The 105,847-nt window shown below is 31.9% G+C and overlaps 3 protein-coding genes and 1 long non-coding RNA gene across 4 annotated transcripts; 1 reads left to right on the forward strand and 3 right to left on the reverse strand.

Annotated features, from left to right (window-relative positions):
- Nucleotides 1-21,939: 21,939 nt before the first annotated feature.
- LOC143068138 (uncharacterized) lies at nucleotides 21,940-25,760 on the reverse strand. The gene is made up of 2 exons (XR_012976117.1): nucleotides 25,211-25,760; nucleotides 21,940-23,530 (listed from the first exon to the last, which is right to left on the reverse strand). It is a non-coding gene; the product is annotated as an uncharacterized LOC143068138 (long non-coding RNA).
- Nucleotides 25,761-27,284: 1,524 nt separating this feature from the next.
- LOC143068139 (deoxyribonuclease-1-like) lies at nucleotides 27,285-34,143 on the reverse strand. Its single transcript, XM_076241946.1, has 7 exons — nucleotides 33,950-34,143; nucleotides 33,581-33,669; nucleotides 32,883-32,966; nucleotides 31,138-31,241; nucleotides 30,414-30,684; nucleotides 27,994-28,090; nucleotides 27,285-27,470 (listed from the first exon to the last, which is right to left on the reverse strand). The coding sequence occupies exons 1-7, from the start codon at nucleotides 34,088-34,090 to the stop codon at nucleotides 27,327-27,329; spliced, it is 930 nt and encodes a 309-aa protein (XP_076098061.1). The 5' UTR covers nucleotides 34,091-34,143; the 3' UTR covers nucleotides 27,285-27,326.
- A 5,444-nt stretch (nucleotides 34,144-39,587) lies between these two features.
- LOC143068140 (codanin-1-like) lies at nucleotides 39,588-69,333 on the forward strand. The gene is made up of 27 exons (XM_076241947.1): nucleotides 39,588-39,701; nucleotides 47,556-48,226; nucleotides 48,858-49,112; nucleotides 49,673-49,857; nucleotides 50,091-50,189; nucleotides 51,041-51,119; nucleotides 54,416-54,536; nucleotides 55,952-56,064; nucleotides 56,356-56,521; nucleotides 56,982-57,079; nucleotides 57,709-57,868; nucleotides 58,252-58,317; nucleotides 58,844-58,987; nucleotides 59,294-59,460; nucleotides 60,542-60,623; nucleotides 61,061-61,156; nucleotides 61,781-61,835; nucleotides 62,061-62,188; nucleotides 62,479-62,679; nucleotides 63,636-63,718; nucleotides 64,033-64,178; nucleotides 64,833-65,002; nucleotides 65,580-65,678; nucleotides 66,253-66,316; nucleotides 67,003-67,148; nucleotides 67,318-67,425; nucleotides 68,620-69,333. The coding sequence occupies exons 1-27, from the start codon at nucleotides 39,618-39,620 to the stop codon at nucleotides 68,785-68,787; spliced, it is 3,954 nt and encodes a 1,317-aa protein (XP_076098062.1). The 5' UTR covers nucleotides 39,588-39,617; the 3' UTR covers nucleotides 68,788-69,333.
- A 928-nt stretch (nucleotides 69,334-70,261) lies between these two features.
- Nucleotides 70,262-95,477, reverse strand: LOC143066265 (uncharacterized). Its single transcript, XM_076239259.1, has 10 exons — nucleotides 95,369-95,477; nucleotides 87,037-87,296; nucleotides 86,311-86,454; nucleotides 79,957-80,092; nucleotides 79,145-79,306; nucleotides 78,521-78,669; nucleotides 77,016-77,180; nucleotides 75,718-75,758; nucleotides 74,064-74,177; nucleotides 70,262-70,323 (listed from the first exon to the last, which is right to left on the reverse strand). The coding sequence occupies exons 1-10, from the start codon at nucleotides 95,474-95,476 to the stop codon at nucleotides 70,262-70,264; spliced, it is 1,341 nt and encodes a 446-aa protein (XP_076095374.1). The 5' UTR covers nucleotide 95,477.
- Between the last annotated feature and the right edge of the window lie 10,370 nt (nucleotides 95,478-105,847).

Below are 105,847 nucleotides of genomic sequence, written 5' to 3' on the forward strand. Positions count from 1 at the left end.
AGGTTACACAAAAAGTCTTTCTCCTTCCATCGGTAATTATATTTTAAAAAAGAGGCCTTCAACAGCCCGTTCCGACGATGATTAGAGACAGTGATCAAGTTGAATCTGATGTAAACTTTTTAATTTATTTTTCCGTTCCGTTCCGTTCCGCAAAGTACCAATTGCTCTGAGGAATTGGTATTTAACGGAAAAAACGGAAACAGACATCTTTAATGTAATTAAAGCAGTATGATAAAAAAAATTGTCTGACACCTCTTTTTGCATGAGTGGTATGTGTTTTAGATAGCATTTTCGACTTGATCAATAATAAAAAATTTAACACAAAGGCAGGTTACACAAAAAGTCTTTCTCCTTCCATCGGTAATTATATTTTAAAAAAGAGGCCTTCAACAGCCCGTTCCGACGACGATTAGAGACAGTGATCAAGTTGAATCTGATGTAAACTTTTTAATTTATTTTTCCGTTCCGTTCCGTTCCGCAAAGTACCAATTGCTCTGAGGAATTGGTATTTAACGGAAAAAACGGAAACAGACATCTTTAATGTAATTAAAGCAGTATGATAAAAAAAATTGTCTGACACCTCTTTTTGCATGAGTGGTATGTGTTTTAGATAGCATTTTCGACTTGATCAATAATAAAAAATTTAACACAAAGGCAGGTTACACAAAAAGTCTTTCTCCTTCCATCGGTAATTATATTTTAAAAAAGGGGCCTTCAACAGCCCGTTCCGACGATGATTAGAGACAGTGATCCAGTTGAATCTGATTTAAACTTTTTAATTTATTTTTCCGTTCCGTTCCGTTCCGCAAAGTACCAATTGCTCTGAGGAATTGGTATTTAACGGAAAAAACGGAAACAGACATCTTTAATGTAATTAAAGCAGTATGATAAAAAAAAATTGTCTGACACCTCTTTTTGCATGAGTGGTATGTGTTTTAGATAGCATTTTCGACTTGATCAATAATAAAAAATTTAACACAAAGGCAGGTTACACAAAAAGTCTTTCTCCTTCCATCGGTAATTATATTTTAAAAAAGAGGCCTTCAACAGCCCGTTCCGACGATGATTAGAGACAGTGATCCAGTTGAATCTGATTTAAACTTTTTAATTTATTTTTCCGTTCCGTTCCGTTCCGTTCCGCAAAGTACCAATTGCTCTAAGGAATTGGTATTTAACGGAATCAACGGAAACAGACATCTATAATGTAATTAAAGCAGTATGATAAAAAAAAATTGTCTGACACCTCTTTTTGCATGAGGGGTATGTGTTTTAGATAGCATTCCCGACCAGATCAATAATAAAAAATTTAACACAAAGACAGGTTACTTTTAACCATTTATCTAACAAAGTTGTCATGGCAGTTTGACAGGAATGGTTCGAACGAAAACCTGATTGCAGGACATACAACAGATTATATGTGTCCGTATAGTTCATTAAATAAGTTTTTACGTGTCTCTCAAGTATTTTAGATACTAATTGTAAAAATGCAATTGGTCTGTAATTAAATACATCATTTTTTAACATTTATTTTCAAAAACTGGTATGACTTTAGCTAGTTTGAATAATGATGGATAAACTGATTTTTTAATGCTTGAATTAAAAATTTGACATAAGGGAACTGAAATAAGATGAGAAGTAATTTTTAAAAACTTTGCACTGATATTATCAAGACTGCTTTCATTACATTACAGATGCCTGTTTCCGTTCGATTCCGTTAAATACCAATTCCTCAGAGCAATTGGTATTTTGCGGAACGGAACGGAAATCAGATTCAACTTGATCACTGTTTCTAATCATCTTCGGAAGGCCCCTTTTTTAATTTATAATTACCAATGGAAGTAGAAAGACCTTTTGTCTAACCTGTCTTTGTGTTATTTTTTATACGTCCGTCAATTTTGACGGGACGTATTATGGTATACAAATGTCCAGTGTCCGTCTGTCCGTCTGTCCGGTGTAAAAATGTCGCACCGTAACTTGAGAACGACTTATCCAAATTTCATGAAACTTAACATAGTTGTTTCTTATGATGGTAAAATGATCTGTATACTTTTTTGTGAAAATAAGATTACAACTTTTTGAGTTACGGCACTTTGTAACTAAAACAGGGGTGTGTTTTTTTTTCACATGTCGCACCGTATCTCAAAAACGATTCTTGATTATGGCTTAAAACTTTAAATACTTCTTAGTTATATTAATCTTAATATCTGTATACTTTTTGGTGATGATTCAAAATTTCATTTTTGAGTTATTGAGTATTTTGTAAAAAAAAGGGGGGGGGGTTACATGTCGCACCATATCTCAAAAACGATTTATGATTATTGCTTAAAACTTTACACACTTCTTTGTTATATTAATCTAAAGATCTGTATACTTTTTGGTGATGATTGATTTTTATATTTTCGAGTTATTGAGTTTTTTGTAAAAAAAGAGGTTTTTTTTCACATGTTGCGCTGTATCTCTATTGCTTAAAACTTAACAGGCTAATGTTGCGTCGGGTTTCCAAATACATCTTGTACAATCTTCCTATTGAGCGGGAATAAGGAATGAGTCAGGATATACTAAGCATGACATCCTGTACAACCCTGTGTTATTCAAAAAAGATTTATGTTTTTTCACAAGACGACGGGCGTATCATGCGCTCATGGCGCAGCTGTTTATTTAAATATTGATCAAGTCGAAATGCTATCTAAAACACATACCACTCATGCAAAAAGAGGTGTCAGACAATTTTTTTTATCATACTGCTTTAATTACATTAAAGATGTCTGTTTCCGTTTTTTCCGTTAAATACCAATTCCTCAGAGCAATTGGTACTTTGCGGAACGGAACGGAACGGAAAAATAAATTAAAAAGTTTACATCAGATTCAACTTGATCACTGTCTCTAATTATCGTCGGAACGGGCTGTTGAAGGCCTCCTTTTTTAAAATATAATTACCGATGGAAGGAGAAAGACTTTTTGTGTAACCTGCCTTTGTGTTAAATTTTTTATTATTGATCAAGTCGAAAATGCTATCTAAAACACATACCACTCATGCAAAAAGAGGTGTCAAACAATTTTTTTTTATCATACTGCTTTAATTACATTAAAGATGTCTGTTTCCGTTTTTTCCGTTAAATACCAATTCCTCAGAGCAATTGGTACTTTGCGGAACGGAACGGAACGGAAAAATAAATTAAAAAGTTTAAATCAGATTCATTTTGATCACTGTCTCTAATCAAGGACGACGTGAGGTCAGTCTAGATATCATAATGCATGACTTGCAAATGATTTAATTTCATGATAATTTATCAGGACAATCCGACATATTCATCTACAGAATATTTCCCGATGTTATACATTATTACATTATCACCTGTGAAGATGAGATTAAGTATACATTTGTGTTATTTGTATATGGAAAACCGTAAAACACAGAAATTTTAAAGTTTGTTTTGTTTTAAAGATTTTTCGAAATTTTGATAAATGCCCCCTTTGGATACCTTAAATGAAATTCCGTTCCGTTCCGTTCCATTCCGTAAAGTACCAATAGCCCTTTTTTGTAGACGAAACGCGCGTCTGGAGTATTAAATTATAAGCCTGGTACTATAATGACGAAGAAAATTGAAAATGACATTACATAAGTTTTGCGGTCACGAAAACAAACTGGTTTAACGGTAACATATACGTGTGTGTCTGAACTCTCTATCAACATGTTTTCGCAGTCTTAACTAGATCTTATCTACCAGAATAATTCTACTGATTATGACCTGTTACCGATTATTTCCTTTTAACGGAATGTAGATTCTCATTGCGGGTGAAACATGCAAAGCAGGAGACGCTTATCCTGTCGACGCTATCGGCCCGATTGAAGTCCTTGCGATTCCCTCAGTTTTTATTGGTTATTTTGACTTGTCTTCTAGATCGGTTCATGAGATTTGAACATTAGTAAATTACTGTTGACATTATTAAGAAACAAAGATAATGCCCGAAGATGAAGTGCATAGAAAATAAGAATTTGGCATCTAATTTTATTTTTGACGAATGTCTGTACAGTGGCAAAACATCAGAGAAAGATTAACAGACCATATAATGTGTCAGAATGCATCAATATTTGAACCACTCTAGGTTAAAACAAAATGCAAACAAATCCTCTTCTCTGATTATACATATATTTAGGAATTTCCATTATAGTTGTCCATTATGTCACCTGCAACCAAATATTCTAGTATCTCTACACAATAGACCAATTTAAAATACTTTTTACATCGCGATGACCTTAAGGTCATTTCGATGTATTGCTACCGCCTAGATTTCCATTATGTAAATTAGTTTTGGGTTTGTAGCCGATCTGTAAACATGATAAATATGCGCACATAAACGAGTGCAAAATAACATTCCCTATCGTTTGATATAAATACATCTCTTCAAAAAATACTGATAAAAATGTTTTTTTTACAATATAAAATCAAAAATATGAAAATGTTTTGTAGTTAGTACAAAGTCATTGATAATATCAATGCACACGTACCGAAAAAGTTATGTTAAAGCATGCGGAAGAAAATCTCAAAGACCGTTTTGCGACAATATCGGCAATGACCGGTAACTCTGTAATTGTTTTTGCGGGGAAATTTGAATGCCTACTCGTATCCAATCTTTTAGAAAAATCGAATGTTAACAGAAAAGTGTCCTTCATGCACTTGCATTGCACTATTATTAGAATAGTGAATAGAGTGATATATACAAGTGGATGGAAATCACATATACATGTAACTGTTATTTTAATATGATATATAACAACAAATCAGTGTATACTGATGTGTATCACTACACTATAATAGTTATTACGGTGAAGTTGAATTTCCTGTCATTTATTCATCATCCAAGCACGAACTTGTCTCAAAAAAATTAAAAACTGTACATTAACCTCAGTTTCAGGTAAAGAGATATGTGATTTTTTTTCTGAGACAAGTGCTTTTGACCATCCACAAGAACTTGTGGTCATCCGATGTTCAGTACTTCAGTACTTTGATTCTTAATAGTTTTAATCAATAGTATTAATTAAAAATCCGACAAAGAACACTTTCAAACACATTTCAAAACTTGCCAATTGTTTATTTTTATTAGATAACAATCACGGGTAAAAGGAGAAATGTTTACTTGGTTCTCATTAGAATTTATTGAAAGAAAATAGTTTTGATTGGTTAAATGATTTTATATTAATAATCACAGCATTTGCTAATCATGCACCAAATTGAAACAATCCATCGATAAGGTAAGGTTAAATAAAGTTTTTAAATAAAAGAATATTTGTAAGCAAATTTACATGAATGAAAATATCAAGTGCTTAGATAATAAATATTAAATAGATAATTAAAAATATAAAGGAATATTAAAATATAATGATGAAAAAAGCCTTTTCTTCAATACTTGACATACAAGATGCAAGTCATAATTTTGTAGTGTTCTAATCACTGTTGTAAATTCTGAAATTGTTTTTTGGCGAGAAATCTGTTTCTTTAACTTAAACACAAATGTGTGCTGTAAATCTGACAACAATTAGAAAAGTCCGGCTGTAATGATTTTTTCTCAATTAATCATTTTTTTTACCTTTGGTGATAAATACAGAAATTTAAAGCGCAGCTATTTATCAACGAGCAGAATATTTTTTAATTAACTTTTATAACTAGAATCGTTGATAAACTTGTTGACATTGACATGCCTTATCATTGATATGGTCATAAATTAACTGATAACATTTTAAATTTTCGAAACACTGAGGACTTTCTTCTTCATCAATAGATTATGTTAGCTTTATTTGGTAAAATCTTTCTGCATTTTTGATGATTATTGCTCTTTAAATTCGTATTTAATTTGTTTTTTTTTTTTAATTTTTCATAAAGAGTCCCTGATAAGACTTTTGTCGACAAAAAGCATGTCTGGTGCACACAATTTAAATCCTAGTATCTATGATGAGTTCATCCGTGAGTGTTTGATAAATTAAAGCAACTCAATATGCACTGCTTTGCATCTATAAAAAACGTAGGTCCCAAACTCTGTCGATATACTGTGATCATTATATTTTGGCATTAAAAAGAGTCATACTTTTCTCAGAAAGTTTATGACGTCGTACATCAATTATGTTGCATATGTGCTGACCGATAATCTTGTCTGCAAAGGATTTATTTAATAGTTGTTATAGACTTTTAACAAGCTTTTGGTAATTGTGAGTACTCTTTGATCAGGGCTTAAACGTATTTTCTCTTTGTAAGATTTAAGGGGCCTCGTGCCGATCTAATAAATTGAGTCATGTTCAACTGATATTCTACAGTGTCTTCTTATGTTGTTCTGTTTCACCCATGTAGCATGTTAAGTTATTGAGTGTTCATAAACCTATACAAACCCTTCTTATTCTACATGTGACTGTCCAAAGTGAGGAGCCGTTAGATTTCTAGTTTGAAAGGAGTTGTGCCAATTTTGCCTGAACTTCACATCTTGGTTAGTTTGACAAATTATTCAATATTTATTAATATTTACAGTCCAACATATACAACTTATGTGCACTTTAAAGTTATTATAAAACTATGTTGTATTACTGAAAGTTTAGCAGAATAATTAAACAATAAATTTAGCAAAGAAGTGAGAAAAAAAGATGTTAGAAACCTTTTTGTTAACTTTGAGCATTTAAATATGAAACATATTTAGAAGGACATTTTTAAGTCAACACTTCGGTGTTGACATGAATATCAATAATGTGGTCATTTTTATAAATTTCCTGTTTATAAAACTTTTAAATTTTTCGAAAAATTAAGGATTATCCCAGGCATAGGTTACCTTAGCCGTATTTGGCACAACTTTTTGGATTTTGGATCCTCAATGCTCATCAGCTTTGTACTTGTTTGGCTTTATAAATATTTTGATATGAGCGTCACTGATGAGTCTTATGTAGACGAAACTCGCTTCCGGCGTACTAAATTATAATCCTGGTACCTTTGATAACTATTGAACATAAACCCTTTCCAAAGTAAAGCAGTTTTTTGTCTGTAAGATACACATTAGTTTATTTAAGTTCAGGATGTCCTTCGAAAAAAAAACACCTACAAAAATATATATCATCAAAATCACCTTCAAAAGCAATGTGCAGCATTTTGATATTTTGGAATTATGGAATTTTTTGCAAAATCCTTTAGTTATATCACTTACATACACGTTCATCTCCATACAAGAATCTATGGCAAACGTGACGTTTTTAATTTTTGAAATTATCTATTTCCCCCATCTTAGTAGCAATATACCAACTAAACCTGCATATGGGATATACAATTTCCAACGTATTCGGTATTCTAGAGCTAGTGTCATTGCAGAAAGTTGATGAACCAGGGGTATGTCAAAGAATGTCTTGTCCTTTTTCTAAAAAGTTCATTGAAAGGTATCAAGACCTTGTTGATAGATATTCCGTATTAACTTCATAAATAATACACGGTGGTCTTGATGTAGAGATTCGGGGTACTGACGTGTTTATCATTTTAATAACGTGTTATAGTATTCTTTTATTTGTCTTTATGAATATTCATTTTACTGCTTATAGTTATCAAAGGTACTACCAGAATTATAATTTAATACGCCAGACGCGCGTTTCGTCTACATAAGACTCATCAGTGACGCTCAGACGTTAAGTCTATTTTTTGGTGATTTGGCGTGACCATGTACCTATACATCCCGTCATTGTGTTGTTGTTCTATGATAATTTATGTATTCTTCTTTCATTTTTTTGCCAATGTGCTTTGTCTATATGCCTTTTTGTGTTTCTTTGATATATTTGACGTGGCTCTGTACTTATACATCCCGTTATTGTGTTGGCTTTGTCTGTAAGCCTTTTTGTGTTTCTTTGATACACATGACTTGGCTCTGTACTTATACATCCCGTCATTGCGTTATTGTGCTATGAAAATTCTTTGTCTTCTTGTCTTTATTTTTTGCCGGTGTGCTTTGTCTATTTGTCCGTTTGTGCTTCTTTGTTACATATTTGTTTGTGTTCATAGTAATTAAAATTATAATACAATGACTGCTGTACCCCTATGTTTGACATTTTTACCTATTATGTCTGTTTATTTTGTTCACATATCTTTATCAAAATAATGGAATTTGATGCGACTGTCATACAAGTGAGAGTTTAAGCTAGTCCGGTTTAATCAATCATTTTCTGCATAAGAAAATGTCTGTACAAAGTCAGGAATATGTCAGTTGTTATCCATTCGTTTGATGTGTTTAGGCTTTTGAATTTGCCATTTAATTAGGAGCTTTACGTTTTTCCTGGGAGTTCAGTACTTTTGTGATTTTACTTTTTTAAACTCTATTATGTTCTATTTCATATTTGAATACTATTTTTGGCGGTTAGTTTCAGTACTGTATTAGGTAACCCTACTTTGACCTTGTTTGTCATGTTTTAAAACAAAAACATTACCACGGTGAATAGAAACTGTTCTAATAGTTATCAAAGATAACAGGCTTATAATTGAGTACGCCAGACGTGCGTTCGTCTATATAAGACCCATAAGTGACGTTCAGATCAAAACAGTTAGAAATCTAAGTACAAAGTTAAAGAACATGTAGGACCCAAAATTCCAAAAAGCTGTGCCAAATTCGGCTTATGTAATGTATATCTGGGATAAGAAAATCCTTAGTATTTGGAATAATTGATACTTTCGAAAACAGTAAATTTATAAAAAAAAATTACCATATCATTGATATTCATGTCAACACCTAAGTGCTGACTACTGGGCTGGTGATACCCTCGGGGACGAAACGTCCACCAGTAGTGGTATCGACCGCTTATCCATTTCAGTAGAGGTATGAATAAAACGCAAGGGCCGTCTGCTTTGGATGTAAATATGAGCAGCCCTCTTTTATTGAAAAGAAGATCCGATGCTTGTAAGTCAAAAGTGATACGCACTCTGTGCGTTTAAAACGCTTGCAGCACTCTATGAGGTGTCCGTAGATAGATGATGCAAGTTAAAAGGTCTTATCCTATATATTCAACATACCCTCCTTTTCAAACTTACTGTATGTCATCCCAAATGATCCACTCCGCATAGTATACCTATTAAATTTTTGTTAGTATGTAATTTCCTGAATTACACACAGAATACTTGCCACCGGACGTTATTAAACCGCATACAGGCATAAGTACTCATAATCTAATATTTTGTCGATACTGTTTTCTAATAGTGTGGCATTGGACAAGGTCATACGTTTTCCGACGGGTTATGTAGTCTTTATCTAAAATCAGTTTGATGTGTGCTTATTAAACTTTATTCTGGGAAAACATGATTTATTTATTAGCTATTTTTGGTTTTGAACAAGATTTCACATCTAGAATTCTAATATCGGTGATTTGTATCTATTGTTTTTTATGCTATTTTTCGTAAAGTCAACTGCAACTGTTTTTAATAAAGTTTGTGCTTAGGTGATAATACATCACTGTTCAAGGAAAGGGTTGAGAACTCACACAAATGTTTTACCTTGCCACATTCTCTATGTGCCTCTCCCAATGTGTATATATTTCAGACACCTGTCTTACATCCTTAATCTTATCTTTACACTACAATGGTTGGGAATTTTTTTTCTTATTAATATGCTTGGGTTCTCAGTAAACACGATATACAAACATATCTACACTATATTGATGTGGCTTTACTGTGAATGTTATCTTTCTTATGACACCATTGTCTAAATTTACATATGATGTCTTAGATTTAAGCTTTATCTTTAAAAGTATTTTGGAGTCGAATTAAAAGTATTTTGTATGCGAATTCATTAGGAATATCATGCAATGTAAATACTTTAAATTCGATAACTAATTTCATTTTATTTTTCAGGGGAAGTTACAACACAGAATCTTTTTAATAAAACGAAGACAACATACTGAAAAAGAGATGTTTACCCACACTTATTGTATTTTGATTTTAGTATTATTATCAGTCCAGCTAACTGCTACAACAAATAATACGTCGGATAAAAGTGATTTTGTCAGATCTGGACAAGAATCTTCTACCAACGGCTTTCAACTGGGATCTAAAGTAACGATCGCTTATATCATAAACTTCACTTCAATTTCAAATGTGACCATTGCAAATCCAGATATGAAAATGCGTGAGGTAAAACACACAAATGTCTCCTCGTCTCTTAACTCAAATGAGGATTCGTTAGAAAATACCCTGAAACAGATCAACTATTTCCAAAATGTGTACATTCTTCCACCAGTTTGTTCTGTTGGTTTGGTGGGAAATTCCTTAGTTGCATTAGTTTTATTTGAACAAAGCCGTACTAACTCTTCATTTGTATATATGTTGGCACTGATTGTCTCCGACATCATCAGCCTACTTTCAGACATTTTGGTTTCTTTGTCGTTGATTCTTCAACAGTTTGTTTCTGAAGCATCAGAGAAAATACTTATCCAAGTCCGATATTGGAATCTGATATTTGTATCATACATTTTTCGATGTACTGCTATTAATATTTTGTGTGTACTATCTGTTGAAAGATTCATAGCTATTAAATACCCATTTCACCTCAAGTCATCTATCACAGTGAAGTTTCCAATAATTTTCCTGTTTATTTCTTTATTTCTGGCAGTTTTTACTAATATACCAAAAGTAATAAACATCAAATTTGCAGATATTGAGATAGAAGGAACAAATGATACTGCCTTTAAACCTATTTGGACGCATTTCTATATGCAAAATGAGGAACAGGCTGGTACAATTATTCTTATCTCGAAACTCTTAACTGGACCAGTCCCAATAGTCATGTTTTGTGTAATGAATGGACTTATTCTACATGGAATATACCTTAACAAGAAAATGTTTTCTGCCCTAGGTGCAAGTAACGTGAGCCGAAACCGAAGCATTAAAAATGTTCAAATCAAGTTATGCAAGATCTTTCTTGTGCTTTGTCTGACAAACATACTCGCATTTCTACCAAATTCTCTCATTATTTTTATTGGAAGGCTTTTCCCTGATTCCGGACTAAACAATGTGTCATCAGAAACTTCAAGATTTTTCATGCATGCTGGAAATATTCTCCGTGTCCTCAACAGTGCTAGCGATTTCATTGTCCTTATTGCTATGTCCTCTGACATCAATGATGCTGTGAAGAAGAAGTTTATGTGTAAAAGTACGCAATTTCGTAATACGGAAGACACATCGTCTACGTTAAAATTTCAATCTTCTAAAGTTGAATGAACAATAAAAATTTACATTATTTATAATGTTTCTCTTTATAATTACCAGATAGATAATACTGTCCTCTCTATGCGTAATTTGGTATATAACGAACAAATATAATGATAATTTGCGTATTAAAAAGTAAAATCACAAAAATACTGAGGAAAATTCAAAACGGAAATTCCCTAATCAAATGGCAAAATCAAATGATAAAACACATTAAACGAATGGACAATAACATATTCCTGACTTGGTACAGGCATTTTCAAATGTAGAAAATGTTGAATTGATTAATGCAGCTGATAAATCCCCGAACTTTGCAACGTTAAGAGATTATAAATTTTAAAGTATGCGCTCCGTGTACTTTTAATTCGATAACAGGTTAAAAAATCATGTTTCATTCATTTCACTGCAATCTCTTTATATCGAATAATGAAAGGATGTAAAATCATCTAATTTCAAGGAAAACATCGTCATTAGAAATTCATCTTCATTCGAATGTATTGTATTATGGTTTAGATATTTATCAATCCAGCGAATTGCTACAACAGATATACCAACTTCATACAGGAACTTCTTAGGATGAAAAATAAGAAGTTATCAATATCCTTTAACTTAACTTTCCGCTATAAAGATGATGTGTTCTCACTAAATAATTCAAAATTTGGTGACTACGCATCTTTCCCATCGAACTAGAGATAAAGGATACAACAGATACAGTTTTGTCTGCCTCATATCTTGACTTACATCTAGAAATTGATAATGAGGGTCGGTTGAAAACAAAACTTTACGACAAACGAGAAGATTTCAGCTTCCCAATTGTGAACTTTCCATTTCTATGTAGCAACACTTCAGCAGCGCCTGCATACGGAGTATATATCTCGCAATTGATACGATATTCCCGCGCTTGTATTTTCTATCATAATTTCCTTGAAAGAGGTTTTCTGTCCATAAGGAAGCTATCAAACCAAGAGTTCCAAATGGTGAAGCTGAAATCATCCTTTCGAGTTGGTTGAACGTTATGGAATAACAGTTAAACATGATATCGGATATGTTTCTTACGTCGTAACTACGATTCCCATCCTTTTTTATATATGTGACCTACCGAACTCGACTATTGAACGGGTTTGTTATAACGTTAGCAATACGATGGGTGTCACATATGAAGCAGAATTTGCTTACCCTTTGGAGTATCTGAGATCTGTTGCTCAGTCTTTAGTATTCTATGTTGTTTCTTGTGTACTATTATTTGTCTGTTAGTCTTTTAATTTTTAGCCTAGACGTTATCGGTTTATTTTCGATTTGTGAGTTTGACTGTTCCTCAGTATCTTTTGCCCCTCTTATATAACTTGAGATACAAATGGTCAGATCTGTACAGGTATTAACTACAAACTGCTCACAACCTGACTACAATGTATCAGTAGTTTATATAAAGATCTCCGCTGCTTTAATACCTGAGGTAAAATAAACTAAAATATCTCTTCGTCTATAAAATTAAAGGAAAATTCGTCAGAAAATACTCCGAAAAAGTCGATCATTTTAACATTATGTAAATTCTTCCATCAGTTTATTCAGTTGGTTAGGTTTGAAATTCTATATATTTGTATTAGTTTTATTTCAGCAAAGTCGTATTAAAGGGGCACTAGCTACGAGATATATGAAAAATTTAATGCATTATTTTTTTGCTCAATCATAAATGAATACAAATAGTGAAATAATAATTCGCTTTCAGCAGCTAGTATGATTCAATTATGTCAAAATAGTGGGAGATATTATGGACATAATTGTGCAAATCGTGATACAAGCATGATATTTGGTATATGGGTGGACAAAATGATAATTAAAAAAGGTAAGCTGCTGGCCATAAAAAATTGTCATTTTTTCAAGATGGCCACCGCTCACTTTGCAAATTGCGTCATATCCTATTGGTTACATTTCGTAAGTCATTAGAAACCTGTGTAAAAGGTATGATCCAATGTTAGTTTTGATAAAACTTAAAGAAGGGTTCCTAAAGTATGAAAAAACAATACCTACATGAAGAAAAAGAGTGACTTCCAGTCCAAAAATGGCGGCAAAATGTGGAAAATGTCAATTTTATCATTTCTATCAACTTAGCCAGAGCAATAACTGTTTTTTTTAAGTTCAAATGCATATGTAGTTTGTTTAGAAAGACAGGTTGCTTATCTTATAATTATCTTACAGTTACAAATACACAAACATATACACGGAACGCCTGAAAGGTAGCATTTACAGTTACCAAGACAGCTGAATTTTGGTTTCCAGTTATCATTGGGTTTTTTCTTTAACCCAACTCCTGTAGTCATGTCTTGGTACATGGACCTGTCGAATCCATAAATCCAGACGAGCCCAAAAAGGTCCGCCTTGATGTATGCTTCTCCCTTGATGTGCTCCAGAAGATTAAAATCGTTTGCAAGGAAGCAGCGGCCTTATGATGCTATTCCGCCTACCACAGGTCATCATAATGATTTTGTGGTAGGCGGAATAGCATAATAAGGCCGCTGCTTCCTTTCAAACGATTTTAATCGTGCCTCCTTAACAGCAAACGGTGATGTTTCCGTACATGATGCAAACAAATACTTCTATGATGTCCATGTCTATGTCTTCATACAAAATCGGGCAAAAATGTCCGTTACATCTGAGAATACTTCCAATGTCTGCCAAGCTGACCTTTTCACTTTCCGATGAAATGCCGACTCAGTGTCACACCCACTATATGCATGGAAGAAAGGAAAAGCTGCTACACGATGACAAACGCATTTGATATGACATATACAGGAAGCAGTCGAAAGTCTTTATTTCTTCAAAAACCTATCCACAATTTGTTCACACCTAATCTTGCTAGCACAGCAATTCCTTATACTACTACATCTCTGTCAGTACTACTTAAAATTACTTTTTACAGCCCTTTTCAGCAGTATGCTTATCATGGACAATCTTTCGTGTATCTGCTTTTTCACAGTTACAAGGGGATAGCTGGGAAGTATCCGTATTGAAATTACAAAGTACATGTTCAACTTGAGTAGCATAAACATTTTCATTAGTCTCTAAAGAAGAAATTCTGTCGGCAAGAAACTTGAACAATTCCGTTTTGTTATCATCTTCACCGAGAAAACTATTCCAAACCCTCTACCAGAATCAACAACTTTCCGTCTAGCACCGGTACTATGCCTTTTGTTTTTGTCCCAGCCTTTACATAATTTATTTAGTAAACAACAAATCGATGTCTTCTCTTGGATACTTATCGAAGGAAGATTTATGTAAGGCAGTATGATATCCTTTACATAATCATCAAATATGTTTGCTCCAAGTGGTGGCAACAAATTAACCATTGCTGCCCCACCAACGATAAATGCGTCAGAATTTGGATCAGTTGATGGCTAATCGCAGAATGTTTAAAGTATACCAATTTGCTGTGATTTAATACCACATCCTGACACATAGACGGAGGAGCAGTTTGGTTTTAATGACTAAAGAAGAAATGAAAATCTAGAAAAGAGATCGCAATCAGTGTTCAGGTTCTCTAGCTTTGTTTTTTGACAAAGAAGTGTCCAGTTTCATTTTACGGCTCTTATAGGGAAATGTTCTTTTTCATCTGGTAAAAAAAAGCAGATTCTCCTTCGTTTCGCATTTGCTTCAAAAGATCGTGCTGTTTGGGCCCAATATCTTGGAGTTTAAATACATATCTTACCTACTTCTGAATCAATAATTTCCATAAAAGAGTAAATTTTGTACAAATCTGACAACTCTTCTAGAAATGCATTATCTAACTTGTTCATCACTTTAGAAAGCCTTTAAAGTTTTTCGATGAAACCCTTTTGTGTTTTCGTAGAGTCTTCATGACGTCATTCTTCTGTTGTAGAATGACTCAAACCACTAAATCTTTCAAATTCATCTACCAGTCTACTGACTTCTGGTCCAGCTACCATCTATCTTCTCGAAGGGATCTTCGATTAAACGTATGGTATCAACATCGCCGTTCACGACTTATTATTCTGTGTTTGTGTCTGATCAATTGTAATATAAGAAATTAACTTGCTTGTCTTACGTACAGTAAAAATTGCCATTTGCAAATTTCATTGACACGTGTGGGTGATGTTGTTGAAGGGAAGCCATATCTTGGAGATAGATGAGTAACATCGAGCATGGTTTACACGATCAAGACAAATATTGGTATCATGCTTGATATGGACTGTTTGTAAATTACGATATCTGACTCGTGAAATGAGCGCACTACCGAAGGAGCATGAAGTTCTTTATTCATAATTGAACGCCAGAAATAAACTATGGTCGATATGACTCGCTTTCCTTACACCCGTTGATCACAGTCATACTTGCACGTCACAGAGTCACGAGCTAATTGTTCTGTGTTAATGCTTTCATAACGGCTGGCATTATCAATTCAAGCAAACCACATATGAAGTTATCTGATGCGCGTGTCTATTCCTAATTACATTTGACCATACATGAAAGCATCTGCTATTCTAGGTGTTGCAATATCGGCTTCCGTGGAACACGTGTCCATTCACTATCACGCAATATATCACTCAGAATTTTAAAATAGTCACCAAAGGCACCAGCATTATAATTTAATACGCCAGACGCGCGTTTCGTCTACTTAAGACTAGTCATTGAGGGTCATATCAAAACAGCTATAGAAGTTAAACAAGTACAAAGTTAAAGAGCATTGAGGAACCAAGATTCCAAACAGTTGTGCCAAATACGGCTAAGGTAATCTACTCCTGGGATAAGAAAATACTTTATTTTTGCAAAAAAATCAAAGTTTTGTAAACAGGAAATTTATTTAAATGACCATTTAATTGATGTTCATCAATGTTTTCAAACAAATTCATAACATCATTAGAAATATATAATTCAAATGTGTGTGTGTGTGAATTTTGTAACATTTTAACGCATGCGCAAACCAAGAACATGTCAAATATTTTTTTCTAGTACAAACGTCACATGTTTAGAAGGTATCAATCAAACCTGGTAGTATTTTTTACTCAGAGACGGTCAAAGAAAACGTTTTCCAGAAAATAAGTATTTCAATCTGAAAAAAATCAGCCATTTTAGAAAAGGTGGTGGCCATCTTGAAAATGAAATTTTCTTATGGCCAGCAGTTTTTTCTTAAAAAGTATATAATAATGATGCTTCGTGCTAATTTTCATGCTTGTATCATCAATTGCACAATTCCCTTGATTTTGCTTGCTAATATCTTCCACTAAGATAGCCCCCCAAAAATTGATTATGACTTATTCACTTGCAAGTGAATAATTCGACCTCATTGAGTCCGTATTCATGTGAACTTTAATTTAACCCCTTAACTTGAGATGGATATCACGTGAATTGTATGTGTAAAGTTTTTTTTTTTAGAGGAAAAGAATGTCAACATTGAAAGTGAATCAAAGGTAAATCATTTGATTGACTGATTTGATCCACAAGATATCATTCTTAATCAGGTAAAAACGATGATAAACATTTATTTTTCATCTTTAATATGAAATTAAATAGACCTAGAATAATCCAACAGCACGAGTCTGCTTAATCTGTTTATATCTATGTTTATGTTTACATCGCTTATATGGTCATCGGATGATTTTCGAGGTCAACTCGATAATTAATTAGATTGCGTCTAGATTGAAATACGCACGAAACGAAGCTACGTATTTTCATTCCCGTGTCCTGTTAATTGTGTATTTTAGACTTTTAATAGTTTGAATAAATGTTTTACAATGTTATGATTCAAATATATGAATTTGATTAAAATCGGTGAACATGATTTTGACAGCTAGTGCCCCTTTAACTCTTATTTGTTTACATTAGTTTATAAACAAATAAGAGTTAATACGACTTAGCTGAAATAAAACTAATATAAACAAATAAAAGTTAATTATTTACAATATACTGGTTGTCTCCGACATCATTCACCCTTATTTCAGATATAATGGTTTTAGTACCGCAGTTTATTGAACATGTATATATGTTGTGTACAAGTTATCATTTTGTATAAATTATAATTTGTACAAGCATATTTTACAAATTATAATTTATATTTTGACTTTGTACAAATTGTAATTTGTACAAAAAATGCTTGTACAAATTACAATTTGTGAACAATTTAACTAACATTCACTTATAACTTGTACAATACTTTATTGTATGAATTTTTCTTTCAAAAACCATTGAGAACTCTATTCAATTCTACTCATTCAATGACAACACAATTAAAGTTATTTACAATATAAAAAAAAATAGTTCTGTTTTTTTGTGAGCATATTCATGAGTAAACTATGGCATTGGGAATTTCACAACATTTTGTGCTTATAACTTTATATTCATAAGCGCTTAACACCCTTTGATTAATATGAAAGAAACCCCTAATCACAAGTTTTTTAAAGGCATTTTAGCTGATTGACGGAGCTAAAGTTGAAGCAAAGGAACCGTTGCTCATGAATAAAGATGTCTTTAACAGCTTCAATTTGATTTTTCGACAAATGTCATGTTAAAATTCCTACAGCTGTTCTAATGGGGGACCTATATTTTCCAGATATTTAGCAAGTACCCCTAAAATGTTAGGTACTTCGAGATTCAGTAAGGGCATGATCATACTAGGAATATGTATGATGATATTACCCACAACAGCAAGTGTTAGATCCGTTTTCTGACACGTATTAAGGACAAGAAACAGAAAATCGGTTGTCACATATTTTGGTATAACTTTGCATATAAATTAGGCGAATTGAATTTTACCTGAAAATCGAAAAAGTAATGCCTACCGTAAAAACGTATGGTTATTTTAAACCATTAGAATAGAATTCATAAACCAACAACCGGTAACAACATATTTTTTAATCAAAATCTGGTAGAACTTGAGATTTTATAATTTAAGACAAATTTAAGAACGTTTTTCGCTAATTTTATGGGCTTTCTTTTCAAATATTCGCTTATTTTGTCCTTGAATTCAATCGGTAAAATTTCAGAAATTAAAAAGGATAAATGAATTATTTTTTCGATTTTCAGTTATATGAAGAGGCCAATTTTTATTATACTATCAGAATTGTCACTAGGGCAAGATTCTAGTGTATTTTCAGAATTACCTGGCATGCATGTATCAATTATATTTCCGGTCTCCATGTACGTATTTTTAGATCTTGAAAATATGGTTTATTGGTTAGTGAATAAGAATTTTATAGTGTGACCAATAGTTGTTAATTTCTGTGTAAGTTGGTCTCTTGTGAAAAGTTGTCTCATTGACATTCATACTACATCCTCTGCTTGTATATCAAAGCTTTTTGATAACAAAATCCATAATATAAAATATTGTACAAGTTATAAGTGAATTTCAGTCCAATTTTGTACAAATTGTAATGTGTACAAGCACTTTTTGTACAAATTACAATTTGTACAAAGTCAAAATAAAAATTATAATTTGTACGATATTTTTGTACAAATTATAATTTGTACAAAATGATAACTTGTACTCAACATATATATTGTTTCCAAATTGACAAAAAAAGTGTTGAAGGTGCATTGTTTATATAAAGACAAAATCATATCTGTTATCAAAGAGGAACGACAATGTAAAAAGTAAAATCACAAAAATACAAAACTCAGAGGAAAATTCAAAACGGTACAGGCATTTCCTTATCTAGAAAATTGTTGACTAATCCTGTTTTTAAAGTCACTTGCATGACCATTCCATATAATTGCGTTATCTTGACATCGATGCGTGAACAAAACAAACAGACACAGTTAGTAAAAATAACAAAAATTGGGGTACAGCAGTCAACATTGTGTTATAATCTTAATCACTATAAAAACAAACAATTGTAACAAAGAAGCACAAAAAGACAAACATCAAATCTAACAACCTTATTTTGCGTTTTTAACATTATGTATACGATTTTATTTATTTATGTAAAAGCCACCCATAAAGGATTAAATACTATGCAGTACAAGGGCCAAATTGATAACAACTGATTTTGTTGTTGTTGATATTTCTGAATTGGTACAGGTTTTTTGCTTATGTAGAAAATAGTTTCTGACTTATCCAAATGTTAAATAATGAAATCAGGCCAATTCTTTACTGAATTTGATTTTGATTTAAGATAAAACGAATATCAAATAAAGGCAACAGTAGTATGCCGCTGTTCAAAACTCATAAATCTATGGACAAAAAACAAAATCGGGGTAACAAACTAAAACTGAGAGAAACGCATTAAATATTAGAGGAGAACAACGACACAACATTAAAATGTAACACACACAGCAACGGACTAAGTATTAGACAACATCCGATGAGAATAACCAATATAACATCAAAACCAAATACATGAATTTGGGATAGAAAAGTACCGTGACACGTCTTATAATATAGTGAATTCACACTCAAAAATAGGAGAAAACAAATGACACAACGGAAACACAACGTAAAAATGTTACACACACAGAAACGAACTATGATATAACAATGGCCATTTTCCTGACTTGTTACAGGACATTTTTAAAGAAAAAAATGGTGGGTTGAACCTGGTTTTGTGGCATGCCAAACCTCGCACTTTGATGGCATTGTTAAATATAACATTAAAATGACAACATAATAATACAGGACTACAATACAAATAAATAGTAGAACGTATTAGGCATAGAAACACATGAATAAGAGATAACAAAAGGCATCAGGTTTAAAATTCATTACGTCAAAAACGCGCCTCGTCCAAACAAGACTTACCAGTGACGTCGAGATATAAAAGTTCGAAAGTCAAAAAAAGGGGGGGGGGGACAAAGTTGTACAGCTCTGAGGATCAAAAGTTGAAAAAGGTTGTGCCAAATACGGCTAGGGTTTTTTGCTTGTGATAAGAACAACTCTTATTATATAGAACAATTTATGCTATTGCAAACAGTAAATTTTATCAAATGAATATAAAAGATTTACATGATCAAACTGATGTTAACTAATTACAGAAAACAAAACCATAATACATAATGCATTGAAGACCAACACAGAAAATAGACACACCCGACTCAGTGACAAACCAGGCCTGAACGCAAAAAGTCATAACCATGACGTCACATACGAAGTGTTGAAAAGGTACAATATTATGTCATGCAGACATTTGAATTTCTGAAACAGCACAAATATGACGTCATATTTGAAAAATTATTTCTAAAAAATAAGATAGAAATAGGATTGAATTAAGATTATAATAGAACTAAATACTGATATTACATTTAAACACAATGCACACTGCAATACTAATCAATAGCAATTTACTATGTTATATATATGTCCGGTTTGTTTTGAATCTAACTTCAAACATAAAAATCGTACAGATTACGTTGAACAAAATCAAAACTAATAAATGAAGGCGGTGATTAATTTTCTTTACCATAACACATGAATTTAATAGAAAAGACGTCAACCAATTTGACAAAATCCGATGAAAATTACAAAAATAACATCAAACTAAATACATGAATTTGGGATAGATAAGTACCGTAACACGTCTTACAGTAATGCGAATTCACACTCGGCAAAACAGTCACAATCGGGAATAAGTCACGTTCGGTAATTAAAAGATTAGACGACATAATGACAAACCACAATCTACCATGTGGTAAAAATGTCCTTAGCTAGTTTGGTCAAAGACACATCATATGGATCAACTAATTCGTGATGGTGTCCATAAAATTTACGGAGTGTCAATTTTAATCTGTCCTCATCATAACTTTGTTGAAGCAGTTTCTGTGTAAGGAGCACACTTCTGTATATGAAGTCCGTATAGTGTGAACATGCACGAGAATAACGTATCAATTGTGATATGTAAACACCATACGAAGAGGCAGAGGGTATGTTACTGCTGAGAAATGGGAAATTGATAATTGGGAAGTTGAAATCGTCCCGTTTATCATAGATTTTCGTGTGGAGTCGTCCATCTGCGTCAATATTGAGGAAAAGATCAAGGTATGAAGCAGTCCTTCTAGTATCAGTAGTATCCTTAATTTTAAGTTCGCTGGGATATATATCAAACAAAGCTAATTCCATGGAACACAGTCTAGCATAGTGATAAAGATAGCACTTCGATGTTGACATGAATATCAATTTTATGGTTATTTTGATAAATTTCCTGTTACAAAACTTTGAAATTTTCGAAAAAACTAATGATTTTTCATCCCAGGAATAGATTACCATGGCCGTATTTGGCACAACTTTTTTTGGAATTTTAGTTCCACAATGCTCTTCAACTTTGTACTTATTTGGCTTTATAACTTTTTTGATTTGAGCGTCACTGATGAGTCTTATGTAGACGAAACGCGCGTCTAGCGTATTAAATTATATATAATCCTGGTACCTTTGATAACTATATACAACCAGTTTTGTTAGAAATCACTGCACAAATGTAAACGAAATCATGCACACACGATACTGGGGTGTTAAATACCAAACATAAAGTTCACCAATTCTTTCAATAAACCTGTTAGATCTGCTCCAAATTGTATATAAACAAAGGGAATTTATCCTTCATAATTTTACAATTCATATCATGTCACGGACAGTATGAAAACCCCAAATATATCAAAACTACTACAATTAACATTAATCCATTACTATCCACACTCATTTGTGTCCATATTGGAAGCATTAAAAGAAAAAAAACCTAAAACAGACGAATATCTGTCATCCACTTAATTCGTATTGTTCAATCAATGGAACTCAAAAAATACATATTTATATAGTTTTCTATAATTCTGTACATGAAACATAGTGATACATTTATAACTAGATACTCAGTTTGTACTATTTAAGAGATGATTACTACTAAAAAAACATTGAACTGAATTGCATATGTTCAAATGTCAAATTTACAAAAGAAAATTCAATTTTATATTATAAAACTCCTGTAATTTCTTAACAAAATGAGTAAATTGTTCATCAGAACAGGAGGCAAGGTTTTTACCTTTAAGCTCCTCATTGGTCATTTCTCCTCTTTGTACGTCCTTGTTGTCCCAATCCGTGTACTTTTCTAGAAGGTAATAAATGGTTCTCTTCATGTACTCACATTTATCATGTAGTGTGTACCAGTCGTCCATTTTCGGAATATTTTCCGCTGAAATGGCGATCTTGACGACATGGACAATTTTACACCACAATTTCACCCACAAGAAGCAAAATGCGATTCTTCTAGAGTCATAACAATCCCAACCTGTCCAACTATGGACTGGAAATTCCAGGATATGTCCCCAAGTATTCATGTCTCTAGCGAAGAAACATGGCATTCTTATATTATAAAAACAGGAAGACAGATAGTCTAAAACTTCGTTAATGCATTTTGTATCCAATCTGGAATAAGTGCATCCTTTGCTCCCATAAACATGAAAAAGAAAAGCTGTTTTAAGTACATACGAAGATAAATTCATGCATTTTCCTTTGAAGTTCATTTCTCCAGTAAGAAGACTTTTTAATATCTTGTAGCATTTCTTGTGATGTTCGTCGAGATTTTTCATTAGTTCGAGCTCTAGAGCTGCAAATGAAATAAAGTAACATGTCGGCTCTGGAAAGTGTTGAATATGACAGGATTTGATAACAATGTGGCAACCATGCTTCATCAGAAGTTCTTTGTAATCCGATGGAAAACCTTCACATTTAGCTACTGACTCCAGACAAGGATGTTCTATTGACATCATAAGATCAACTCCTATATCCATTCTTAGTATTGGAACAAGTAAGCAACGGTCTTTGTCTTGGCTAGTTGATTCAGGAATCCCTGTCCTTTTGGTATATGTAAATAGCAATTTATCACTTTCGTTTTCTTCATGAGTTAAGATCCCCTGGGGTATTTCAACAGATAATTTTGCCGATTTTTGAAATTTGGTCACAGCATGCCAAAAATCTGATACAATGTATTTTGAAGTGTGCAAATGATAGCGATAATTGTAAGCAGTATTCTCGTAACGAACTCTACAACAATATCTGTTGAAACAGTGATTTTCATCTTTAATCTCAATTCTTTTATACCAAGGATTACATCCATCATGGAGTTCAATATCATCTCCAGATAGCGCTTGCAAAACGATCATATAGTCGAATTCGTCTAAGTTCCCTATTTTAGTTCCTTCATAAAAACTTCCTGAAGGTAATATTCTCGAGATTTTAAACCAAGAATATTCTTTTTCGACTGCAAATAATATTTTGTGAATTAATTCCTGGAGGCCTGATTCAATAGCTACTATTTCTACTTCCTTTTGTTCTATTTGACACTGATTACGAAAAAGATTCCTAAGAAATCCGCATTGTTTAGAGTAATCTTGAAAAATAGAAAAAAAGATAAAAAGTTTTCTATTAAAAAAAGTTGAACAATTCTTTTTAATTCAGAACAAAATAGAGAAATCACAATATACATGTTGGGCTGTTGGTATATCATTTATTTCGTCTTGTTGACTAAGATTTGTTCATTACATTCATAATTTTATGCACGATTTATAGATACATGTATTTCTTTTCTCATAGATCAAAACTACATGGATACTACTACTGACAACTTATTAGATCTGCTCCAAATTGTAAATAAACAAAGGGAATTTACCCTCCATAATTTTACAATTCATATCATGCCAAGGAAAGTATGAAAACCCCAAATATATCATGACTCAAACCTACTACAATTAACTATCAACACTCATGTGTGTTCATACTGGAAGCATTAAAAGAATAAACCCTAAAACAGACGAATGTTTTTACTTCTTTATAATACGCTTTTGAGTTGTTTACCTTTAATAGCTTACCATGGTGTATGGAATTTGCTCATTGTTGGAGGCCATACGGTGGCCTTTAAATGTTAACGTCTATTTCTAATTGAAGTGTTTTCAAATGAGTATTAAAAATGAAATAGAATATGAAAAAAAATAAAATATCGTTGATCATCTCAACGATATTGATTTTCTTGCTTGAGCCGGGACGGTGAAAGCGAGAAAAAGCAATCGAGTTGAGATGACCAATGATAATCTGTTTGTCACTATTCAACCTATTCCGACGTTGTCAATTTCATATCAATTTCGTTAGCAACGCCCATGCCTCCTTAGTTTCTAGCGATAATTTTCCATATCAAGCGAGTAACATCACAAAAAAAGATCAAAGGAAAAATGCACCAAATAGCGATAATATAGGCTTATACGATCTAATTATGTTATAGTCTTAACTCTGGTAGAACATGATTATTAGTTGTAATTCACGTTGATTCAGCTTTCAGTAACTGTGTGTATTCGTAGCTCGGTACAGTGCGTCTTTGGTCTATAATTTAGTTGTTTTATTTTGTTCTGAGGATTCAAGACATCTCCATCTTATTTTCAGTTTGATCTTCTTGTGTTGCTGTGCCAGTCACAGTTTATGGTAGGGATTGGGCGCTCATGTTTAACTCCATCACATTCCTTATGTGCCTGTCCCAAGCAATGAACATTTAGTTCAGTTATTGTCACTATAGTTGCTGTCTGTTATATTGGATTTGTATTTATTGTTTAATTTTTTGTGATACGGTAAGTTAATCCATGTTGTTTTTTTCTTCATTAATTGTTTTATATTTTGTCACGAGATATTTGAACTCTTATGTGCATATGCTTTACCATGCCACCTTCTTTATTTGCCTGTTCCAAGTCAGTGGCCACAAGTGTTCTCGTTTGATTAATTTCAGATATCACATTTAGAGACCTTTATAGATGACGATATGGTATAGATATTGCTCATATCTGAAGGTTGTACAATAACCTCTTGTTGCTTAAATCATCATCCTTTGGACTCGGCGTCTCGTCTGGTTATATTCATTTTTACATGCGCAACACTGTTGAGGAATATCGTAGCTGTTATTGATAGTATGTAAACGACGTTTTTGGAAATTATACAGAATCCTAAAAGGGGTCTAGTAAGGGTCTGAAACTTATTAAAATTCTTTAAAAAAATGAAATAAAAGAAAAGACATAGTTTCATTACTTACCCATACCCAAGACCACTCAAGCTGTAAATATAAATATTGTTATCGGAGAACAAAAGAAGACAGTCACTGTTTTATACTTCCTCTTTCGGTTTTAACCAATGAACAAATTAAGCTCACAACATTAAAGACTGATGAAATACATTTTGAATATCGAATAACGCGCTTTCATTTTCATTTCCATTTTACATTTGTTGTTTTTATAGTGATTAAGATGATAACACAATGTTGACTGCTGTACTCCTATTTTTGACATTTTTAACTATTGTGTCTGTTTGTTTTGTTCACGCATCGGTGACAATATAATGGAATGTGATACGACTGTCATACAAGTGAGAGGTTTAGCTAGCTATAAAACCAGGTTCAATCCACCATTTTCTACATATGAAAATGCCTGTACCAAGTCAGGAATATGACAGTTCTTGTCCATTCGTTTTTGATCCGTTTTGTTATTTGATTTTGCCATGTGATTATGGACTTTCCGAATTGATTTTCCTCTGAGTTCAGTATTTTTGTGATTTTACTTTTTTCTTGTATTCTTCATAAAGCATCAATCAGTTTACAGACATCAGCATAGCCACAAACGGTCACATGGAAAGCCTTTACTCTACTGAAAATCATTCCTATATTAATTAGATTCAAAGCAAAAATAAGATTTTAAGACACGAATTGACTGACCTTGTAATATATACACATATATCCATTTGCTATCTTTATAACAATGGTTTTAATTTTTTAAACTAAGTCAGCTGAAACTTTACCTTCCAAATTATTTATAGCATCAATTTCAAATAAAGCAAAAATGGAGAAATTAGTCAGGAGCCTGTTGTTCAGTGGTTGTCGTTTGTTGGTGCGGTTCATACGTGTTCCTTTTTGTATATAGATTAGACAAATGGTTTTCCTGCTTTATTGTTTTACACTAGTCTTTTGGATGACCTATGTACCTTGTTGTTCTGTGTAGGTCAAGGCTCCGTGTTGAAGGCCATACTTTGACCTATACTTGTTATCTTTAAGAAAAGGGTAGATCAAAATTTTACCTATTATTTCTGTTTTGTTCACACACCGTTGTGAATATAATGAAATGTGATGCGACTGTCATACAAGTGAGAGGTTTATCGCTATAAAACCAGCTTCAATCCACCATTTTCTACATTTGAAAATACATGTACCAAGTCAGGAATATGACAGTTGTTGTCCGTTCGTTTGATGTGCTGATTACGGACTTTCCGTTTTGAATTTTCCTCGGAGTTCAGTATTTTTGTGATTTTACTTTTTTTTTTATCAGTCTTCAATTGGAATGAAATTAAGGCATATTAAGAGTATTCACAAATGTATCTCAGTCACGCATATAATGTTATATGTATGTTTTCAAAAATCGTGTGTCAGTTACAATCTTCTTATCAACAGTTTCAAAATAGCCAAAATGACGCTATTGAAAACTTTGGTTTAAGGTAACACGATTCGTCTGTTTACTCTGATTTCCGACTGCTGACAAAGTTTTGTTGAAGTTTCTTATCCCTGGTTTTGAAGAGATGTTTTGTGTTTATATAACCACATCTTTGTGGTGATGTGCCTTCCCAGTCTTTTGTTTTAATGCCCTCCGAGTAAGATCGTCATGTTGTGTTTTTTTAAATGCCTTCCGAGTAAGGTTGTCAATTATGTTTTAACGCCTTCCGAGTAATTTTCCCAATTTTTAATTTTTTTTTATTTCTTCGGAGTCAGATTGACATTGTGTTTTAATACCTACTGAGTAATGTTTTCTTTTTGTTTAACTCGTTTGCATGGTTTCATGAACGAAATGTGTGTTAACACTGAAAAGGAAGAACGAACCCCGATGAAAACATACAAAGTGTTATTTATCACCGCCATTTTTACTTGTTTACCAATCAGGTAATTTAGGTATGTCATCCTTGAAACCAGTTTTGTTTTGTTTTCCTTTTATGATTTTACCCCAGTAGTTTTGTACCGTTATTTACTAACAATTGCTAACAGTTCCAAAAAGGTCATAACTAAATACTGCTTTTCATTTCGCTTTCTTTTTAGTTGTACTATTTTCAATAATAAACATTAATAAAACTCACATTATAAATTTTATCAAAATATCAAAAACTGTATAACATTATCCACGTAAACAATAAATACATGAACATATAACAGATCCAAAACAAACAGTTGTGAACATTGTAAACGGAATGTATGGGGCGGAACTTGTTACTGTTTTCATTTCTAACTCTATTGGGTAGTGGTCACTAACAGAAAGAGCCTGAAAATACATGGAAAATACAGCATTCAGTTTTAATGTGTACACATAAAAACAATTGTATAACCATAATTAGGTAAACTGCTCTGCTTCATGTTAATGAGGATGTATGATTACAGGGTCAAGGTATGTATATTTGGAATAACTTCTATCGTATATAGTCATGATATCGCCTCCAACACGCTTTAAGATTTGATTTTTATATTTGAAGTTACCAATGACGATTACAGACGGGAAAGCAAACACAAAACCAATCATGTTCGCTTAAAATTATTATGTGTAATTACATGTTCTAAATACTTCTTATAGTTGATGAGTTTTCCTCAGTTTTAGTTTGTAATCCAGATTTGTTTTCTGTAAATCGATTTATGACTCTTGAACAGCGGTATATTACTGTTGCCTTTGTTTACATGAAAATGTTTAAAAGTAGTGTATTCAGTAACATAAAACTGAATGCTAATTTCTTTTTCGTGTCTATTCACTATACAGTCATAATCAATTTTTTTCAGTTAAAATTTAAACTTACCACTGTATTTGTCAATCTGTATTCTTTATCAAACTCAAAAATTTTGCTACTGTCTTTCACTATGGCATTCAAGAATTTATCTCCATGTAAAATGAATCTATATTTATGAAGAAGAAATAAAAATAAATCACAAGTAAAATAACAGTTTTAAATTCTTTAAAATCAAAGCCAGATACAATGTAGATATTTTGTCATATCTCGTATTATCAGAAGTTGAACACTTATATAAATCTTTTTATCGTTTTTCCTAAGAAGTTCCTATATGAAGTCAGCCTCATAATAAAAAAGAAACAAGTCGGCGAAGAGAGGGGTACAATTTGTTCCGATCAGAATGCCGACAGTCTGTTGAAAAATATACTGTCTATCAAGAAATCAAGCATCTTGCTAATCTCAGTTTCAGAGAATGTTTTGTTTGAATCAGAGTGATCCTTGACAAAGTAGGATTTATCCCTCCCTAAGACAAGATACTTGTATCTACGTTGGCCATTCTTTTTTATGAAACAAAGCAATACCAACTCTTTCAATTTGTCTGTTAGTTTGGAATGGGGAATACTTGAGTAAAGTGTAGAAAAGTCAAATATTTTAATATTATTGCAAGATGAAAGAGTCTTACATTGTCTGTACCCTTAAAGATCTTTGGAATTTAAACAAGCTTACAAACTTTTCTGACCAAGTTCCATAAATACATCCTACAGAACCAGAAATTAAAGAAACAACCGACACGGCTTCCTCTGCCTCATTTTAGACTTTTACCTCGAATTTGACATAAGCGGTCATCTAAGTACCAATTCTATGACAAACGAGACGATTTTATTAACCAATCTTAGTAGCAATATACAAACTTCACCTGCATATGGGATATACATTTCACAACCTATCCGGTATTCGCGAGCTTGCAGCTGCTACTCAGACTTTGCAAAACGTCACCAGTGTCTGAGTCGAGAGTTGATGAACCAGGGATATGACAAAGTCTTCAACGAACGTCTCGTCTTTTTTAAAAAAAAGTTCATTGGAAGACACCAACACCTTGTTGATAAATATTCCGTATCAACTTCAAAAATAATACTCGATGACCTTGAAGTATGGGTTCTGTGTACTGACGTTGTTTATCATCTTAATAACGTGTTATGGTATTCTTTCATTTTAATTTTTGAATATTACTTTTAACTGTTAAGTCTATTTTTGGTAATATCCATTCAACGTGGCTCGGTATCTGTACATCCTGTCATTGTGTTATTGTTCTATGGGTATTTTTTTTTGTATTTTTTGGGGGTGTATTTTTGCCTTTCATATTTGCTAATGTGCTTTGTCTATATGCCTTTTTGTGTTTCTTTGGTGGCATGTTTGTTTGTTTTTATATTGATAAAGATATAACACACTGTTGACTGCTGGATCCCTTTTTTAACATTTGTTTGTTTTATTCACACATCGTTGTAAATATATAATGGAATTTATATGCGATTGTCATACAATTGAGAGGTTTATATAGCTATAAAACCTGGTTTAATCCACCATTTTCTACATTAGAAAATGAAAGTAAGTCAGGAATATAACAGTTGTTATTCATGTTTGATGTGTTTGAGCATTTGAGTTTGCCATTTGATTAGGGACTTTCCGTTTTGAATTTTCCTCGGAGTTCGGTATTCTTGTTATTTCACTTTTTACAGTAACGTCGAGTACTCTTAGATCCGAACTTTGTGTCTTAAATCTTTTAGTAAGTTGTTTCTCTGGTTTCTGTTGATCCGATGAGTCCAGCCTTTTTTTTCAAATGATGTTAAAGGTTTTTTTTCTTATGATGCGGTGTTACACACCATCCTATGTTAGGATTGGGGTGCGAGCTCGTTTACATACTAGTATTCATCGCTATACCATGAAGAATTTTGGGGAAGGCTGGCCTGATATGCGCACCAAACTATAATCAGTTTAATTAGTTTATTGATTGTGGCCATTTTCTGGCAGAAGAAGAAGCATCCTGTGTGCCTATCTTTAGTCAGGAGATTATTATTCAGTGGTTGACGTTTACCAATTTTTATCATCTTTGTTTTTCGATTCTTGTTTTGTACATCAATTATGCCTTAGTTTTCTTGTTTGAATTGTTTTACATTTTGTCATTGGGGGCCTTTTATAACGTACTATACTGTATGGGTGTTGCTTATTATTAAATTATTAAATGCCGTTCAGTGATCTATTGTCATTTGAAATACATGTATATAGTCATTTGTTCCCAGTGGATAATTGTTTCATTGGCAATCATACCATATCTTCTTTAGTTATCGTAATACTGTAACAGGTGTTCTTTAAAGAAAACTAATTTGCAATACTTGATGTAGCTGGCTAACCTAAGCACTATAGCAGGTTTCTGTTCTATCGAAAGCTTTGAATCATACGAATTACAAACATGCAGTATTTGTATTTCTTACCTGTCATATGCACAATCTGTTCCTTTGGAAACCGTAGTGTCAATGTTGTCACTAATTAACCAATGATATTTGTTAGATGTTCTAATTGGAATATAATTGAGGTACTTTTTAGGGGCATAACTACATTCGGCATTCATATCACCAAGAAATAGTATTTCCTCAGTTTTCATTTTTGATACAATGTCGCTATGGACGGTTTCTAGTGCAGTTATCTCCTGTATTGCTTGTAATGGTTTAACATGAATTCCAGCAAGAACAAACTCTGATAGAACTAAAAAAGAAAATTTCTACATCTTTCAACACATTAACTATTTGATACGGGAAAAAGTATAAAAATTTGTTATGTCTTTATTAAGCGATATTACTCCCATAAATATGAATTAGCAGATATTTCTTTGAACACATAAAAAAGAGTGAGAACATGAGAGCAAACAATGCGATGAAATATCGAAACACCGTTTAGCCACCGACTTTTGTTTTGTTTTTGGGAAGAGGGCGTGAAACGGGAAGCGAACAAATTTGAATTTTAATCAAACTGTTAAAAAAATTAAAACAACATAATCTTTACAAAAAATTTTCATTTGTATTTATGAAAGTAGTTTGCTTTTCAGCGAATTTGAAGGAAAACAATGTATTTTCCGACAACGTTTGTACACCCCATTACACAGTCTTACACATGCATTAAGTTGCAGTTCCAAATGTTAAAGACTTCCGGATAGCTTACCTGTTTCCGTGGACTGGATTTTAACTATGTATGGTTCACGTTCAAACACATTTTGCGGGTCATGGTAAACGTAAGATGAAACGATCGTTATGCCACTGTGTCTTCTGCAAACAATGATGAAAACAACAGATTTTTAATAAGAGTATTGAACTAGTTATCTTAGGTCGAAAGTTCAAAGTATAATACTGAAACGAGACCCCAAAAAAAAGTTAACATACAAACCAATTGATATGTCAAATTTTTTTTTATTAAACATATGATAAATAAATATTCTTTCTATGTTATGATGTTATACTACTGTTTCAGAAAAGGGAGAAGGTTTAGTACCATTAAAAAGTTTAATCCCGCTGCAATTTTTTGCACCTGTCCTCAATCAGGAATCTGATGTTCAGTGGTTGTCGTCTGTTTATGTGGTTCATAAGTGTTTCTCATTTCTCGTTTTTTATATAGATTAGACCTTTGTTTTTTCCAGTTTGAATGGTTTTACACTAGTAATATTTGGGGCCCTTTATAGCTTGCTCTTCGGTGTGGGCCTAGGCTCCATTGTGAAGACCGTACCTTGACCTATAATGGTTTACTTTTATAAATTGTGACTTGGATGGAGAGGTGTCTCACTGGCACTCATACCACATATTCCTAGATCTATGAAAGCAACGACAAATGAAAATCAGTCAATAAATTTAAAATTTTGTATACATCTTAAAGGGGGTTGAAATAAAACTGTAAAAGTAAAAAAAAAAATAGTTTGGTTTATCTTTTATTTTCCGAAATATTATTGACTGAGTTCTTTCAAAATAGGTGATAATTTGTATAGAAAGCACAGTCTTCAAATTACAAATCGGAAAACTTTCTTAAATTTGTCTCAAAATCGTCAAATCTCCTATTTCAAATACTGTGGATTCATCACTATTTGTGGAATACCAATTTTCGTGGTTTTCATTGGTTCAGGTTAACCACGAATTTAAAGTTTAACCGGAATCACAAAATTTGTAAATTTCCAATCAAGTTCAGTTGGCAAAATTTATAACTGTATGTTATTGTGACAACAGCATATATTTTGTTCAAATTATTGTTATTAGATAAGTTTAACTGATAATGCAAATATGACATAATTCTGAGAGAGTGGCCATCAATATTTCGTATCCTTTGATGCTTACAGAGAATGACTTTTCAAGATTTTTTTAAGACGCATTTAATAAAATTAAGAATGGAAATGTGGAATGTGTCAAAGAGACAACAACCCGACCATAGAACAGACAACAGCAGAAGGTAGCCAATAGGTCATTTTCGCCGATTTATAGGCTTTCTATACAAATGTTCACCTAAAAAGAAATCAAACAGTAATATGTATGAAAATAAAAGAAATAAGGGAATTATTTTTTCGATTGTCAGTTATGTATGCGAAATAGTACAAAAACCGGTGACATATCTCATTTACTTTCCTTGACCTTAAGGGAATTGTGACGCCCAATTCAGATGAATTTCGAATGATCGAATAATCTCTGAATTTCTTGATCAGAGATACATTAAAGGTATTATGCTCTTGCATGCTCTTATATCAGTTAAAAAATACGACAATTTCCCAATTTCCTTTGGTGTTTTAATTGCGAGGTATAGCATATATTTGGTCAGCAGTTACAATTCATTATAGAAAAAAAAGCAGATGAATAAAATTATGCAGTTCAATGTCACTTAATGATGAAAACAAATATTTATATTGAAGTCATTTATCAGTCAATTCTCACCTATATAAGAAAATGTACTGTTCTTTCGACGATGTGTCACCAAGTCTTTTACTAACGATCTTGTCATACTTAGAACCTGGTGATCTATAAATCATGGGTATCATATGTCAATCACATCATGTTTGCATATTTATTTTATCTAAATACATTATAGTTATCTTGTTCAATTTTAAATCTTCATCGATAACTCTCAAAATTTACAATGATCTACAATATGTATTGAGAAGTTTCTTAACTACATAAATTTAATAAAACGAAACACATGCACGTTAATCTCACAACGATCTACATATTGCATCATATCACCAATAATATGATCAATATAGTTTGTGTAAAACAAAAAGAAAGTTTGCCATGATGTTACACGGTCTATATATGTTTGGTTGGTACCAAATGTTCATTTACTGTGATTTTTGGGAGCAACAAAAAAAGATAGTAATTAATTACCCTTCTGACGGGAACATCCTACCGTTTGTGCATCGAGACTTTTATAGTATTTGAACTTCATGAAACCGACATAATATTGCGCGTGTGTGTTTTTATTTTTGTTGCTCTTTTGCTCGTTGCATGACATATTGCATTTAGTTGATTCATATGTAATTTGAGAAGAATTATTACGTCTTTTCTCGAATTTTTAGATTACCCTCCAGCGATCGTTCGTTGACCAGTTAAGTAATATTTCAAATACTGTAAACTACCTGTTAAGGGCGTTTTCAAGTACTGTGATAGAATCACCACTACTGTCTCTGATTTCTTGAAGGAAGATAATATCATAACGCTTTATTATCTGAAAACAAATGGATGTGAGAAATATTGTAAAAACATCATATGCAACAAGAAATCTCGCAAGAAATGATGCTTAAACTAAAACTAAAATTGATTCACAATAACTACACCAATCTGTAACATGAACACAACTGTACTAGTGTATTTTGTTTTGCTTTTAAAACATAAATTGAATGATACTGATAACGAGTGACTCGGGGAAAATCATTCAAATAAGCATTACATTAAGTGAAAAACAAATACAAAATAACTGCTCCCTATCTGTAACTTTAATAAAATACCTCCACAATGTATCCAAGCACCTGTTGGTTGTCCGCTTTCTTTCGGCCAAACACTTTTAAATTAAAGGCACCAATTCTAAATGACCATGATCCTTCTGTTAGTGTAAGAAAAATCACTAACAACTTTATTCCTGTGTTCATCCTGCATATTTCTTCCTTTGTATGTGCTTAAAAATCCACATCCGGTTAAAAGTGGGAGAATTTAATTGTTATTTTATTGGTGCTTAACGTAAGTGTCTCGGTAACTATAAATAAAGATATTAAGTATTTTTGTATATAGACACGCATAATGGAAATAATTTTACTCGACGCCTTCAAAAAATATATCCAACTGACTTGAATATATACTGAATCAACTTATATAAATGAGGATATTAAATAAAGGCAATTTTCAGAAATTGTCAATTTAGGTCATTTTTTTTTTAATATTTTATTTGTTATAACCAGAGACATATATACACGTGTATATATGTCTCTGTTATAACGAAAAATATATTACTTACAATAAATCTGAACATGAACAACAGTTGTGAAAATGAAAGAAAGAAAGACTTTATAAAAGAAACAGCTAGACAAATATTTCTTTCATTTCAATATTTAACTAAATCAAGTTGTATAATTAATAACGCGTTGTTGCAGATATAACAGATTCGTTTAGTAGAAGTAGTCGTAGTCGTATCGTTAATGAAATCAAAAAGAGTTCTCAATCGAGCTTTAATCAAATATTTCTTTTCGGTTCGATTTTCTGCATTTTTTCCATAAATCTATCAATATCAAAATCGATATAGGACGACATGTGGTATGAGTGCCAATGAGACAACTCTTGATCCATCCAAGTAACAATTTATAAAAGTAAACCATCGTAGGTCAAGGTACGACCTTCAACACGGAGCTTTCAAGTTGGCTCACACCGAACAACAAGCTATAATGTTAAATATTCACTGGCATTAAGTAAACAATAAATATACGGTTGTATAAAATAAAGACAATACTATTGAATGTCATGCATCCGAATTAAATCTGGACGCAACAGCTCCAGAAACGTGCCAAAAAAAATGTGGATGTACAAATACCGAGCCACACCAAGGACACCAAGGGTAATACGACCAAAAGGAAAATAATAGAACAAAGGCAAATTAAAAAGAAGCCGACAAAGTATATAATGAAACAAAATGTCACGGTAACGAGGATCTCAAGATCACCCTATAGTATTTGTGAAGTTACAATTACAAGTAATTGATAATAAATATTTATCTAATAGGTCGAAGCACCTGCTGGTAAACTTTGTTAGAAAAAGGACGAGACGTTTTTTTTCTGCAAAATTCTAGCTCATTATTTTTTTGGTGATGCACCGATGATTCTTTTTTTAGACAAAATCTGAGTTGCAGCTGAAAATGACCGGATAACGACAAGGCGAAAGCATCTTTGGTTCGAAATAGATAGGTAGATCACGTACTTGATGGGTCTGCATGGTCTTTTGTTAATTTCCTATTTAGAGTTGTTAATTCTTGCTTTGTTCCGAAATATTGAAATCGTATATATATATTTGATGCCCACATCATGCTAAAAAACAAAAAGGTATAGACGAAGAATAACACTAAAGTGCTCTATTCCAGAAAATTCACACGTGATTTGGTTTATTGTCAAAAAAAAAGTCTATATCGACATATTTAACATAAAATGGCCATATTTGCAAAATTTGATATCGGTCGATCACAGCTTTACCATCACTTATTTTTTAACCACATTAATATTGATAATGTGTTGAAATATCTTGCAGCAAAATTTCTTTTGGGGTAAGACTGTTACTAATTTTATGTATGGAGATGTGGTATAATTTCCATCTGAACTACTATAACATTCACAGTTTCAATTAATCTTCATTTTTAACACGAAAACCGTCGCATTGTCCTGTCACTGACTAAATGAAAGGTCAAGTTCAATTTTAACGATTTTAGCTACTAGTTTTCTCGTTGTTAATTGAGTTGTTGACATTTTTTAGCCAAAGTTTATACTTAATATGTAAGATTGAATAATTTCCCTTTGAACAGAAATGGCAGATATTGTTTTCATTTATCTTCATTAAATATTTATAAATGATATTTGACGGTGCAAAACTGACTCAGTCAGTGGCATGATTTGAATGATACAACGAGATTCACTGAGAGTTTGATTTATTTTTTTTAATCATAAAATATGTTAAAGATTTCGTTATAAATCAAAATATACACCAGGTCCGTGACTTATTTCAATTGTAACCGGAGAGCACGAATTTCATTACAAAATTGCTTGTCTCCACCGGGACTCGAACCCGGTACCTCTGTGTTACAAGGCAGCGCGCTAACCGACTGAGCTAAAGAAGTACTTCCTCAGCTCAACCGCTTACGGCTGACTAAGTATCTACTAAGTTTTTCTACGGGAAGCAATCCCGTCACACTATGGAACAAAAAAATCGATCTACGTTTCAATAACTTTGAAATCTGATTTTTTTTATTATTATAATTCTAAAATTATTTTTTTCACTTTTCAGAAGACTATTTAGCAATAATTCTAGTCTCATCTTCCAGGAAAGATAATCCCAAAAACTTGTTTAATAATTAAATTTTGAAAGGAAATTACTTCTTTGCCAAACAATGCTGAAAAGGGGGCAAATTTTACTACTGAACTGACTGAGATATAAGATAAGATAAGATAAGATAAGATAACTTTATTAGCACTAACACATTGACAATAAATGGTTATGGCAACAAATTAAAGACTAACTACAATAATATATATACAATGAAGGAGTGACAGTGGATAATTATGAGAGAAATATATAAAAAATAAATGAGGAGCATATACATTATTACAAAAATCAAGTACCTTTTACTAATGAGTTTCTCACCAACAAGCATTCATTCAAAAAGTTGACAACAATTTTTAATATTGTTTGGGAATTACTATTTAGAATTGATATAAGCAAGTTATATGATAAGGAAGAAAATTTATTGTTCAATAGAACATTATTTAATTTTTTAATAAGGTTATCTCTCACATATTTATAGGAGGAACATTTTAAAAGAAAGTGAAGTTCATCTTCAATGTCTCCATTGTTACAGCAAAGACATACCCTATTCTGCTTTGGTATTTTTAGATATCGCCCTCTTTCAATAGATAAAGTATGAGCACTTAACCTCAATTTACATAATGTTGATCTATCACTTTTGGATTTGCATTGATCAACATACGAGGGTCTTTTATTTGGTTTATAAAGTATATTAAAAAAGTTCATTTTTTTATTTTGATTGATGTCAGTCTCTTGCTTTTGGAAGGCTATATCATTGATTCTCTCTTGAATGTGTTTTAAATACATCTTAATATCAATAGGATTTAGATTAATAAAATGAAAACCAAGTCTTGAAATGAGATTTTTCATATTTATTATCCAAGAGTTATTTTTTTCAGTTGCTTTATATATTTTTAGGGCAAGTGAATTATTTGATTCAAGTATATGAAGCCAATATTTTATTGCTGAAAATTCTATTCTGGTATATAAAGGCAATCTATTTAGCTCGGCTAAACATGCAGCATTTGATGCTTTACAATGTATTCCTAGAATTTCTTTAATAAATTTATACTGCAAGTGTTCAAAGGGATCTGAATCCCTGTGTTGTTTGCCTATTCCCCATACTTCACTACCGTATAGAGCAATAGGCACAACTAGGGAGTCAAATAATTTTTCTAATAGCTTGCATTGGTTATTTAGTCCAATTGTTTTTTTTATTTTAAAAAGTGCTTTTCTACCCTTTTCAACAAGCAATGAGCTGCACAGATTTAGATTTCCTGTGTGCTGCAGTGTCATGCCAAGGTAGCAGTATGATTTGACAGTTTCCAGGAATTCGTTATTATATTTAAAAAAAATATTATGGGTTTTTCCATTTGAGTTAAATATAATGACTTTTGATTTGTTTATGTTGACTTCTAGTTTCCAGCATTTACAAAAATCGCTAAGAACATTTAAAGCTGTTTGTAGTCCCTTTTCAGAATTTGATAATAAAACTATATCATCTGCAAATAAAAGGGAATTTATTGTTGTATCTCCAATTACAATGGGATCTGTATTAGCATCTTGGAGACTTTTTACTAAATTATTTATGTAAAGATTAAATAATAAAGGACTGAGAACATCTCCCTGTTTAACGCCACGGTTGGAGATAAATTCTTCACTGAGACCATTTTGGAATTTAATTCTACATGTAGTATCGTCATACATAGAATGAATTATATTAAAAAGTTTACAGGGTAATTTAAGTTCTAAAAGGATATAAAATAATCCATTTCTCCAAACTGTGTCAAAGGCCTTTCTGAGATCAACAAAGGCAGCAAACACCTTCTGTTTCTTATTTTTCTTTTGTTCTATAATAGATTTCAAGGTGAATATGTGATCTGAGGTACGGGATTTTTCTTTAAATCCAATTTGGTTTTCACTAATAATGTTGTGTTCATTCATGAATTTTGTAATTCTCATATATATAATTTTATTGAATAATTTTCCAAGATTGGAGGTTATAGAAATACCTCTGTAATTTGAAGGGTCTAGCTTATTGCCCTTTTTGTGTATTAATGAAATGAAACTTTCATTCCATACCTTAGGAAATGTTCCTTTTTTGAAAATTAGGTTAAATAATTTAGTTAAAGGGTCAACTAGTACAGGTATACCATACTTAATCATTTCATTTGAAATCAAGTCCTTTGCACTGGATTTGCCATTTTTTAAGGTTTTAGAGGCTTTGATTATTTCATCTGATGTTATTGGTTGGTTATATGACATATTTATATGATTGTTTTTTAGTGCATTTATTAGCTCATCTAATTTTTTAAGGATAGTTTTGTGAGATTTTATATTGTCCTTTGGTTGAGCCTCACAAGAATTTAAATTTTTGAAGAAGTTATAGAATGTTTGCTCGTCCAGTTTTTCAGTAGTATTATTTTCTGATGCTCGTTTCAATTTATTAAGTAAGTCCCAGAAGGATTTTGGGTCACTTTTGATATTATTGGACAGATCAGAACATATTTTATTCTTGTATAATTTTTCTTCTTGTTTACATTTTCGCCTCAATTTTGAGCGATAAGAGTAGTATTCTTTTCTGTAAGCTCCATTAAATGGAAATTTATTTATAAGAAAGGCATAGTGCTTAACAGTTTTATATAAGTCATCACATGAACCTGAAAACCAGGGTTTTCTTTTTGGTTTATTTGTTTGCTTTTTAAGGCGCCCTTTGATAAATTTGGCCGAAGCCAAAGCTGTTTCTTGAAGAATTGTGTTTAATTCATTAACAGCCTCATTACAATTTAAGTATTTTGTACTGAGAAATTTCCTGAGTTTGGTACTTGTATTTATATATTCATGGTCGCTCTCGGTGACCCATCATTCCAGACATTCATGCTTCCATTTAAAAATTTCTACGCAAATATTAGTTCAAAACTTGATTCTTTTCTAGTGGCTTCCATGATGTTTTTTTTTTTACCAGATAAAAAGATACTTTTAGCAAAGGATGTAAAAAAAATATATATGAATCTTTCTGGTTTTATATTGATTTTAAAGTGATTGTTGGTAGTAGGCTTGATCATCTCAATGTTTACACCGGAAGTCAAATTCTCCACATGGCGGGAATTTAAAAAAAATATGGCAGCGGTATTGGACCTTCTGTTAAAAGGCGAAATTACGCCGAATACAGTTGTCCATTGGATAAAATTCAAATCTTATCTGGTATTTACTTAATTATGAAGTTTTACTGACCAGAGCTTTTTTCAATTCTTCCAATTTCTGGTAAACCAACGTCAAATGTAAATTATGTATAAGAAAAATTATATAGATCACCTTCAGATAAAGGGGAATCATTAAACAAGAACCTGTCATATAGATAGTAGTGTGAAACTAATTGCTGAATCACTCCACTTTTCTCAGATATTCAGTTATTTGCTGACTTGTTTTGATTTCGGTTCCTCTGCATGCCAAGATACACTAATGCACCAACAAACAGTTAAATTATCAGTTTCAACATCATTTGATTGAATAATACACCTTATTGTTAATTCCGGCTGACCTGGCTACTTGAACTTTTGACGCATACAACAATCACTTTTCAATTGTGGCCTCAGATATTTTGTTTAATGAAGTCAACATTTTACGGGAACCTGTGTGATATCCAGTAATGGCTGACAAATAGCGATAAGGTGTATAACGTCATTGTATTGTACTTTTATGTCATTTTAACAAAAAAAAATGATTTTTGTGTTTTCTTTTTCTGGTAAGGAGGGCAGTTGTCTAACAGTCGGCTACTGTAATGACTTACATGTAGAGTCAAATTGATTAAAATTTTACCTTGATTGGTCAAAATACCATTATGATGATTCCTCAGAGCTCTAAAATAATTATCGTTACCATTATTTTTGAAAAAAAAATAACATAATTCGTCAAAATAATCTAATTTTTTTATCGTCTTAAAGTAAGTGCACATTTTATGGTCATGCATCCAAAATAACCTCTACCGTCATTTGGAATTTTTTGGGATACAATTGCTTTCAAGCAATCTGTAGACTTATACCAGTGTCTCAGGGCACTGCCCTCACGTTAATCGTTTTACATTAAGGAACATCTCAGATTCTTATGATTGTCTTGCTTTAAAAGGTTAAAAACACTCAAAGGGATTGAACTTAACCCTTTCACCAATGGCTGCCCAGACTGAAGCTACTCTGAGGCCTAAAATAAATTATTGTTTGTTTCCCCAATCCCGACCGACCCTGCAAAAACGGTGCTACACATAAAATTTTATTGTCAAAACTAAGTAGAAAATTATTTTATTCCTTTCTGATTTTCAGGCTTGCTGCATCGTTCGTTATTGTTCAAGCTTTTTTGAAGAAAAAAAAATTAAATTATTTCCATACCTACCTACCCACACCTTGCTTGGCAGGGTCGGGATTGGGGAAACAAACAAAATATTAATTTAGGCCTGAGACGATGGCTTCCCTGGCTACTATTACTTAAGTGGGAGATCTTCATAATACATGTTTGTGTATTTATTCCATTCACTAACACTATGTTCACAGTTTTGTTCATGTTTTGATAATTTTTTCTTCATAAAATATTCAAATTTTCGGCATTATTAAGGTGAAATTCTCGAAATTCTGCTCTTCCCCAAATCGTAATTTTTTTACTCAAAACGGCAAAATTTCAAAAAGTTTGCAAGGTTGTACAAATTCCTCACACTGAATGATGTTCATTCCAAGTGTTTTGTACATAAAACGACATTTTATGTCAAAAAAGTATACTAGTTTGGCTTCAATTCTTCCATATTCTTTCAAAAAAAATGTTCCCTCATTTAAAATTCTTTTAAAGTCCGTAAATTTCCTCTGATTTTGACACGGTTTTCAACAAACGGAAGCGCCATGTTTACACTTTCATCTGGGTATTCATCAAAGAAAGATAACTCATGTTTGCACTGTTTTGAGAAGGAAATGTAAAAGAGGTATACCGATCCCGGTAAAACGGGACTCATCGTCAGCTGTCTGAAGTGTGAATCCTGGTAAACCGGCACTCATTGGCGAAAGGGTTAAACAACTTTACTATAATGTTCTTATCATAATCCCATGTTTGATATTTCTTTTGACTTATATGCATGTTTTTAACAACACGGAAAATCAGAATTAAGCAGTATTTATATTTAGTGTTTTTATAAATTTAGAAACACGTCAGAGGGAATTCCCCAGTTTTGATAAAAATGCGAGAGTTCTCTGAATTCCGATAAATCTATTTCTGTCCTATAAGAACTGAAGTGGAGTTTCTCTTAAATGTCAGCGTTATGAAACTGATATTTGATATTGTACTTCCATAAAGAAATAGAGAACCATCTAGGTCGTTAAATTAACATTTAATATACGTTCTTGCTCCAGGGTTTGTTTAGGTAATTATGCGCATGCGTATAGTTTTCTTGACTTCAAGGGGTATTAGGTTGAATGGTTGCTCTGGATTCCCCACTCAATTGATTGATTTAAAACATATGGGATCGTTTCTTTGTTTGTCTACTACTGAGGGTTATTGTTGTTTCATAATTTTAAATCATTTGCATCATATAAATTAAAATAAATGAAGTCTACATCGCAACACCCCTTATGGCGAAATGGAGTCTTCCATATTATCGTTTCGAGTTGTCTCCCTTCCAGAAGTAACTTCCGTAAATTCTGAAAACAAAACATGTCGACAAAAAAAAACTCGTTCTGTCGATAAATGTCATGTTATATTAAATACGATCGCAATTTTAACCGAGTAATGTGTATGGAAAGGAGTCATGACCACTAGCCCAAAGGAAATTAAATATTTTTAAAAAAGTTGGGAATGTCACTGCTGTGGAAAGTAAACTTGGAATTGATAGTACAAAAATAAAACACAATGAGTATGATTGTGCATACACTTGTATCCGGGATTGGCTATTTTGTAACTTCAGATTACAAAAATTACATTTTACATGATTATGCAGTTGAATTAGTTTTGAAAATAATATTATCCAGCTACATGTATACTTGTGTCAATGAAAACAATGGCAATCGCATCCCTCAGAGCAATCTGCTCTTTGATTTTTTACTGTCATTCACAGGGCTCACACTACTTTAGAATTATAGGGAGAAGGGACTTCTCTTTTTGAAACTTATGGGGAGAAGTGTTGAGATTTGAAAGAGAAGTGCTCATTTGCGCGGTGCGCTACAATGTTTGGATTTTACTATAGTATTAAGGGTCATACATGTATGTAAATAAAGTTCTTTTTATATTGTTCAATTCATATCTGAGTATACAATTAAAAGTAACATTTCAAATTAAAAGTTGTTTAAGTTTTACTATTAAAGGTTCTTGTGAGAAACTACCAACTAAATATCAAGCACTAAAAAAAAAAAATTATTTCAATTTTTTTTTTTTAAATTATAATATATCAATCACAATTTAATTAAAAAAACTATCTTGTGCATGAAACTCAGTGTTTCTCATAAAAAAGATATACAGAGTTAAGCTGGGCTATAATATATTGATATTACTATTTAGCATGTTTAGTATAATAGTCTCAGAGTTGAGTAACTATCAATATTTTGAAACAATCCATATAAATTATATGGAATTATGTACACCAATCAATTAGATGTAACCAAAAGTCTGTTAATGCTTGTGGAATGCGTTATTTTCCTTTTGGGATCAATATTCTTCTGTCAGCTGTTCCATCCATGTCCGTAGTAATTATTGTAAAAATACGGATTTCGATCATATCTGGTCTGGTTCCGATCTGTAGTTTAGAAAACGGTCAATGGCGGACGATTGCAAGAAAATTTACAAAAATAAACCATGTTTGACAAGTTATTTGGAAAGGATCTTGACGTTTTTAATGCAATGAACAGATTAAACATTTACTGGAGGCAACTTTCATCACGTTTAAATGAAGTAACAAACTAATTTTGCCGCCGAAAGTAAGGTTGATGTACATTTTCGAGTAACACAAGCACCTGAACTTGGACGGAAGTGCATGAAGTGATAAAAAATTGTACTTTTATTAAACAACCTGCTGCACACTGTAAAGACAATGCTTCAACATATTTTCTTAAGAAAATGAATTGTTTGTGTCTGAATTTCTTTACATATCAATAAAAATTTGATATTTCATCAATTTGGTAAAAATTGAAAATGTCCGATGACCGCGGAAGCGACAAAGGGAGTATCGTAAACAACAGCAGTGTTCTCCCCAGAAATTTTGGATAGCATCACATTTGGCGTAAAAAAAATGTATTTTTTTCAATGTAATTTGTCGCGTCGTGGCAATGCTCTATTTCCATTATGATATATGCGTTATTGTTTATTACAAAATGTATTATATTTTTTTGTATGCTATCGGTCCCTATTTGGTGAATAAAATATTCTTTTCAACCCTATTCTTTGTGTCAATAATTCATGACTGAGAATACAATTAAACTATAACCATGATAACAGAATTCTCAGTTTATGTTTTCTATATTCATTTATAGTTCCAGAATTATTTTTTCCTCTTGGGCCAAATAAAAATATATGTGTGGTTCCAGTTACCCTACCTACCCAGTTAAAAAAAAATCTTAATCATGTCTATGAAATATATTGGTTCATGGTATTCAATGAATCAGTCCCAGTTGTTTCTTTTTATCAAAATGTATATTCTTAACAAAGTTATCTAACAAAAAGTCGGTTAATGCTTAGTTTTCTCTTTAGGTATCATTGTTTTCTGTCTACTGTGTAGTTATTAACGTAAAATACAGATTTTTGTCATATCTGGTCCGGTTCAGACCAGTAGTTAACACTAAAATATTAAATACGAAAATAAACAATGTTTGACAAGAGATTTGGAAAGAATATGGCGTTTTTTATGCATTTAATGAATGAAACATAAACTAAAGCCAATTATGATCACTTTCTCAAGAAAGACCAAAACTTATTTAGCTCATAATCAAACTTTTCACTCTCGATTTACAAAAAGTGATAGGAAGAGAAAGAAAGTAGTACTGTAATATTTTGCAGACCACGTGGTATTAATCATGTCACAAGTGACAGCTTGAGGTATTCCTATCCAAACAGTTATCCCTAAAAGGGCAATTAACACTTATTTGATCACTCTTAATTGTCTATTGTCCAACTTGAAGGGATTAAAGGTGATATATTTTTTATGATCATAAGCGGTAATTAGATGACAGTTCAAAATTTAGGACATGGCTTTGCCATATAGAAACAAGAAAAATAACATCCTCAAAATAATTATAGCGTCGCAGGAAGAAAATATAGCGTCGCGGTACTACGACGCTAAAACGGCCTGGGGAGAACACTGCAACAGGGCAACTTGTTTTCGCTTCACGGTCGGGAAAGTGACTTCTTCGCCCAAGTTGCCTGGTAGCGCGAGCCCTGATTCATCATGAAAGTACCCACCATCACCACCCTTGGTAAGCAGCCACTGTCAACTGATTGACTATTTTGCCACACTAGTCATGAATGACATTATGGAGTAAGCGCATGAAATTTTTTGTAATTTGATAAACAAAAATGGTTGTAATTTAATATATATACTGTTTTTGATTATAAACATGTCATTTAAATTGAGATTCAGAACAAAGGGCTAAGGCAGTACCATTGGCAAGGTGTTCCCCTCTCTGATTGTTCTAGGGTAGTAAACTCCTTCTGTACAGTTGTTTTACATGATGGTATTCTAAATGCCTTTTTGTTGTTATTTCTGGAAAGGCGTTCATTTGGTAGATATGATAACTATTAGCTTACTGGTTGTTTCAATTTTGACATTGCTGCGATATAGCCTTTTTGCACTCATGAACACCAATCAATTGATTTTGACATATTTGTTCTGTAGCTGATACATCATTATTAAGCGGCTGGGTTTCCTTCATTCTAGTAGGGAAGACAATACAAGATGTTCATTATGTTACTAACCAATGAGATGTTGTGGTATCTGTTACGTTACATACCTTGCTGCCCTTCTTTGAACCATATCCTATCTTTGGTACCATTTTGTTAGTATGGTCACATACTGCACTAGCATATTGTAAAGTAGTCCTGATGAGGGACATGTATGCTTTTTCTTTAATTGACTTGTTGGATATGTTTGGTGTCAGCCTTTTTTGGTGCAATTTGTTGGGTGAAAAAGGTTGATCATATGTCTTGTTGCACCTTTGTACATGTGTATAGCCAGTTTTTTAACCGGATTTTTGTGACAAAAATGTTGGTTATTGATTTGGGGATGTACGGCGGGCGGGCGGGCGGGCGAGCGGTCGGGCAGGTGGCAATCAAATGTTGTCCGTGCATTAACTCATGAACCGTTCAACCAAAGCTTTTAAAATTTTAATATGTTATTACTGACAACTATTCGAAGGTCAAGTTCAATAATGGCGATTTTGACTTTTACCGTTCAGGAGTTATGGTTCTTGAAAGATTGAAAAATGGAGTTGTCCGTGCATTTACGCATGAACTGTTCTACCAAAGCTTCCCAAATTTTAATATGTTGTTACTTATGAAAGAATGGAGGTCAAGTTCAATAATGACGAATTTGACTTTTACCGTTCAGGAGTTATGGTTCTTGAAAGATTGAAAAATGGAGTTTCCAGTCGTGTCCGTGCATTTATGCATGAACTGTTCTACCAAAGCTTCCGAAATTTTAATATGCTGTTACTGATGACAAAATGGAGGTCAAGTTCAATAATGACGATTTTGACTTTTACCGTTCAGGAGTTATGGTTCTTGAAAGATTGAAAAATGGTGTTTCCCGTCGTGTCCGTGCATTTTCTCATGAACCATTCAACCAAAGCTTTTGAAATTTTAATATGTTGTTACGGATGACAAAATAGAGGTCAAGTTCAATAATGACGATTTTGACTTTTACCGTTCAGGAGTTATGGTTCTTGAAAGATCGTAAAATGGCGTTTCCATTTAGGTTGTTGCATTTACTCATGAACCATTCAATCTAAGCTTTTCAAATTTTAATATGTTGATACTGATGACAAAATGGAGGTCAAATTTGATATTGACGATTTTCACTTTCACCATTCATCAGTAATGGTTCTTGTGATATTGCCAGGACACAAATAAATGTTAATAAATCCGGTTTGCTGTCGTTGTGACAGCCTCTTGTTGTTGTGTCTTCTAAGTACATGTACAGAAGTAGTGTTCACTGTTTTATGTTAACAAGTTAGGCAACTTTTAATCATACATTCCAGATGTTAGTTTGGAAGCTTCTATTATGTCACCTCTCATGCCTCTGTATTTAAGTGTTGGTAATTTAAACTTCTTCAAGCGTTCTTCCTACTCTAGATGTTTTAGTGTTGGTATCAATTTTGTTGCTCGCCTTTGAATGTTTTCAATTGCTGTTATATTGTCAACTTTATATGGTCTCCATATACTTGTAGCCTTGACATATTTGATATTTGGTCTTGCTAATGCTTTAAAAAGTAATAGGAATATTTCCTCATTGAAAGTAATTGAGGCAGGTAAATGTCGTTTTGATTACGCCCATAATACTGGTGGCTTTATTTATCTTTTCATTCATATGTTGCTTGAAGTTAAGTTTGTTGTCAATATAAATGTCTTTTTCTTTTTCTTCATGCTCTAATGTGGTGTTACTCAGGTTGTATTGGTATCATGTTGTTGTTAGAAGTTAACATTTATATGGGTGAAATCTTAGCTACCAAGTATTTGACCAAGTTTCTAGATGTGATAAATCTGTTTGTATTTGTCAAAAGACTTAAGTATCATCAGCAAAACATACATGTAAGCTAAAGAATAAATTATACAGAAAGAAAAGGTACAAAGAATATTTTTAGCATAGTAAGGATAAATCTACCTCCACTCAAATGTCTACATAAATATATGTTGTAAAACTTAAAGGCGTTTAATACAAGGAAAATATAACTGTATTCTTTATATGATATGATGGTGAAATAACTTCCAAATCTGTTGTGAAAAATATTTTAAAATGAAATCGTTGTCCATTTTAATCGTGTTAATTTATGCAATGGAAACAAAAGTGAATTGTAAAATGTATGATTCTTTTTCTTTTCACAGGATAGTTCTTGTGGACAGCTTCAAGATTTTGGAAAACTTCAGCAAGAATTTGTTCCCTTTTTTCTGAACTATCTTAGAGATCAGACATTACATCTACTTCAATCATCCAGATCTGCTGCTAATTCTCCAGCCAAGACACCGTCAGCACAAAAACTAAAAAAGTCTTTGAATGGGTCATCGAAATCTGAAAGTGGAAAACGTGTACAACTGTTTGGTGCCAGTCCTGGGGATGGGTTGGAAGATATAAAAAGCTCCTCAGCATCTGTTTTTTCACCAAATGTTTCATTTGACTCTCCATCTTATCTTGGAAGCAACAAACATTCATCAGACGTCAAACAAAAAGGACGATCATCTTTAGGTGGCAGTTCATCTAAAAATGTCCACAATGCCAAATATCAAAGTGATGCCCATAAATCAAAACAAAAATTTAGTCTTGGTGAATTTATTTCACCAGAAGTCACAAAAAAGAAGAATTCTCCTTATTCATCAAGCAGTAAAAATAGATCTATTGACAACTCGCCATCTCCAGCTATTACTCAAAGGTCAGGAGGGAGACGGAAGCATTCCTTAGATCCTAATGACTTGCATCAAAAGAGTCCTGCACCTGTCTTTAGCTTGGCTAGTGTGAGTGATTTTCCTCCTATGGGAGGAGAACCCGGTCTTGCTGTCAGGTAGATATTCATTTCCTTAGTCTGACGAAATATTTTGTGGTATAAGGAATGCAGCATTTTGATAAAATTGCATGTGTTTAGGAAATGATGCTAACTGTTAAGTCTCCCTTTCTTAACTTTAGTTTGCCTTACAACCATTTTCCCAATATATCTGCTATATTTTACCTGTACCTTAGTATTTTCTGTTAATGATTTAGAAGTTAATTAAGATTTAAATAGATCTATAAATGAATATAATCTTTTTATTTATTGACTGTTAATGTAAAAAAAATTAACAATTTTTCAACAATATAAACTTGTCTGGTTTAAAGAAAAGACATCTTCTACTCAAATAACATTGAAAGGGAGATTAGAAATAACAGATTTGTATACCACTCTCCTATATCATTAAGGCAAAAGTGAATGACACAAATTTAGATTAAAGACAAATTAAAATTCTTGAAACTGTCAAACATTCTTTTTTCCAAATTTCTGATACTCTCATTCTGTATGCAACATTAAATGTTTTACACATTATTATTTACTGAATAGTGTAAAAGTCTGTTAATGTTGATTAGAAAAAGAATCAAATAAAGCATGCATGATTGATGCTGTTGAAACACATGTTTTTAAATGGCAATTTATTTTGCAGAGCATCAATGAATATGCTAGAATCCCCCAACTTTGAAATGGGAACACCAAGACCTACAAAAAATATAGAAATCACCAAGAGCCGACGAATAAGTTTTACTACCTTACAGACTGAACCTAAAACTCCTACTAGAAGGATAAACCCTACACAGGTCACAGGTGGTCAGCAAAACAAAGTATTCTTGGAGGCAGAGGAGAAAGTTAACAATAAACCTACAAATGGGGAGATCTTAGAACCAGAAAAGGAACTGTTAAGGTTTGTAAATATTACATATTATGAATTCTAAAACGGATTCTTGGTAAATTTAGATATTTTAATTGGGCAAAATATCATAAATTTACTTATTTTCTATAGTTTTCTCACATATCATATTAGAATTTGCAAAAAAAAACTTCAAGAGTAAATAGATTTATAAGATTCTTCAAAAATTGTATCAGTAATTTCATGCTGACTTGCATATTATTTCTTAACGTGGAAGCTTTTGTGTGAAAAATGTGTTATAATTTATACTGAAACTAGTTCTTTTGATTTTGATAATATGTTAACAGGGCTAGACAATAACACTTGTCCAATGGTTTGGTACCACAGGAAAATTGTATCAGACAAGTAAATTACAAAATGGTTCTTGCTTATGGGACCAGTGAAATGTTACTTGACCGGTGATATAACAATGCAAATAAAGTAAATTCATGATCAAGGCAGGCAAAGAATCTGTAAGAAAGGATAAAAAACACAGAAAACTTAATTTAATAATCTTTGTGAAATTGTTTACAATTGACAATTGTTTACATTATCCAATTTCCTGAATTTTACAGATTAGAAAGAGAAAAGATTTTAAAGGATTTTGGTACTGATGTACTGGTACCTATGACCCCAACCAAACCAGGAGGACTAGAAAGATTAAGTAGTATTGTAGAGGTCCCTTTGGCTGAGATGTCAAAGGTCACACACACAAAAAAACTGGATATTTTAGCGAATATTTATTCCTCATGCTTAAAAGGTTTGTTGTGTAAATGCTTATACTTAAGGCAAGGCATTGATTTCATATTAGTAAAAGTTTTGTTTGTTCAAACAATATAAATGCTCTAGCTGCCTTACATTTTGTGTCTAGTTATTTGAATAATGGCTGGATTCTTTTGAATAGTTATGTAATGAAGATAAATTATCTACAAAATGTACCAACAATCCTCTGTAAAAAAATACAAAGATAAAATTTTTCTTTATTTTTTTCAGAAAACTTATTGCCTAACATTATTGTTGAGTTGTATTTTATAATACAATTGTTGACATCTAAAAGTTCTGACCTTGACCTTATCAATGACCTTACTGATGGTAAGTTTATATTAGTGGTAATTACTGTGGTTCTTTTTATTATGTATAAGTTTGTTTAATTTATACAATATAAAAAAAGATGTGGTATGATTGTCAATGAGAAAACTCTACACAAAAGACCAAATAACACAGAAATTAACAGCTATAGGTCACTGTATGGCCTTCAACAAATAGCAAAGCCCATACCGTAAAGTCAGCTATAAAACGCCCTGAAATAAAAAAAAATAATACAATTCTAATGACATAAACCAATGGCCTAATTAATGTACAAAAAAATTAACAAAAAACAAATATGTAACACAGCACCAAACAACAACCATTGAATTTCAGTCTCCTGACTTCAGACAGGCACATAAATACAGTTTGTTGCGGGGTTAAAAATGTTAGCGAGATCCAACCCTCTCCCTAACCTGGGAGAGTGGTGTAACAGTACAACATAAGAACGAACTATAAAAATCAGTTGAAAAAGGCTTTACTCATCAGATGGAAACAAATAGAAATATGTCTAACAAAAATCCAGAGTGGAAGTGGCCATATACTTGTACATCCCAACAACAATATTGCAATTTTGATTTATGTCAGGATGGTATACATATAGTAGAAGAAGGCTTAGTATGGTTGTCAATTAGAAAACTATCAGAGACCAAATGAAATAGAAGTTTACAAGTATAGGTCATTGTACATTCTTAAAACCATATCCTTTGTAATTTTCATAGAAGAATTTATTATTTGATGTTTGCTAAATGTCCTGTGGGAAATATTTCATCCCTATTCAGGACTAGAAAACTATTTATCCAATATTCTTCAATGTGGCTTTCTTTGTGATGCTATATGCTTTATAATCTTTACAGATATAATTGATGAGAATTATTTTACCTCCATACATAACGCAGTGTACTTTTCTGTTAAAGTTCTTGAAAATCAGTTGGGGTAAGTACACTGGCTGGCTAACTGTTCCCTTGTCACCATCTTACGGTGTTTATGTATCTCAACTTGTACGATTCGCTCGTGTATGTAACAATGTTTTAGATTTTAACGAGAGAAATTTATGTATTACTGAAAAATTATTACACCAGGGTTTTCGATATCAGGAACTAGTCAAAACATTTACTAAATTTTATCATCGGTATAAGGACATCATTCGGAAATATAGCTCTACATGCAGACTTCTTATACGTTCAGGTATTTCACATCCAATATTTTATGGAAATATTCTTTATAAAGCACAAAAATGTCAGTATTCACGTCAGAAGCTAACAAAACCTTTAAATAGACTTATTAAGAAGGGATATAGTTACGATACTGTTGTCAGGTCATTAAAGATTGCATATTTTGGCTTTAATATTGATTCACTTATCGGGTCTTTGCATCAGAACTAAACACATTTATTATTAATTAACCAGTTGTTGGCATGACACAGGTTATGTTCTTCTCATATATGTTATGATGGTATGATACTAAACCCCTCACGGGGAGGATTGTGCCTGATATTCATATGATGAAGACATAATTTTTCAATCAGTTTAATTGAAGTCTGGAGCTGGCATGTCAGTTAACTGCTAGTAGTCTGATGTTATTTATGTATTATTGTCATTTTGTTTATTTTCTTGGGTTACATCTTCTGACATCAGACTCGGACTTCTCTTGAACTGAATTTTAATGTGCGTATTGTTATGCGTTTACTTTTCTGCATTGGCTAGAGGTATAGGGGAGGGTTGAGATCTCACAAACATGTTTAACCCCGCCGCATTTTTGCGCCTGTCCCAAGTCAGGAGCCTCTGGCCTTTGTTAGTCTTGTATTATTTTAACTTTTACTTTCTTGTGTACAATTTGGAATTTAGTATGGTGTTCATTATCACTGAACTAGTATATGGACCATAATTTGCTATTGGGCTCGTTTCCTATAACGATAGAAAAGTGATAAAAATGTGTGTTTCTGTAAGAAAAGTTGTAACTACATCTAAAGATGTCTTTATTTTTATCAACATACAAGTGTATGCTACTCTTCCCTAGAAAAAAAATTGAAATTAACAAATTTCAAAGATTATACGACCGTATTTTTGTGTCGTTTCTTGCGTTACTTTTCGCTTCCGAAGTGCATAATGCTGACTGATTTATAGATAATCGTCACCGGCAAATTCGTAACTTTTGCTTTCAAATAATAAAGAACATCGACCAATAAGAATAGTCAGAAGAAAATGCCGAGAACTATAAGTATTTCTGTAGCAGGTGTAAGAACACTGGCGTTACTTTCGTTTCCGATTTCGTAACGCAAATTTTAGATGATGTAATCTGCTTTGTTGTAACAGAATTCTTTATATCAATATGCAAATATGAAATCTCGCGAGATGTTCAAACAGGTAAATCCGAGATGATTTACATTCTAGTTTTGTTCTTCGTAATAATTAAGTTAGAAAATGACGTTATCGTTATGCGTTACATTTCACACGAAACAGAAGTCCAGTTATTTCCTTTTTTTTACTAAAATTGTTTTTGTCGTTAAGTTCTAATCATTTCCGGTCATACGTGAAACATGTGACTAACATGTGATCACGTCCTTACGTTTCCGGATAACGATGTAAAGGGTCCTTGGAAAATTCAATCGAAATTACGTCTCTTATCATTGTGCCGATGCTCGTTGGATTGATTTTGCTTCAGCAGTAAATATTACTGGATATTTTAGGTGAATTAAGATAATTTAATAAAAAATACATGTTAATATACCGTTACACTTGGAATATACAAATTTGGTATCTTTGTCACAATTTTTAATTATTTTTTTTTATTCATGTTCTGCAAACACTTTTCAGAAATGTAATAAACTTGTCAAAGGAGAAGTAAACTTTTACCATGCATGACTTGAAAGGAAGTACTTTATTGATTTTAGCCCACTAAAGTAGGTTAAAATGTGGAAACCATGTAGATGGTGTACAGGTCACAAATATCACATGGTGCCTATTTTAAAGATTTTAATTCCAAGTTCAATGTTTTTTTCTTTACTGGATTTAAAGAATTTTACATTGCCAATGATTTGAAATAAATTGTATATAACTGGAATTTCAAAACCAAATATAAATACATTTTTTTGGCTAAAACATCAAGATACAACGATTATGGTATCCTGTATCAATGAAGAAAATATGGAAATGTCTGAATAAATTGTACTAATTGTTTTCAAAACAAGCACATATTTAGGAGTTTTATAATACTGTTACATTTAAGATGGATTTTAAGAAAAAGTATACTGTTCAGATTATTTTAAGCAGATTTTGCAATAAAATAAAACTAAAAAAATGCTTTCGGTTTCTTATGGTTTCCTGTCGCGTTTAAAAAAAACTTTAATCTAACAACGAAAATAGATTTTAAATATAAACATGAAGCAAGTAACACTAGTAATGGTGTTCATTTATGTCTTTTGAAATACCGTATATTGTGCAAAATAAAGAAAATAAAGATTGGTTTCCTGTTTGGTTTCCTGTCACGTAAACGGTGAATCAAAATGTATTAATTTTTTCTTGAAAAACTCAATTGTTCCATTAATACTATTCTAACACCAACACAACCCACAGAATAAAAGTTAAAGTTTTAGAACTTATAAAAAAGGATACAAAAAGAAACCAAAGACCGAATACCAAATTATGGTCCATATATTTGTTTAGGGGCCAGCTGAAGGACGCCTCCGGGTGCGGGAATTTCTTGTTGCATTGAAGACCTGTTGGTGACCTTCTGCTGTTGGCTGCTCTATGGTCGGGTTGTTGTCTCTTTGGCACATTCCCCATTTCCATTCTCAATTTTATTAATTTTTATTTCCTCTAATCAAGCAGTAATATTTTCAAAAATATAAAGAAAATCTGACTTGATTGATTGTTTTTCCTAATGTGCAGTTGAAAATCTGAATTGTTCGTGATAAAAATTTGCCTCAAAACTTACTTAGTGTTAACTTTACACCCAAATCAGTGAATTAGATAACCAAGAAGTGAAAATATGGAAGAAATGCAAAATCATATCCAATAAAATAAAATGTAGACCATACAGATTGAAAATTGAAGCTAGTAAATTAAAAACTTTCAAAAACTTACAAAACTGAGAGATTCATTATTTGCACTAAAAATAGAAAGGTCACAAGGAACCTTTTATTACTTTTTGTCAATGAATTTGTTTTTTCAATTTGTCTTGTCCTTTACATCTTGATAACCAAAAATTTAAAATTTTCAATTTGGTTACAGGATGTTACAGCATATAGACAAAGGAACTTTACGCCTTTTAGCAGAGAATCAGAGACTTGTTAATTTCTCACCAAGACTTGCAGCCAGACTGAAAGATCTTTGTAATGATTCAGCAGATTTAGTAAGTACTAGTTATAAGTTGTCTTTTTAACATATGTATCAGTATGAATTTAAAACTTTATTGAGATAACGTCTCAATAACACATCAAGAAAGAAAACAAAATCTACAGACCATTCTTTAAAATGAAATGCATTAACCTGTCCCCATAGTCTAAACAAGGTTATAAATTTATTAGACTTTTCATAATCTGCAACTCCTTAATTGATATAAACCAAGATGCATATATTACTTCAGACAACACTGATAATGTTTCTAATTTTTGACACAAATATTTACGTCTAACAGGGTTAAAGTAGTTTTTAAACGCTCTTCTTTCTGCAATTCCCCTTTCTTATTATCTTGGTCATTGCAATTTACCTAAACAGTAGAATGTACAATACAAATGAAATTTATCAATGCACTGCATAAAAAGACTATTGTAAATATACCGTGCCACATATTAGACAGGTCAGACCAATTATGCTTTTCCACAACAGTTTCTTCAGTTCACTTGCTGGGAAATCGAAATACACTTCATCTGTAAAATATATTTATAAACAAAGGTAATAACCAAAATACACTGAAATTTAGGCTTGAAGTATTAAAAATTTATCATTGATTAATGATTAGAATTTAGAGATACTGTAAATTCAGAAATTATTGCGATGTTTTTATTAATGCACAAAATGCGACAGGGTTATAATTGCAATAATTTTAACTTGCATTTTGAATATTTTTTTTATAAATTAACCCTTTTCTCCATGGAATTTTTGTTTTAACATACTTGATTCGCATAGGATTTTTTCAATAAAAAAAATTCATCAGGTTTAAAGTATTAATGCATTGCGAAAACGAATATTTCATCAATGAAATTCCAGTCAGATATTCTCATGAATATCCCTTTTATATTAGATCCAAATTAAATAAAATTTGATACAGATTTTATGTAGTCAAAACTTTTCAACTGAGGCACTACACAGGCGTCAAAAGGCATCATTATGGAGTAAAGGGGGTGGCGTCAAAAGGCGTTATTATGGAGGAAAGGGTTAAAAAGGATTTCTCTCAATATCGTAAAAATTAAAATCACATTTTAGTATTAAATGACAAAATCGCAATAATAAATGCACCCAATAATTTCGGAAATTTACAGTACTTAACTATAAATAATAGGTTTATACTAAGGATTTTATTATTTTTGTGATTCGATGAAAACTTTCATGGATATTTGATGTTCTGGTTTTGCCATATCCTGCATACAAGATAACAGAAAATTTGTAATCTGTTGAACCTTTTCTCAAATTTATTAATAAACTGTTCCCACGAAATCCATAAAAATGATATTCAATGAATAATAATGAATTCAAAGTATGTTCTATTTACAAAATGATTTTTTGAAGATCATTACAAATAACTTGAGTAATATTGTATTGTTTTAGTGTGGACCAGTATACCCAAGGTCACCTATTGGAAGTGTTTCATTCCAAGCTGAAACAGACAACAGGAAGAACTTCCCTAATGACAGAACTTTTCATTTATTTAAAAAACAAAGGTAATTAAAAAAAAACTTGGTTTAATTGTATATCAAACTCAGAATACATAAATTTGAATTGTTTTGGTTTCAGTTTCTGCCTTTATTTCCTGGTAGAACTATAAATACCTTCTAAACTGTATGTATTCATGTTAGAATTTAAAAGGAACCATACAATGTAAAGACACACTTTTATTCTCAAATATATTTTATACATAGTAGTTTCAAGTTTGAATTTCTCAAGATATGATACAATTTTAATAGTAATAGAAGTTGACTTTTTTTTATATTTGGCATTTTAAAATTTTCCAGAGATGCATTTTATGAACTACTACGAGAGTGGGAAACAAATCATCACACTCCAGGCTGGACAATCTCAGGGAAGATGGGTGATAGAATTAGAGCTCTAGTCAGTTATAAAACAGAATTAGCCAATCATTTACACTTTGCCAGACTTTTCCAGTCACAGCTCATTAGTGTAAGGTTATATTCAGAAGTGTTTGAAATAATTTCTTTACAAATAAATATATTCAAGTTTTTTCTTAGTAATGCATATAAGCACATATTTTTTTTTTACTAAGTACTATGGGTAATCTCATTCTTCCTACACCAAAATGAAAATGATGTTACTTATTTAATTGAAATTAAATTGTTTAGAACAGTTTAAACTAATCACAAAATTTTGGTGTATGATTTTGAAAATATTATGCAAATTAATTCTATGTGCTGAAAATTTACCTGCAAAAATGAAAAGTTGAATATGTGTGACTTCAAATATCAGATTAAAGATTTTCCACTGTTTTATGTATTTTGGTAGCTGTCTCATATATGTTTACCCCACATCACTTTTCATTCATGTCTGTAATTTGAAAAGGGAAGTCAAAGCACGGGATAATATTTTAAAACTTGTTTATCACTTATTGATGTTTTGACTGTAGATGTGTAAAGGAGATGGTAGCATTAGGATGTCAGGAGATGAAGATAACATATTATTACTTAGTCAACTGAAACAAGCCAATCCAGAAAAATTCAAAAGGTAAACTGGAAGGTTTCAGACAAATGATAGACAAGTTATTTTGTACTGTATACATACATTTGATTTCAAACTTTTGCATTAAAAAAGATCAATTTCACGTTATGAAACCTTATTATGACTAAAATTACTTATGCTAGAAACATTTCATCTCCAGCAATGGTGGACAAACTAGCAATTTTTGTACAATGCTGAAATATCAAAAACAGAAAAAAACAACAAGAATGTGTCCATAGTACACGGATTTCCCACTCACACATTCCTATTCTGTTTACAGTGGACCTTGAAATGGGGATCAAATCTCTATTTGGCATAAAAATTAGAACGATCATATCAAATGGTTACATGTGTACTCATTTCAAGTTGATTGGACTTCAACTTCATAATTAACTACCTTGACCAAAACGGATGAATGGAGGGACAGACAAAGGAAGGGTCTCGCATACCAAAAACAGTATGCCACTAAGTAAAAAAATTGATCCATAAAGATGAAACTCTTTTAATAAAAAAAAAAAAAAACACCTCTTACACTTCCAAGTAATAACCACACATAAAGGAAAATATCGGAAAAAAATAGCTGTGAATATTTAGTCTGTTACCTTTTAACTTGATACATTGTAATTTATTTTCAGATTACAGGAAAGATTTATCAAGCCATCTAGTTCTGGAGGTCCTTGTCCAGAACCATCATTTCCTGGTTGTCAAGAATTCTTCCATAAATTCATTGTAGCTGCATCATGTCCTGTGTTTAACCAGCATCTAACCAATACTTTTGTAGGGAAAGTTTCTGAGGTACGGATAAGCAGTCTCTCCCTAATATTCAATGGGAAAGTCTTTGTTGTAGAATAAGTACATTGTTTCAGGAAATATGTTTGGAAATTAAAAGTTTTAAAGGTGGGAAATAGATCATCACTATACCAATGCATATTAGGAACTTAGTTGAATGGTCTCTGTATATTAGTTAAAATCTACTTGCTGACAATTTCTGCCTGCCAGCAGTAAAATGTAAAATCTTAAACCTTGTTATGGGAGAAAATATTTCGTAAGAAATCATTTGTTAAAACTTTACATTATGAGATGTAATTTTTAAAGATAATCGATAAACATTCAGAAATGTAACAAACTTTTCATAAATGATTTTATCAAATAACAATGTGTCAACATCTATTTTTTAGTTAAACAGTACAGATTTTGAGTCCACTTTGTCTGAAGAAACAGAAACAGAGCAAGAATCTGATGAGGTATGGTTAACATTAAATAAATGTTGTTAAAACAAGATGTTGCATGTAGCATTGTGTAGCGAGAAATGCTTATTACAGCCGATTTCATTGATTGTGTAGGCAAAGGTAACATCTTGTCTTGTTAGCTGAACCGTGAAGTCATTATTAGGTCAGGTATACTACCCTCCTTTTGAAGTAGCCTAGTCCAACAGACAGATAGATTGGGTATCTGTCGGACTAGTCTACTTTTAAAGTAGGGTAGTTTACCTAACCTAACAATGATTTCACGATTCAGCTAACAAGCAAGCTAACCAAAGATGTTATCTTTGGCTACACACTCAATGAAATCAGCTGTAAAAGATTTAACATGTAAGCACTATTTTGGGAAGAAAGGGTTAGAATGTAAGAATTTTTGTCTATCAAGAGAAGAAAGAAATAGAGATAGACAACAAACTTGTTACATACTTTATAAAATAATATTTTATTAACCTTATAAATTTGTAACAGGAAAAAACTTAATGTATACTTTATGTATTGCTTTATTCAGGACCAGAAAGAGAAGTTTATATCTATCTTACTTACATTAAAACTGGTAGGAAAGTTTCTAGGTTTTGTGACATTTCTGCCATACAAGAACACATCTAAACTACCTGATGACACTGAAGCAGCCTATATGGCACTAAGAAAACATGTAAGTTGTTTATCCAAAACTTTTGAGTAGGAAGACTTTTTAATGTAATGCTTTGAAAAGAATTAATTATATGTGTAATTTTAATTTTCTTTCAATAGAAAATTTCAAATATGTATATATGTTAACACTATGACAAAATTTGCTTCGCTGTTCATCAAGTTCTTAAAATATATTATTATATGGTTGGGTGGTGACATTGAAGGCAGGAGGACTTGAATAAATTCCTCATTATATCAACCAAAAAATTGAGATTTAAAAAATCCTACTTATTATGTAAATGTAGGTTAGCATATTTTCTTATTTCAGGAACACCCACCAATAGATTTGCATGAATGTTTACGTGTTGCAGTTTACATGAAACATCTAACATTAACAGTTCCATGGGTAGTAGAATTCTTAAGTATGATGGATTTGATGGCCCCTAATTTGGACTATTATCAACTTGTACTTTGTATGCTATTATTTATACACAGGTAACTATTGATATCAATTTATGTAATTTTGAACACTGTTCACAATATTTTCTTAATTTGTGTTTAGCTATTGAAAAGGTGGTAATTTAAGAGACATGGTGTGTAGTTAAGAGATAACTCCTTCATGTCATGCTCTTTGCCCGTTTTAACATTGGTAGGCATTATATTTGTCAATATTTTACACTGAGCGTAGTGAGGTGTAAAATATGGTCAAATGGTCAAATATGATGCCTTCCCGTGTTCAAATGAGCATAGAGCAGGACTTGAAGGAGTTATTTCGACTCTTTAATAGGACAAATACAGAATATTTTTAGGTCAAAGAGGACTTAAATACCTATAAAAAAAATGGCTATTCTGGTTTCCTCCTGTGTACAGACAGTACAGTACATTTTCATATTTAATAAGTTTAAAAACTAAAATCAGGGTAAATATATGTAATTTTTTAAATATATATAAAAAGTTTATGTTAGCTTCTAAAAAATATATATTTTATTAGAAGAAGTATGACAATAACAAGAATGTAAACAAAAAATGTTTGTGCATGTGTCAAACATATTTTGTTCTAATTTGAAACTGGCTTTGTTTACAAAGCATAATTAGATTTTTGACATACAGAAAATGTATACTGTACATCTGATGACAAATATTTCATTCACATTCAGGACAAGAAACATATAATTTGTTATTAAATCACAGACTTTCTTTCTTAGAAGTGAGTGAAAAAGAAAGATATCTTTCCTTTCAAAAAGCCACCTTTAAATTCCTGACGAGTTGTAGAAACATTTGGATAGAGATCTCAGAACGTGAAAAATTAAAAAAAAAAAAAAAAAAAAAATGTAACACAGCCCCCAATGATAACCACTGAATTACAGGCTCCTGACTTTGATACAAGCACAAACATACAAAATTTGGTGAAGTTAACCATGTTAACTGGATCCCAACCTTCCCCCTAATCTTGGACCACAATGAATAATTAAAGTACATATAGCCAAACTTATCACCTGTACTAATATATTGTGTATATTTTGTGTAAATTTGGCAATAAATGAATGACCGTAATGACAGATTGTGTATATTTCAGGTTTATGTGGGAAGAGATGACCAGTAGTAATACATATTACAGTCATATCCTAGTCATTACAATGATCAGCTGGTTATTGGAGGTAAAAAATCATATCTTAATATCCTTCAGAGTCTCATTCTGGTTTGTCAAATTACTTAATTAATTTGTGTGTGTGATCAAGAGAATATGCATCATTGTTATAAAGTAACTTCCTTAAAATTGTTTTGAATACATGTAAGGATTTTATTACTATTTAGTGCCTTGGTGGCCTAGTGGTCTAGGTAGTCAAACATCTGTATCACTTGCCTGTCAACACTGAGGTTGTGAGATCAAACACTGCAAGTGGCAGGCGATCAGACTCAATTCTTAATTGATTAGGATTGTCAGTTATCCTAACAAAGATTGCAGTTTTTTTCTGGGTACTACAGCTTCCATCTCCAATATGAACTGATTGTCAAGAAACAACCAATAATGCTGAAAGTGGCATTTAACACCAACCAATCAATAATTCTATTTCTTTGGTGTTTTCTATTACAGAATGCTGTGATACCAGAAGGATATTTCTTCTCTGACATACCAGAAAGTGTTCAGTCTATACTTAGTAAATCCTCAAAGAAATCTGATCAAACATTGGTAAGTTCTCATATTTCATACATACTAGAAAATGTCAAAACTGCTGGTGTGAGTCATCAATATAGTTAGATAAAGATATTAGGAGTCAGATAAACATTAGGAAGTTTACTGTTTTAACATGGATTTTTTCACAGATTACAATTTCATGCATGAACCTATTATGCAGCTAGGTTGAACTAGCATATCAAATGGTAATTTCACCTTCAAATGTGTAGGGTTGATCTGCACTTAAATTCAGGTAGGAGTTATGTTAAAACATTCAGTGGGGTTGTAAAAGAAGCAGAAATAATCTGTATGCATAATGTCCTTGTAAACAGTATCTCAAATTCAGTTGTTTTATTCTGATAGTCTTATGAATGAGGTATTAAGCATTATTCGTATAATTCTGTTTATGTTTTTGTTTATTTTGTAGTCACATTGCTTGATAAAGTTAATAAATGAATTCGTATCAAATCTTATTTACAAGTCTTCTTATGCCTATTGATACCAATTAATGGTTTTAAGGTTTGAATTTTTGTTTGAATGAATTCCTTGTAGTTAATGTTTGAGGGAAAATTTATGGACTTATAAATATGCAGTATGAGAAATGAATCAGCATGTGACAAAGTATGATTATATTTGTAGGATGCCATGGGATTTATTGACCAGAAATTATATTACACATGTTGTCCTTATGTTGGTGAGTTCTAATTTATAAAATAGTGTAAATAATGGTGTAGCACACTGAACATGGACCTTTTTTTCGTAAATGTTTAAAAAGGAATTTTGGAAATACTTTGCACTACTTAGTGCTGGTTCATTCGAATAAATTGAAGTCTTGATGGTTCGATAAAATTTATACTATTCAAATAAATAGGTAAAAGTTAAAACACGATATAATGAAAAATTGTTATATGTTTTATAGGTGAAATAAAGACATTATTGGTAGAGTTCGCAATAGGCACAAGTAATAAAACAGCAACCATAAGGAAAATTACACCAGTATCTGCTGAAACAGAGACACCACAGTCTGTTACTGATAGACAGATACAGGTAAACTATATCAACTTCAAATGTATTACAGATAGACTTTTTGTCCTTGGTTATTGATCAGGAAAGATGGGCCTTTGTTGGCCATGATTTGCATATTCATAAAGAAACTATTTGGGAAAATGTGTTTCCTATAAGATGAGATGATATTAATATCTGATTAAATTGGAAACCTTTGAACTGTGAAGGTGTACAAAAAAGTATAAAATTGTTTTATATATATACCTCTTGTGATGTTGATGAAACTTTTTGAACATGTAAATATAACCTTGCTATCATTATTTGTTGTACAGCTTCAGTTAGAAGAGAACTTTTTCCACAACCATCCTGCCTCAATGAAGAGAATTGTAGACTTTGTAGCAGAAAGAACAGCATCAAACTTCATAAAGAAATTTAGATCTGCAGCTTTACAGAAATCAATAGCCAGCTGTAGAATAGCACTACAGAAACTAATGGAATCTTATGCTAGTAGCTCTCCTAGTAGCAAGGCTAAGGTACATTGTAGAAAATATTAAAATGTATGTTTTGTTTCATCATGTTTATGGATTCATGAAATTTTCAATAAGTATTACATTTACATTCATTTTCAATGACAAAAACCATACTTTTAAGTTCATTTGGCCCAAAGCATGATTATGATGGATGACTGTTAAACATTTGGCCAAAACAACCATTGTCAGCTTATAACAACACTCGATGACTTGTAAACTTAAAAAATCTACTCTTAATCTTTTGGACCAACTGGAACTAAAGTTAACTAGCTTTATCATTTGGAAGTCTATTTCAGAAGGTATGTCTAATGTCAACTCATCAAACCAAAATGGATGCAAAAAAATAATAATAATAATTGCAACATCCCATGAAGGAGCAATTGTTATAGGAGTAATGTATTTTGAATGGATATTTTTTATGAAAATAAAGAAGTATGGATGTTTATTTCAAACAAGGCCTCAATTTTTACTAAAACAAAGAACAATGCAAGAAAATTCAAATTCTGAGGGACCAGTTTCAACAAACTGTATTTAAACTTAACAGTTACAGTGGAAGCATTTTTTTTTTGTTTCCAATTCTAGTGAATTCAGAAAAAAGTGTATTTTCAAGGATAATTGATTCTTTTCTGTTTAAGTCAAAATGTGGGTACAAGCCTAAAGAAAATTCTTTGTTGTACATTTGAATTCATGGTTAACCTTTACCTTCAAAACTACTGAATATTGGTTTCCACAGAATGGTGATGAGTCCACAACATGATCTTCTTAAAAAATATGAATGATCTGCTTTAGAAAATAGAAATTTAAGATCGCCTTGAAAATTGTGTGATTTTATTTCTACCAAACAGTAGTTCTATCATTGAAGACTGCATAGTGACCTAGATATATGTTATTTTGTCTTTATTGGTGGGTTATTGTTTAAGTGAAATCAACTCCAAATATTGGTACATTCTTTTTTACAGGATAAACATCTGCAAGACATTGTAAAGCTGTCAATGGAATCTGTGAGCAAGCTTAAATCTGTTACATTTGAAGATGCAAGCAGGTTTGTATAAATAATTCAAGAATTTACAACAGTATTAAAATGAAATGTATTAAAGAAGTATCAGTAAATGAAATAGAGCCATTTGGTTTGACCAGACAGAGAAAATATAGTGAAGGTATAAAATGTTATTAAATAATCAAATTGGGATAAATCTTCATAAGCATTGAGACAGAAAATTTCTATGAACGAAATCATTGTTGAAGATATATACTCAAACACAAAAAGATAAATACTTTGATCTATTAAGTAACTGACTACTTAGAAAAATAATTTTAGAAATAAACCTTTATGGCTGCATATTCCTTTGTCTCTAGGTTTTGCAAAATCAAAGTTGAAGCCATTATACCATTACTACTACCAGAGGAGCAAACAAAAGCTGTTATAGCCATGTCAGCAGATATATCTAGGAGACTGGCAGAGGAGAGAATCAGTCAATGGATTAACAAACACATTACAGCAAGTAAGTAACCAATGAGATGATCTATCAATGGATTAACAAACACATTACAGCAAGTAAGTAACCAATGAGAGGATCTATCAATGGGTTAACAAACACATTACAGCAAGTAAGTAACCAATGAGAGGATCTATCAATGGGTTAACAAACACATCAAAGTAAGGAAAAAACTGAGTTGTTATTATTTCTTTCAAATTGATGATTTCAGCAAGTAAGTTATTGCTTAAAGTTTTAATAGTTAGTATTATAGAATTGTGCAACCATTTGAAAAAATGGACCTCTACCAGAATTTTTTATGCCCCACCTACGATAGTAGAGGGGCATTATGTTTTCTGGTCTGTGCCTCCGTTCGTCCGTCCGTCTGTGCGTCCGTTCGCTTCAGGTTAAAGTTTTTGGTCAAGGTAGTTTTTGAAGAAGTTGAAGTCTAATCAACTTGAAACTTAGTACACTTGTTCCTTATGATATGATCTTTCTAATTTTAATTCCAAATTAAAGTTTTGACCCCAATTTCACGGTCCACTGAACATAGAAAATGATAGTGCGAGTGGGGCATCCGTGTACTTGGGACACATTCTTGTTTAATTTTATTTTAAGAGGTAATAATTACTGACTAAGATGTTTAGATGTGATTTGTAATGTTTTCCATTTGGTTATCAGATATGTACCAGAATGATTTACAAGCAGAATATGATAAAATTCTCAAAAGAGTGACAAACCCAACTGAGTCCTGTCAGGTTGAACCAGTCAAGGAACCAGATTTTATATCTGTTGCTAAGCAGCATGATGATAACGTCAGACATCCATCAGAAGTATTAATTGATTTAAAAGTAAGATCTTCAACATAATAAGTATCATTATCTTGAGTAATTTGTGTTTTTGTTTTTAAAAAGGACATTTGTTTTTTATTGTTATGTTGATAAAATTCACAATTTTACAGTAAAATTTTACATATATCTTCTCTCCTGTTTACATTATTTGAATAAAGTAATTCATTATTAATGCAATTTATAAATGTAGGAATAGTTTGATAGGCTCTTCAACACTATATTTTAAATTATTTGTGTTATGTGTCTGGATGAACCTCATCAGTACACAGTTTAATCCATGAAGTATATTGTAAAGATATAGATGCTGATGAATAGTGTTTGGATTGAGCAATGATTGTCTTCATATTTTGTCTGCAAGCTAATAGGATGTCATTTCATTTATGTTGCATAAGTATGAATTGTAAAAAAAACCCAGTTTAAAACTAAATTACATGATAACAGTACGGTTTTGAAAATACTCTTCTGATATATTTATAATGGACAGTGCATTTTATGGACGGTAGCCAGACTTGTGCTATCAAAGTAAACCTGGGCAATTTTTTTAAAAGCTACCACTAAAAGTAGATCTTATTTTTAGGAAGTTGTAAGAGAATTGTTTGTTAAAGGACATCATGTTGAATGGAATAAGGTATCATTAACACTGATGGAGGTCAAGGATATCATCAATAACAGACAGGTATAAATAGAATTTACTTTATGTCTTATAAATACTCATATATTTCTTCTAAATATAAGATTTAGAGTTTACCATATTGCTAATAAAAACACACTTACTTAATCAGAGTTCATGAAATCTTTTTTTACCTGGTGGTCCTTGAAGAAAATCTACTGGTCCTCACTATTAAATCTATTGATAAATAACTTCAATTGTCTCAGTCCTATGCAATATTTTGGTGGTAAAATCCTGAGGACCGCCACTTTTCGCGAACTCTGACTTAGTGAGTTTGTAATTCAGTTCATGTAGTTTTCTTTTTTTAAGCAGGAGAGGGGGAAATCAGTAATTACTTTTAAATACTAGAAAAAAAAAATATTTAGTGAAGAAATATGGTTGTTACAGACATTTGAGATGAATGAAATAATGAAATAATGACTATAAATTTTGTTGTTTATAACCAATTTGATTTGTCCCAATGAATTTATTTATATAAATAAATCATAACTGTTGTACAGGTAGTTCTTGCTAGCTTTATTTATAATTATGATAGACATGCTTGATATTTATTTGCTTTTCCATTTATATTTTCCAACAGGATGTTATACCCAGTATATATAACTGTTTGGGAAGACTGGTATTTGATTTGGCAGTTTCATTAGGTAAGATTTAATATGTAAAAAGTGGTTATTAATTTAGTCAGGTCTGAACAAGAAATGCTGCATTTTTAAAAAGAGAAATTACTTTTCTTTTGAAAGGTCACCATTTTCAAGTTTTCAATTCAAAATTGGGTCTGGTTTTCTTAATGTTAAGATCATCACACAAATTTGATTATTGTTTTGTCCATATTTAAAATGTAATATGTTCTAAAACATGAGGAGAATAATAATCTGACTTCAAAGAGAATGGTAATTGAAAAGGAAATCAAACCTTTCCCCAGAATCAGTTCCTGTTCATTTGGGTATTTAAATTATTGCAAAGTGTATTGAATAAATACAAAAGGGATTGTTCTCTTTGCTAATCATTTAATGGGGACTTTAAGTTTTCTCAAATAGAGTGTGAACAGTAGAGTGTTTGATCCTTAGCTAGGTCGAACTGAAAACTTTAGAATAGGTATTTACTGCTTCTCCATAAAACTACAGTGTATTTACTAGTAAAAGGAAAGACTGGCCAGCACTCGTACAGAATAATGTAACTGGTAAGGTGGCATGTCTTACTGTGGACTATCAAATCTACTGTTTACTAACTTGTGTGTTCCTCTAGTACAAAGCAGAGTCATATTCATATTGCATCAACTTGTTTTATCCTGAATATGCATTAAAAAAATCATAAAATGTTTATTTTTCAGTGGCAAATGATACAGATAAATGGGAGGAGCTCCAGTTAGAACTGTTTATGTCACTATGGAAACAAGAGTTGAAACCTGTCACTCCATTTAATAGATGTATCTGTGCATTTATTGTACAGCTACTGGAGGATTCTAAAAATCCATCGGTTTGTATAAATTTTTGTATTTGGATTTTTTTTACTAATTCAGTTGTTTTTATCTGAGTATGAGCTAAAATGAAAGAACATTGAAATATAACTGGTGAGATTAATTAAGCCTGCTGATCACTTAAACAATACATGCAAATTCCATTCATTTGTGGTTTTTTCTTTCCAGGAATCATGGAAAAAATACTCCCATTTACTTGCAACATTACTGAAAGAAGAATTACTGACATGTGAAGTTTTAGAGAAAAGTTTCCTCAGTTTAATTTCTCATAATCAGGTATTTTGTTTGTATTATTTTTTTACACACACTTGTCCTTTGGACTACATGGTTTTGTCAGTAGTATGCTCCCTTTGTGTACAGGACTTTAATCAAGACTAAAATAAACTTCATTATATAGCACACAGCATTTGAAGGTTATGCAAACACAGATTAGCTCAGATTCTGATAATGTGTCTTGTAGGGTAACATCCATTCTTGTTGACAGTTTTCTTTTAGATATACTTTTCAAATTTGACTCTGCGTCAGTCCAGTACAGAAGAGAGTTTTTCTATGTGATGGGACTTTTTAAAAAATGTGTTTCAAACCTAGATTATACAATCTTTTTGGCTTTCTAACTGTTTTGATCTGAGCATCACTGATGAGGCTTATGTAGACAAAACGTGCGCCTGGCAAATCAAATTATAAGCCTGGTACCTTTGATAACTATTTACACCACTCGGTATATGCCACTGCTGGTGGATGTTTCGTCCCTAAGGGTATCACCAGCCCAGTAGTCAGCACTTCAGTGTTGACATGAATATCAATTATATGGTAATTTTTATTAATTAACTATTTGCAAAAGTATAAAGTATTCCAAATACTGAGGATTTTTTTTTTATCCCAGGCATAGATTACCTAATCGTATCAATGCTCTTCAACTTTATACTTGTTTGGCTTTCTAACTATTTTGATTGAGTGTCACTGACGAGTCTTATGTAGACGAAAAGCGCATCTGGCGTATCAATTTTTAAACTATTTAAGCCAATGTCTGTGAAATTATTGTCAAGTCAGAAAACTGATACATCTAACTTAACTTTCACCTACATGTAACTCAGTTAATGAAGGCAGCATACAAATGTGTCAATTCCTCAAAATAACATATTTTATTTTCATTTCTTATGCAAAGGATCAAAGTCAAAACTTTAGAGAAAATCTAACAAGGTTTTGTTTCTTTGCAAAAAAGAGTTTCCCTTGTGGGGTATTTTTACAAAAAACTTACTATATTAAAACAGTGAAGAACAATTAAGTAGCAGGTTTAAAGATAAGTTGAAAAATGCTTGACTCATATTTTATGCAGTAAATAGCCACAAACAAAAAAAAACATATCAGAAAGGGAGACCACATGGTGCCAATTAAAGAGTGATCACAGTTTTGTAATTTCCAATGTATAAAATGTAATGCTTCTTATCATATTATTTTAATGTGTTTCAGAAATGTTTAGAAAACCTATCCTACTGTATACAGTGTATAACAGAAAGTTTAGAAGATACAGAGATTGACTGTGATTTTTCTGAAGTTACTGACTGGCTATTAACCTTGTCATGTAGTCATAATGGTGACTCCAAAGAGGATACACTATTATCAAGTGCTGTTCCATAGATTTAAATAGAATCCTCAGAATTCATATTTATTGTGAATATTGTCAAATATCAGACAAGCAAGTCATTTTGTGATTGCAATGATAAAGAGATCTAGATGTATGAATAATTCAATTTTGGAGCTTTTGTTTATGTGTATTTAAAGAAATTTTTGTAATTTTGAGTTTTTTTGTAACAAGCTGCAGACCTTTTTTTATGACAATGGGATAAAGCTCAATTAAATTCTTATTATCTCGGCTAGCATTTAGCTAAGTAAAGATTGGTGATGTCATATGAAATAGTGCAATATAACCTTTTGTATACAGTCATTAAGTGTTTTAACTGCTGATTGTGTAGAAATTCCAAATGTATTATCAGCTTGAGACAATAACAAAAGATAAAGTGAAATACTTTCATGCTTCAGAATATTTATGGTTGCCACTGTATGAAACAGTTATTGATGGATGCTGTGTTCTGACATTTATATTTATTGTGAATTACTGTGATAAGAATGCAAACCAATCATATATTAACTACACAATTTGTAGATATATATTTCTTGATACTTTTGTTTGTTTATTTTTATGTCCATGAAGTGATGAAAAAAGAATATAGCTAATTGACTTTAACTTTTATATCACAGATTAAACATTTCTTTAACATTACAACAGCTTCACAGACACATAATTAGTTTGGGGTGTTGTCAATGGGGGGATCCACTATTTCCCTTTTTAGCTCACCTTGGCTTATAGGTCATGTGAGCTATAGCCATTGCTTTGTATCTGTTCTAAACATTAAAAAATCTTCTTCTTTGAAACTAAAATATCAATTTCAACTAAATTCTTAGGGTATGAAGTTCAAAATTGTGTTTTATATTCATGTCAGCCAGTGAACATGGTGGCCAAAGCTGTATATTTAACACATGGGGAAGATACATTAATTGTCTCTATATTATGAAAAGTGTAATAGGTAAAAGAAAAATTTGAAAGTTGCAAAAAGGGTCAGTGTGTCATGATCTCTTTTATTAAATAAATTTTGGAAAGTAGTTTGCCATATAAAAATAAAAAGATGTTATATAATTGCCAATGAGATGGTTGTGTTGTAGTACAACCATTAGCTCAAAGCCAAAAGCAGCTCTTAAAAAATCGAATAACATGACCTTGTGCAATGACAAAATATAAGTGTGTCTAAGCACTATGAATGTTCATGTGTGTATAACAAAAATATTTAGGTTGGTTTTAATTTATTGGTAACATAATTAATCATCATACCACCTAAAACAATATTCAACGATTTAATTATGACAAGTTTGTTTAAAGGGTTGATAAGTTTCCCTGGATCTTACTCAGATTACAGTTGATAAGTTTCCCTGGATCTTACTTAGATTACAGTTGATAAGTTTCCCTGGATCTTACTCAGATTACAATTGATAAGTTTCCCGGGATCTTACTCAGATTACAAAATTGATAAAAACATCACTGTAAAATCAAGATGTGCTATCCTGTTTGTAACAAGTTTTCTACAGGTGTAGCAGGACTTCCAAACCAAATCGTTGTATCTATGAAAGAATTTGGCATAGGTTTTGAGTGATTTGAAGTAATGAAATCCTTAATTCAATAGTTTACCAGTAATACATAGATTAGGTTCATTGAAATCTAAAATGTCACTACAGACAAGACCAAAAAAAAAGCCTACGAGTTTGGATATATAAGCACTCATTTTTGCCCCAAAATGCAAAGTTGAGTAAGTTTTTCAAAAAACTAACCAGGCATAAAACAAAACCACTTATACAATGGGTTACCTGGGTTTAAAATAAAGGTGAACATCATTGTTCATGTACACTCACTGTTAGAAAGAAACACTTGATGTTTAATCTCGAGTGTTTAATACACACACAATATAACCATTATAGCATGCACGAAAATAACAACTTCCACATCAAAGAATTTAAACTATTCATAAAAAGGTGTACATCTCCAAAACGGTTTAAGTATCAATAATGGTGAACAAAAATTGGCACATCACACAAAAGATGTGCTATCTGTGTGTAATGGACTGACAAAAAATGGGTGAAGACGTAACAAGAGCTGCCGGTGAGGCAGGACTAAATGTAATCATGCAGAGACCGTTATACTATTCAAGAAATATAGTAGAAACTGAATTGTGAACCAAGGCTCACAAGTAGAAGAGAGAGCGACAAGATCGTGACAAACACGAAAAACGACATAAACAGGTTACAAATTACTTTATGAAATTGCATTTCTATAGAAGAGGGGCGAAAGATACCAGAGGGACAGTCAAACTCATAGATCTAAAACAAACTGACAACGCCATGGCTAAAAATGAAAAAAGACAGACAAATAATAGTACACATGACACAGCATAGAAAACTAGACTAAACAACACGAACCCCACCAAAATCTTTGGGTGATCTCAGGTGCTCTAGAGGAGTAAGCAGATCCTGCTCAGCATGTAGCACCCGTTATGTTGCTGATGTTATTACAAACCCGGTAAATAGTATAATTCGGTAGGTCACATTCATGCAAAGGGAAGGGGATTGTAGTTACGACGTAAGGATTAAGAACATATCCGATATCACCTGTGAAACGGTTATTCCATAACGGTAAAGGTTATAAACTCATGAACACAAACTCCACCAAAAACGGGGATGATCTCAGGGCAGCAGAAGGGTGAACTGACCATTTGCTTGTGAAACTTTCTTTATATTCCTATGTTTATTGGTATATCAAATGATTAAGCATCGCTCAACTATTTGGTGATTTACTCTTATTTGACCTCCAGATGTCACAAAATTCATAAATCATCGCCTTCGATCTTATAAAGGTGTCAATGATAGTTTTAAAATTGTAACGAACATTTTATTTCTCTCAAGTTAACCGACGAAGGCTTTCCTTTAACATGTGTCGTGTACCTTGCCTTGACACCAGTGATGACGTTAACATTCAATCAATTTCCTTTAGACTTGCTCTCATGATTACAAATTATGACTTTTAAAACAATTCATTGTCTGAGCAGAAAATTGATGAGCCAGGGGTATGACAGTTGTTATTCATTCGTTTGATGTGTTTGAGCTTTTGATTTTGCCATTTGCTTAAGTAACTCCCGTTTAGAATTTTCCTCGGAGTTCGTTATTTTATTTTGTTTAATCAAGCATTTGTTGGTGTTGTTCACAACTGAATATGTTAATATTGGCAATAAAGTTCTCATGGTCACTTTTCCTGCTTTTAAATTAGCTTTCGTTGTCATTACATGCTAGTATTTGTTGTTAGTCCTAATTTCCGAACGAAACATTTTTATCGGTTATGTCCTTTAAATATGGTTTCATATTTATTTTTACATCTGAGTTCATTATTGCAAAACAATTAGATGCGAATGAGATGATACGAAGGGGACATTAAAACTCATAAGTCGAAGAAAATCAGACAATAGAATGGCAAAAAAAAAACGTAAAAGAGACAAGTCTACAAAACATTAGATTACAGAGTGAGGTACAAGAACCCTACAAAAAACGCCAATAAACTCGATGTGCTCTGAATGGATAATAAAAACGTTGCAATAATTGTCTGCCTTTACGTTTATAGTTTTACATTCCTGGTTTTGAAGCCCATGTTTCTTGCCCAGCTGGTCCTGTTTGGGACGATTCTTTATGAATTTTATACAGATACCATGTCAGTCCAGTTATAAGCAGTAAAAGAATAATGATGCCAACTGTTATCCCAGCTACTATAGTTATAGTGGTTTTAGGTTCCTAAAACATATCAATTTTTTAATTTAATTCTGGTGCCTTTAAGAAGCTGTATGGCCTATTCCTCCTTTTTTATGCTGCATTTAGATCTGCTTGAAATGCAATTTTACAATAAAAAAGACCGTTGTTTTAAATAGAGCATACATATGAATAATTAAGCTACGTTGTAGAAATGTGTAGATAAAAAAAATAATAACTTGATTATACTATTGAAAAATGAACCGTTATTTTTTTTTCATTGCTTCATTTGATACTAATGAATAGATAATGTATATTACTTACTATTACATATAGCGGTTCTGAAAAATATATATAGAAAACAATATAAAAATCCGTAATACTATGTACACTCCATTCAATACAATTTATTTGAGATTTTATCTTAATAATTTTACGACTCATTTAGCTAAAAAAAACTTGAATAAGATCTGAAATATTGTAAATTATATTTGCAAGAAATTATACATCTACTGTAATCAAAATGAGACATAAATAATGAGGGGGAAAACCAAATGATTTTTTTAGATCGAATAAAATATTTCAAAAAACATACTGAAAATCAAAATAACAACAACAAAAAAATCCGAGGAGATTTCAAAATGGAAAGTTCCTAAATAAATGGCAAAATCAAAAGCTCAAACACATCAACCAAATGGATAGCAACTTTCACATTCCTGATTTGGTACATGCATTTCCTTATGTAGAAAATGGTTGATTAAACCTGGCTTTATAGTCGGCTAGATCTCTCGCTTGTATGACCGTCGCATAAATTCCTTTATATTGACATATATGTGTGAACAAAACAAACGGACTTGTCGGTAAAAATGTCAAAAATAGTGATATAACAGTCAACATAGTGTTTTAATTTTAAATACTATAAAAACAAACAAAAATGTCAACAAAGAAACAAAAAAAGTAAAATAGACAAATAACATGAGGAAAAAAGATAGACAAGAATACAAAAATCACCATAGTACCATAACACAAAGAAGGGATTTTTGCACAAACACCTGATTTGCCTGTCAACCCGACAGCAACGAATTGCCACAAATTGTCATTAAATACAGTTTACAGCCACCATCACGAATTGGTTGAATGAAATGATGTGTCGGTGTCTCAACTCACTAGCGACATGTTTTGCAATCTTAGATCTTCAGATACCAGTTATGTCGTTTGATTTGTAACTCTACAGATTATGTTTCGTTCCGGATTGTGACATTGTTGAACGATGCATGCGTAGCGCGAGGAATATGTGATATCGACGCACCCTATTTTTTTTGTTACATTGATATGTTTCTTTCTGGTCTAAAAACGATATTTGAACATCGTTAACCTACTGTTGTCTTAATTATGTAGGTGAATTCTACCTTACTATGTGACTGAATTTGATTTTTTATTACTTAAAAACTAGTTTACTCTATCATTTTATACATTTTATTCAACTCTTGAAGCAGAGAAGCGAAAGATATTCAACGCTTTTATGATTGGAAAATATTACACGAACAACCATTACACGAACAATTATTACCAACCTTGTATACAGAATGGACGTTTGTATCCGTTTTCACACCGACATGAATGACTCATAAACAGATTGTAGCATGTTTCGTTTCCCATGCATGGTGCTGCAGAACATTCATTTCGACCTAAAAGCAACGTGTTTTTTTATAATGCATTGAAATTCTGAGATTAGATACTCAGCATTTCACATATAAGATTGTAATTTTCCTTTGAAAATTCAAATGTCAAATTAGGTTGGATGTTGATATGAATGTCATATATTGGCGAAAAATATGACAAAAGTTAAATAAAAAAAACCCCAGTATTCAACTGCATGTTAACATAATAACACATTTTTTCTATGTGACTCATACATAGTTGTCGACGACTGCCCTGTCAATGCCCTGGTCTCGTTTCTATTAGAGTCCATGCGAATCTACGTGAATGTTAATTTTGTGGTTTTGACTTACGTAGAAAACTCAAACATCTGTGTATAGCTGTAGAAGTACACATTTTGCAATTGGAATTAACGTAGTTAATGTTTTGATTTTGATACGCTCGAATATTTTTGAAGTCCTGTCTTGCAAATAAACAAACTCAATCTATAAGTACTTTTGAAAAATAATAATTGAAAATTTGGCAGAGAACTGTAACAGTTGGTGTCTAAATAATATTGGTGTTTGATAATACACTAACATTGTACTAGTATTGACCAGTTATTCATCACAGTACATTGTAAATTTCTGTCAACCTTATTTTGCTGTATTTTTGCTTCGCTTAAGGGCATACGATACAGTTACAGGGAAGGTAATGACGTTGCTAACGCAAATTGTTATTTTCGCGACGTCAAACCATGACTTATCGGGAAAAGATGCAGTTTTCGACTGATTTTTATCATTCAAACTGATTTAACTTGAAAACGAGTTCATGTACCCCTCTTTTTTTAATGCCATTTGATTTGATTACGTAAGAGGATACTGTATGCAATTTTTCACGAAAACGTAAATAGTGCAATTTTTTTAATTTGATAAATATACACGCAAACTATGATGCTTTTTCTACATTCATGAACATTTAATAAATATGACTTATTTGTAAAAACAAAATGCACAAATTTAAAGGACATTTATATAAAACAAAATTTACAAATAATTAAACAAAAAACCAGATTGTGTTTATCTTTTAAAACAAAAAAAGTTATGTATTTCTGTCGAAAGGAAAAATACGTCCTAAAATCCGTATTTTGAGCAAAAATATAAAATTTCGACCTCATCATACTCAAAAAGTAGCACATACAGGTATATCTTTTATAACATATTTGATTAAATAAGGCAAAAAATAGCCTTTATGCAAATTGTTTGCAAAATTTCAATATGGGATCAAAACTGTATCGTATGCCCTTAAATGGATGCTATTTATTTTAACAGTAATCAAAGTGTAAAAAAGACCATATTTGTTTTCACCTGCGTTTTAAAATAACTTCGCACCATTGACATTATAGGGAACGAACACTCAGAGGTTAAAATTAAGACATTTGTGGTATACATCCATCTATCTATTCATCAATTCCATCAATACATTTTTATCAAAAAATAACCGCATATGTATGAAACAAAAAGGTGAAAAACTCTTTATATACCTCATCCACTTGTATATCAGTATAATGGGGGGAACATAAAACCTTACCAGCAACAATAACATCGACGCATCTTGGTTGACTTGTTACACTGTAAACAAATAATATAAATATATTTTTTTTTAAAAAAAAGGAAACCTTATAATAATGATGGCATAAAACTTCACTATTATATTGTATTTCAAATAAGATATCATTTAAGATATACATGTTCAAATCTTTAATGCATTTGACTCCTGATAATTCAATTTGTGGCGAGTCAGAAAATGACATAAGAATACATGCACTGACTTCTAAACATTTTTCATCAGGACTGTTGATTGTAGGCTAACTCAAGGTATATTAACACGAAAAATGAAACTTCTTTAGAGTGACTCTTTTCTGTAATGGTGAATTACCTTCTTATTTTTTTGCTCTTTTGATTTTTTTTTGTTCTTCCGAATATTTTTTATGTCTTTTCATAATTGTCGTTTGAGCGTATCTGATGACGAGAAATCCATAGACACGATTTAGAAAACTTTTCTATATTTGCAGCCAAAGCATATAATGTTAACATTTGACCTTTATAAAAACAGATTTTCACTGATGAAAAGTTAATAAAAAGAGATTTTCCGTAGAAACTTTTTCACTTTGTTTTTCATAATGTGAAGTGTAGCATGTTACTTTTTATATCCAATCAACATCGAATTAAACTGTCAAGTAAAGAACTAATTAGCCAAAACAACGATTTAGGTAGCATAACCACTATACATGTTCAGTTAAACAATGTTTTGGCTCTATTTGTTGATATAAACACGACAAAAACATCTTAAATGAATTAATGATAATATAGAAAAGCATTAAGTAAGGTTTTCTTCAAATTATGAGATTGAAAACACTGTCACGAGAAGGTATTCGGAGGTAGATTTTACTACTTCTGCTGGTAGACTATCAGTCCTCGAGGGTATCATCATCTCAGTAGTCAGTACTTCTGTGCTGACATGATATATAATAAACCTCGTTAAAATTGCCCTTCTGTAGATTTTAAAAATATACAGAAACTAAGTTTTCAACTCCCACAGTCAAATTTTACCTTAGATGAATTTGGCTTTTTTTTAAAGCTCTTCAATTAACTGTTTCGGTAATTTTACATTCTTGGCTATCAAACATTCTGCTTTGAGCGGTCTTGTTAAAGTTAAATCCTAGAAAAGCGCTTCGGGCGCATGCAATTTATAGCGTGTGGTTTTCATGTTTCCATAATTGTGAAAACATATCGGGTGCCCAGATATTGAAAGAATAGACACGTGTGTGCTAAAAAAGTAAGCGAAAGAGTGTGTTTATACATAATAATGATTTGTTTTAAACTTACCCATAACCATTCATAGCCCAGACACAAAATAAAGCATCCCCGATCATGTCTCTAGGGGTAACTTTACAAACCTCGTAAAGTCGGGTTACATTTGTTCTGCTAGTGTCATCTGGTAGCTGCTGGTATGTACATCCCTTAGATAAACTAACCACAAAAGATGTTTTGCTAAAAAGGCAAACAATTGAAATAAATATTTAAAAACTTATATTGTTAAAGGGGCACTAGCTGTCAAATTCATGGTCACCGATTTGACTCAAATTCTTATATTTGATTTATAACAATGTAAAACGTTTATCCAAACTATCAAAAGTCTAAAATAAACAGTTTACAGAGCATGGGGTAGATAATATATAGTCTAGGTTCTTTTCGTGTGTATTTTAGTCCAGACGCCATCTATTTAACTATCGATTTGACCTGAGTTGACCATATAAGCGATGTAAACATAAATAAAGATATGAATAGATTAAACCAACACGTGCAATTTGATTTTTATGGGTCTGTTTGATTTTATTTTATAGATTAAAAATAGATGTTTCTTATTGTTTTTAACCGTATTAAAATGATTTTATGTGCGTCGAATTAGTAAACTAATGATTTACCGTAGTTTCACTTTCATTGTTGACATTCTTTTTCTTTAAATAACCAGCTACTACACGTACAATGCATTTGTTGTAAATCTCTAGCTAGGGGTTAAATTGAATTTCACATGAATACGGATTTAAAGAGGTTCACTCATTCACTTGCAAGTGAATAACTAATTATCAATGTTTCTTAGCGTAAATTATTTGACAAAATTGAACCTTTTTGGCTGCAAAAAGCGAATTATCATTTCACTATTTCACTTTCATTATTGATTGAACAGAAAAAAATCAAACTTTAGATTTTTTATATATCTCGTAGCTATTGTCCCTTTAAGAGATCAAATATTTGTTTTCTTCCTTTGTTTAACTAGATTATAAATACATAAATGGGAATTTCATCCACAAGGGTAGATGTATTCTTAGGAACAAGATTTTCACATTTTATGACTTCATATCGGATTGTACAAGTTTAATTGCAAATTGATCTAACTAATTTAACAGTAATTTTGAACTGGTTAACCACCATACTTTAATCGCCGCTTTTTTTGTTTGAATAATTCGTAATTGAAATCAACACTTAATGAATGTCGAAATGCTTTTCTTGATTTACCTTTATTAGGAACATTATTCTTAAACATATTAAGGATGTTCTACCCAAGGAAAAGATAACCTTAGTTGTGTTTGAATAAAGCTTTCGCAGTAAGGTCCCAAATGCTCTTCAAAATCTTTCTTTATTTAATCCTTTAACCTTTTTCATTTGAGCGCCACTGATGCGGTTTGTGTAGACAAATCGCACGTCTGGTGTACAAAACTTAAAGCCTTGTAGTCTTTGAAAGTTTTATTAAGGACCGGGATACATAAATACGCTGCAATGTTAATAACTAAATGAGTTGTGCACATAATTCACAATAGGTGTACACATACTTTACATCTGGAGTTTCCAGATAAACACCATTAATAAGACGTGGCCTATTTGGAGGGTATGGTACTCGGATGTTTTCAGGTAATGTCAATGCCACGAATTTCATACCAGTACTGCAACTGGTTGGTCCATTTACAATGTGTATAGTAAACTGTAAGAAATAAAGATTAGAATATATCATCTAAATAAAACAATGTAAAAAGTGTGTCTGTCTTTTTTTTATCCTTACCTTCATTAAGACATACATTTATGAGACAGCATTCAAAAGAGTGTTTCTATGCCATACGTCAAGCTCTAAATAGAGTTTCACAATTTTTAATCAGTAAAGCAGTGACATCATGTCTCAATCAGTTCAATTCACAAATGTGCCTACATTACAATAGTCACGGGAAAAGGCAACTTATGAAATAAAACCTATGTTACAGGCGACAAAAACAAAAACGCTAAAACATAATATCGAGATACTGAAACCCAGGTTCATTTGATATTTCATTTATAATGAACATATGTATATCGGCTATTACAAAATTTCATTCAAACAATAATCTTATACTCTTGCCTGCAAGTGAATATCTAACATTATCCATATTATATTTTGGTATTAGTTCTGTAACTGTTATATTTACCTGTACAGGTGTGCTACTCATTTTTTGTTGAGGTGTTATAATTTTATTATTCATGAAAACATCATATCTTGGGTAATCGTCAGCCATTAACGTCACACGGTACTTTTGACCAGGCCGGTAACCATTTCGAGTATTAGTGTCAAGCTCTATCGTACAATCTTTCTGAAGGATAAGAATTGAACAAACAAAAAATCATGTCATTTAATGTAAAGTCTATATCAAAAATAAAACGTCCTTTATTCTATACTTCAAAGAACTTTCTAGAGAATTTTTGTTTTATTATTCCTCTTTATATATACTGTTGATTAATGATAATTTGTGCACTATCAATCATCATGGATTTTGTGGGTTAAGTACTTTATACAGTTTCACATGCGAATTGCTTACAAAAGTTTAAAACATTGAAACGGTTCAATTAACTGTTTCATTTCAAAGTTCAAAGCAATATTTGAATAGTTTTGATGAAGTTGATTGGAAATTTTTTGTCCACTATGAAGGAAAAACACATCAGGTACCAGGAATTATAATTTAGTGCCTCGGTCGCACAATTCGTCTATATATGACTCATCAGTAACACTTGACTCAATGATTATTGGAAGGCCAAAAGAAATATAAAGTTGAAGAATTTTACAAACCAAACATTCAAAAATGTGCCAGATAAGTCTAAGTCACTCTAGGGGATTTCGAATTGTCTAACATCTCATAAAGAGAAAAATTACAGAAAGTCTTCTCATTTCATAAACGTCAACAATATATCAGTGAATTCCAAGCAAATTTGAATAAGGAAATATTAACCAATTATCTGTTTGTACCTGATTTAATTCAGCATGTGGTAGGTCAGTACACGACTGATCACAGTCTTGGGATTCTGCCCATCTGCAACCGACCCTGTCATCATCCGGATCAATCACAGGTATTTTGATCACTGTACGGCAACTGTGCTGTATTCTGAAATTAGTTATCAAAGGTACCAGGATTATAATTTAATACGACAGACGCGCGTTTCGTCTACATAAGACTCATCAGTGACGCTCAGATCAAAATAGTTATAAAGCTAAACAAGTACAAAGTTGAAGAGCATTGAGGACCCGAAATTCCAAAAAGTTGTGCCAAATACGGCTAAGGTAATCAGAAAGATCAAAGTAATATTATATATGATCCATTCAAGATGCAATATATCTGGTCGTTAGGACCATTTAAAATTTATCTTATAAAGCACGGCCGACACTCGGCTAACCGAGAGATTGGTCGATTAATCTATATTGAGTATGTGGCTATATCGGCGGTGGGTCTGTTAATCGGGTTGGCTAAAGTCTGTTAATCAGGTGTTATCGAGGAAATCATTAGAAATTCTGCATGTTTCATTGTATAACTTTTTAAATATATGTTTATCATAAAAATTATTCATGTCTAACAAAACAATTCAATGTACTGAATCCAGTGGGGTAATTATTATTTTTCTAGCTTCGATGTACGATCTATAAAATGAAAAGGCGTGTTACTCATCAATAAATTTATACACATTTTACACACACAAAATGTACACAAAAAGACACGTTGGTTGAATTTACTTACATACGATATTTTGAACATCGAACAAAGACAGGCATTATGTTTGTCAACCAAATTGATATCATTGTGTGAAAAATCTACACAAAAATCTGTATTTTGGTGACATAAATCAATCTTTATTTAAAACCTGGTCTGTTAATGGGTCGGATGTATAAAACCCGGTCTGTTAATTGGTCTGTTAAGAGTTATGAATGGCAATAAACGTATAATTTTATTGCTGTATGGGGTGTTATCGGATCAAATGGGTAGGGTCAAGACGAGTGGCTAAAATATATGGAAACAACACATGAGCAATAAAACATAATATATACGGAAACACTGACACGAACAATGAATTTAGGCCATGAATATTGAAAACTGATATAAAAAAGTGTAATATAAAAAGGGGGGGCAAGGGGGGTTCCAATAACAGCAAAACAGTAAATTGATTTGGCTTAAAACAGATAACAAGGAATTGAAAAGGGACAATAACAGATAACAGTAAATGAAATCTTAATATCAGTCCGGTCCAGGACCAATACAGTAGATCTTATTATATAACTGGTTGTATGGATCTAGCTATAGGCCTTAACAGATCTTAACAGCTAGAGACACATATATTCACTGATTTAAAGGATATTTTGCCAAGAAATGAAATTGAAGCTGTTAAAGACATATCTTTATTTGCAGCAACAGCTGCTGAGCTTCACTTTTCACTATAAGAACCAGTTTTAAAAAGCTTTTAAAAAATTGATAGTTAGGGTTCCCTTTCATGTTAATACAAAGAGGAGGAGTAGCACTTCTAAATGTGAATTCTAAAAGCAAAAGATGTAGTGTAATTCCCAAAGGCAACATTTCTCTCACATGCTCAAACAAATGATACATACTATTTTTGTATTTTGTAAATAGGTATAAAAGGAGATGTGGTATGATTGCCAATGAGACAACTCAAGTCTCCAAAAGATACAAAAAGACACAGAAATTAACAACTATAGCTCATTATACCGCCTTCAACTATAGGCAATTTTCAAACCAATACTGTAGTAGTCCGAGGCAGAAATAAAAGGCCTTGAAATGTCAAACGAAAAACAATTCAAACGAGAAATTGAACAGCCTAATTTATCTACAATATAATGAACGAAAACAACCAAATTACAGTCTCCTGACTTGGGACAGGCACATACAGAATGTGGCGGGGTTAAACATGTTAGTTGGTGCCAAACCCTTCCCTATATAACCTTGTACAGTGGTGTAACAGTACAATTTAACGTGTATTATTTGATCATTGAATTAAAATTATATACGGTGTATCAATGCTTTTTTTTATATAACAAAATCCATATGATAAGTTATTGTAAAAGTTAATTTTAGTCAAATTTTATACAAATTATTATTTTTACAAATTATAATTTGTACAAAAAATGTGTACAAAGTCAAAATACAAATTATAATTTGTAAGTAAAATGTGTACAAAGTAAAAAAAACAAACAATAATTTGTAACGATATTTTGAACAAATTATAATTTGTACAAAATTATACATCTAAAAACATGTTCACAGACAATGGAATTTATTACAATGTATACTAGAATGGTCATGGACCCGACTGTTTTTAAATATGTTAGCGATCATTATCACTGAACTAGTATAAATTTGTTTAGGGGCCAGCTGAAGGACGCCTCCGGGTGCGGGAATTTCTCGCTACATTGAAGACCTGTTGGTGACCTTCTGCTGTTGTTTTTTTCTATGGTCGGGTTGTTGTCTCTTTGGCACATTCCCCATTTCCATTCTCAATTTTATTATTTGATGTGTTACTGGAATCCTTCTGCAAATACGTCACCTCCATATCACCAGTGGAAATACCCCAATAGTGATAATAAGAAGATGTGTGGTATGAGTGCCAATGACACGAACTCTCCATCCAAGTCACAATGTTCAATTTTCTTCAATTTCTACTTAAGATTGGCTGTCAAAATGGTAACATTCCAATTTTCAATAACAGTTAACAGCAAATACAATCTCACAATAACAGATAACAATGAAAATACTAGTCCTATAACAGCTAACAAGGAATAAGACAATAACAGCTAACAGTAAATATATTTTCAGAATAACAGATAACAAAGAATTAAATTACCCCATAACAGCATAACAGTTAAACCCCTTGCCCCTCCTCATTAAAGTATTATTATACATCATGTTAAAATGCCATATTTTGATTGCCTAATACGAAGGTGTTAATTTACTCTATCACATGGCTGAGCGGGTGACAATTTTTTGGAATGTCACCCTCTCGGCTAGACCAATCAAAAATCGACAGTTTAAACGACAATGAATTGAATCTACATCAAGTTATTTTTATAGACAATGCTTAAAGTTCTAATTTACTATACAACGAAGCGTGGAACGACTCAAACTTATTTCTTTTACAATTGTGGGAAAAACGTATTTCACTTGTTAATATTTTTACTTTAAAACCTATAAATCATTGTGTGTTATGCTTATTGTTGATATTAAACGCATTCGTTCACCATCGATGGGTTTCAACTGGTGATGTACATTTCATCATTTTCATTGTGATGTATATTTCTCAGCCAGATATGAGGCCTTTTGAAAGGGGTTTTTACCCAAAATTTAAATAAAATAAATAACAATAACAAAATAACAACAATTGAAAATATTTTTTTTCTTGATAGCAGAGCTTTTTTCCCGTTTCGGGCCTAATCCTTGTGTCGTTTATATGTCAAGTCAATGCACTACTATTGTCTATTTACTTCACTTCTGATGATTTTTCAAATACCCGTTACGCTGTCAAGTACGTGACTACATAGAAAAGACTTTATAATAAAACTCATCTGTTAAAGAAAATGATGATAGGACATTCATAATAATAAATCAAATATCACATAGCTGAGAGGGTGATAGAGCAGATCGGTATCCCTCGAAAAAACATTGTCAACCTTGGCTTCGACGCCGTTGACAATGTTTTCTCGGGACCCAATCTGCTCGATCGCCCTCTCAGATATGTGTTAATATTTATATCTTATCACATATTTGTTACGGATACGGATAAATTTTAAAGATTTACCTGTTATGTTTCATTAAATTGTTATAATTGAACTTTTTTTCCCTCTTTTCTGCAACACTTAAATATGTGATAAATAGCTAAAAGATTATAACATGTTTTTCCATATTTGCCCTGGTATCATCCCCCGACCCATATCGGCCCTCGGCTAAAGCCTCGAGGCCGATATGGGAGTCTCGGGATGATACCAGGGCTAATATAGAAAAGGGCATGTTATAATCTATACATATTGATTTCATCCAAGAATGGTCGCATATATCATGTGGATTCTTTTTAGGTTGTCATGAATGACACTCATTTGTATCTAAATTGGTATTAACCAGTATATAAATCAGAGATAAACGTCGTAATGTAACAAAACATCAGTAAGTAAAATATATTGGGATGCTAGAGTATATAAAGAATAAAGAAATAATAATGAGTAAGATAAAATAAAATGTAGAGAAAAGTAACAGACAATTTAAAGAATATAGAAATAAACAACACCCCCAATCCGGACCCTCATTGTATACACAAGAATCTGGATGGACACACAGAATATATAGAATAATAGATAAGGACAGTAGGAAGTGATGCATTAATAAAAAAAGATAGAAAAAAATAAGAACTGTTTGAGAATAAAGACATGAAACACCCCTGGGTGTTGAAACAGTAACGGATTGCTATGTACTCATATTGGTAATAAATGCTAAAAGTTTACATGCGGACAACTGCAGTTCTCCTCTGCACTTATGTAGAAAGGAACTAAACGGAATAAAATGAATTAAAACTTAAGATAACCAAATGTAGCTGCATTCGCTCCTTTCCATTTACTTCTTTAGGCTGATTTGTAAACAACAGATGATTCAGTAATAGAAGAAAAGAACCAATCGGATGATGTTGACGATTTAGAGTTTAACGTCCAGTGACAATTATCATGTGCATATGAGAACGACAACATGTTATATGTACCCTGTGTTGTATTAGAAAGACACTTTTGGACGGATTTGAGAACGTGCTACTTTGAACAGACACAAAAATTAAGGCTGAAGAAAACGTTAATAATAGATTCATGCATATTCCAGCAGGCAATCCATATCCATATATTGAAGTGACACACCCCTTAATAAAATGCAAAGGAAGTCAAAATAAAAATGTTCTTACTAGAAGGATACTGTTGCAGCGTATTGTCATTTTTTGTTACTCAAGAGCATCTCATTCTTAACTTTTTCAAAGGGAAAATATTAAGGTAGCACAACTATTGTCGTGGCTAAATAACTCTTAACTGACACAATTTCAATTGTCCAACCCATTAACAGACTTTATTCCCATAATGTTCACTAAAACGTGGTATTACTCACGTAATATTACAATTATGAAATATTTACTAATTTCAATTTATATTTTAGAACCAAAGTACGATTTTGTGTCCTTTAAATGATATCTAAAATTGTTTTTGTCGCCTTTCATTACTAAAATTGCTATGCGTATAAGTATAAATACTACATACTTGCGCGACGCCTTTTAGTTTTACTGAAAACTGCGCAGACTATGAAATGTTTTTACAGTTGGAAAGTGTTCTATGATATATATCATTTTGTCAGACACTTTTCTTTTTTTGATTTGATTCTTATAATGTACCTAAAATCTGTATATTAAATAGATTTTAATATTAAAATTGTGCGTTTTACTCTTAACAGACGTATAACCAACCCGATTAACAGGCCAACCGCTGATATAGCCGCATACTCAATATAGATTAACCGACCTATCTCTCGGTTAGCCGAGTGTCGGCCGTGTAAAGGCAGCAGTAGTATTACGCTGTTCAAAAATCGTACAGCGATAAAGAGAAGAAAACTAATCCGGTTTACAAATTCATACAAACGGCCTAAACATTTTTAAATCTTTCTATCATTTCTTACTAGTATTTTCATTTTTCAAGAAATTTCTTCTTAAACCAAATGTTTACAATGGCACTAAATTTATCGTGCCTCTTTCCAAAATCTTTAGAATATATTAGCGTCTTATAACCATGACAAATGTGTTTTAATATCATAATTATAACGGTTTTATATTCTTTTAACTAATTACTGTTCATTCATTAACAAGCAAAAATTAAAACATTCTGTTATTTAAAAATACTATATAAAAAATGTTCTAATAATATCTCCTCCATACTCCATTAATGCTATAAATTCAAACCACATACGGTAAAATTCTACCTCTACTCATAACTGTTGTAGTCCATTTTTTTTTTCAATGGAGAGGCGGAGTGACAGTTTATTTACTATATAAAAAAGAGTTGATTGAACAATGGATATTATATTGCAAACAAATTTAATATTCATTGACCAATCAAACTTTCTTGTAAAGTAAACAGACTGTTATGCTCGACCTATACATTGAATTAAGGTGTCAATCTTAATTACAATGCATGAGCTAACAACCAAACAAAGTTAGCAAGCAAGGCATTTAAACTCTTGGATTGCATGCTTCAATATTTTAACTGTAATAAATTGATTTAACTATTTTATACGAACTGGAAACTTACCCTATATATGGTGCCAGTGCAGATATAGGACTAGCATTTGGCATATTGGTATCATTTCTAATATATGTGTTAACTGTAATCTTCAGCGCAACACTAGCCGGAGCTTTGGCAGTACCCGTTAATATCCATGAAATATTATTCAGCCTAAAAACATACGAGTATAAGAAATAAAATAATAAAAATACAGAACTCCGAAGAAAAATTCAAAACGAAACGTACCGAATAAATGGCAAAATCAAAAACTAAAACACATTAAACGAATGGACTGTAACATGACTTACATTCTTTGAATTAGAATAGGCATTTTCTTATGTCAAAATGGTGAATTTAACCAGTTTTATAGCTTGTTAAACCTCTCACTTTGGCAGTCGCATAAAATTCCATCATATTGACAATAATGTGTATTTCAAGGCCTACGTGTATCATTTGTGAAGTTGATGTGAAAATTATTAAATATCAAGGTCTTGGTATCTATTAAAGCATTGTTAGAAGTGAAGCAGTTGAAAAAAAGTGCTGAAAATATTAACAATTTTTATTTGTTTCACAAAGATATCAGAATTTCAGTTATTGTCGTAGTAAAGTTGAATAATTTGAATAAATTGTCATTTTTAGTAAACTTGTCTTGTTTTGGTGCTTTCTAAATGACATATATCAAATTGCATTTTAATTTTGTTGTTGTTGTTAGATTGACGTTTCAACATTAAACAGTGCATGTCAATATCATACCTTAACGTAAATCTGGATACGTTTGACAAGGGAATCAAAAACTTGTTTTCTCCCTGTTCGTATGATGGAGTATTGCTGACTGTGGTCAAAATATAGTTAAGATTGTACTTCGTATCTGTGATCGTTCCATTGTCATATTGCCAGAAAATGTTGTCAAAGATACTGGATGGTTTAGTTTTTCCTTTATCTGACGACAAACAAGGATTCCCACAAGGACCTGTGCTTTTCTCGTATGTTGTCCTACATATAAACTGTATTGTCTGCAAAAATTCCATAATTTATTGAAAAATAAAATCACAAAAATACTGAACTCTGAGGAAAATTCAAAACGGAAAGTCCCTTTTCAAATGTCAAAATCAAAGGATGAAACACATCAAACGAATGGACAACAAAATATAAGACAAATTTATTTTAGCTGGTATTTAGGGAACAGTCATTATTTATCAGCTGAGGGGTCGGTGCATTTTAAGGGGGGTGGAGTCATTGGCATACCACTTGGGGGTTACCATCAACAAATATTTTTTTATGGGGCGGGGGGGGGGTCACATTGTTAAATGTTTTTATGTCTGACTAGTATATACAGATATAAATTGTTAAGGATATTGAAGTGAGTGTGCATGGTGTGCATTCTATGAAATAGTGTCTGTCATTATTAAATCTTTGATAGTGTAAAGCACCAGCAGGATGCCTAATCTCTCAAGGTAGTGAATCTGATCACTCCTTTATATATCACAGTCATCTGTTATGGTTCATTATCCATAGGATGTGTAAATTTACAATCAAAAGATTAAGAAACATTTTGACCTAGTTTTGACCACTGGAAACAATGAGTTGTTAAAGTTTCTGAACAAGCATATTCAACTTTCTATAGTGTTTAAATCATTTCGATGCCATTTTTGAGATAGAAGGTGTGTATATTCTTGAATCATTTGGTATATTCTTACAGTGACTTGACTGTTAGTGTTGCTATTCACCAATTGCAACTCATTCAAAATCTTGACCCAATTGCAATTTGTTTTATTAAATCAAATTGTTCAACTGGTCAAAAATTTGAACAAACTGTTCAGCCAAAATGTGAAAGTGCAAAGTGATAAAATAAATCATACTTACAATCTTATAAGTCTGTAACTCCACTGTATTGATGTAATTCCTAAATCAGTCTATCAATCTGTATAGTTATATTACAGCCATTACCATACTAAAGGAGAACTGTTTTATTTTGAATTGCTATAAAAATGTCAAAACTAAGCTTTTATAGAGTTTTTCTTTCGAAAAGTATTCTATATTTATAAGTATCACACATTATGTGAATAAAAACATTTCATATTCAGTAAAATATGTATGAAATAACAATATGCTTCCTTGGGGAGATAACCTAAAATACTATTCTTTTGAATAAAGACTTTTTGAAACCAAAAAGCGATTATCTCCCCTTCCTACAAACATATTGCAATTTCAAATATTTTACTGAATATGAAATGTTTTTATTCACATAGTGTGTGATTCTTATAAATATAGAATACTTTTCGAAAGAAAAACTCTATAAAAGCTTAGTTTTGACATTTTTATAGCAATTCAAAATAAAACAGTTCACCTTTAGTATGGTAATGGCAATAATATAACTATACAGATTGATAGACTGATTTAGGAAATACAACAATACAGTGGAGTTACAGACTTATAGGATTGTAAGTATGATTTATTTTATCACTTTGCACTTTCACATTTTGGCTGAACAGTTTGTTCAAATTTTTGACCAGTTGAACAATTTGATTTAATAAAACAAATTGCAATTGGGTCAACATTTTGAATGAGTTGCAATTGGTGAATAGCAACACTAACAGTCAAGTCACTGTAAATCATTTGGTAATTAATAATAGATATATTGTTATGCCTTTTTGTGTGTATGGCTCTGATCTGGCTGTGGTTTAACATTTAAGAATTGAAATAGTTAAATTCATATTTATGATTTATGTCAACATTATTATATCAATTATAAAAATCATTGTAATAAATTACTTTGCTCTTCATGAGCCATTTAATCAGAATACAACAAATATCTTATAATTATTTTATGAAATTATTATCATTGCCTTTTTCTCTGTTCTTTATATTTTAACCCCTAATATTCTCTATTCTTTATTTTTTTCTATTTTTCTATTCTTTATTTTTTTCCTTTTTCTGTTAATTTGACCCTTCTTCTTTATTCCTTACACCCCTTTCAAGAATACTTAATGGGCACCATTGCATTCACACAAACAAAACAATACACTTTATGATTTTGAAAAACAATTCCACCTGAAATAAAAATTAGTGATATTTGCAATGTGTTATTCCAGTTGCTTTTTCTATATTGGGATCCTGATTTGTTTTCCTTAATACCTAAGTAAAAGGTATAAAGGTAAAAAAAAAAAGAATTCAGAGACAAATGCCTGTGATTAGGATTGCAATACAAATAACTATATAATGAGAAAAATTAAAATCCAAGAAATGTTTCATCTTTTTTTCAAAAATATTTTATCTTGTTCATTTACAAATAATTCTGTGACAGCAAATGTACATTTATTTATTATAGAAAATGAAATCATTATTGAAAGTGTATCTATATGAAATTTGTAGAATTAGTAGTTGTAGGAAAATAAATTGGATTAATGAATTTTCTGTGTTTTTTTTTCTTCTTTTTTCGTCATCCCATTAATTTTAATTAGCACATGCTTATGTATATAAACATATTTGGCATATAGTGCCTTTGATAGCTTTACTATTTAAGGATAAGCATTTTCAAAGTTAGGATAACAATATGTATAGACTATGACTTCATTTTGTACATGGATGTTCAAGTTAAATAACAATACATTTTTTTCTCATTTAAATGCTTATTTTGTCAATTTTCAAGTCCTACATACACATTTCAGATATTCTTATTTTAGAAAAAAAAATCAAGAAGAAAAACTCTTTGTTATACTCTGGGTTTCTCAAAGCCTGTTACAATGAAGCTGGTAGTCATCATCTTCTCACAACTATTAATTGATAGGAATTTTTTTTTCGAGGGGGGTCAAACTTTTCAAACTCTGTTCTTAGGGGGGGTCATTATATGGTTTTTAAGAATGATGGGGGGGGGGGGTGCCAACACAAAAATTTATGTGAAAAATTTGAACCGACCCCCTCAGCTGATAATTAATGACCATTCCCTTACAAAAGTATCATTCAGATTTCCTTTCACGCAAAAGAGCCTATAAATGGAAGAACATACACAGAACAGTCAAATCTAAGGTAAAAAAAGATTGAATGAGCTGCAACATTTGTTTTACATACCTTTCATATTTAATGGGTGTATCTGACAGACGAAGTATTTATTTTGATAAAATAAGTAAAGCAGCAATTGTTTTATTAGATTAATTTGTACCTTCGGGTATTTAAAGGACACTGGTCGCGGAACCGACCCTAGTGGAAAGTAAAAAAAAATAAATACCGAACTCCAAGGAAAATACAAAACGGAAATTTCTTTACAAAATGGCAAATCAAAAGCTCAAAAACATCTAACGAATGAAAACAACTGTCACATTCCTGACTTGGTACAGGTATTTCCATATGTAGAAAAGAAAACAGCTTTTGGAAATTTCGTTTTGTAATGCTTGGCAACTCGATTTTCGCCTTCGAGCATTGACTAGTCTTATATCAAGAAACTCACGTCTTGCGTACCTTTTTATTCTCCTATTTCTGATTAGTCGTTTAAATTATATTCATCAGTTTCGCTCGATACAAAATGTTTTTTTAAAGAAGGAAAAATAATATGCTTTATATATCTTATAAGCTTACTCGAAATACGCATTTTACTCACGGAAACCATATCATACATTTCCCGTTCGATGGGTTTGCTACCTTAATTTGGTACAATCACATAATTCATGAACTTGAAATTTACAGAAAATATGCACTTCATAAAATTAATTTATGCATGCCGGTACTGAAGTAATGAATACTGGCGACATCCTCCGTCGGGAACGCCTATGTGATAGTAATAAAGCGTACTTATATGCAACGGTTTTTAGTGCAAACGCCACATGATTTCACAATAAAACAGCTTTATAATTTAGTACGCCAGACGTGCGTTTCGTCTATATAAGACTCATCAGTGACGCGCATATCAAAATATTTACAAAGTTGAAGAGCATTGAGGATCCAAAATTGCAAAAAGTTGTGCCAAATACTGCTCAATTTCGGAATTGTTATAGTTATTACTTCAGGTATTATACCATAAAAATACCCGTTAGAAATGCATGTATATACAAGAATGCATTAAGTGTCTGACCACAACAAAAAAAGGAAGAAGTATTCGCCCTGATTTGTCATTTCTTGATAATTTTGATAAATAATATGACGAATTTAGAAATGAAAATTTTACATTTGATAGATTGGTGTGATTGATATTATCTTTAAGGCCATTCGTGTTTGTAAATAAAGAGATTATTTGTCATTTTTGTTGATGAACAGATTTATTAAATATATGTAATTTTGTTTGACATCACTTGAATAAAGAAATAATCGTTAATAAACCCCTGCAGTATTCGTGGATAAGACTCCAGACACGAACAATGTAAACACGGGTTATGTTTTATTTAGATGTTATGGAAGACAAGATAAAGGTGTGCTGAATATAGTTTGATATAAAGAATGTAAAGTTTTTAATATATATTTGGAAAACTTTACATATATTATGAGTAATGCAGACATTTTCCAAAAAATACTACATAAAAAATTAATTTGAAATCTGATAAAGAAAACCCTGTTCAATAGCAAATATTTTGTCCATCTGATGAATTAAGCCTTTTTCAACTGATTTTTATAGTTCGTTCTTATGTTGTACTGTTATACCACTGTCCCAGGTTAGGAGGAGGGTTGGGATCCCGCTAACATGTTTAACCCCGCCACATTATTTATGTATGTGCCTGTCCTTAGTCAGGAGCCTGTAATTCAGTGGTTGTCGTTTGTTTATGTGTTACATATTTGTTTTTCGTTCATTTTTTTTACATTAATAAGGCCGTTAGTTTTCTCGTTTGAATTGTTTTACATTGTCTTATCGGGGCCTTTTATAGCTGACTATGCGGTATGGGCTTTGCTTATTGTTGAAGGCCGTACGGTGACCTATATTTGTTAATGTCTGTGTCATTTTGGTCTTTTGTGGATAGTTGTCTCATTGGCAATCATACCACATCTTCTTTTATATATTGAATAACTATTGGTCAATTTTTTTTCGATCAGTCGCATAACTTGTTGATTGTAGCAAATATGTTTAAGCAGACGGCAAATAGACGTAACAATCATGACCAAAAAGGTAATTAACAAAAACTGAGGGCATCACATGAACTCTAAAGTGACCGAAACCGAGAGCGTCGGCAGTGTTAGCGTCTAAGTCAATGCATACATCACCAGTCATGCATATAACACTCAGTCAAGATGTCACAATCGGTTTATCAGTTAACACTTATCAGATGACTTTACTGTTATATAAAGATTTAAGACCAGGAAAGCATGTCGATATTGAGCTGAGATACCGACATATTGTTATGTCAACTATTCGGGGTTTCAGTCCTTTTTCCTTATCAAACTGTTGGAGTAGTCATTAATAAAAATAAAGAAAAATCCTAACCTACATAAAATTGCCATAAGAATCTTGGTTAACCATGCTTAATATATCCAATCTTCGAAATTATAAAAACTTTCTTGAAATTGTTATATTAGGAAATCCATAGTTTAAAATTTGTTTTTAAGATCTTTAAGTCAGTAGATTTAGCTCGGTATGAAATATCATGACATATGTGATTAAAAATACACAATAGAAGTTATATCAAAGCTACGTTCATTTTGTCAAAATTAATATAAATTATGCCAATGAATTATAAGATAAACACAAAAAAGATCAACCTTTTTACTTGGTGTAAAAACAATTTGACAAACACCAAGTGAATGACAAGAGTAACCCTGAGGGCTTAATTTTCAAGTGACACATTTGTGAATATTATATTTTCAAAAACACAATATAATATTTCAATATTGGTGTTGTTTTGTACATTTTATAGACTAAAGTAAGACTGCAAATGCGCTAAATATTCATATTGAATATACACCGTTTTTGTCCTATTTTTTTACTATTTTGTGCACAGCGTAGACAAAATTTGTATTTTTTGATATTATATAAAAATCAACAGTAAGAAAAAAACGAAATCAAATAAAGGTACATGGGATATATACTAGATCAATCACTACACATAAAACTAATATCAGCAACATGAGCCCCTTTAAACTGAATGTGAACTCTAGTTGATTGGAAACATACGCAGCTCGTGTTGCGGCATTTGCCTGCTCTTTTTAGAAATCTAAAAGGGTGTCTTTTACGTGCAAGAGATATGGCCCTCTCTTAACACTGGTCAGACATTTATCGTCCCCTTCTGACGGACTATCATCGTGTCTAAAGACCCTACTCACAAAAGCTGTCAAATAAAGGCAACAGTAGTATACCGATGTTCAAACTCATAAATCCATGAACAAAAAAAAAATCGTGGTAACAAACTAAAACTGAGGGAAACGCATTAAATATAAGAGGAGAACAACGACACAACACTACAATGTAACACACACAGAAACGGACCAAGCAACAGACAAAATCCCACGAGAATAACAAATATAACATCAAAACCAAATACATGAATTTGGGATAGACAAGTACCGTGACACGTCTTATCGCAATATGAATTTACACTCAAAAATAAGAGAAAACAAACGACGCAACGTTAAAATGTAACACGTACAGAAACGAACTATAATATAACAATGGCCATATTCCTGACTTGGTACAGGACATTTTTAAAGAAAAAAATGGCGAGTTGAACCTGGTTTTGTGGCATGCCAAACCTCCCCTTTTATAGCCATGTGAAATATAACATTAAGATGACAACTCAACACCACAGGACTACAATATAAATAAATTGGAGAATACAATTGACAAAGAAACACACGAACAACAGCCAACAAAAGGCAACAAGTTGAAAATTTTAATACGCCAGAAGTGCATTTTATCCACACAAGATCTACTAGTGATGCCCAGATACAAAAGTTTGAAAGCCGAAACAAGCACAAAGTCGAACAGCATCGAGGACCAAAAGATCAAAAAAGTTGTGCCAAAAACGGCCAGGTTTTTTTGTAAGTTACCAGAACATCCTTATCATTTAGAATAATTTATACTTTTGCAAACAGTAAATTTATAAAATTAATAAACAAAAGCTGTACATGATAGAACTGAAATATTAACTAATTACAGGAAACAACTGAAATACATTACCATACCCAGACATTTGCAACACAATATGTAGACACATCCGAATATGTTTAAACCTCAACGCCAAGTGACGTCATATTTGAAATTGTAAAAAATGACAAAAAAATGATGACGTAATTTGAATTTGTAAAACAGATCATCAAAAAATGAAAAAAATACGTCATTTGAATGAATAAGATAGAACTAGGACTGATCCAAGATTAAATTTGAACTAAATACTGATATTGCACTTAATAATAATGCACATTTCAATATTTATTAATAGCAAACTAAGGCAGCAATTAACTATATTATAAAGCTATGTCCGGTTTGTTTTGAATCTCACTTCAAACGTCAAGGCAAAGATAAACATTTAGTCCCTGAAATTTTTCCTCGATGCGGGGATCGAACCAGGAACATTTGTGTTAGTAGTCCTATGCGCTAGCCACTACACCAAAGCTCTCTTATGACGTTTGCTCATGATGACGTTTACCGCCGATAAAGTCATGGTGGTTTACATATTTTATTTGAACCGTAGTTTTTATTAATGTTTCTGTAAAACAATTAACGAATAAAAATGACTCATCAATTGTTTTTACAAAAGTACAGATCTTAGCACAGAATTTTAATAAATCATTGATATATTATGTGTTTGTTTTTTTTGGTTTGATCATGCAAGGTGGGATTATAAATTTTTTTTTAAATTTCACAACTTAATTTCAAATAAAAAAAAAGAACACAACTTCTTTATATTTAGAACTGCATGACTTGGGATATCAAGTACTGCTCAAAATATTCCCTTCTGGACTGTATTAAGTTGCACCAATATCAGTAAATTTAAGTTTAAGTAGTAATAAGTTTATGCTTGTGAAATATCACCACTTTGAATTTTTGTCCCTCCATGTAGTCATCCTTTCTTAAGATAGTTCTTAGATAAAATTTAATAACAGGCATAAAAGCGAAAAAAAATGTTACATACAACTTCATAATTTATCAATTTGTCCCATCTATACTTACATTATGATGAGGAATAACTCTCCAGCTTATCGTACCACCGAGAAAAGATGCTTTTACAAAGAGTAAGTTTTGAATTATTCCAAGAAACAGGACAACCTTTGGCTCCATTGGTTATAGTTGTTTTTAAACATATGATCATGATATACGTTATAAATATCCTCCTGTTGTTGTACATGGAGATTTCAATGTGCAATTGGAATTTTACACTACATCCGACTAAGTGTAAAGCACCCAGAAACTATAAACTTAAGTATAAATACTGAGATAATATTACCCTCTGAAATATTAATAATGGATTAAAATGGACACAATATTAGGATTTTACTTGTCAAAAATTTACTCATTAATTAAATGTTGCAACAACATTTATTGTAAATTTTGACCATTCTTTTTCAATCAGAATATTTTAAATTGTTTCATTTATAACTTTCTTTATTGAAGTTTATTTACAAAGCTTAAAAATGTCACAACCAGGCTAATCGTATGTATATATAAAACTATGTTTTTAAAACAATACGACATACCCTTTACGTAGTAAAACATTATAAAAACAGCGAATGCATTTATTTTTTTTAGTAATATTCTGCGATTTTTTATGATTACATCATAAATATCTGATTTATATTTTATATTGCCTTAACAAGTTCCTGTCATCTTTCTCTATATACATACTTTACGAATGATAGCTTGGTGAAATGTATAGCAATTACTTTAAAAAAATCATTTAGTTTTGGGAAAGATCAGTCGGTAAAATGAAAATGCAATTGAATAAACTAATAAAATTATACTATTACTTGTTCACTGAAATATTTACAGCTGTTCAAAAGTCATTAATCGATCGAGAGAAAACAAATCTGGGTTCCAAACTAAAAACGAAGGAAACAACGGAACAACAGAAACACTGAAGTGCAAAAAAAACCCCAAATAAACGCCAAAAACACAGAAACGAACTATTTGTTAACAACTGCATATTTTCTTTATAAAAGAAACAATATTGTGTAGAGGTACTCTACATATTGTATTGTTTATGTATCTTTAACACAAAAATATCGGATTGCAAAGTTGTTAATTTTCGTTCCAGTCATCATTAATTGTTGTCTCCTTGTTCATGATCTTGATTGTTATTTAGAGATGTCAAATAATAATTAATTTAAAACTTGTTTTTAATGTGGTGTTTACATCTACTTTGTTCAAATATTTACTTTGAAATTTTATTTGAGTTGTTAGTGAGTCGACATTTGAAGTTGAACAACATATTCCACATGGACCTGTGTATTCCCCCACGTTGTTCAAGGTGACAATTATTTTCTGCAAAAATAAATGACTTAGTACTATAATTTATTGTTTTAATTGATCTCATATTGAAGTAAGAGATATTCATACCAGAGCTAAAATAATAAAGGATAACAAGTATATGTTATCAATGAAATAATATTAATATGTTCAAAGTATTAGCATTTTCAGGAAACAAGAAAGAGAAATAACACGCGAAGCGAATGTGTTTTAAATTTAATGGATGCTTGTGTGCTTTTTTGTAAAATTGTTTGATTTAAGATTGTAACACAGTGATGACTGCTGTACCCATATTTTGACTATTTTATTTATTATGTCTGTTTTGTTTACACATCGTTGTAAATATATAACGCAATTTGATGTGACTGTCGTAATAGTGAGAGGTTTAGCGCTATAAAAGCAGGTTCAACATTTTAAAATGCCTGTAACAAGTCAGGAATATGACAGTTGTTGTTCATTCGTTTGATGTGTTTTGTCATTTGATTTTGCCATGTGATTAGGGACTTTCCGAATGAATTTTCCTCGGAGTTCAGTATTTTTGTGATTTTACTTTATACATGTTAATTGAATGTCATTCTTTAGTTTAGAAACTCGCAAAAATAATACAATAAAATTCAAAACAGTGTGGCTGTGGCCATTGATTGACACATTAAATTCATCCTTTGACTGGGACAATTTAGGTGAACGTTTGTATGTAACGACCACTGCTCACTATGTACTTTTAAAGACACTTAAACTATGGGGTCACCAAAGATTCTCAACACCTTAATAAAGTAATTCGAAAAATTAATCAGAAATAACACGATGTTTTGATTTATATCAATTATATAAATCAAAACATAAAGGTTATTCCTGATTAATTTTTCGAATTATTTTATAATTAAAGGCGTAAAGAAACCTTTGGTGACCCCACAGTTTAAATGTCTATCGTAGGTACTTCGTGAACAGTAATCGTTACAGACAAACGTTCACGTAAATTGTCCCAGTCAATGGATGAATTTAATGTGACAATCAATGGCCACAGCCACACTGTTTTGAATTTCATTCTATAAGTAGATGTATTTTACTTTTTTCGAAACCCCGACAAAAATTAGATAAATTATCTAGTCTTAAATGTCTAAATAAAAGATCAGATACATAAAAAATGATATTAATAATAAAGAAAGCAAGATTTTTGGGTGTCATGCTACATTTTGTATGTCTTATCGATATTTAGAAACATATTCAAAAGAGTAGAAGTTGTTATTATTTAAGTAATGAAGTATTCTTCAAACATAAAGTAGGTATGTATATGCTACATATTGACACAAACCCGTTTACTTTTCTGATCTTTGGATTCCCAAATGTGTTTATTAGTGTACATTTACGTATACTTAATCCTTATATTGACACCAACAACACACGAACCGTTATAAACTTATAAACATTATAATTACTAGAACACACCCGTGATATCACGGGTCCGTGACTGAATTAAAGTATATAACTATGCGCAAGCCTTATTTTAGTATTAGTATTGTCATCTGAAAAGTCATGTCGATTATAAGATACACAGTTTTTCTCTGCTTTCAAGTCTTTCTGTTTGAACCCGTCGAACTGAAACAATAATATTAATTATTTGGAAAACAAAAGGTCCTGGAATGGAGTATTTTTTAATCAACAGCATTGTCCTATATAAGTTATAAATAAAGTTGAATTCTTTGCTTCGCTGTTTTACGTCATGCCCACTAACAAATTGAAAACTGTACCTATACGCCTTATTTTTAGTCCAGATTTTTAGTATTCGTATTGTTATCTTAGAAAGTCTTACTGATTAAAATACTACAATAGGTAACAATTTAGTAGTGTCAACCCTGTGGTTATGACCCGTGTATATAGCATATTAATCCTGAATACAACGTTTGGTGGTGCGCCTGTCAGATGCGGAACGTACAGATAAGGTAATAGGTAACAGGTGAATATGCTATTGGTATCGGTAGCGGACTCGACCCGGAACTTCTTAATTATTGGCAATATTTATTATGTGGAAAACAAAAGGGCCTGGAGTGGTGTAATTTTTAATCTACACCTTTGTACTATATTAGTTATATATAAAGTTGAATTATGTGATTCGTCGTTTTTACGTGATGACGGCTGACAAATTGGACCTCGTAATTTTAGTATTATAGATATTATTGAAGCATTCTTTAAAAATTTTACAGATTTTTATAATATCAATTTGATATTCATCTCGTATGCTGCTAAGGGTATTTTTATAATAATTTTCATTTTATTCTTCATTATGAATACCCAAAATGTATACATTATAAAATTTGCAATCTGAACTATCAATTGACAATTATTAACTGTAGTTTACTGATTTTGAAATCTCGAACCGCCATAAAAAGTAATTAACAAAAACTGAGGGAATCGCATGAACTTCAAAATGAGCGATACCGGTTAATCGTTTATGTGGACGAGGCGCGGTTTTGACGTATTGTATTTTAAACCTGATGCCTTTTGTTATCTATTATTCATGTTTTTCTTTGCCTAATACGTTCTCCTATGTATTTGTATTGAAGTCCTGTATTATTATGTTGTCATTTTAATGTTAAATTTAACAATGCCATTAAAGTGCCATTAAAGTGCGAGGTTTGGCATGCCAGAAAACCAGGTTCAACCCACCATTTTTTCCTTTAAAAATGTCCTGTACCAAGTCAGGAAAATGGCCATTGTTATATTATAGTGTACGTTTCTGTGTGTGTAACATTTTTACGTTGTGTTTCCGTTGTGTCGTTTGTTTTCTCCTATATTTGCGTGTAAATTCACATTACTATAAGACGTTATGTTATATTGGTTATTCTCATCGGATTTTGTCTAATGCTTAGTCCGTTGCTATGTATGTTACATTTGAATGTTGTGTCGTTGTTCTCCTCGTATATTTAATGCGTTTCCCTCAGTTTTAGTTTGTTTCCCCGATTTTGTTTTTTGTCCATAGATTTACGATTTTTAAACAGCGGTATACTACTGTTGCCTTTATTTATGCGAGAAATAAGACAGATTACTGTCAGAACCTCAAAGTACACACATGGATCTTGTACTATTGGGGATTTAGAAAGATTGGAAAATGATTTAAAAAGGATACAACTGAAATCACACTTACCAGGATAAAAAAAAAATATCTAGATATGAGTATTTATTGTTTTGCTTGTCATTTTATTTATTTTTGTGGTGGTTGTGTATAAAAACAAGTAGGGATTTAGATTTGGTCAGTTTGTTTCTATATTTCATAATTTCTAAAATACATTTGCTTGGCGAGAACTCTGCCAATTTTACAATTTGTGAAACAAAATTGTATCAATCGAATGCCTTCTTATATAAATCATTGTAATCGAAATTCACATATCAGTTATACCAAATACAAGTTGAATCTATTATGTAAATAATAGGGAATACAATCCTATATATTTGAACAAATGATATGTTAGACAACCTAAACTTTAAACTAAGTTTCATTTAGAGATAGTGTGTATAATTTTAGTTAGACTTTGATACTTTTACAATTGAAAAAGACGTGAGTTGCCAACATGTTAGAAAAAAAGATATCTAGTAGACATAAACAACATTTATGTGAAATGAATGAATTTGTTTGTTCAAATACCAAAGATCAAGTATATTTGTCAGGACAATAGTTAATGATAAAATAATCACATATTATTGAGATAGAAATTTTTCATCTAATTATATTGGTCACTAGTTCACTTACCTTAGATTTTTAGTAAACAATTAGATTTTTTAAAATTTGTCTGTTACAATGATAAAAATTGTTTGATGTGTAATGTAATTTTTATACCGATCTATCTTGAATTTTGATAAATGATTATCTGTACTTGTTTAAAGAGACGGATAATTATATCTTTAGAACAATTTTCCTTGTGATTAATGCAACCTCATGATTGTGTCTTTACTTTTTGAAATACTCAGTAATATACCGCCGAACAACCAGCATGAATATTTAAAATGAAGTGTTCGGTTCTTCAAAACAAAGAATTTAAACAAAATAAATGTGGGCACTCGCAGACCTATTATAGACACTGAGAGAGGATTTCTTTGATCTGTAATAATTGAAAACATTTTAATAATTACAATTGGGAAAAAATAGAATTTGGCAAATTAATGGTGGTGTTCAAAAGATATACTCAAATTGCTGGGGATTGTCAACTATTGAATAATAAACTAAAACATGTCGCTCAATGTCCGAACTGAAAATTTCAGTTCGGACATTGAACTCTGCAGTTTGGGAAATATTATACTGATGTTTTTCTCCGCGGTTACAAAACTTTTTTTGAAACACATATAATTTTGAATCAGTTGACCACAACTTCGACAATAGAGTACCAAGTACATTCACAAAAATACTGAACTCTGAGGAAAATTCCAAACAGAAATTCCCTAGTCAAATGGCAAAATCAAACGCTCAAACATATCAAACGAATGGATAACACTTATATGTCATATTCCTGACTTGGTACAGGTTTATTCTTATGTAGACAATGGTGGATTAAACCTGGTTTATAGCTAGCCAACCCTCTCACTTGAAATACTCTTTGATGTTAATACAACAATGTTATAAAACTATGATGTTTACTAACTATCGTGTTGTGTTACATTGGTTCGAATAAGTAAGCTGGGTTGTTTTTTTTTTAGGAAAAAGACTCTTATTTTGCTATGTTTGTATCTACTAATCACAAGCCAAGATTTTGTACTAGTATTCAATATTTTTATGGCCCCGCAACGAAGTCACAAAAATACTGAACTCCGAGGAAAATTCAAAACGGAAAGTCCCTAATCAAATGGCAAAATCAAAATCAAATGATAAAACACATCAAACGAATGGACAACAACTGCGCTAAACATCTCACTTGTACGACAGTCGCACCAATTTCCATTATATTGACAATGATGCATGAACAAAATGTCACAAATAGGGGTACAAAAACAACACAAACCCCATCAAAAACTAGAGATGATTTCAGGTGCTACGGAAGGGGAAGCAGATCCTGCTCCAAATGTGGCATCCGTCATGTTGCTCATATTGTTACAAATCCGGTACATAGTCTAATTCGGTAGGTCACATTTGTGAAAAGGGAAAGTGATTGTAGTTACGACATAAGGAACATATCCGATATCATCTGTTTAACGAATATTCCATAACGTTCAACCAACTCGTGATGGCGTCCGTAATATTTACGAAGTGATGATTGCAACTTCACCATTTGGATCTCTTGATTTAAATATGAAAAGGTAACAATTGGGAGCTGAAATCATCTCTTTGGTAGAAAAGGTTTTTTTTTCAACCGACCCTCATAGTCAATTTCTAGATATAAGTCCTAATTAAATGACAAAATCAAGAGCTCAAACACATCAAACGAATGGATAACAACTGTCATATTCCTGACTTGGTACAGGCATTTGCTTATGTAGAAAATGGTGGATTGAATCTGGTTTTATAGCGCTAAACCTCTCACTTGTATGACAGTCGCATCAAATTCCATTATATTTACAACGATGCGTTGAAAAAGATATTTATGAATTCCATTTAATTAAAAAACTTCATTGAGACTTGCTGTCAACTAGATGCAATTTCTTTTAAGAAATCTAATGTAACCAACAACAATTATCCTTTTCTAGATTTTTCACCGGAAATTCTTTTGAAAAGATTTACACGAGAGACGAAATATTTTGTTGTGTATTACATCTATGGTTAGATTTATAGATACTGAACTTTCTAAACTAAATCTAGATTAATGATGTACGCTTCTCTGTTTCAAAATAGCAAACTTTTTTAAAGACTTTTATTAATTGAAAGTAAATAAATAACGGTCGAAAAACCAAAAAATACCAGTAATTCTCGCTTATTTACACTTTTACAATTAGCTTTTTTTAGTCATAGCTGTCGTGTTGATTAAGCGTTTGCCATATAATGGATAAAAAATTGGTATTGGAAATAAAATCTTCATTTTTGTAGATATTGACTTGCTTGCCATTCATTTTTTTGTATATCTTCCTTCAAGACAACTTCGGTGATTTCTTGATCTTTGAACTACTGATATTTTGTTTAAAATGTTCTGTGAGATATAACACTTTTCAAGATAATAAGCAGTTATGCTTACGATTGATAAAGTTCTTATTTCAAGTTCAGCAGATATTGTCCAGGAATTATTTTTTTCCAAGTATGTACTTTATTCATAACAGTAGTCAACCAATAATGTCAATCTATTTATCGTTGTTGTGACATTGCCCTCTGTTCTTCTAAAACAACAAAAGTGCACATGCTGAAATGTCTGCATATTTTGATTTACGGCTAAATTTATGTTGAAAGTGTGTAATATGAAGGTTTAACAACCAGTAATACCACATAAACATTATCAACAAGTTCAACTCCCAGACAGATATATTGAACATTGAATCATGCAGTATGATGTAAAGGTTAGGTGAAACCTACCAGACAGGCATTTACACCTTGCAATCATTTCATAACCAAATATAGTGGCCCTACTGCTAAAAGAATCTAACAAAAAAACCATTTACACCACTGTCTCAGGTTAGGGGAGGGTTGGGATCCCGCTAACATGTTTAACCCCGCCACATTCTCTATGTATGTGCCTGTCCCAAGTCAGAAGCCCAGGGGCGGATCCAGCCATTTTAAAAAGGGGGTTCCTAACCCAGGACAAAGGGGGAGGGGGTTCCAACTACATGTCCCCATTCAAATGCATTGATCGTCCAAAAAAGGGAGGTTTCAACCCCCGGAACCCCCCCCCCCCCTGGATCCGGGCCTGGAGCCTGTAATTGTCATTTCGGGGCCTTTTATAGCTATGCGGTATAGGCCGTACGGTAATCTATATTTGTTGATTTCTGTGTCATTTTGGTTTCTTGTGGCGAGTTGTCTCATTGGCAATCATACTACATCTTCTTTTTTATACATATCAGAAAAAAATTACATTGAACAATAAACCATAAAAATGAGGTCAAGTTCTGACGAAACCTGTCAGTCGAACATGTACACTTTGTAATCATTTCATACACCCAATAAAGTTGATCTATTGGTTACAGCAACTGGTAAACGGCTTGACCACTGCATAAAAATTGAACCTTGATCGCTGATCCATAGCATGAACAGGTGAATATAAAAAAAGAAGATGTGGTATGATTGCCAATAAGACAACTATCCACAAAAGACCAAAATGACACAGACATTAACAACTATAGGTCACCGTACGGCCTTCAACAGTGAGCAAAGCCCATACCGCATAGTCAGCTATAAAAGGCCCCGATAAGACAATGTAAAACATTTCAAACGAGAAAACGAACGGTCTTATTCATGTAAAAAAAAAAATGAACGAAAAACAAATATGTAACACATAAACAAACGACAACCACTGAATTACAGGCTCCTGACTTGGGACAGGCACATACATAAATAATGTGGCGGGGTTAAACATGTTAGCGGGATCCCCCCCCCCCCCCTTAACCTGGGACAGTGGTATAACAGTACAACATAAGAACGAACTATAAAAATAAATTGAAAAAGGCTTAACTCATTAGATGGATAAAAATACAAGTGGACGTGGCCCGGTACTTATACATCCCGACACAAAAAGACACAATGAACAGATCTGAGAGTACTCGCAGTTATCTGACAGCTAGTTCAAAGCCACTAACAACTAATAAAAAAATCATGCAATTAAGACTAAACTATCAATCCGTACACATCCAACATCCTATGGATTTAGTTCAAAGACGTCATAAACAGCCAGAGAAAAACATGACCTTGTGCAATGCCAAGTTACAGGTATCGACAGATTGTAGATCCATGAATATATATATGCATATAACATACTAGTAATATTTAGTTAGCTTTTAATTTACTGATAACAAAATCAATATTTATACCAATAAAAAACAATATTCAATGATCTAATTACAGTGTTGAATAGGTAACCTTTTAAAATAAGTTTATTTAAAGGAGCGACAAGTTTACATGAATCATTTCTAAATTTCCGGGCACGGTTAACAACATTTCCGTAAAAATGAGGATGTGCTATCCCGTTTGAAATAAGTTTTCTACAGGTACAACCAAACTTCAAAACCAAATCGTTATATCTATGGAAAAATTTAGTACAGGTTTTAAGTAATTTATGGTAACGATATCCCTGGTTTAATAATTTACCAGTAATACATAGGTTGCGTTCGTTAAAATCAAAAAGTCAAAATAGACACGGGCATAGCGAACAAGTTCTGAAATATAAACACCGTAAGATGGTGCCAAAGGAACATCACCATCTAAAAATGGAAAATTAACAATAGGGAACGAAAAATCGTCTCTTTTGTCGTAAATTTTAGTATGGAGTTTCCCGTTTAAAACCGAAATATCTAAATCCAGGAAAGGACAGTTATTACCGAATAAATTTGATTTATTTAAAGTAAGTTCCTTGGGGTAAATTTCCGCAGTATATTGAGAAAATTCTTGATTACTTAACGAAAAAATATCATCAAGATAACGGTAAGTGTTATTGAATTTATCAATTAAATGCATTTTCGACGGGTCTTTACTGAGTTTAGTCATGAACTGTGATTCGTAACAGTACAAAAACAAGTCTACTATAAAAGGGGCACAATAAGTGCCCATGGGGATACCTACAACCTGTCGATAAACTTTGTTGCCGAAACGTACATAAATATTATCAATGAGAAAATTAACAGCTTCAATCATCTCATCACACCTCTAGTAAGTATATCTAGCATATTTATCTTTCTCATTAGAGAAGAATGCTTTAAATGAGTCGCAGCAAATATATCTACATTCAGCTTTACCAAACGACCATTTAATTAAATAGGAAAACTTTTGTTTAATAAGATAGTGTGGAAGTGTAGTGTAAAGAGTAGAAAAATCAAAACTATTAACAGAATCAAAAGGACCATCAAAAGCACGTAATTTATCTAAAACATCCAAAGAATTTTTACACTCCAAAAATGGTTTATACCACTATGTTCATATATTTTATTACAATAGTTTATGGAATTTTGGATCCCCAATGCTCTTCAACTTTCTATTTGTTTGGCTTTATAAATATTTTGATATGAGCGTCACTGATGAGTCTTATGTAGACGAAACGCGCGTCTGGTGTACTAAATTATAATCCTGGT

Source organism: Mytilus galloprovincialis, chromosome 3 (assembly GCF_965363235.1).
Source record: "Mytilus galloprovincialis chromosome 3, xbMytGall1.hap1.1, whole genome shotgun sequence".
Taxonomy (NCBI): domain Eukaryota; kingdom Metazoa; phylum Mollusca; class Bivalvia; order Mytilida; family Mytilidae; genus Mytilus; species Mytilus galloprovincialis.

What these genes read in the sequence shown, in the direction of transcription:
- LOC143068140 (XM_076241947.1), top strand. Translation starts at nt 39,618, where the DNA reads ATGGCAGCGGTATTGGACCTTCTGTTAAAAGGCGAAATTACGCCGAAT. An exon ending in CAGAGCAAGAATCTGATGAG is followed by an intron (nt 58,318 to 58,843) that starts GTATGGTTAACA and finishes TGCTTTATTCAG; the next exon opens with GACCAGAAAGAGAAGTTTAT. An exon ending in ATATGGCACTAAGAAAACAT is followed by an intron (nt 58,988 to 59,293) that starts GTAAGTTGTTTA and finishes TTCTTATTTCAG; the next exon opens with GAACACCCACCAATAGATTT.
- LOC143068139 (XM_076241946.1), bottom strand. Translation starts at nt 34,090, where the DNA reads ATGAACACAGGAATAAAGTTGTTAGTGATTTTTCTTACACTAACAGAA. An exon ending in TGCTTGGATACATTGTGGAG is followed by an intron (nt 33,670 to 33,949) that starts GTATTTTATTAA and finishes ATTTGTTTTCAG; the next exon opens with ATAATAAAGCGTTATGATAT. An exon ending in ACAGATTGTGCATATGACAG is followed by an intron (nt 28,091 to 30,413) that starts GTAAGAAATACA and finishes TCATAAATATAG; the next exon opens with ATTCATTTTACATGGAGATA.
- LOC143066265 (XM_076239259.1), bottom strand. Translation starts at nt 95,476, where the DNA reads ATGGAGCCAAAGGTTGTCCTGTTTCTTGGAATAATTCAAAACTTACTC. An exon ending in GCACTGGCACCATATATAGG is followed by an intron (nt 80,093 to 86,310) that starts GTAAGTTTCCAG and finishes AACTAATTTCAG; the next exon opens with AATACAGCACAGTTGCCGTA. An exon ending in TGGGCTATGAATGGTTATGG is followed by an intron (nt 75,759 to 77,015) that starts GTAAGTTTAAAA and finishes ATTTGTTTACAG; the next exon opens with TGTAACAAGTCAACCAAGAT.